Genomic DNA, 144,179 nt, shown 5'->3' on the forward strand with positions numbered 1-144,179 from the left:
TGGGGAAAAGTTGACGCTTATTTATATTCTCAATTTATAAAACGTTGAACATAAGTTCAACAATAACTTCAGCGATACGATAGACTAAAAAAATCATAATCGCTTAACCCGAATATAACAAATAATTTATAATAATAATACGAATGACCTGTTTCATAACCTCGTTGAAGCTACTACATCGGGTATTTCTGGAAAGCGTTCTTGGTTCTCAACACATAGCGGCGATCTTTTGTATTTACGGGTGCTAGCAACGCAATAGTAGAAGCTTAGTAGAAGGGTTAGCTTGTTTATATTCACAGTTCTCAATACATTGACAGTTGGATATGAGTTCATCAATTACTCAGGCATACTATAGGCAACCTCGAAAATGCTTTATAATCGCTAAAACCGAAAACAACTAAATATATTATATTAAATATATTTATAACAATACATGTCTTTTAAAAATGTAGTCGGCGTATACGCCGACTTTGAAATAAAGTTAGCAATTTACTTTTCTAAATAATTGAATACAATTAAACAAAAGTTAAACTATTGTGTTGTGTTTTTCACTTGTAAGCTGCATATTCACCGCATGAAATGTGTGTTAGCATTGTCAAACCACACATTAGTGTGAGTAAATAAAAAATATACTACGGGAGAGCACTTCATATGTGTCCTCATATGCCTTGTTATGAGTATCTTTCTTCATTATCGAAATATATCGTATGTTTATATTTGATTTAAACGCAGTTTTCTTTCGTCACATTTAAATCACACGTCAATAGCGCCGTCATGCGAAAATGGGTCTTATGCGTTTCGGCAAGCGTTTGTTAAACCCAACATGTGCTCTTGCGCAGTCAGGCCATAGGCGACGCTGTTCGCTTTAAAATCACTCAATATGTTATGTTTCTCCTTACCAGAAGGAGGGATAGGTGAGTGGGCTATTTATATGAAGGGCGCATATGGAATAAGACCCATTTTCGCATGACGAGGGTCATTACAAAGCTCATTGCGAATTGAAAATCCCACATTTAAAAACAATGCTTTTTGATACAAAATTGAATTCAAAATAGCAAACTTGTTAATAATGGCAGCCTATCGACGCATTAAGGAATGATTTCCAGACGTGCTGACCAAGTACGGCAAACATTGTGGTATGATAATTAAACGATTTTCTCTTATCGTGACACTATACTATTTCGCTAATGATTGTTTTCTCATCTTGGAGGCGAAATTGAAATTCTGCGAGATGGATTGTAACGCGTAATTGTAACAGGGCCACAATTTGTGTCGTTTGAGCATACAGAGAGTAGTCCGGAATTTCTTACACTGAACAGTGCTACATCCTTTGAATTGAGCACATACGCAGTGATGTAGCAAAAATTCAGAGGTTGTATCTCGAATCAGCTTATTAAATATTCGAAAATATTCATGCGTGTCTGTTGGCGTTATGTTAAAGTCACTAAGATGAAAACTGAAACAGCTTCGCCTAAAAGCGCATTAGTGCTCTATACCTATGTTTATGTTAGCGTTGTTGACACCGTGTGAACTGCTCGGGTAACAAGTAAAGCATAAACAGCAATGTTTATATACTTTTATTCCTCCATATACAAGATACGAAGATTATTGTATATTTTGAATTTGTATATGGTGTCAAAAATCAAAAGTTTTGTACACGGAACTTTCATTATGAATTTATATTCTTGGTGAGATAGTCATTTGATATTAGAAAAAATATTCCTTTAATATGATGGTGACTGCAAATTTTCTTTATATTAAGTTCTCATTACCATTTTCATCATACTTTCTTTGCTTTCAGAACTTCCAAAAAAGCATGCTGTTTTTATTTTGTCTTAGTTATTTCTATGAAATAATAAGGATGATAAAAAGTGCACACAAAACTCGACCCGTGCGCTATGACACACACTTTTTTAAGTTGAATGGCGTGTGTTCATTTCAAACTTGCGATTGATTTTGAAAAATGAATTGCGTGTTAAATTATGCAATAGCGAACATCTTCAGTGCCTTCAGCGCTTTGATTTATACTTGAAATCGTGTTGTTTTTTTTCAAGACAGTTCAGCTTAAATAATGATACTTGTGCAAATAAGCAATAATCGGTTGTTGTTTGTTTAGTGTACAGTATAATGGTATGCGCCAATATGTATGAGATGAGCATATTTTCACATGCACTACAATATTCCATGACAGTTAGTACTTAAAACCCTGTATATTTAGACGAGGAAAAGTAACTACTGACTGGTTACATAAGTAAAGTGAAAAATGATCCCCCGTGCTATGGTATGTCTTTTCGCAATATTTATAGCAATTTTCCTAAAGGAAAAAAATATTTTAATATGTGGAGATACAATAATTGGACCGCGCTTTGTGAAATTGGGTTTAATGCATGTTCGTAAAGTGTCGTCCCCTATTAGCCTGTGCAGTCCGCACAGGCTAATCAGGGACGAAATTTTCCGCTTTAATTGTATTTTTCGTTTAAAGAAAAAAATCCAGTTAAGGCGGAAAGCGTTTTCCCTGATTTACCTGTGCACTTTAATTTACCCATATTAATTCAACCCCCTTTTCACAGAGCACGGCCCATATGTACGATGTGTATGTTGTGTTTACGATTTAATCCACGGTTCTAGTACTTTGTGCTACGGATAAGCAGGAGTTTGCACGATCTTGTACGATGTACTACATTTCAGCACGAAACAGTATGGACATGTACGGTCCACTTCAATATATGCTACTGAAATGCATCATTGAAATTATAAAGCAGCCGTACTTGAAATTTTTGAGTTCACAATCATGAATCGCCAGCAAATTGCGTTTGCGATAAATGTGTTACACTTGGATATTGATATGGCACAAAATGCAGAGGCCGTAGTCAAGCTGCTTGACGATGTGCACAGAGGTAATAATGATTCAATATCGTATAACTAGTATAGCTTTGTGCTAAAGGTTACGTATTATGAACATATTAGAATTTGAATTTACTAGAAGTACTTTTTTTTGCAGGTAAGTGTCTGCCTCATATGCCTTTTGAATCTTGCTCTTACTTTTACTTACTCTTTAAGCCGACATAATAATAAACACAATTAATCATACTTTCCTAAGCATAATCTGTATTTGTACATCAATAATTACATATTTTATCAGGTCAGAGAAGAAAAAGGAGGTGGTGGATAAGAGACTGGCTTTTAAGACGACCTGTCTCTTGGTTTTGAATGGAGAGGTACACTCTTCCTCAGACACGGCTGATTCAATTATATCTGTTACGCGCTGTTGATGCCGCTTGCATGTTCTCTTTTTGGGAGGCATTCTGTGTATGACAATACAAGAGGCTGTGGCGCAATGTTCAATCGAAGTTCGTTCCTACCTGACCGTACCAGTCTGTCGCAATTCCCACTGCTTCGTAAAGGACCGTTCTAGTTCGTACTTACCCGTACTAGACCGTAGCGAGTCCGTAGTTAGATCGTACTGATTAGAATAGCATCGTACTTAATCGTTCCAGACCGTAGCGGATTCGTAGTTTGATCGTACCGATTCGTGGCGCTTCGCACTAAATCGCGTCGATCAGTAGCAATCCGTACCTTTCCTTGTTCGTTTTCCAACATTTTGATGGTAGATTTGTTGTGCTCCGTACTGAAATCGTAGCGGCCTACAAATTTTGACAATTTCGTAGTCATTCGTAGCCGATTGAATCGTAGCTCATTCGTAGCTCTGATTCGTGGCAGTGTGACCGAGGCATTACGCAGAACATGCATATTAAATAGTGGTTGATATCTTTTGCTGTTTTTTAAGACAGGATTGCCAAATCGCGTTTAAAACATGTTCGCAGTTCGAATATTAATGTCAATATTGTATCCATGTTACTATGGAAACGAGTATGCTCAGTCGGCTTCAACTTTGAATAATACAACACTCATCTAATACGCTGATAAATATATTTGAGCCGCGCTCTGTTAAAAGGGGGGGGGGGGGTTAATGCATGTGCGTGAAGTGTCGCCCCAGATTAGCCTGTGGAGTCCGCACGGGCTAATCAGGAACGACATTTTCCGCCTAATAGTCCTTCAGCCAAGTACCCAAAATTGAGGTGGGGTGTACCAGTAAGGAGGGCAAAACTACACCTATATATCTTGGAAGATGCATGCCAGTAGCATATGAAAATGGTTGATAACAGTCTGGTACTGGCAGCTTTTGGTATTTCTTTGAAGGTGGGGCCTCAATCAGCTTAATTTTCATAAATTGTCTGGGAGAAATTGAACCAAAGTAGGGTCAATACACCCTTTGACCCCCCAAAAATTGCTACATAACGTATTATAACTGATCCTGGTAGGGTAGAAGGTCCTTAAAAACATATTAAAAGTTTACCACAATCGGACTTCCGGAAAGTTGTTTTTTTCAAGATGCCTGCCAAGATGGCCGCCAAGACCTATTAATGATCATAACTATGTACCTATCCAATCAAATTTGATGAATTTGATGTATATACGTAGATTTCAAGGGGAAAAGAACACATAATGATCATCAGAAATTGTTTAAGTTTAATTTAGTACACACAAATTTAACATGGCGTCGAAAATGGCCACCAGATGGCCGCCACAAACTATTTATGGTCATAACTTTGTAACTATCAACTTAAATTTGATGAATTTGGTGTCTATACCCAGGTTTCAGGGGGCAAAGAACACATACATATCATCAGACAAGTGTACGTTAATAATGTTACACAGAAATTTAACATGGCGTCCTAAATGGCCGCCAAGATTGTCGCAAAGATGGTCGCCAAAACCTATAAAATCATCATAACTATGTTACTATCCACTCAAATTTGACGATTTTGGTGTCTATACATAGGTACATATTAAGATCACCAGACATTGTTTAAGTTTATTATATTACACACAGCGTCCAAAATGACCGCCAAGATGGCCGCCAAAACATATTTATGATTATAAAATATAACTATGTAACTATCCACTCAAATTTGATGAATTTGGTGAATATACCCAGGTTTCAGAGAGCAAACAACACATTAATATCACATTTATATCATCAGATATAATATAAGCTAATTATGTTACACAGAAATTCCACACGGCGTCCAAAATGGCCATCAACACAATTCGAAGGACCACAAGTCCATAACTTGTTACTCAAACGTTATGGTTGTTATGCAAAATGCCATAGTTTAGGAGACAAGAAACACTTAAATCGAATTGAGGTTATCACTAAGAAGTTGAATAATCATAAAATCCAATTTACGATATTTGGAACAGAGAATGAACCAGCACATGACTTCATGATAGGATCAGGTTTTACTAACTTCTGTAGACTTGATTTTTTACCGTTGCTGAAAATCATTGAAGATTAATTACAGCCTGAATAATCACGAGTTCTTTCAAAAGGTTAATATTAAACACTTTGCGTTCCTTTGACTATTTATTTACATATAAGCGGAAGTAGATGGTCTTATTGTCCCTTTCGGAGTAATGCAGGATCAAGATGAGCAAATCTGTATCCTCGCCCACCAACGTTGTGGTGCTACGACGGGATCGTTATACTGTATTTAACAATTTGAACGTCTGCATCCCCTGAAGACAGAACAACATAGCATCCCATTTTAGTCAGAGTTGTGCTGATCAGAGCAATCATGCCGGCCTTGTTTCTGTCACGAGACAAAAAGTCTTCCTTTTTTACATGAGCATTCTGTTTCTTTGCTGAAACTCACAATATGATTCACGTTTCCGGTGCGTTTTGTCTTTGTTATAATCACCGTCTTCGCAGCAATCGAACCCCACTGTCGCTTGTCCGTAATGCATTTCACTAAATCTACATAAGACTCGGCTATTGCGTTTTATGAGTCGCCCTTCTCCATGGTTAACGATGCAGCAAAGTGCCACCATCATGCATCTGTTTCATGAATACAGTTCATCACAGCCTCACATGGTGTGTCTACAGCAAACTCTTAAATTGCCTGAGCGATCTGAGGCTTATCTGCTGTACAAAGTATGTTCTTGGCTTCAAAGAAGGCAGCAGGATGGGAACTCAGTTCATAAGACAATACGACTGCAAGGGAAGGATCTCCGTATTTTGACACCACCAGAAAACTCTGGAACAGAAGAGCAGATTCAAACGCACTGTCAGAAGCGATCTTAACAGCCAAGCTATTCCAAAGAGATTTGGCTCTGTATTTTCTCGTGAATTTATAAGCAAAGAGCGACTTTCCTATGATATCTCTTATGATCGTTTTCCCAACCGCCTCCATTGCATGAACATTCACATGTGACCCAGCCACTATCCCATTGACCATATTTCTGAGAGTAGGGTCAGCTGTGTATGGTGATCAGGTTGTTATATGTGTCTTCATTTTCTCCAGATCAGAAGAATCCCCTTTGATGCACACTTCAGTTGAGTTTTTATGTTGTGCACTTGTAGTATCGGTCAGGTCTGTAAAATCCTGCATCGCACTGTTGTGCTCGGATGTTGCAGATAGGGTCCAATGGGTTTGCAGTTCCTCAGTCATTCCACTGCCGGGAGTTAGACCACATTTGCTCTATGAATACATTATCAATGTTTGCTCAATAACAAGATCAAGTCATAGCCTAGCCCAGCACTGATGGCTCCTACAAACAACTTGAAAACCAATACCGAATTTTCGATAAACGTCCGGGTGCGTTTCCTCCAGGTTGCTTATTTGCTGCATATATATGTAGTAATACGCAGATTGCAGGTAATGTAGCCAGCAGCAGCAAAGATGGATAGCAAATTGGCGGTGCCTAACGCATCAACCAATACCCAGTACGATATGCTTTAATCAACACCCTTGAATTGTTAATCATAAGCTAATAATTCAGCCAAACTATGTTTGTCTTTGAGGTCTGGGCAATTTCATATTTCAACTTCTCTGTAGCCCTCTCGAGTTTGATCAAAATCGCATAACATATCATCTGCTAGCGTCGTTTTGCCCCTCAAAAGTACAAATCCTTGGCATGATCCAGCAGCATCTGAATGTCTGGATCTTCCTCGGTCATTTCGGCTGAAAGCTGGCTGTGTATACACTTTTCAACATAAAGATGGTCCCGTGAAGCTCTCTGGACAGCTTTTCGTGTCACAATGTGCACAATTGCATTTCTCAATAGCAAGCCTCAAGTATGTTTTTGAGAGCAGTTTCTTCCATGAGGGATCCTAGCCCACCCAACCCCCCCCCCCCCGCCCCCCCCCCCCCCCGCCCCCCCTCCCCCCCGCAAGTTCATACATTTATGAAATATCCCAAATTCTGAACAGCATTGTGGCAAGGTTGCAAACTACGACTTATGTTGACAAAATGCACGCTTTATCCCCATTGTACATATTAATCATAGGCAAGAATTTGACTGGCAACAGCCCAGGGTACTGTCTTTGCTGATGCAAGATACGCATCATTCCCTGCCAATTCAGTGTTGCCTAAAGCTGAAAAATATCGATCCTCCTATCAAAATCCAGAAATTGTGGCAGGTCCAAACTATGGTGTATCACATAACAAGCATCACGTCAAAAGTAATGGACTCGCGGTCCTTCGTATTGTGTCATTGGACGCCATGTGCGATTTCTGTTTAACATAATAAACTTAAACTATGTCTGACAATCGAAATTTTGTTCTTTACCCCTCGAAACCACGGTATAGACAACAAAATCATCTAATCTGAGTGGATAGATACATAGTTATGATCATTAATAGGTTTTGGTTGCCATCTTGGCGGCCATTTTGGACGCCATGTTGGATTTGTGTGTAATGAAGTAAACTTAAACAATGTCAGATAATCTTAATGTGTTCTTTGCCCCTTGAGACCTATGTATATCCACCAAAATTATTAAATAGGTTTGGGCGGCAATCTTGGCGGCCGTTTTAGACGCCATGTTGGATTTGTGTGTACTATTATTAACTTAAACAATGTCTGATGATCTTAATGTTTTCTTTTCCCCTTGAAACGTAGGTATAGACACCAAATCCATTAAAGTTGAGTGGATAAATACATAGTTATGATCATTCATAGGTTTTGGTGGATATCTTCGCGGCCATTTTGGACGCCATTTTGGATTTGGGTGTAATATAATAAACTTATACAATGTATGATGATTGAAATGTTTTCTTTGCCCCTTGAAACCCATATATAGCCATCAAAATAATCAAATTTGAGTGGATATTTACATAGTTATGATCATTTATAAGTTTTGGCGGCCATCTTGGCGGCCATTTTCGACGCCATGTTGGATTTGTGAGTACTATTGTACACTTAAACAATGTCTGATGATCTTTATGTGTTCTTTGCCCCTTGAAACTTAGGAATATACACCAAATTCATCAAATGTGATTGTATAGTTACATAGTTGTAATCATTAATATGTATCGGCGGCCATCTTGGCGGCCATCTTGAAAAAAAAACTTTCCGGAGGTCCGATTGTGGTAAACGTTTGATATGTTTTAAAGAAGCTTCTACCCTACCAGGTTCAGTAAAAATACCTTTTGTAGCAATTGTTTGGTGGTTGAAGTTATTTTTTCATATATTGACCCTACTATTTTGGAGGCTCGCTAGTTTTTAGGAACTTTTCTTGCAATCTCATTAATATTCATAGATATGCAAATGTACTTATTTGTATATTTAACTGTAGATCATACTAGGTTATAATCATAATCTTCATTTTAACACCAAACCTTTGTTTCTAGAACCAATTTTGAAGAAATATTTGAGAATTATACTAGCTAAACTAGCTATTTAGTCAAAGCCTGGCGGTTGCCATAGAAACCGCTCAATAATAACTTATAGCTGCCCAACGGAGATTGTTATCACACATTTTGTTTCTTTATATTGAGTATACAATCAAGTAAGATAGGTGTTGTTTTGCCCCCCTGAGTGGTACAACCCAACCCATCTGGCTGATAGACTATTAGCTTGTTTTTTTGGCTAAAAAGAGACCTTCTTTAAACGAAAAAAATAAAAATAAAAGCGGACAGTGCCGTTCCTGATTAGCCAGTGGGGACTGCACAAGATTATCTGGGACGACACTTTAAGAACATCCATTAAACCCCTTTTTCACACAGCACGGCCCAGTTGTAATTTGTTTCTAAATTGAATTATTATTAGAAACAGCACTGCTGTTAAATTAGTCCTTTAAATTTTATAAATGGAATAATACAAGAATATTTTGAAAAGAGTTTTACACACATATAACAGTTACGTTGATGTCAGTAGAAAAGAATTATTGTCTTTAATATAAAATGTTTTTCAATATGAGACAGAACTGCACAATGGTCTGTCCCTTAGAACTATACATCATACGTATTTCAAAATAGTTATACCTAACAACACAAATAATTATAAGGGTTATTGAGAATACCAGCTTAGTGATAAGTATAGAGTAAGTCTGTGTGGCTAAACTTAGAAAGTCTTGACCATTTCAAGTTTTCGTGCCAAGCGATTATCTGGTATTCTGTTTTTCTCTCAAAAGAAGTGTCTTTTAGTTTCAACATATATCTCTGTGGGGGGTTAAAGACAAATGTACGTTAATTTTCACCCATGACATAGAGATAAAGAATAAAACACAATTAATGGCATTCGGACAAAATTAATATTGTTTATAAATATCATTTTGACATCTTCTTGTCTACCAAGTCACTGCAGAGGTATATGGAATGTAGCCAGTGTACAAGATATTGTTGTTTCGGCTTCTGCCACTCAGTCCTTATCGCCTGTGTAGCATGGATTTTCGATTTTAGTGACCGGATTCAAATAAATTGGGTTTTCCGTCTGAAATAACATGTTTGAAGAACCAGTCATAAACATTGCACGCATTACTAACATTATTCAGTGTTAGTGAAATGTCAACAAAAAAAGACACTCGCACAAATTTAAAATATCCGAAATCCTTCTGCAAGCATTAATAAACAAATGATATATATTTCAAAGTATACATACTGATATTCAGTTATATGATAACTGATGTAAGAACCAAACTTTGAATAAAGGTGATTAATACATGACTTTTAATATTAAGTTCAGTTTGCGTTGTTATTTTATGTAAGATACGCAGTTTTAGAGTGAAAACGAACTTTCCATTGTATTTAACGGACAATTCAAACTACTCATATGCTATACATCGAAAAACGTCCGTCCTTGGAATAACATGTATACGTTTCCACGCTGTGCTTCGAGCTGTCTTTGAAAATATACTATTACGTTTACCTAAGCGTTTGAAACAATATAAAATTCTTAATTAAATACATTCCAGTGCGCGATAGCGTAGTGGATATTTTGTCCGTTAACTACAAGTCATCGATTAATAAGCCGTCGTATTTTGTTTCAATCGAACTTAAATCAGTATCTTTAAACTTATTTAAATTAATATGCTAATGATAAATTTATCTCAGTAAATGCTAAAATGAGCGTAATCGTATCGATAAAATCGAACTTACGTAAACAAGTTTCAAATACATTTGGGCCGTGCTCTGTGAAAAGGGAGTCGTGCATGTGGGAAAAGTGTCGTCCCATAATAGCCTGTGCAGTCTGCACGTGCTAATCAGGCACTACACTGTCCGCTATTATGATATTTTCTGTTTTAAGAAAGTCAGTTCTTAGCAAAAATTCAGTTTAGTCGGAAAATGTCGTCGCTGATAAGCATGTGTGGACTGCACAGGCCAATCTGGGACGACACTTTACACACATGCCTTAAACCCCCTTTTCACGGAGCACGGCTCATTAATTTGAGTACTTTGGACAATGTATTATGTGTATACGTACGTTGCTCCACTTGGCGTTCTGTATCTCGTGCTCTAGGCGAGCATACTCGATGCGATCGTAGAAGAAAGTAAGAATCTTCCAGATGATGAGCAGCAATATACCCACCCCCAGGATGCCCCCGAGAAGTGGCAGTGCGATCAGCAAGGGGTCAGGGGGCAGCGAGCAGACTGAAATAGTTAAAAACTAATTAATACTAAAAAAACTTATTAGAGACTGATGACGTTAAAACACCGTTATCAAATCTTTAGAAGTCTCTTACATTTCGGCAATCCTAAGTTTTCAAACACACTCTTTTAAAGCAAAAAAAAATATTTTTGAAACTCCAATAACAGGAAGTTTTTTTGTAGTAATTACACATTTGTAGAAATTTGCCTTTTTATCTGAAATAACCATACTTGCGTTAATTCTTTGAAACATCAAACATGTCTATTACAACCTGACAACGGTCATAAAACCTTGCAGGCGAATGGAGAAGTCACTGGACCGTTACATTTGCGGGGTGTTTTTTTGGTAAATATATCGGGGAAAAACCATGCTGTTAAACACTGTCTTACTCGAATATTTAATGCATTCAATTGATTATAGAATGTTCTGATTATTGCATTGACGCTGTTTGGTGGGTATCCGTTTGGGAACAATGATTTATATTAGTACAATTACGTTATTGTGAGTGATAATGAAAGTGCATTAGTTATATTGTCGGTGTGCCTATGCATTTTCGGACACTGTACTTTGGTTATAATTGTGAGTCTCTACATTTTTTGCACACAATTTGATTATTTTTAAGTGCCCAAAAACTAAGACTATTTATAAAATTGATATCCAAAATGTACAACATATTGGACACAAACTGATGTAAACTTACATTTCTTCATAAAATACTCACTTTTTCCTTTTGTGATGTTCAGGAACACGTCGTTGTTGACACAGTCAACCACATAGTGCGTCTCGCACTTTTCTGCATCTATGTACCCACATGGCTCGATGTCTGAAAGTAGTGCGTGCGAGCAGTTTCTTTTTTATGCATGTGTCGGTAGTTATTTCTAGAGCTGATTTTAACCAATTTATGCCTAGTGGACTCTCCCATCCTTCTAAATTGGATCAATTTATTTCCAAAATTAGGGATGTTTTGTATATTTATTTCTATATTAAGAATATTTCTTACAGAAATTCCTTTAAGCAAACAGCGCAGACCCTGATGAGACGTCGCATCATGCATCATGCGGCGTCTCATCTGGGTCTTCGCTGTTTGCCAAGGCCTTTTTTTAGACGCTAGGCATATTTGGGTTAAGTGTGTACCTGTTCTTATTTGACAAGACAAATAAGTGTGTACGGTCCACAAAATACAATTAACGGGTTATTATTAAAACTATTTTATGGTCTTCATTTATATAGAGAAAAAAAGCGCCAAACTGAATTGCCTGAGCTGCTATTTGTACTAATACTCATAAATCAAATGGCATTATTGATATGCAAAATAAACGATCATTATAAGTGGAAATTAATGAATTTTACCGGCTGATTATGACAATTCAAATAGGCTGGTGAAATGGAATTGAAATGCAAGGGGAACATAGTAATGGGTCGTGCTCTGTGAAAAAGGGTTTAATGCATGTGCGTAAAGTGTCGCCCCAGATTAGCCTGTGCAGTCCGCACAGGCTTATCAGGGACGACACTTTCCGCTTAAACAAGATTTTTGCTAAGAAGAGACTATATTTAAACGAAAAATGACATAAAAGCGTTAAGTGTCGTCTCTGATTAGCCTGTGTGGACTGCACATGCTAATCCGAGCCGACACTTTACGCACATGCATACAACCAATAAGCACGGTCCATTAATAAATGGTGCAGGCAAAAATGTAGCACTACCAGAGAATCGGTCCACCCGATTAATTTTGAGAGCTTCGCACACCGGACATGCCGTGCTGGAGTTAAGAGCGGAGCTGCCTTTCTGGTCCAGACATTGTACACATTCTCTGTACCCGCACTTCCGGCAGCGGTCACATTTCTGTTAAGTTTGAAAATAATGCATTCATGTTTGATTGATCGATTGATGAATGGATAGATAGATGGATGGATCGAGTGAGTGAGTAAATGAGCCAGCCAGCCAGTCAGTCAATCAGCTGGTCAGTCAGTAAGCTAGTCAGTGATCTAGTTAGTAAGTCAGCTAGTCAGTCAGTCAGCTAGTCAGTCAGCTAGTCAATCAGCTAGTCAGTCAGTTATTCAGTCAGTCAGTCAGGTATTCAGTCAGTCAGTCAGCTATTCAGTCAGTCAGTCGGCTATTCAGTCAGTTATTCAGTCAGCTATTCAGTCAGCTGGTCAGTCAGCTGGTCAGTCTGCAAGTCAGTCAGCTAGTCAGCTGGTCAGTCAGTCAGCTAGTCAGTCGGCTAGTCAGTCAGCTAGTCAGTCAGCTTGTCAATCAGCTAGTCAGTCAGTCAGCTAGCCAGTCAGCTAGTAAGTCAGCTAGTCAGTCAGCTAGTCAGTCAGTCGGCTAGACAGTCACCTAGTGAGTCACATAGTTAGTCAGCTAGTCAGTCAGTCAGTCAGTCCGTCCGTCCGTCTGTCTTTTCGTCTGGCAAGCAGACAGACATGCAGGCATTCAGGCAGGCAGGAAGTCAATCTATATATAGATATGGATATAGACATATTCGAGTTAATTTAAAAAAAAAACAATAAGATTTCTATCTTTTAATCAACCAAACATAAATAATACATTTACAAGACAAATGGGGAAAAATAACAGAACCAACACTTTTTTCACATCAAATCAAATAGGTAACAAGATCCAGTTTAGGCGGAGAGTATCGGCCCTGATTAGCCTATGCAAAGTACACAGGCTAATATGGGACGACACTTTACGCACAAGCATTAAACCCCCTTTTCACAGAGCACGGCTCAATTCTATATACAAGATATGATATGACATGAATGGATGCCTTACCGGACATAAGTTGCACGTGGGACCTTCGTAGTTCCGCTCGCATACGCATGCGCCACATTCGCACTTCCCGTGGCCGCTGCACGTCAGCTGCAAACCATAGAAAAGAGAATAACTGATATACGATATTAACTTCAACTAGAAAATAATGAAATTGGATATCGATGAAAAATTGATATTGTTACTCACATGCGACGAAATAACAAGATATTTTCAAAATTGGTCAATGACAAGTCATTCATTTGCCAGCTCCATTTTCGATCGATGTTTTTAGAATGTTTTAAGTGCATGTATTTGAATCGATTTCTGTATGTAATAGTATAACCAACGTATGTACATGGTGGAATTATTGAAACAAAGTCTACTCCGTCCTTAATCCAAAGCCTATATCTCCTCATGTAGATGCTTGTTGAATAGAAGTTCGCGTACATTGTATCGAAAATAAAATTTGACTTGGAGGTCTAAAACCTGCACAATTAATTAGACCGACCGAAGTTTGATTTACGAGAAAATATATCGATATGCCATCAAAATATTGTCAATGTGATCATTTACAGATTGATTTTATGACTTTAGACACTTAGAAAATAAAACCACTATAGACTTCTTCTTATAAAAGAATGACAAGGTAAGTTTTGTAGTAACCAGTCAGGGTTCTACTACCAATAGAATGACAAGGTTAGTTTTGTAGTAACCAGTCAGGGTTCTACTACCAATAAAATGACAATGTTAGTTTTGTAGTAACCAGTCAGGGTTCTACTACCAATAGAACGACAATGTTTGTTTTGTAGTAACCAGTCCGTGTTTTACTACCAAGATGGTTGTATAAGAGTTATTTATACCATAATTAGTCACAATACACGTGAAACGTAAGTCGACGCTCATAATATTTACAAATGGTCTGATTTAAGTGAAAAAAAATGTGTTAATGTTTGAGTTTTGTCATTGCACTAGTTCAATGACTATGGCTCCCAGTTTGATATTTAAATACTCGCCCCGTTTTCCGCGTTTATGCAGTTTTGTTCCGGCGGGCACTCGCACAGTTTGCCGTAGTAATCGTCCTTGCAGTCTCGACACTGGCCGCACACGCATGTCCCGCGATCTGTCAGAAACACATTCACCAAATAAACTTTCCCAAAAATACCGTTTTTGAAACTCAAATAATCCTTATGATTTAAGTGATTTTGTTCACAAATTTGTTAAGCATTTACTGAAGGACCTAAACGTTCAATGATTCTAGGACTACACGAACAAAAACACGTATAAGTAAAAGAAACGCTCCAATCCAGGATAAAAAAGTTTTATGTTTCCATTTACCCGCCTGACCCTTTTTTTTGTATGGATCAAAAAATAATTTGTAATTTGGCGATGCGTTTATGGGCTGTATTTCTGTTTAACCCATTTATGCCAAGCGTCTAGAAAAAAAATGCCTTGGCAAACAGCGTTGACCCAGATGAGAAGCCGCATGATGCGGCGTCTCATCAGGTCTGTGCTGTTTGCTTAAAGGAATTTCTGTAAAAAATAGTCTAAATATAGACATAAATATACAAGATATCCCTTATTTTGGAAATAAATTGATCCAATTTAGAAGGATGGGTGAGTCCACCAGGCATAAATGGGTTAAATCTTATTGCGGCCTTACTACTGCACTTCTCGCCGCTGGTTCTGTTGATGCAGGGGTTGTTGTTGCATTCGCAGTACGTCCCCTCGTAGTTGGGCTGACATTTGCATACGCCGCACTCGCACGTGCCTAGGTCCTCACAGATCTTCTTTGTCCGGTTGTCTCTACAAGCCAATGAGTCCATTAAGTATAACAATTACTATTGTAAATTAAAATTGTTAGTTTTTCAGTCTTTGTACACTTGTATTGCCGTATTCGTGTTCATGCATTAAAGATGCAAAGGAGCTCTGTAAGTCATGCCTAAGTATTTCTTTTTGTCACGTGATTTGGCGGGAGACGGTTGTGTTTTTGTGCGGTGAGAGAAAAACAGTGGATAAATAATTAAATGTTCGTTAATATTAACTTTTTAATGCAATCTACAAGTGGTTTAAGTGCTTTATAACAGGACCTATGGGCAAAGATAAACGAAAAACAAGAAATAGTAGTGATATAGTGTTGAAACTGCAAGATGTAACTGAAGGGGTCGATATTGCTATAGCGCAAGTTACAAGCAGAGTGGATCATATGGAGAAGGAGCGAACGAACTTCCGGGACGATCTTGCTTACCTTAAGGCCCAGTCCATGAGAAACAATATCATTTTTACTGGCTTGCCCGACAACAATACGACAGAAAACGAGACAACGGAAGTCACGGAGAAGAAGCTGCGAGAACATCTCCACTTAGCATTAAAAATCCACAAGGAGGTTGCTGATACCATGAAGTTTGAAATGGTAAATCGAACGTCGAATGAGCGCACTCCAGGAAAACCCCGTTCGATTGTGGCAAAGTTTGTGTTTTTTAAAGATAGGGAAACGGTAAGACGCCAGTGGAAGCACTTAAGCGGTACTGGATTTAACGTTTTTGAACAATTTCCACCGGAAGTAGTAGCTAAACGCCGCAAGCTTCTGCGGAAGATGAGAGAGGCCAGAGACCAGGGCAAGCGAGCTTGGATCGCGTATGATACACTCTACATAGACGGCCGTCCGGTGCGAGATTAGGGACACGAGGGAGGAGAACTCCAAATTATTTCCTGGAACGTAAATGGACTAACTTACTGTAAGAAAAGTGACCCTTCTTTTGTAAATATACTTTCCAATTTTGACATTTGTTTTATATATGAATCGTGGACTAATTCTGATAGCAATGTAGCGCTTAATGGCTACATCAGTCATAACTTTCATAGAAAATTTCTAAATAGAAATGCTAAGAGATGTAGTGGTGGTATTGTTTTATATTACAAAGAATGTTTAAAAGATGGTATCCAAATTGTACAAAAACAGCATGATTCTATTATATGGTTAAAACTTGATCGTATATTTTTTGGTACTGATGAGGATATATATTTGTAAAGCTGTTACATTTGGTGTGAATATTCACCTGCTTATAACATTGTTAATGTGGATTTCTTTGATATTTTAGAAAATTAAATTGCATCATATAATCATCGAGGTAAAGTGTTAATATTCGGTGATTTTAATAGTAGAACTAGTAATAAATGCGATTATATTATTCATGGCACATTAAATATAGTATTAAACCGATGATATTGATTATAATCCCGATGTGCACTCGGTCAGGGCCTCAGTAGTCCCACAATAATCACGGGATTAAACTTCTTGACTTCGAGTTTTCGTATTGTGAACGGTAGGATTGGTGATAGTTGTAATCACACATATTTTTCACGTAACGGGCTATCTACAATTGATTACTTGCTTTGTCAAGAACGATATTTTTCGTTGATTAAGGATTTTACTGTGAATGATTTTAACGAATTCAGCGATTATGCGTTTTTGTCATTTTCGCTTTATTGTAACAATTTTTCAGGAGATAATCCCTCGTATGAGGAAATCAAATTTAAATGGGACGAATCGTTACGCAATGAATTCCGCTCGGGTATAATAGCCAAATTACCAGATTTTATGAGAATTGTGAACGATATAAATTGCTATTGTAATGAATCGATCAACAATGCGTTGAATATTTTACAGACGTTTTTTGCAGAGTAGCAGACCCGTTATTTTCGAAAACTATTGTTATTTCTAATAAATCAGAATTTAAAGAAAGTGGTAGCTTTAAGCATAAAGATTGGTTTAATACCGACTGTAAAATCGCACATTTAAACTTTAAAAGAATGTTAAACTTATCTAATTCTGACAGAAACGATGTCAATAGAACGCAGTTATTAGAATACAAACGGGCTTATAAAACATTAATCAACAAAAAGAAGAAAGAATACAATCAAAGGAAAGTAACCGAGTTAGAGAGTTTGAGGAATAAAAAAACCCAAAGATTATTGGAAATACTTAAAATCTAAAAGAAAAAACAAAGGTGAAACTATATCATTATATAATTTTCGTTCAATTTTCCCAAGTATTAGCAGTGGTATTTATGAATTCGAGAATGATGATGCTGAATCATTTTGTTCCAATAATAATTTTGATTTGCCGAATACTCGATTTCAGGAACTTGATTAACCATTTACTATTAATGAAATTATTAAAGGTATTAATTACTTGAAACGAAATAAAGCTTGTGCAAGTGATTGCATTTTGAATGAATATCTGTTTGAATGTTAAGATATTATTTCATCTCATATATGTGACCTATTTAATGCAATTTTAAACTCTGGTGTTTATCCAGAAAAGTGGACTGGGGTATAATAATCACTGTACACAAAAAAGGAAATACTTCAGATATTTATAATTATAGGTGAATAACACTTCTTAGTTGCTTATCTAAACTGTTTACCTCTGTTGTAAATGCACGCATTTAAACCTTTTGTAACAACTCTAATATTATTTCGGACGCACAGTTCGGATTTAGAAAAGGGCGGTCCACTGTTGATGCTATTTTTATTTTAATGTCTTTAGTACAAAAATATGTAAATGAAAATAAAAGTTTATATGTTATATACGTTGATATGTTAAAATGTTTTGATACTTTTTTATAAATGGTTTATGGCTAAAATTATACAAATGTGGTATTAAGGCAAACTGCTCAGAATTATTAAAAATATGTATCATAATGTCAAATCTTGTGTAAGGCATTGTTCATCCTATTCAGAATATTTTAGTTATGCTGTCGGACTACGTCAAGAGGAATAAATGTCACCTCTACTATTTTCGTTATTTATTGAAGACCTAGAATTAGTTTTACAAATAGTTCTACTTCCGGTTTGCTTATTGATAATATTATACTTATATTGTTGCTTTTTGCTGACGATAGGGCAATACTAGGTAAATCGCCTGAAGAAGTACAATCTCATTTGGACCGTTAACTTGAATACTGCAATACCTGGGGACTAAAGGTAAATATTACTAAAACAAAAATTATGGTTTTCCGGAAACGTGGTCGTCTTTTACCATCAGAACATTGGACATATAATTGTAGACCAATAGAGGTTGTCAATGATTTTAATTATTTGGTTACAGTTTTTAATTATACAGGTAAATTCTCTATGAACCAAGATATATCTAGCTGGTAAAGCACTAAAAGCACTAAATAATTTATTCATTTAATGCAAAGAATTTGATTTTAAACCTAAAACGGTATGTCAGTTGTTTGATGCTTTTGTTAGTTCAATTCTAAACTATGCATGCGAAGTTTGGGGCAACACAAAGTCAAAAGAAATTGAACGAATACATTTAAAATTTTGCAAAAGGTTGCTGACTGTTAAACAGAACACTTGTAATGCAGCAGTATATGGGGAGTTGGGTCGGCATCCTTTATTTATTAATCGTTTTATTAGAATTGTAAAATACTGGTTTAAAATTTCAAATTCTGATAATATTATTATAAAATGTGTATATTTACAAGCCCTGCAAGATAGCAATAAGGGACATATAAATTGGGTTACTAATGTTATAAGGCTGTTAGACACATATGGACTTTCACATGCTTTTGATGACGTGAATTTGGTCGATGTTAATCTATTTTTATATCAATTTAAATGTAGAGTTATTGATATTTTTATCCAGGACTGCAGAAATGTCAAATTGTATCATTAGGCATAAAAGAAATTACTTTTATATCATGATGTTTTTGTACTTAATACATTTTCCGCTCGCTGCACTTTGCTTTCTATAATTCCTCTGTCAGTGCCTTTAACTTGATACAAATCTTCTCATATCAATTTTCTTAGGGAACTTACTTTCAGCTCGTCTATTACATGATATATTCTCCTCGTGTGGCCTCTTACTTGATACATTTCCCCTCATGTGGCCTCTTACTTGATACATTTCCCCTCCATGACTTCCGTTGTGTCTCCCTCGGCGCGACTGCACTGACAGAACTCCCCGTACCGCCCCGGTTTGCACCGACACATTCCGCACTCGTAGGTACCGTTCTTGTTACTGCACTTATCATCCAGTTCCTAGAAACAATGAGCCTGAATAAATAACGTCACACATTCACGCATTCATGTGTACCCTTAAGATGTCTCAAGACGAAAGAGAAATGCGTTATATTATTAGTACAGCACGCACATACACGTATATCGTCAAGTTCTTGAACGCAGAGACGACATAATATAGTCCAGTGCGTTCATATATCGTCAAGTTCCTGAAATCGGAAGCGAAATATACGCGATAACAGCGTACGCAAAGACCTGAAATCGGAACATAAATATACTTGTGCAGCACATACATAAATCGTCAAGTGAGTAGATAAATCGTCACGTTTCTGAAAAAGAAAAAGGAATACACTAGCCCAGCACGTACATAAATCGTACGTTAAGTACGTTTTAAAAAGGAAACACACAATATCCAGTCTAGTGCGTTCATCTATCCCAAATATTCAGGTTCATGAAACCGAAATAAAAAAAATCATTTCTTAACCGACAATACATCGTCAAATACATGGATAAAGGGAGATATAAGTTCAGAAACAACTGCTCGACTACGTACAGTGCATCAAACTGCCGCATATCTAAATCAGAGTAAATAGGGAAAATTCATGTTTTGTAATGAAAAATTCATATTAATGAAAATGTTTCGAAATCTACTCAGATGGTAAAATATTCATAATTATATTTCATAACATAGCTCTGTTTTAAATTGAAAGTTATGTGTACCTTAGAATCAATGTTATCATCATCGCAAGGTTCATCGCTTGTGTTCATCATTTTGATAAAATGGCGTATCTCCTAATTTGCAATTAGAATACATTTTGCTGCTCCAACTCATTTATCGTTCTCCTCTTACCGCGGACTTCTCGCAATCGCAGTCGCACGAGTAGTCCACCTCGATCTCCAGATGCTCTTGCAGACCGGACGGAACCAGTTTGAACGTTCGATTGACGTCCTCCTTTGGACATTCCGTCAGCGTCACGCTCACGTTGAAAATCACCTGCAAGAGAAATAGTAACGGAATGGATATCGCCGCACGTATCATATGCTCGCTGACACATGGATATTATTAGTGACGCCGTTAGTAACTGACGGTGTATGGGATACACCCTCAGTAATTTAATAGCATACGAGAGCGAGCTCGAGCATGATATTAAATTACTGAGGGTGTATATCCCATACACCGTCAGTTACTAACGGTGTAACGATTATATCTCAACCGACTACTCGATTACTCGGTGGGTATGGACATTACTCGGGGGTATGGAAAAGACTCCACGGGCACGTGACCGCTCTAAGCCAATCGGATTAGGGCATTTTTGTAGGAGGTGAGATATTAAATTATTTCTCAAAAAAGGTAGTACCTGAAAGCATTAAGCTCAGGTAGAAAACCAACGCCGCACGTAATAGTAACACTCAGGTTGTAAAACAAGGTCGCGGGAAAATGTTGAAGCACAACTACAAGAAATCGCCATACTCAAGTAGAAATATACTTGAAATAGTAATCTTAACAGCCACTTTAAAATAATATAACAAAGAAATCGTCGCACGTTTAATTTAATCTTAAAACTTATCATAAGATTCAAACTCATATACACCTGAAAACCGCAATCGTTACCCTTGCGTCTAAAAATATGTGCACACGAAATCGTAAAATCACGTAGAAACACACATGCACATTTTGTAAATTATATTAAACGCATGTGCACTAAACATCAATGCTCATGTTGTACGAGACACATTCTACACATATTACGTATGACATATTGTATTGGAGAGGGCCCTTCGATGATGTTGGTATAACTCTAGGCCCAATCCATTTGTATACATGTACTTCAATAGTGTTTTTCCCAGGCCATTTTAGCGTGGCGAAAAGCCACGCCGCCCTCCCGGATCGCCATGCTGCCCTTTTCAAAGGCAAATTTCGCCACGCGCCCTTTTTTTCAAAGGCAAATTTCGCAACGCGCCCTTATCGATAACATCTTTATTGCCTTACAATCTATCTTTGTCCGCAACATCAGCTTCCTTGATTGTCTGTGACGCTCCGACTGTGCTTGATTTACTCAAGAGACGTCAACGTCTAATCGGCTATATTTAATTGAGCAGATTTAATCTATAACAGTGCTCGATTTATAGGTAGGTCTTACTGACTGCTCCAAAGCTGTGAAATAGTCATGCGTAAATAACCCCGTGTCAGTATCAATAGATAATGCCGGAGGCTATGTTATACCAAGCGCACTTTTCGCTCGGCAATGAATACTCCTCCACGATATAATCATTACTTCGGAGACTTTTGATGAAAAACTCGATGTTATTCTCGTGGCAATTGTGCTTTGCATGTATTATTCCGTTATATCAAAACATATATTTTTACGCATAATTACATTTAAATTCACAAACAAATATATTCTTTATCGTTTTCGTCTTTAAGATAATTAGATCTAATTATTGAAATAATTACTGAGACGTATACCAATTTACCAAAACGCGAATCGCGTATACGATTTAACGTTGCTATGCGCACCTGTCACTTACATCATTTGACATTTTATCAACATGACGGACTATACAGAATTAAATTGTGACTCGGCAAAAATGGCAAATAACGTCGAAAACCATCGAATTAACGATGGAGATTATACATTAAGAAGGAATTAATGAAATGTCTGTGATAATCAACGATGCATAAACATGTTTTAGATAGCAACAACATTATTTTTTTATTTGTAATCTACTCGGCGGATGGATGTCACGGAAGCGAGTGTTTGCATATTGTTAGCGATCAATTTACTCGCAATGTTATTTTAAACATCTGTCGAGATTATTGTTAGAAAATGGGATAAGACAAACAGGGTTTCATTTATATGTTAGTGGATCTGTGTATAGTCAGATTCGTATGCATATATTGCTTTATTATGTTTTTCGTGCTGTACAGTTTATTGAAACAGCATGGAACTTAAATGTACATTGCAAGGTAAATATATTAATATAAATCATAGTAAGTTAAATACATCTATTACCATTAAATGTGCTTGTTTATATGTTATTTTTTCCACAACTGCTTCTGATGCAATTACATGTTTCCCCGTAATTCAGGTACTCAGGGAACGTTTTTGCCCTTTTTGCCTAAACTGCGCGCTAAAATGCCCTTTTTGAAAGTAATGCGCCATGCCCCTTTGCCCTCCTGGGAAAGACACTACTTCAAACTGTCTATTATATGTAATTGTTTGTAAATGAATGTGTATATACAATAAAATATGTTTAAACTATGTTTAAACTAAACATATTGTATTCACATTTATTGCGATGAAAGGTAAGCATCAGGTTTATTTTTTACTTGAACCATATTTGAATTTCTGCATGCCATATTTCTTGCAAATAACAATTTTCCAAATTCTTATTCTAACAATTTTATTTTCTTCACACATATACGAAATATGTTAATTATGAATATGTGTTAACCGACATCATATAAATAGCGGCTTTATACAGGAACAAACGATACTTTATCATCTAATACATGATATACGTACCTCTTTTCCCACAACTAGGTTAGTGCACATATCTTTTGTGTCGGTTGGCAATTTGTATGTGTTGACGATCCTGCAAAAGGTAACAGTTGTCAACCTTAGTCGATATTACTGAGTTTGTATTGTGTACGTTCGATCTGGGATATGATTATTACAGAAATAATATTCAGTTTTCTCCGGATGTCATTATGGCAACATGTCGTATGTTAGAGATATGAGTCTTGTTCTGAGAAAATTGCGCTTAATGTATGTGCGTAAAGTGTCATCCCAGATAAGCCTGTGCAGTCCGCACAGGCTAATCAGGGACGACACTTTCCGCTTACACATGATTTTCGGTAAGGAGGCACTTTCTTTAAACTAAAAATACCATAAAAGCGAAAAGTGTCGTCCCTGATTAGCCTGTGCGGACTGCACAGGCTAATCTGGGATGACACTTTACGAACATGCGTTAAGCCCAGTTGTGCTCTATGGAAAAGGGGTTTACTGCATGTGCGTAAAGTGCCAATATTAGGCTATGCAGTCCGCACAGGCTATTCAGGGACGACTCTTTCCGCTTGTATGTTATTTTTTGTTTACTGAAAGTCTCTTCATAGCAAAAATCAAGTTTATGCGTTAAGTGTCGTCCAAGATTAGCCTGTGCGGACTGCACGGGATTATCTGGGACGACACTTTACGCACATTTATTAAACACCCTTTTCACAGAGCACGGCTATATTTGGCAATGCCTGATAAGCGAAAAACCTATTCAATTGACGTTTCTAGATGTTCTAGAATTTGGAAAAAAAGAATAAATTTTTTAGGGATGATCAAATTTAAAATTCTGATGTCACATGCTAACAATTATCATTATAAAAAACGAATCTTGGTATAAAATATGAGTAAACACTTAGAAATCTATAAATATGTGTACAACATTTGTACAGAAATGAGAATCATATTTGTTTGTTATTTCTGGCTTAAACCAAACAATAAGTTACACGGAAAATTGTGGGACCCATAAACAATGTTCAGTTCTCATTGCTACAGTATTCAAACCGATGACAAAGGAAGGATCAATCTTGTAACGTTTCATCAAAATTAGTCCGGATATGCCTTTTTAGAAAGTGCGGATACATGATGTGCGACGACGGAATAGGTCGGTGGCAGACACTCAGCTGGAGCACTTCGTGCTCATAAGAGTCAAACAAGTAGATTTTAACCCATTTATGCCTAGGGGACTCTCTCATCCTTCTAAATTGGATCAATTTATTTCCAAAATTAGGGATGTTCAGTATATTTATTTCTATATTTAGAATATTTCTTACAGAAATTCCTTTAAGCAAACAGCGCAGACCCAGATGAGACGCCGAATCATGCGGCGTCTCATCTGGTTCTACGCTGTTTGCCAAGACCTTTTTTCTAGACGCTGGGCATAAATGGGTTAATTAATAATAAAACAATAATTATGGACAATCGAAATTGCTATCTTTTGCACCACATTAGGAATGATTGGGTATATGTTCTCATAAAAGTTCATCATAATAACCAAGCAATAGACAAATACAAATAATGATTTAGTATATATATAACAAAACTAAGCTTTATCGTAAGTGATACTGATCATTGAACGTACGTAGAAACTGAGCAGTTTGTCGCAACAGTGATGTGAAGCTCTGGGGGCAGATTCACGCCTGTTATCTTCACCCTCTCCGATAGCTCCTGTAATAAAATGTCAGGTGTACGACTAAAAGTGTGATTCCTTTTACCCATTTATACCTAGCGTTTGGAAAAAAATGGCCTTGGCAAACAGCGTAGACCCAGATGAGACCCCGCATGATGCATGATGCGGCGTCTCATCAGGGTCTACGTTGCTTGCCAATGCCTTTTTTCTAGACGCTAGGCATAAATGGGATAGTGATGTTCATTTTAACCACAATGAGATTAAAGATCATGATGATGAGGAGGAGAGCAGGAGGAGGAAAATGGCGATGATAGCGATTGATAAAAATGACGTACCTTATAGTAATCATTTATTTGCTTGACGACGCCCTGAGAGCCGGTAGCGTCCATGCGCATCGTTTTCGATTGATCGATCATATCCGTCAGACCTTGATACAGATGAACGTGTGACTTGTCCACCAGGAAAAAGGCGTTGATGTTGTTGTCCTTTAAAGCTTTGGCCAGCATACCGTAGGACGGGTAGTCCTGTGGAATTGATGTGTGTTGATGTTTGTTTTATTTATTAATTTTTGCCGTTTAACCCAATTATGCCTAGTGGACTCTCCCATCCTTCTAAACAGGATCAATTTATTTTTATAATTAGGGATGTCAAGTATATTTATTTTTATATAAAGAATATTTCTTACAGAAATTAAGCAAACAGCGCAGAACCAGGTGAGACGCCGCATAATGCGTCGTCTCATCTGGGTCTACGCTGTTTGCCGAGGCTTTTTCTAGACGCTAGGCATTAATGGTTTAAAACCGTTTCAGACATATCAAGGCGGTCTGCATACAATTTCGTGAGAAAGTTATGATACCAGTTCCAATGTCACAATTTACGCAAGTTATTGCCGTTCACCAAAATTGAATAAAAGATAGAATATTGCACATACATGTAGTTCAAAACACCAGCTTTGTGGCAGAACCGGGGATCAAAACCTATGGCAAGCGGTTCGACGTATAATCCTAAGAAACTAGCTTTCTCATGAGAACATAGGTTCTTGTGAAAACCTAGGATACCAAACGAGAACTTAAGTTCTCAGAATGAGAACCTAGGTTCTCATGAGTTATATGTTATATTTCATGAAAATCCTAGTTTCTCATGAGAACCTAGGTTCTCAAGCGTAAACTAAGGTTTTCAAATGAAAACCTAGGTTCTCATGAACACCTTGGTTCTCATGAGAAACCTGGTTTCTTGGGATTTCATAAACCTAGTTTCTTATGAGAACCTAGGTTCTCATGAAACCTAGTTTCTTGGGATTATGCGTCGAACCGCTTGCCATAATTAACCTCCAGTTGTATGACAAGCGGTTCGACGCATAATCCCAAGAAACTAGGTTTCTCATGAGAACCTAGGTTCTCAGAAATAGAACCTAGGTTTCCAAATGAGATCCTAGGTTCTTGTGAAAACCTAGGATACCAAACGAGAAATTAAGTTCGCAGAATGAGAACCTAGGTTTTCATGAGAATCTAGGTACTCATGAGAACCTAAGTTCTATGTGTCTACGAGAACCTAGGTTCTCATGAAAAACCTAGTTTCTCATGAGAACCTAGGTTCTCAAGCGTAAACTAAGGTTTTCAAATAAGGAAACCTGGTTTCTTGGGATCTCATAAACCTAGATTCTCATGAGAACCTAGGTTCTCATGAGAACCTAGGTTCTCATAAGAAACCTAGTTTCTTGGGATTATGCGTCGAACCGCTTGCAATGACTATCCTCCAGTTGTCTCCAATTGCTTGGTACACGCTGGCGGCATATATGTAAAATGATAAGAAATAGGCGTGAAACCGTGAATGTTACTCCCCAAGAATGAAATTAGTAAAGTAATCGGTCGACATTGGTCTGAGCACGTTAATAAAAAATTTAACTGTTTATGAAATACATCTTTAATTGTATAAATAAAAGTTTTATCTCTATTGATAATGTGTAATAATGAATTATTCAATCGTAACACTGCAAGCAAAACTTATGCACTAAAGACTTTGCAAACATATTTTAATAACTTCAGATATCTGCAAAAATATGGTTCTTAACGGCGTGTTTTCATTCTGTCCAGCCCGTGTGTAATCATATGTGAACCCCATTGATCCTTTCAGAGAACCTAGGTTCTCAGAGAACCTATGGTTTCAAAATGAAAACCACGGATATGGCAAGCAGTTCGACACATAATCCCAAGAAACTAGGTTTTTCATGAGAACCTAGGTTCTCATTCTGAGAACCTAGGAGGTTCTCATTAGAACCTAGGTTTTCAAATAAGAACCTTGGTTCTCATGAGAACCTAGGTTTTCAAATGAGATCCTAGGTTCTCATGAAAACCTAGGTTCTCATTTGAAAACTTGGGTTCTTTAAGCCATGTGCATTCTAGGTTCTAATGAGAAACCTAGTTTCTTGGGATTATGCGTCGAACCGCTTGCAATAAAAACCTCCATTTAGTGATCATTAATGGTCGCCAAACTAAAAATTTAAGTTTGGTAGCATTCGTTTTCAGTCAATGCTTTATGATTAATCAAATATGTTTTTAATAGGTTTCCTATAAAAAAAATATTCATAATGGTCTAATTGATAAACGTAAATAAAGTAAACAAAGTCCAATGTTCTTTTATCTAGAGTACGTTTTTAAAGATATATACATTAAACCGATTTGGCTTGCCATATCAAAACTGATGTGTGTACATATTTTGAGGTATTATTAATAATTTCTTACAGCCGGACGCTTCTACTACTTATTATTTTATCAAAACAAGCTTAAGTATGCTTTAAGAGGGATTGCCCTGCTTACAAGCGAAACAGACTTCCTAAAATTTTAAAACGCTTACTATTTATCTACAATGCTGCCTTCTTATTATTGGACATTCACAAAACAGTTATTTTAACCCATTTATGACAAGCGTTTAGAAAAAAAAGGCCATGGCAAACAGCGTAGATCCTGATGAGACGCCGCATGATGCGGCGTCGCATCAGGATATGCGCTGTTGCTTAAAGGAATTTCTGTAAGAAATATTCTAAATATAGAAATAAGTATACTAGACATCCCTAATTTTGGAAATAAATTGATCCAATTTAGAAGGATGGGAGAGTCCACTAGGCATAAATGGGTTAAATTAATTCGAATACCAGTATTTTGGAATGGCTGTAGATATATTCCCCTATGATCGCGCGTTGGGCCCTAACGTTGGGTACCATATGACACGTTGCATCATTGGGAAGGTCGATTCCTCCGAGCTGTAAACAGTAAAATAGGTATGTCTAAAAATAGTAACTTAGAGAAAGCTTTATTACACATACATAGTACAAGTTACATTATAAAATGAGTCGCGTTCTGAGAAAACTGGGCTTAATGCATTTGCGTAAAGTGTCGTCCCAGATTAGCCTGTGCAGTCCGCACAGGCTAATCAGGGACGACACTTTCCGCTTTTATGGTATTTTTAGTTTCAAGGAAGTCCCTCCTTACCGAAAATCAAGTTTAGACGGAGGTGTCGTCCCTGATTAGCATGTGCGGCTTGCACAGGCTAATCTGGGATGACACTTTACGCACATGCATTAAGCCCAGTTTTCTCAGAACAAGGCTCAAATTTAAATCAATATTTAAATCAAATCCTGATGACGGCAGCATCACGACAGCACAATGCGCGCGCGTAAAAGGATATGTGTTGACGAACTTATTCCTTTTTCGTTCGATTAGTTTTTGTAACTACAACGATTTGAAAATAATAAAATCAGACGGTGTCACACTTAATTAAACATCTGAAAATAACGCTTCCGTGTGAAGTATGTGGCGATAAATATACACAAAGATAACACGTACAAAAATAACATGAAACAATAATTTTTTTCTATAAAAACAAACATTACATTCGTTAATTACTTGGTATAGCTAAAAACTTTAAACGGATTCTCCTGAAATCTACAAAGAAGTGAAACTCCAGTTGCTCCAACAGTATTGCATTTCTATTATACACACGTTCGTGGTCCTTTATTTATGGCAAGTGACCAATTGCCAAAACAGTACGGAACAATACGAAACAACATACAGACATAGTAGAATTAAGCTGGGGTCACCGCCTTGGAACGGTCAATGCTAAGCACTGGGGTTTTAAACCGGTTTTACAGCGCTCAACCTCACACTTGGCCCAGCAATATTCTACATACAAGTTTAAATAAATTTTAACCTTTTGACATGATTGTTCGTTTTTAGTTGGTCGCGTTGGTGGCCGACTAAATTTACAGAGCATATTTTGCAAATCAGTATGTGCTTAGAAGCCTTAGCTACGGTAAGAACCGCAACTCACTATGCTAGGAGCGATAACCGCTGCCTGTCTGAACTGCAGACCACAAATGCTTCTGCTCTACTTCTGCAGTGAGTGTATAAACCAGCTTGTAAGACGGCATTGGCAAGTCTAGTGTTTATCATTGAAATCTGTACATATTGGCTGCTTTCAGGGAAAACGGGGCTTAATGAATGTCAATTAAGATTAGCCTGTGCACACTGATTAGCCTGTGCAATGCGCACAAGCTAATCAAGGACGACAACAGCGAACAACTTAAGTGCCTTCAGCGCTTTGAATTTTAAATGTGAACATGTTTGATAAGTTCCATAATAAATTCTGGCTCAATATTCGAAATGGATTTCGTTTGTTTCTCTATCAGTAACTCATTCTACGCACCTTTCCGTCTCCTGCGAAATGGAACCCAGCGTCCGAGATATAGACCAGCACGCGGCGGGACCTGTTACGCCAACCGACGATTTGCTGTAGGCAAAAATATTTTAAATCTCAAAACGAATAATTGGTCAAGAAATTATTAAACCTGCGATGATAAAAACGAGATGGCATAATTGTATAAGTGTTTAACAAAATATAAATGTTCTTAAATGTGTGATTTAAAAACACTTATATCATTGGCTAGCATACTCTACAGTGTTTGAATATATCTCAGTGTAATTATATGAGTAGCGTTCTGAGAAAACTGGGCATAATGCATGTGCGTGAAGTGTCGTCCCAGATAAGCCTGGTCAGGGACGAAACTTTCCGCCTAAATTTGATTTGATCTTTGTTTAAAAGAGACTTCATTTAAACGAAAAATGTCATACAAGCGGAAAGTGTCGTCCCTGATTAGCCTTTGTGGATTGCACAGGCTAATCTGGAACGTCACTTCACGCACATTCATTATGCCCAGTTTTCTCAGAACGCGACTCATATCATTGACTCGCATACTCTACAGTGTTTGAAAATATCTCAATATAATTATAATTATAATTCACGCAATTGCTAGTTTCTACCGGGCAAACTGCAGCCTGCATGACAGCGTCGAGACCTCCCTCCATGGGGTCGAAGTTGGAGGAAGTGCTAGTGTTTCGAATGGTGTCCTGCAAAAGTCACCAAAAGGTCTCTTGTGTGTGTGTGTGGCATACAAAATAAATGATTAAGTGGATCATTACTTCATATTTCCTGCAAAAACTGTTGCAAACAAAGTAATGAAACAGTACTGTGTCTTTCGAGAATAAAGAAAATATTTTTATAATTGAAAACAACAAAACTGTACAGACTAAATTTGAACTACACAATACCTTTTTTCAAAAGTTAATACTAGCACTGTTTTAAAATAAAACAACGACGTGGCTTATTGTTCGGCAAGTTTCTGATTCAATCACAGACCTTATACTCGCGTAAAACAACTCACAATAAACTCGCTCGTGTTGTTGTTCAGACGCTGTCGATGTATGAACCCATATGTGGGTTCGCACACGGTACTTTGTATAAGGCACGGGTTCTCAAGCCTGGAAATAAGTCATCATTTTCGCAATGAATATACGTTCAGAATGGAACATCAATGAATATACGTTCAGAATGAAACATGAAAAAACGTTCAGAATGGAACATCTGTATACGTTCAGAATGGAACATGAATATACGTTCAGAATGGAACATCAATGAATATACGTTCAGAATGGAACATGAAAAAACGTTCAGAATGGAACATCTGTATACGTTCAGAATGGAACATGAATATACGTTCAGAATGGAACATCACTATACGTTCAGAATGGAACATCAATATACGTTCAGAATGGAACATCAATGAATATACGTTCAGAATGGAACATCAATATACGTTCAGAATGGAACATCAATGAATATACGTTCAGAATGGAACATCAATATACGTTCAGAATGGAACATCAATATACGTTCAGAATGGAACATCAGTATACATTCAGAATGGAACATCAATGAATATACGTTCAGAATGGAACATCAATGAATATACCATCAGAATGGAACATCAATATACGTTCAGAATGGAACATCAATATACGTTCAGAATGGAACATCTATATACGTTCAGAATGGAACATCTATATACGTTCAGAATGGAACATCTATATACGTTCAAAATGGAACATCAATATACGTTCAGAATGGAACATCAATATACGTTCAGAATGGAACATCTATATACGTTCAGAATGGAACATCTATATACGTTCAGAATGGAACATCAATATACGTTCAGAATGGAACATATATATACGTTCAGAATGGAACATCTATATACGTTCAGAATGGAACATCAATATACGTTCAGAATGGATTATCAATATACGTTCAGAATGGAACATCAATATACGTTCAGAATGGAACATCAATATACGTTCAGAATGGAACATATATATACGTTCAGAATGGAACAACTATGTACGTTCAGAATGGAACATCAATATATGTTCAGAATGGAACATCTATTACGTTCAGAATGGAACATCTATATACGTTCAGAATGGAACATCAATATACGTTCAGAATGGAACATATATACACGTTCAGAATGGAACATATGTATACGTTCAGAATGGAACATCTATTGTGCAATAACCATGATTATACTTGCTCTCGTCTATAACCATATGTGTCTTGTTCTGATAAAACTGGGCGTAAAGTGTGCGACAATTTGCGCTTTTACTAGATTTTTGGTAAAAATACCATTAAAGCGGAAAATGTCGTCCCTGATTAGCCTATGCGGACTGCACAGGCTAATCTGAGACGACACTATACGCACATGCATTTTGCCCAATTTTCACAGAATAAGACACATATACTCATTACTGATATATAACAAAATAATTTGATGCATGTTAGCACCGGGTAAATTCCCTACAGTAAATGACAGACAATAAATTCCTGCCCAGTAAAGCTGCTTGTGTCAGTTTAGTAAAAAGTATCAAGAAAAAACGTATTCTTTCAAAAATTCAAATCTAAAAAATGTCGCTATTGGCTATTGACATGAGGAACTATGGGTGAATCAAGTCTGCTATGGGCAATTATGGTTTTCAAGAGACGCTTCTGACATACAATGTAATCGTGATGAGTGATTTGCACGTACGTTTTAAACATTAATACAAACACGTGATTTGTAGCGATGCTGCATGGTAATCTTGCAAACATTAGTAGTGGTTTAAGTACCTATATGTATTGTTAGTCAACTGTGGCTATTATCAAATACAACAAGCGCGTGCTGTGATGTATTGATCGATATTACAATTGTTGCAAAGAGGTCATAGATAACCCTTTCAGTGCGGGAACCGAATTTTAAAGGCCTTTGCAAACAGTTTGGATCCAGATGAGACGCCACAGAACGTGGCGTCTCATCTGGATCCAAACTGTTTGCTATTCTGATAGTATTCTTTGAGAAAAAAATGAAGAAAATGCTTATTTTACAAATTCAGCAGACGACATTTTAGCAGACGACAAATTTCCCAGCATGCAAAGGGATAAAGGCTAACTTACACTCTTGGTGTGGTGATGGTGAATGGCTGCACAGGCTTGTCGATAAAAACTCCGAAACCAATCTCAATATTCTCCGTGAAGGACTTCTTCAAGCCGTCGACTGAAATTGTGTCGTTGAAACTATTAGCACATTGATTAAAATTATTTGCATCGCATTATATGATTCGATGCGGTACGGGGCTCATAAATCATAACTATGAACTATAATACAACATTATTTCGAAGCTCTGGCCAATATATTTATCGTTGAGGTTGATCTTTTATTAAGAATCTGAAATGTATAAGAAACTGGAAGAACAATTGTAATCGCTAATCATGAAACACAAAACTATGACCTGCGCTCTGTAAAAAGGGGGTTTAATGCATGTGTGTAAAGTGTCGTCCCAGGTTAGCCTGTGCAGTCAGCACAGGTTTATTAGGGACAACACTTTCCGCTTGTATTTTATTTTTCGTTTCAAGAAAGTCTCTTCTTAGAAAATTCAAGTTTTTGCGGAAAGTGTCGTCCCTGATTAGATTGTGCGGACTACACAGGCTACTTTTGGACGACACTTTACGCACATGCATTAAACCCCTTTTCATAGAGCACGACTCATATGTATTTGCTTTAACCCATTAAGTCCAAATGTTATTGATTTGCTTGCAAGCATTTATCAAAATTGCTTTAATGAATAACGCGTTAGCTGTATGCTTTTAACATTAATACAAAATACCGATCGCTAATGCAAGCAGGATTAAGTATGCAACAAACACAACTTAACGTAACACTTGTACCACAGCATTTTTAGTGTCAACGTGAGCCTAACCGTGTAAACAAACGCGATAGCAGTCTTATTTGTTAGCCCAGTTTTGACTCGGATATGTACACAATCTACATAAACTTCATGGATAAACTCTGCAAAAAAAGCTATTAAACAATATATCTATTTACTCAATAGTTTTCCGTGTATAAGAGTTTACAGAACAGATTATTATCTAGTGAGTTTGTGCTTGCAAACATTAAACCTCCGTAGCATTAATCCATTTATGCATAGCGTCTAGAAAAAAGGCCTTGGCCAACAGTGAAGACACAGATGAGACGCAGACGCAGACCGTGAATTACTTACAGAAGCTTTAAAAATTTCAATATTGATTCATATAATGAAGAATTGTGCAAACTAAATGTTGGAAATTATTCAATCGATCCTGATAACTTAGATCTGGTGTACAACACTTTTGAAAATGATGTTGTTGAAATTATGAACAAGCATGCTCCATTTAAACAAACATACAGATAGCCTGTTCAGTTACCATATATGAATAAGGAACTAAGAAAAGCTATTTACACTTAAAAGATGTCGTATAACAAGTATACTAAAACGAAAAACTCAAAATCCTGGGAACAGTATCGTAAAAATAGAAATTTAGTAAATAAACTTAAACGTAAATCCATGAATAACTTTTTTCAGGAAAGGTGTACTGGTGGCTGTAAATCTAAAGATTTCTGGGAAACAATAAAACCTTATATGTCAAACAAGTCAAAAAATAGTCAGAGTAAAATCATTCTCAATGATAATCAAAAGACAATATCAGATAATAGTGATGTAGCTGACATTTTCAATGACTTCTATGTAAATGTTGCAAAAGACATTGGAAAAGATTTCACCTTTGATGAAAGTAACCATCCAAGTATAAATAAAATACTAGGGCAAAATATTCCCCCAGATTCATTTAATTTTTCACATGTGGAACAATCAACTGTTTCAAATATTTTACGGAAGTTTAATGCGAAAAAAGCTACTGGAATTGACAAAATATCTATAAAACTCCTAAAATTAGGTTCACAGTCACTGGTCCCTTTCTATACATACTTTATAAACAATTCTATTGACTCGGGTATATTCCCTGATCGACTAAAGCAAGCACAGGTAACCCCAGTTTATAAGAAAGATGATCCCTTAGTCAAGTCTAACTATAGACCTGTAAGCATATTACCTGCTCCTTCAAAAATTTTCGAAAAGGTTCTGGCTAATCAACTTACTATACACTTTGATAAGATTTTCAATAACTTTTTATGTGCTTTTCGGAAAGGGCATGGATGCCAAACAACACTCTTGAAACTTGTCGAGGATTGGAAATCTGCATTAGACTCCGACCAATATGTTGCTGCAGTTCTGATGGATTTATCAAAGGCGTTCGACTGCCTGCCCCATGATATTCTCCTATGCAAACTTAAATATTATGGTCTATCTAACAACTCTATTGGTCTTTTAACTTCTTATCTATCCCATAGGAAACAACAAATCAAAATAGGTAGTTCTGTAAGCTCCTGGGCTCATATTATCAAAGGCGTACCTCAGGGCTCCATACTCGGGCCTCTCCTATTTAATGTCTTCATCAATGATATCTTTTATTTTATTCACAAGGGCACACTCTATAATTATGCAGATGATAATACACTTTCCTACTGTTCCACAAATTTTGATGACCTTGTTAAAGTTCTACAAGAAGAAAGCAATATCCTTATAGACTGGTTTACTTTTAATTGTATGCAAGCTAATCCCGACAAGTTTCAAGCTATAGCTATTGGAAAAAGAACCGCTTCCAAAAACCTTTCTCTTGACATAAGTAATGCTAATATAAAATGTGACGATGTTGTTAAACTTTTAGGAGTAAACTTAGGCTCAAACCTAAATTTTGATCACCACATTAGTAGCATTTGCAGTAAGGCAGCACAGCAGCTAAATATCCTGAAAAGAATAGGGAAAAACCTCTGTCGTCTTAGTAGACTAACCATTTTCCATTCATTTATCTTATCAAATTTCAGTTTCTGCCCTCTAACTTGGCATTTCTGTTCTAAAAGTAACACAGACAAAATTGAAAAAATACAAGAGAGAGCTCTTCGCTTTGTATATGATGATTACAACAGCTCATATGACCAATTACTCACAAAAGCAAACTTACCTAGTCTATACATTAGAAGAACCAGAGTAATAGCACTTGAAACCTTCAAAATTATAAATAAAATGTCTCCACCTGTTCTAAATGACCTTGTTATCAAACGTGAATCTCGTTATCACTTCAGGTATACCAATCTTCTTGAGATTCCCCAAGTCAAGTCTACTAAGTATGGTACAAACAGCTTCCGGCATGCAGCTCCAGTTCTGTGGAATGCTTTACCAGAAAGCCACAGGAAAGCAAGTAATTTTAACCAATTTAAAAGCTTTATGATGAGCTGGACTGGCAAAGAATGCAAATGTTCTTCCTGTAAAGTTACATAGGTACATAAAGTTCTGGAGCTGCATGCCACACTGTGTTTAGTTGCTTTTGCTGCCTCTGTTTTGCTTATGTGTTATTTAGTTTTTTATTCTGATTGCTTGTGCTTGCTTCTAACTTGTGTTTAGTGGCTTTTGATGTCTTTGTTTTTGCGTATGTACTATGTATTATTTTATTTTGTCTGCCTGTGCTTGCTTCTAGTTTGCTTCTAATTTGTTTCATGCTTTATTTTTGTGCTAGCTTCTAATTTGTGTTTAGTGGCTTTTGATGTCTATGTTTTGCTTATGTAGTATGTATTATTTTATTCTGATTGCCTGTGCTTGCTTCTAGTTTGCTCCTATTTTGTTTCATGCTTTATTCTGTTTTTATTGTGAGAAAGCTGCTGATCAGTTCATTTCGAATCTGATTCGAGGTGATATTCGTTCTTAGCACTTTTTTATCTGTCGCACTTTTGTGTTTCTTTTTGAATTCAGATTCTTATTCACTCGTCTTATTGCAGTTTTTAGTCCTACTAGCAGGTCTAGATCAGCAGCTTCCTACACAGTTTTTAATTGCCTCAAATTTTATTAATGCTTTAATATTGTCAAACTTATTTCAGTGTTGCATGTAATTTAATATCTTAATTTGTGCTTTCACCCTTAAAAACATGTATTTGATCTTTCTTTTAGCTGTTTTACTCATGTTTTATTGCTTACACTTGTTGTTTAGTCGGTTAAAAAGCTTTGCAGCTTATGTTATTTGTTATATGTCTTGCCGACTCAAAATAAAATGTATTTATTTATTTATTTATTTATTTATTTATGGGTCTGCGCTGTTTGCTTAAAGAATTTATGTAAGAAATATTCAAAATATAGAAATTAATATACTAGACATCCCTAATTTTGGAAATGAATTGGTCCAATTTAGAAGGATGGGAGAGTCCACTAGGCATAAATGGGTTAAAATGAAAAAAAATCAAACTGTATAGAAACCATCAGCCGCAACTAACTTAGGTCCCCTATGCGGTCTGCAACGTCCTTTATTCTGGTTGCCATGGTGTAGCTCGCATCCATGACAAAGTATATGTCGATTGGCAGGTTTTTGGCCACACGGTAAGTCATCAGGAGCGAATGGGTTTTGCCTTAATTGAAAACAATAGGAGTCGCGTTCTGAGAAAACTGGGCATAATGCATGTGCGTAAAGTGTCGTCCCAGATTGGTTCAGGGACGTCACTTTACGCTTTTATGACATTTTTCGTTTAAATGAAGACTCTTCTTAGCAAAAATCCAATGTATGCAGAAAGTGTCGTCCCTGATTAGCCTGTGCGGACTGCACATGTTAATCTGGGACGACACTTTACGCACATACATAATGCCCAGGTTTCTCAGAATACGACTCATTCCAAATTATACTTAGGGGTAATTGTTTACACGGACCGGGATACATAACTGTGGGTCTAAAATTTGTCTGAAGCGAATCGATTGGGTTTTCGTTTTTCTCTAGGTTATAGTCAACGGGTCATACTGAGATTATTTCCAGTGTGTATATGCATCTGCATCATTGCTTTTACATGCAAACAAAACAGACAAATGTAAACACTTCAACACTAAGATACGTATTTTGACGCATGTGAAGTAAATTAGCAAGTTACATTTAATTAAATACCTTTCTTACTAGATTCAAGTTTTAAAGGCTTCATTTCAAACCCTTAGTTACTAATAGGCAGCAAACAGCACAAAACCTGAACAGCCTGCGAGTTACTCGCAGGCTGTTCTGGCTTTATGCTGGTTGCAAAAGTCATTTTCACTTTGCCTCACATGTGGAGAGTGTTAATTAACGGAAGTTAAACTGTTTTACGATTTAAATTTTCAACAATTACCTGCAGACATTTATCGTTGTGTAAATGCACAATCATTTATTACCCAATAAAACTTAATATTTTTACTGTTTATGCCATAAACAATCATAACGATTATTATTCTGTTCGTATGCCAAATAATGCATGCAAAGGACAATATTAACTTGTTTTCAAAAAGATTTTATAATACATGCTCTAAGACACTTAGTATCATCTTTATAATCATTAACCCATTTATGTCTAGTTGACTTTCCCATCCTTCTAAATTGGATCAATTTATTTCCAAAATTAGGGATGTCAAGTATATTTATTTCTATATTTAGAATATTTCATAAAGAAATTCCTTTTAAGCAAACAGCGCAGACCCAGATGAGACGCCGCATTATGCGGCGTCTCATCTGGGTCTACGCTGTTTGCAATGTCCTTTTTTCAGGACGCTAGGCATAAATGGGTTAAACATACGTATACCAATATCGTGAAACTCTCTAAGACATCTATAATGGTACTATCAAGAGACGTTGGCATTTTGTGTAATACATATAACAACTTCAATGAAATAAAGGCTTGCGCATGACATAAATTAATATGAAATAGCTTGTAAAACAGACAGGAAGAACATATACGGTAAGAAAAAAAACTAGTTATCTAGATGCTAAGGCCATTACCATTGATTTCGGAAGTAATTAATAATAGGTTTGCTCAACAACTAGTATATAGATTAGTTCTATAGAGCTAAACGCAACATAAGATAATTTGGAAGCTCGAATGCTTTTTACAAAATACATCGCTAATTGTATGAGCACGGATGGCCGAGTGGTCAAACTATTCTCAGAAAAAGTGTTGAATTGTCAGTACCCAGTTTGCATTGGCCCGATAAACCCCGAGAAATCCCATAGAACGTTTATCCTTGTGATAAAGGTGCATGTTGATTTTCAATTTGTGTTAAGTCATAACCTTCCTTCTAGATGTCGCATACCTTTGCGAAGAGTGAGCTTTATTGCCTGCGGTGTCAGCTGTATCGGGTCGTATTCAAAAGAACCGTCCTTTAAACCATCATTCTGAAACACGCGCATGCACACTTATATGTAAGGACATTCCTAAAATTTCGGGCATTTGTGTAGGCATATTTTATTTCGACTATTGAGGACTTAAGTTGAAAGGAATGGTGCTTTAGACATTGTGATTATCATACATTTTACACACTGCACACTTTTGGGGGGCTTAACCCATTTATGCACAGTGGACTCTCCCATCCTTCAAAATTGGATCAATTTATTTCCAAAATTAGGGATGTCTAGCATATTTATTTCTATATTTAGAATTTGTCTTACAGAAATTCCTTCATGAATTTTGGCAAACAGCGCAGACCCAGATGAGACGCAGCATCATGCGGCGTCTCATCTTGGTCTACGCTGTTTGCCAAGGCTTTTTTTCTAGACACTAGGCATTAATGGGTTAATGAAGCTTTTCGGATATCTACAAACCTTTGTCTTAAATTCAGTATTATTGGGATTTTTGATTTCTCGACATCCATCATCCTTAAGGGTACGATTCACACTGCATCTCGCCTTTGCAAACTCCTATAAAGAATAGGTATGCAAATATCAATTAAGTATATTTCCTGCGTGTCAAAAATTTATATCTTAAAGGGGCCTTTTCACAGATTTTGGCATTTTTTAACTTATTCATTAAATGCTTTATATCGATAAATGTAAACATTGGATCGTAGAAGCTCCAGTAAAAAATCAAGAATAAAATAAAAAAAGGAAAAGAACATTGCCCGGACCAGGTTTCGAACCAGTGACCCCTAGAGTCCTGCCGGAGTCCTGAAGTAAAAACGCTTCAGCCTACTGAGCTATTCCGCCAAGTACACATGCATGACGTATTTTATACCTTATATAAGCAATCTTTGTAGTTTCACAAAATTTAACGACAAAAACAGAACTCTCCAAATTATTCAATCGTTTCGCGTTGCAACGCTTTATAATTTTTAGGTTTTAAAATCGTCAAAAGATGCATATAATGGCTATATTAGACCATGGTAAATGTTCAGTATTACTGTTTCCTCACAAATATCATAACTAAAACGAAAATTTGCGAATCTGAAACAACTTTTTTCAATTTTGTCAATTTACCAAAGCGTGAAAAGATCCCTTTAACAGGTAAAACAAAGGTATTCCATTGATATTGTCCATTACACTATTGCACAATCAGTTCAAATTATAACGTAGCTTTGCAAGTCCGCACAGGCTAATCTGGGACGACACTTTACGCACATGCTTTATGCCCAGTTTTCTCAGAACACGACTCACATTTCTTTCACTACTGCTTATCGCCTTGAGAACGTACTTAAAATTTAACCATGGATGTTTACGTGTTAAATTCTTTATACAAGAACTTCTGTGGCCAGAAGAGCTCGACTGAGTATTGGCGCTTATGAAGATATTGGTGCTGGGACATGTTTTAAAAATATCTTAAGCATTCGTCTGCATATACAGAAGGGTGTTAAGGGCTCATTTGTTTGAAATATTAGTCAGACATATGAGATTTCATTAGTTATTGATTTGGTAATGGTAAGGCTGTCACTGATTTTGAATTATTCAATGACAGTAATGTGACTAAGAAGTAGAGTTTTCAACAGTGCATGTCGACGGATCAATTATACAATTATATGCTTACGATTATGTAAAATGTATACTGGATTGCATAGCTTTACGCTAAGCTATTGATATGTATTCCAATGTATACTGGATTGCATAGCTTTACGCTAAGCTATTGATATGTATTGCAATGCAGATGCTATTGAACATATTAAAACACGATCAAGAGTGGAAATGAATGATAACAATTCAAATGTGGCGTTTTTCCTAGAAAAAAATGTCCATTTTGTATTAAAGTCAGAACGAAATTACTCCAGTGATGTTGGTGAATTGTGATTGCCGAAATAGTGCTTCATTTACACTCGTATGGTTTACTATACATTCGTGTTTTTCCGTAAGGCATGACTATCCCCCCTTTCCCCTTTGAATAAACACAAATATGGACGTGTTTATTCAAAGGGGAAAGAGGGGATAGCCAAATGTAGCACGTGGGATCATAATTTGCAAATCTTCTAAGATCTTTGAGGACTTGGAGTAAATTTGTGTAGTGTTGTCTATTTTAAATCAATATAGTAATTTTTGAAATGATTTTAATGTAATGGATTTAGTTCCAATACACTAATAAATGAATAGAAGCCAAATGTTGAAAGTATTTAACCAAAATCAAGAATCATAATTTATACTCGATCATCACCGCCAGGCTCCATGTACCGGAAGAGTTTGATCTTTATGTGTTTTCTGAATCAGTTATTTTTGGGGGCCAATGTTGCCAAGAAAAATGTGCAGGGCTCGATGATTCTAGAACTTTCACATTGTATTTTATCATTAATTTTGCAGACCTTGTCGTTACACCATGCGCAATCCGGATGAAAGTTGATGCAGTCGTTGCAATAACGTTTCTGGTTGCATCCAGCTTCGTCGCTTTGTGAATCCACGAGACAAAATAAACCTGCTCATAAAATAATTTCAAGTAGAAACTGGAAACGGGTCATGATAGATATTTTTTATGTTATATTTCTGAAATACACATTCAGTAATCGATTTTAATCAATATTAAATAAACATTATTAAATCGGGTCTCTCAATCAAATTTGATTTTAACGAACGATCTTCGTGGTGAAGGTAAATATTACAGTTACTTTAACTGTGTGCTGACTTATGTTAATTATGTTTTTAATTATTAACATTTTATTATTTAATGATTTTTTATTTAATAAACTCAATAATAAATCCAAATTAAATATAAAATAAAGATAAATTTGTTATCTAAAGTTCTTACCGAAAACAGCAATAATCGATCTAACATCCATAATCGTTCAGCATTAATTTCCTAAATGTAATAATCTAATAACTGTTCAACTTTAACAATATTTATCCACACCCATACTACAACAAATATGATTGGCAATATATGTTAGAGCTTAACACTTAATGCGTACATCGCGGTGATAGCGATTAAATGGCCTGCTTCCGTTTCTGTTTACACCATTGCCGGATTTAAATAAAGATTCATGTACCAAAGAGAGAATCGTTACTTAAGTTAGTAAACCAATGAGCCATGTCGCACTTGCTCCTTGACATACCAACATTTTTAAGGAAGTTGTTCATGTATTTATCATTCAGTGGGATTTTTTCATTCGAGTTGGTCAAGTGCAGGAAATCTGTATTCAATGAACAGCTACTATAAGGGTTTATTTTTTGTAAAATCAATAGCAATATTAGAAGATGATTAGTCAATCAGACGCGATACTGGTAGGGATTTATTCTCATGTTGAGATACAAATATACAAATTCTAAGGTGTACAGTTTACTTAAATGCTCCACCAAACTACTTTTGTAATACGCATATGTCAAGAAATACTGTGTATGTGTTTACAATTCACCTTTAGAAAAATTCAATATATTGTTCCTGACATAAATTTCTTATTCTATATGACTGGTTAAGATGCGCAAAATAGAGGCAATAAACAGTTTATGGTCCGGTTATTATTTATATATATACCGCGCGTTCAAAGTATAGACTTATGATGTTAATGCATGGGTTGCACGAAACTAGACTGCACGATGCGGTAATGATGTTAATGCATGGGTTGCACGAAACTAGACTGCACGGTGCGGTAGCTCTTTTATTGACGATTGTTCATAAATGAAACACTATTTGTTATAAATAAGTATTATACATTTCTAAAAATTCTTCATTGTTATAGAGAATGCTCATAAGTTGAATATAATCTCTATTTGAAATACATTATAGAGTTATACTTTCTTTCAAACATGTGACTTTAAAATCATTGATGATACGCTGGTATATCCAAATTATGAGGATCTGCGTTACACAATATGAAATGAACAACCCCGCTTCGGACCCAAAGTGGCCGGACATCCAACCCACAACGGCGTATTCTACACGGCCTTCGGATTCCGTCCATAGACACGACACTTTGGGCTGCATTTGAAGTCACAATTTTGTCTTATGGCCCTACGTAGAATTTTCTTTTCTATGTGAGTAATTTGAAGCGCATAACTTGTCATATTTAGCCAAAATTAGCATCTTCCAAGTCAAGTTTGGATTTCAAATAATATAAAACATAACAGTTGGTTGCAACCCTTTAACAAACGTTGTACTTCACACTACAACCACACAAGTGCGTTATAATAGGGGGATCAAGTTTCATATCGTTTTCTAACAATCAGCCCTCTGTTTTCCCTTCCGCTTTGAGTCAGTAAATGTCGTTGGGAATGACATAGCAATGATGACTAACCGAAACGGATAAACAATGTAAAACTTTGTTAACAGGACGTTTTATTGACATTCAAAATCGCTTAATTTAATGTGTAACTATGGTTGCCAATACAAATCTACATGTGCAGAAAGCGGATTTTATTTCCTCTAGGACGTATTAACGTTAAGATTGAAACCAAATACTAATAGTTGTTTTATGATCCAAAATCATTGAATATGTTAAAAAGCGCTTAAAAAAACTTTGGTTATTTCGTTATGTACCACGTCAAAAATGGTTAGAAAAATTTGAAAGGTCATGCATTCGATAAATTTATTTATTTATGCATTTATTCATGCATTTATTTATGCATTTATTAATGATTTTTTTTATGAATGCAATGTTTATGTATTTGTTTTTTTTATCCATTTATGAATGTATTTATTGATTCATATATTCTTCTCACAAATGGTAATTTCGTCCTAATTTTCGCGGATCGACCACGACCACCTTCTTCATGGGTCATAAGAAGTAAAATTACCATGACGAAGATCCGCTTCATATTTTGAAGCTTTGTTGATATCCGCTTCTTATTTTGTGTAACTATTTGATCCGACTGCTATTTCTCGTATATTTTATTGTTCGCTTACTATTTCATGTATGATTATTAAATCGCTTCGAGTTTCGTATAAATATTATAATCCGCTTCCTTTTTCTTGTATATGTGATCCGCTTGTTATTTCGTGAATCTAGTGTAGTCCGCTTATTATTTTGTATATCTTTCTTGATTCTGCTCCACTTTTCCGCCTTAACGTGACGTTACTACAACAATGAAAATCAAATGACGTCGTCTTCATTCATAAACAGTGCGCGGACAATCAAAGTGACGTCACTTTAAACAACCGTTGGTATATCTGGGTAATAACCCACGGTAAGCTCCCTTCTCATTTGAATGTGCATGCGTGAGCGACTGTGGTAAAACCTTACTTTTACGTTAACATGGTTAAGGAATATAAGATCCTTCTAATAGTGATTCTTCCCTTAACAAACACAGCTTTGAAGGTCAGTTCTGTCATGTGTTTGTACTTGTCGCAAAGAATTAAGCATATGCATTTTTTTTAAATATGATTTATTTTTATATTTATTTCACATAACAGAACAAATACACACACAATGAGATTCATCTTCGAGTTATTACATTAACCCATTTATGCATAGCGTCTAGAAAAAAGGCATTGGCAAACAGAGTAAACCCAGAGGAGACACCGCATGATGCGGCGTCTCATCTCGGTCGTTGTTTGCTTAAAGGATTTTCTGTAAGAAATATTCTAAATATAGAAAAAATATACTAGACATCTCTAATTTTGGAAATAAATTGATCCAATTTAGAAGGATGGGAGAGTCCACTAGGCATAAATGGGTTAACATAGACAATATCACCGACCAACAGTCGTCACCAGAGTGACAATACAACGCAATGTGTTATGTTTTTCTGGCAAGCATAAAGCAAAATTGCACCAAATATATATATACTTGTATATAATTTTACATTTGAGATTATATAATTTTACATTTGAGCTTAATTATTGTGTATATTAAGTCATTTTTTACGTCATTTCACATCATGTTACCTGTAATCCGATAATAAAGCCCCGAAGGACACACCCAACTATAAATCTGGGTTTGTATTCAGCAACCTATTCTGAGTCTAAGGTATACAGACTGGACAGACATCCAAGAAAACAAAATACAAAGCATGCAGGCTACCAATGATGCTCACGTCAAAAACCATTGTTTTTATGAAACGAATAATGTTATTTATTTATTTAATGTTAGAGCTTTACTTTTTTCTGAAATCGTTTACAAAATATGGCACTTAATAAAAAAATAAATAATAAAGGAAGTACACGGATTCAAAAAATACCTGAAATGAATACTATTTAAATCCGTTTTATCGAAATGTTAACGCTACTAAACCAAGTATTAGAGACCGCCATATACATTGCATATGTAATTTTGGAGAACATTGATACCATTACAAATGTGTAGAGGAGTTGAGCTCCTGTAGAACTCATCATGTGAGAAGCACAAGACAAGATATCAAAGACAGCTCTCTTTACATGCCATAGTAACACATAGAACTATGAAACAAAGACCTTAAACAAAGTCATGGCACGAACTACATGGCAAGATAGACTTCACTTTGGGATTCATAACGTATAAAGGTCCGTGGATATGTGTCGCGTTCTGAGAAAACTGTTCATAATGCATGTGCGTAAAGTGTCGTCCCAGATTAGCCTGTGCAGTCCGCACAGGCTAATCAGGGACGACACTTTCCGCTTTTAGGATATTTTTCGTTTAAAGGAAGTCTCTTCTACAAGAAAATCCAGTTAAGGCGGAAAGTGTCGTTCCTGATTAGCCTGTGCAGACTTCACAGGCTAATCTGGGATTACACTTTACGCACATACATTCAGCCCCGTTTTCTCAGAACGCGACTCATATGTTTCCATTTCAAGCGTCCATCGCAAAAAAAACGAAAGCCACGCACGAGTAAAAGCCGTCGTTGAAATAATTTGTTACTTCCCTTGAATGAAACCATGAGTTACATCCCATTGTTGTTAACATCAATATTGTTATGAGTTAAACTCATAAGATGTGAAACTCATAAGATTCACATCTAAAAGAGACGTGTGTTCAATGTTTGCAACAAACAAAGTGATGTGACGTTATTTTGTTATTTTTGAAGCGATATTAGGTCACCGGTCCTCATGACGTCTTCTTCTATCTACTGTTTTGATCTTCGAGCCTTGATGAAGAGTATGATGAAGGCGATCAGGCGGTAACCCACAAGCATGGCGAAAAGCAGCCCCACGTCCCGCCATACCCTGTCCTGCAAATGAGAACAAATAACTAATGTAACTGTAATATTGCGTGGCCTTTAAAATAATTTCGATATGAGGTTTTAATATTGTTACATATCGTCCGGTCGAAAAACAAACGTCTGATATAATGTCGAATCTCGTCAAGGCATTAATTTATTTAACCCATTTATGCCTAGCGTCTAGAAAAAAGGACTTGGCAAACAGCGTAGACCCAGATAAGACGCCGCATGATGTGGCGTCTCATCTGGGTCTACGCTGCTTGCTTTAAGAAATCTCTGTAAGAAATGTTCTAAATATAAAAATAAATATACTTAACATCCCTAATTTTGGAAATAAATTGATCTAATTTAGAAGGATGGGAGAGTCCACAAGGCATAAACACAGGTGGTAAGCGTGTGGCTATGATATTAATTAGTGAAAACATCATTTTGAATGATAAATTATCATATTATAACGAGATATCAACTTTTCTGAAAAAATAATTTCACTATCAAATATATATAACAAGGTATCCAACTCGAAATCACCCGAAAACGGGATGCATCGTTTAAAACAGCCATTACTTCATCAATTTTGCAAGCGATTTTCACGATCTTGGTCTTATTCAACGCAGATTTCCTTTCTGGAAATGTGTATGTCTTGTAATATTTTTACAAATACTAGGTTATCTTTTAAGAAATTAAAGCGATACACAACGCGCGTGACCCAGTTAACATCGATCAGACCGTATTTATGACTGAAATCTTCACGGAGCTAAAATGCATTTTACATGCAAAGTTCATGGACCTCGATACCATAATTAAATAAAACGTATGAATAAACATTCTTACCGTGCTTGCCGTTGCATTATGCATCAAAACTAACTGTCCAGCGCATTTTGAAACCTTTGTTTACGTGCATTTCAAATTACTGACATTTTAAACACACGCGTGATTTCATTGGTCCAATGTGAAGGTGTGTCTTTACAACTGGAGATATCATTCATAAATACGGTTTGATCGATGTTAACTGGGTCAAGCGAATTGTGTATCGCGTTATTTCGAAAAATTTTACCCAGCATGTGTAGAAATATAACAAGATATATACATTTCCATAAAGGAAATTCATTTTTGCGTTGAATAAGACCGTGTTCATGAAAATCGCTGAAAAATTGATGAAGTAATGGCTGTTCAAAACGATGCACCCCGTTTTCGGATGATTTCGTGTTGGATACTTTGTTATAAATATATTTGATAGCGATTTTTTTTTCAGAAAAGTTTATTTTTCGTTATAATATGATAATTTATCATTCAAAATGATGTTTTCACTAATAATATCATAGCCACACGCTAACAACCTGTGGGCATAAACGGGTTAAAATGGTGTGGGGATGAAACGGCAATACGAATGGGTGGACTAAACGTGTCGACACAGGACGTAGTTGCTACTATATGCCGTTGCAGTCATTAAATTTGTTTCATGAATCACCCTATCAATCATACATACGGCATAATTCCATTTAGAATAAGAACGACAACTCGCTTTGAAGCCCGATTTCGTTAAATACCGATACAGTCGTATGTTAATTGGTAGATAAAAAAGCACTTACAAATCAGTGCTTACAAAAAATGTTTCTTTTCAGAACAGTAACCGAAGATTCGCGCAATTACATAAACTTACCTGGTCAAAGTTCAGGTACTTTAACACGCTCTCGCCACTCTTGTACAGGCAGGCCGTGTTACAAGTAGAACTATTTCCTGTCGCGGAGGCACACTCTGAAGATTGATACGTAGCTTAACAAATAAATATGTTAACATCGCGACATATATATAGGATCTGGCACGAGTTGTCATATCATGCCATATTTTATTAAACGAGTTCAAGAATTTTGTTAGTAAGCGGGCCTTTGGCGAGCTTACTAGCGAATTTCCTTGACGAGTTTAATAAAATATGGTATGATATGACAACGAGTGTCAGATCTTTTTTTTTATCACATGCTTTTAAATGAGCAAATTAAATAAATATTTACGCAAACGTAATGATAAATCCCGAATCTTGTTTACATTTCGTGACGTCATTTGACGTTGCAACTCATTTCAGCGAAATAACAAAATGCGATTGGTCAATAAACGAAAACTTAGCCAATGAAAACGCTTAAAAATGTTGTATTACACAAGTGAAATATAAAAAAAATATGTAATGTTTATATTACAGGGTATGGCATGTGAAAAAAAAAACAAATCTAAATTAATAGAACAAACATTGTATATTATAATTTTAATGATAATGATAAAAGGTCGTTTCCTTAACAAAGCATAATTGAATGATCGATTAATTAATCACACACCATATACATTTCTGCAAGTGTTCGAAAGAAATTAAACACAGTATTTACAAAGATCATTCATGGACATGATGTCTACCAGTGCAAGTTGTACTCACCTATGACATCAATGTTCTGCCATTGGTTGACAGCAACGATCTCATTGGCATATTTGAACCAGGATAAATATTCGAGCCAGATGAAATACTTGGGTATTGAACTGAAAATGTGAGGTTAAATATTGATCCCTTAACATGTTTTTTAACTCAGGCGTTACTTAACACATCTATGCCTAGCGTCTAGAAAAAGGGCCTTGGCAAACATGATGCGGCGTCTCATCAGGGTCTGCGCTGTTTGCTCAAAGGAATTTCTGTAAGAAACATTTAAAATATAGAAATAAATTTACTTGACATCCCTAATTTTGGAAATAAATTTATCCAATTTAGAAGGATGGGAGAGTCCACTAGGCATAAATGGGTTAAACTAGACCCAGAGCAGGGTGACAATATAATGAATACTGAATCTCATACATGAACATATTTTCTACATACCCTGGACCAGTTATCAATTACTTACTCAGAGTTGAGGAAAAATCCACCGAACATCAGAAGCGGGAAACCAATTACTTACTCAGCGTTGAGGGAAAATCCACCGACATCAGAAGCGGGAAACCAATTACATACTCAGCGTTGAGGAAAAATCCACCAAACATCAGAAGCGGGAAACCAATTACTTACTCAGCGTGGATGAAAAATCCACCAAACATCAGAAGCGGGAAACCAATTACTTGCTCAGTGTCGAGGAAAAATCCACCGAACATCAGAAGCGGGAAACCAATTACTTACTCAGCGTTGAGGAAAAATCCACCGAACATCAGAAGCGGGAAACCAATTACTTACTCAGCGTTGAGGAAAAATCCACCAAACATCAGAAGCGGGATCAGCATCGGCGGGGCGATAGCCAGGGCTATGTCCACAGAGCTGACTGCAGAAGACACGACGTAGCCTGCAATGGAAATGACGACATATGCGAGCGTTTAACCCATGTATGCCTAGTGGAATCTCCCATCCTTCTAAATTGGATCAATTTATTGCCAAAATTAGGGATGTCTAGTATATTTATTTCTATATTTAGAATATTTCTTACAGAATTTCCTTTAAGCAAACAGCGCAGACCCTGATGAGACGCCGCATCATGCAGCGTCTCATCTGGGTCTATGCTGTTTGCCAAGGCCTTTTTTCTAGACGCTAGGCATACATGGGTTAATATACAAAATGATGCCATTCATTTTGGTGAATAATGCTCGTGACGCGTTTCATTGGTTGTAACAAAAATGTCATATTTAGGTTTATTATAGTATGTATCAACATGTATTTCTTGTTTTTGCATTTGTAAGGAATAAAAAAATCATTTTCACAAGGAAAGAAAGAGAAAATTGTAATAAAATGTTACAAACGTTTCCCTTTATTATGACTACTACCTACCGAATGAGACTGAAATGTTGGCCACCAGGAGGAGCACGCCTGTGAACACGCAGAACGCCTCGAATGACCCGTACAGGCCTGAAAACAGCGAGAAGGAGCAGATAGAAATATGAGCCGCGATCTGAGAAAATTGGACTTAATGCTTGTGCGTAAAGTGTCGTCCCAGATTAGCATGTGCAGTCCGCACAGGCTAATCAGGGACGACACTTTCCGCTTGTATGATATTTGTCGTTTAAATGAAGTCTCTTCTTAGCAAAAATCCAATTTAGGCGGAAAGTGTCGTCCCTGATTAGCCTGTGCGGACTGCGCATGCGAATCTGGGACGACACTTTACGCACAAGCATTAAGCCCTAGTTTTCTCAGAACACGACTCATATGATCCAAGTCATGTAAAACGTAGTAAGAAGACTACAGGCGTACAGTTGGTAAATAGCACACTGTTCGACAAGAATCCTTAATTCCGGTCTATTGTTATACAGGCACATACCGGTCCGGTAGTATACAAGTGGATAAGGGTTGTACCTAACTTTATAGCATGCAGATATATCTTTCAACATGCAATCCAGTTCATTTTAGATTTACAAATAAATTATTATTACTCCGGATTTATATAGCGCCCTTTTCATGCAAGAGTGCACTTTCAAAGGCGCTTAAATAAAAATACAGATGTTGTACTAAATAAATAAACATGCCAGTCAGCTAAATTGGTAAATTTCTGAAAGTCAACCCGAATACAAAGGTAGCGCTGCTTACCAACCATCCAGTAAGTGATGCCAGAGAAGATGATCGGAATTATTATGAACGCCGGCAGCTGAAACATGTTTTATTGGTTTATTCAATATATGAAATAGACAAACAGTCCATGTTTATACATGATAACATCATAGTAACATATCTGAAGGCATGACACGTGATCAGTTTTGTATTGCATAAGTTGTTAAGGTAGCGCACCCCGAATGATTTCCCGCGATTTCTTCGAAGGTTGAAGAGCCTAATATAAGGTGCCGTAGCCTAGTGGTTAAGACGATAGACTAGAAATCAGTTGGGATATTCCTGCGCAGGTTCGAATCCTGCCGACGACGAATACTTTTTTTTGCGACGCGTTTTATTTCTTTTCTAACGTTATTTGATTTAATATGGCATATAAGTTATGTTTATTGTTAAGTATGTTGCAATTTTTATGCACATTCTTCAATTTTAAAAATTAAAACAACGTTATGGCTAAATTGGGTGATTTACTGCTGAAAATACAAACCGTGCATGCTGCATTTTTATTTTTATTTAAAAAAGTAAACGGTAAATCTGTCTATTTCTTTGTGTTTTTGCTGTATATAGTGTATCTATTAAAACTAAGTTAAAAATATTACTTAAATGATACTATTTTGAATTTTATGAGACTTTGTTTTTAACCAACCCAATTTCTACTTGCCTGAAACTACTTACATTTCATGGCGCTCTTCCATAGATAACAAGTTATAAAAAATAAATGTCTGTAAAAGAAAACTTTTTTCATGTTGTTTAAACTGTAAACACCTTTACTGCATCTGTACACACCAACTGCATGCCTATATTTGGAAATCTGCATGAATTATGGAACTTTCATATACCACAGGGGTATACACTGGACAAAAGACGTGTTTGAGGGTGGTTTTGAAAAAATCCGTATATTTTTTTAAAAAGCATGGAAAGACTACCTAAAAATTTTCATGTTGTGCAGTGAAATGATGCTGATTAAGAAAATAATAGATTAGATAATATTTGGATAGGTGCCCATTACGGGTGCGCTACCTTAAATAAGGTATCAATACAGGAAATGGTCTAGTACAATACAATTTGTTTACAACATTTATAATCTATTTAACGAGTAATGCTATAAACATGAACAATACTGAAACTAACTATAAAACACTAAAATTCATGTTATTAATATACACAATATTTTTTGCACAAAAATAGCGAACAAATTTCCATTCTTAAAACCTTACCTCTGCGAGAACCTTGCATATAAAGTATATATCCACTCTGTACAGACCGATTCCGTACTCGCGCATGAAGATCGGAGTCTCCAGAGGAAAGGACTGAAATCACGAACAAATGAGTCGTGTTCTGAGAAAACTGGGTATATACATTTGCGTGACGTGTCTTCCCAGATTAGCCTGTGCAGTCCGCACAGGCTAATCAGAGACGACACTTTCCGCTTTTATGACATTTTTAGTTTCAAGGAAGTACCTCCTTACCGGAAATCAAGTTCAGGCGGAAAGTGTCGTCCCTGATAAGCCTGTGCGGCCTGCACAGGCTAATCTGGGACGACACTTTACGCACATGCATTAAGCCCAGTTTTCTCAGAACAAGGGGCAAATATGTGTTGAACAGCGACATTTTTGCTAAGCGGCATTTGCAGGACACAAACATCAAACATAAAAACACGTGTTTTGCATAAAATACTGTCACTACTATGTGTATAGATTTTCAATAAATAGTTAAATTTATTTTTAAAATTAATACTCTGTTCACATTTTTTTCTTACTGATTCTTATTGGTTGAAAACAATGTGTTCTACATTACATGTACTCTGATATAAATATTTGCCAATATGATTTCTACGTTAAAAGAGAGAGTAAATCAAAACGAGCATATACCCAACATTTTGCATTTTAACAAAATCATTGATCATGTAGGTTAATGCTTCAGAGCTGATGGAGCTTAAGAGCGGCATTTGCGCGATATCCACAAAAGTCGCATGTCATACACAAACACTTAAACAGTTTCTGACGTTGGTAAGTACGTACATTCAGCACGCCCATGACGTTTGTGAACGTCACATTGATAAGCACGATGAACATAACGCCATTGGCGTTCATCACTCCCTGTTGGTCGTTGTCGAGTTGGAGATAGATAAGCCCGAGAACCAGTCCCAAAATCTGCAGGAGTGGAATAAACATTGTCGTATAATCAGGAAAAGGGCAAGACCGTTTAGAAAGATAAGTTATCATTGAACTCGTAGCAAAAAGCAAAAAATAATGTATAATCACCTGGTATTGCGTCTTTCGGAAAGTACGATAAAAAAGACAGAGAGACAATTGCAAAAAACAACATATTTTTCTCCGCCTATTTGGATGTCTAAGGCATGAATATTTGAATGTTTTTTGAACACATTTCCACTTGGGCAATTTATATAATATAAAAGATGTATATGTGAATTTGGTTTTTCATAGTTTGATAAACATCAATTGTATTATACGGAAACAAATAATAATAGTTTTTTAGACTGTTCACGAAAAATACTGCTCTAAAAGAAATGAGAGAGGGGGATTTTTTTATAATTTATAGAGTAAGAAACATTATGTACATGTATACTCACAATGATCTGTAGGAACTTGACTCTGAGGATATTGGGATCTCTGTACGTGGTCTTCCAGGAGCGCGCAAACACAGCCCTGAACTGCTGGAAAAATGAGGCTTCGTAGCGAGACGTTCCGCTGAACGCTTCCTCGATCTGTCAAATACAGACACAATGCCATCATCATCATCAGCAGCAGCATCACCATCTTCATGATCACCATCATCATCATTATCATTATCATCATTATAATCATCATCATTGTCAGAAGCGAAATAACAACAGACGCAAAACTATCCTTGCCATCATCATAATTATCATCATCACAATCATCATCATTACAAAACATCAGCATTATTATCATCGGCGGCGGCGTTTTCATAATCAGCATGGTAGTCGTTAACGATTTGTATTGCTACGTGCCGTTTTGCGACACGCTTTCAAACGTAGGTCAATGTAGCGATCGCACAGAAACAACGATAACATTTGAGCCACGATGAAGACTAGCTGACAGAACGCCAAATGAAACTACGTACTAAACTGATCCACGATGAAGACTAGCTGGCAGAACGTCAAATGAAACTTCGTACTAAACTGAACCACGATAAAGACTAGATGGCAGAACGCAAAATGACCCTTCGTACAAAACTGAACCATAATGAAGACTAGCTGGCAGAACACCAAATGAAACTTCGTACTAAACTGAACCACGATGAAGACTTGCTGGCAGATCGCCAAATTAAACTACGTACTTAACTGAACCACGATGAAGACTAGCTGGCAGAACGCCATATTAAACCACGTACTAAACTGAACCGCGATCAAGACTAGCTGGCAGAACGCCAAATTTAACTACGTACTAAACTGAACCGCGAACAAGACTAGCTGGCAGAACGCCAAATTAAACTTCGTACTAAACTGAGCAACGATGAAGACTAGCTGGCAGAACGCCAAATTAAACCACGTACTAAACTGAACCGCGATCAAGACTAGCTGGCAGAACGCCAAATTTAACTACGTACTAAACTGAACCGCGATCAAGACTAGCTGGCAGAACGCCAAATTAAACTTCGTACTAAACTGAGCAACGATGAAGACTAGCTGGCAGAACACCAAATTAAACTACGTACTAAACTGAACCGCGATCAAGACTAGCTGGCAGAACGCCAAATGAAACTACGCTCTAAACTGAACCGCGATCAAGAGTAGCTGGCAGAACGCCAAATTAAACTACGTACTAAACTGAACCGGGATCAAAAATAGCTTGCAGAACGCCAAATTAAACTACGTACTAAACTGAACCGCGATCAAGACTAGCTGGCAGAAAGCCAAAATAAACTTCGTACTAAACTGAACCGCGATCAAAACTAGCTGGCAGAACGCCAAATATTACTACGTATTAAACTGAACCGCGATCAAGACTAGCTGGCAGAACACCAAATTAAATCACGTACTAAACTGAACCGCGATGAAGACTACCTGGCAGAACGCCAAATTAAACTACGTACTTAACTGAGCCACGATGAAGACTAGCTGGCAGAATGCCAAATAAAACTACGTACTTAACTGAGCCACGATGAAGACTAGCTGGCAGAACGCCAAATTAAACTACGTACTAAACTGAGCCACAATGAAGACTAGCTGGCAGAACGCCAAATATTACTACGTATTAAACTGAGCCGCGATCAAGACTAGCTGGCAGAACACCAAATTAAACAACGTACTTAACTGAACCGCGATGAAGACTACCTGGCAGAACGCCAAATTAAACTACGTACTTAACTGAGCCACGATGAAGACTAGCTGGCAGAATGCCAAATAAAACTACGTACTTAACTGAGCCACGATGAAGACTAGCTGGCAGAACGCCAAATTAAACTACGTACTAAACTGAGCCACGATGAAGACTAGCTGGCAGAACGCCAAATTAAACTACGTACTAAACTGAACCACGATGAAGACTAGATGGCAGAACGCCAAATTTAACAACGTACTTAACTGAACCACGATGAAGACTAGCTAGCAGAACGCCAAATTAAACTATGTACTTAACTGAGCCACGATGAAGACTAGCTGGCAGAATGCTTAATTAAACTACGTACTAAACTGAGCCACGATGAAGACTAGCTGGCAGAACGCAAAATTAAACTACGTACGAAACTGAACCGCGATGGAAACTAATTGGCAGAATGCCAAATTAAACTACGTACTAAACTGAACCGCGATGAAGACTAGCTGGCAGAACGCCAAATTAAACTACGTTCTTAACTGAGTCACGATGAAGACTAGCTGGCAGAATGCCAAATTAAACTACGTACTAAACTGAGCCACGATGAAGACAAGCTGGCAGAACGCCAAATTAAACTACGTACTTAACTGAGCCACGATGAAGACTAGCTGGCAGAACGCCAAATTAAACTACGTACTAAACTGAACCGCGATCAAGACTAGCTGGCAGAACGCCAAAATAAACTACGTACTAAACTGAACCGCGATGAAGACTAGCTGACAGAACGCCAAATTAAACTACATACTTAACTGAGCCACGATAAAGACTAGCTGGCAGAATGCCAAATTAAACTATGTACTAAACTAAGCCACGATGAAGACTAGCTGGCAGAACGCCAAATTAAACTTCGTACTAAACTGAACCGCTATGAAGACTAGCTGGCAGAACGCCAAATTAAACAACGTACTAACTGAACCACGATGAAGACTAGCTGGCAGAACGCCACATTAAACTATGCACTAAACGGAACCACTATGAAGGCTAGCTTGCAGAACACAAAATTAAACTATGTACTAAACTGAGCCGCGATCAAGACTAGCTGGCAGAACGCCAAATTAAACTACGTACTATACTGAAACGCGATGAAGACTAGCTGGCAGAACGCCAAATTAAACTACGTACTTAACTGAGCCACGATGAAGACTAGCTGGCAGAATGCCAAATTAAACTACGCACTAAACTGAGCCACGATGAAGACTAGCTGGCAGAATGCCAAATTAAACTACGTACTAAACTGAACCGCGATGAAGACTAGCTGGCAGAGAGCCAAATCAAAATACGTACTAAACTTAACCACGATGAAGACTAGCTGGCAGAACGCCAAATTAAACTATGAACTAAACTGAGCCACGATGAAGACTAGCTGGCAGAATGCCAAATTAAACTATGTACTAAACTGAACCACGATGAAGACTAGCTGGCAGGACGCTAAATTAAATTACGTACTCAACTGAACACCGATGAAGGCTAGCTGGCAGAACGCCAATTTAAACTATGTACTTAAATGAACTGCGATGAAGGCTAGCTGGCAGAAACCAAATTAAACTATGTACTAAACTTAAAAACGATGAAGGCTAGCTGGCAGAACGCAAAATTAAACAATTCACTAAATAAGGAATTGTAACGTGGCGCTACGACGGGGCTATAAGCATGAATACTTACAATGATTCCTTCTTCTTTCGGATTTTCTGCCAGAGACTTGATGCTTTGAAGGATCTCCTTGCAAATCTGAGACTCGTCGAATTTATCGCAGATTTGCTTTCAATAAAGAAGGATCAAGTGATTAATGTGTCCAGGTACGAACTTCTAATAGATGTTATGAAAAATATATCCATAACAAAATAATGTTCATAAACCATTAAATAAGTTATTTCAGAATACTAGTTTTTTAATTGTGAAGATGGTGCGTTTAAGCTCATTTAAAACCAGTTGTAATTCTTAACGTGTTTTCATAAGGACATTTCGATAAATGAAAATGCGGTGACTTGAAAACTTTGGACAATATCACCACTACTAATATTCCTTGGCGATTAATTGCGTATTCCGGTTTTGCTCTATTCAATTAATTTATTGTTTTCCTGCTTACAATTTAATTTCCCTCTTATATGGTTATGTTCATTTATTAAAATGTCCTGCGTGATCCATTATTTGACCGATATTGTAACAAACTCACCGTCTTTGACGATTGTGTTAATTAGATCTTGAATCAAAGTAGACAATTAGCTGATATTTCAACAAATACGTTACCTCGATTTGCGCTTTACACTCGGTCTCCTTGCCGGGCCGCACAGCCATGGTGTGGATGTAGAAGTCGGCGGGGTTAAAGTTCATGGGGCACGGGAACCCGATCCTGAATGGCGATATGCAATGGCTTTTTAACTAATGGTCTTAGCCTTTTATCAGATTAACAAATACACTATATACAATCACTGTCGATTTTCAAAAAGCACATTCAATATTTGCTTTACCTGCTTTACCTGCTTAACCTGCATGAAAGCTTGATTAAACGGTTGCTCAAAGACGATTATCTCAAGGTCAATGCCATTATATGTAAAGGCCAACCTAAGGTCCCCACCAATATTCATTTCTTCAACTTTCCTGTATATAATTTCAGTACAATTATATTCATACATGTAAGTGGTATATATGTATTCCATGCCATGTAATGTTTAAGCAAATGCTATTTTCAATTCAAACAGCTGTATGAATAATACACAAAGGTTTGATAACGAGCGTGATACTGCAAGAATTTTGTAATGTGACGATGTGTGTATTTTTTAATAGGAGTATTAAATGTGTAAATAAAACCAGTTACTTATAAGAAAGGGGTAACATAAAGACTTTATGCGCAAGCACAAAACTTATATTAAATGCGAAACTTTGCGAAAATATAACGAAAGAAATCAAGGAACTTTTGGATTTTTGTTAAAATAAAAAATATCATTAAAGATAAAAATACATTTAAAATGAAGATATTTTTCGAAAACTTTAACAGTAAAATGTCGCACAATTGTGGAAAAGAACCTTATGATTTTTATTCTAAAAAATTCTAGAAAATTCTGAATTACCCGAATGCTGCAAACTTATAAATGTCGATGGAGTAAGTTATGCAAAACTAAACAACATTTAAACGAAATACAAAATCGCAAAACGATTGCATTTTGAACGAATATTTTCTTGAATGAAGAGAGATCTAAACAAGTTTTCGATATGTTTCATTGTAGGGTCAATTTGCTCGACAAATGAACAGCAGTGATTTTAATCATTTTTTTTATTCAATATACAACAAACAATGTACACATGTTTATCGCACGCCATACCCTGTTTCTCATGTAATATAACCATTACATATTTTTTTATTACACATGTGTAATACAACATTTTTAAGCGTTTTCATCGGCATAGTTTTCGTTTATTGACCAATCGCATTTTGTTATTGTGCTGCAATGACGTTGCAACGTCAAATGACGTCACGAAATGTTAACAACATTCGGGATTTATCATAATGTTTGCGTAAGTATTTATTTAAATAGCTCACTTAAAAGTATGTGATACAAAAGATCTGACACTCGTCGTCATATCATACCATATTTTATTAAACTCGTCCAGGAAATTCGTTAGTAAGCTCGCCAAAGACTCGCTCACTAACAAAATTCCTGAACTGATATGACAACTCGTGCATGATCCTATGTATATGATCATAAAACAAAGTGATACTATATAGCAGCAATAATGTGCAGACATGTTATACAAGATATGCTAATATATATACTTTTTTGACCTTGTGGTTTCCTTTAGATTAAAAAAGGGTTAATAATAATTTTTTTCTTTGATTGTTTGTGATAGGTGTTTTTGAAAAAAAGAACAAGAGATGTGTTTTTCAGAAGCACAATGCCCCCTACTGCGCAGCGTTGATACATGTTTTTTTACCTTTGACCTTGAAGGATGACCTTGACCTATTACCACTCAAAATGTGCAGCTCCATCAGATACACATGCATGCAAAATATCAAGTTGCTATGTGAAGGGACATAGAAATTATGAGCATTTTTCGAAACCTAAATGCGAAACCTAAATGCAAAGTAGACGGAAAGACAGACAGACGGACAGACGAACGGACGGACGTTGCATAAAGTGGGTAGAAAGCTGGACTTGTTTATGAAAGTGTTATGTGTTTCCATTTTTGTTCAAATATATGAAGTGTATAATTGTAAAGGGCTATTTCTTTTTCAATTTGAATCTTCAGTTTTAAATAATCAATAATACAGTTCATTGCAGGTATCTGTTTTCTATATTTCATGCTGAATATAACATATCTCATTAATATAATTATGTAATTCACAGCGTTATTAACCTCTTGTATGTTGAAGGTATTTACCCCTAAACTGATATCTAAGAGAGATAGTTTAACATTTGATTGTTGTTTCTCTAGAGATTGAATCTGTTTACACTCCCAGAAAAGGTGTTCTATTGTTTCAATATGTTCACTACACATATCACATAGATTTGTATTGGATAGGTTGCACTTAAAAAGATATTTATTTTTAGCTATGGTCCTGGGAATGTATTTATATTGACAATTTCTCAGTGTGCTATCAGTAGTTGATTTATGTGGCATGACGAATATTTGTTTCCAATTAAATTCGTTTTCTCCTAGAAGGTTTTGCCATTTAGTTTGAGCTTTAGAGATTTCGGTATTTTGTTCGTTTTGTTTTGTTTTGCAATAATCTTCTCTACGAATGTTTTTTTGAGTACATGATGTGTAATTTGTATTGGTAACAACTTTAATATGTATGGGTATACTTTTGATCAATGTGTAGTACATCAGGAAATTACTTGTTGGCATTCCGAGTATGTAGCATAAGTTATCAAAAGAATAGAAGTCGTTCATTCGGTAGTCGTACAGTTCATCTACATATTTTATGTTTCGTTCGAACCAATGTTTATAGACAAACGTTTTTTTGATAGTTATGTCTTTATTGTTCCATAAAATGATTGTACTGTTTATTTTGGTTTCTAAATTATGAGTAATTTTACACCATGCCGATAGAACATTCGATAGAATGGTGTTTTTGGTTGAAATTGTATCTAAGATATTATTGTCGATATTACATTCAAAAAGTAAGGAGTCACCATATGTTTTTTTTTCTGGTAGAATAGTGTCCATTTACTCGTATTGGCATTATCTAAATATCTCTTTAAAACAGGGTGCCGACTGTCCGGGTATGCAAAAACACTGGGTGCCGTTTGTCCGGATACCATCTTGTAACCCAACTGCATTTGATTGCATTGAGGAATGCAACTATATCCGTTAGTCTGATACCTCCATATTCTACTGATTGTATTACAGTTATTGAGTTCGCTTAATTTTATCAGGTTTACCGTCCCAAATATGTCTGATTTTAGATCTTCAATAATATCATTTGGTGGTTTACGATGCTGCCATGATTTTAAACAATTTTTAAATTTTTGTAATTTAGGCAATATTTTTTATTAAATTGTTATATTTTCGTTGTTTGTAAAGGTTATTCCTTATGTTGTTGCTTCATCTAGTGTCCAGTTGAATTTCATTTTTTTTTTAAGATGAATATTACTTTGTTTAAATTAAACTACTCGTAACACAGTGCATTTACTTTGTTTAGTTCAAGGCCCGATGCCATTCCAAAAAGGGTTAGCGATTCTATAAGAATATTGAATGAGTCATTACTGTCATTTAAGAAATAAGTTGCATTGTCAGCAAATATGGACTGTTTTATTTCTTTATCAGGTTCTAGCGATATTCCCTTTATTTATCCCTTTGTTTATAATTATACTGTTAATATCGGTATAAAATTGTTTGACCCATTTAATAAGACTGCCACCAAAGTTCGTATTTTCTAAGCAAGAGAACATAAACGAATGGTCTAGTGAATCGAAAGCCTTTTCGAAGTCTGCAAAAAAAGATTTTTTTTAATTTAATAATTGCATAATTCTATGCTTTAAATGTTTCATTAACTACAGAATGCTTTCGTTAGCTACTTTTCACAAGCATTTACCACTGTTTAAAATAATCGCATCGAAAACTTTGGCCGTCAAAGTTACTTGTCAATAGAATAATCTCGACTTAGCTACTTTTCACGAGATTTTACCTCTGTTTAAAAAATCTCAACTACTCACCCCTTGTAGAAGTTCAGAGCCTGTTCCGCTTCTCCCATGAACGCCACTCGTCCCTCCGCCATGACAATCACACTAAAAGAGATCAATCCAGAATTAATTGTAAGTTTAATTTTTCTTATTGTTTAATTAAACAAAAGGAATCATCATTGACTCGTACAAATAAGCCATATGGCATTAATCCCAGTATATGTAAAGTTTCGACACAATTTGTAATTGATCGATACACAAAGATAATGCGATAATTCTTTCGATTCTTACCCGATTCTCACTGACAGTATCACCAATAACATCAATGAAGTAATGCTGCCTTCGGCTGAAGAAATGCTAGGAATAAAGAGTAGCAAGAACAAGTCATGGATGACGGCCGATCTCGTTTACTTATGCGATAGAAAACAAGAGAGCTGATTTGTGATAAGCACACACACCAGCCTGGGCTCTATGCCATAAAACCAGAAAGCGAACAGTAAGGTGAGGAAGAAGATGAAAGAGGCCAAGGTGGAGTATATTGACAATGTATAAACAAAGAGATGACCACAGGTAGCAGTAAGAAGGCCTGCAGCACCCTCAAAACCCTCAGGAAGCTGAAAGGAGTCCTGAACAGTTTTACCGAATACAGCAGCGACCTCTGTAACTACCCGCTTCAACCAGACCCCAGTCTCCTTCAGAAAGATCCCACACTGGAAGACTAAAGTTAGATAATGCAAGGCAACGGATGAGAGGCAACGGATGAAGCAATAAAGGCAATATACCAAAAAAGTGCAACCTCAAGCTTTGCGAGAATTACCGCACCATCAGCTTTATCAGCCATCCCAGGAAATTCAAGCTACTCATCATCAGACTGAAAAGTAAGACTGCTAGCGGAAGAGCAGGCTGGAATCAGAGCTGGATAGAGCACAGTAAAAAAAAATTCTACTGCAGAGAAATCATTAAGAAACACCTGCAACACCAACGAGAGCTCTGCCACAACTTCATCCCCTTAAGAAAACTTTCGACCGAGTCTGACATGATGGCCTGAGAGGATTCAGTATTGACGAAGGGCTGGTACATGTCATCAAAGAACGCTATGGAAACTCCAGCAGAACAGTGCTTCTCAACAAACAGATGGGTTACATCATTGGGCTAACATCAGGGATGCCTTCTCTCTCCTGTCCTGTTAAACATTTTCCTTGAGGAGATAATGCAGGAGACCATCCAATTCAACCGAACTTTCTTCTCCATCGGCAGCAGACTGATCTCCAACTTGAGATTTGCAGATGACATTGACCCCATGGGATGAATCTGCAGTGAGAGAACTACATATAAGGTGCGTATTTGCGTAAATACCCAATGTTAAATTGCCGATAACGCATAGAAAAAATGAACTCTGCGTACCGAAACCCAATTGAAATTGCTGATTACACATATCGTATTTTTCCCTGCGTAACTAGTAAATCTGTCACGGAAATACCGGGTACGAAATACCCGGATTCTTTCCGCTTCGTCCAACCTTCAGTATAACCTTCAGCACAATAATATGTACGGAAGAAACGTCTATGTTACAACGTATTATTGTTGTGAAAATGTCAAAACCGCGAGGACGTAAACTGGGAAATATCGTATCCCAGGCACACAAAAATATTAATTTTAAGTTATTTCACCGCGAGCAACACAAAATCAGAAGCGGAAAATATAGTGAAACTAATTTTTGACGATATTGTGTAGGAGGCAAGCGCTGACAGTGCTTAAATTGTAAGAAAACTAGCGGAAAGAATCGTCGAACTTTTTTTTCTAATCAAGACTGTATATTATGGATACATCCACATAATTACACAACATCTCTGAAACTTATTAATTAAGAGTTGAACTTTAACTAGCTCATTCAGGTAAGCATTTAAGAATTTAAAACAATGAAAATACCCAATTTTAATACAAAAATACCCAATTGTCAAGTAAAGTAGTGGGTACCGACTTTTTTGTACCCAGTTGAAAATGAAAATACCCAATTGAACTCAAAAGTAGTGGGTATTACTCAGAAAAGTTATCTGGAGCTCTGCAGTGAACTCTAAGACCTGACCAGTAGACTATGAAAGAGAGCTTACGGGTTGGGCGTCAACTTGGAGAGGTCGAAGATTGTGCAGACATCAAATGGACGGCAAGAAGTTTTGAAGAAGTGACCAGCTTTAAGTATTTGGTAGAAACCCTGTCCAATGAGATCCCCTGTAGTGACCCAGAACGCAGGATACATGCATTTGAACACGCCTGTCTCTGGAGACTGCGCCGCGTCTCCAGTATACACAGTACAATACCAATGATTCCATCCGAAACATGCCAGAAGCACTTGATGACTCACAAGAAACCCGTATGGCGACCGTCAGACAACGAAAGCTGGCTTGTTCGGACACATCACCAGGCACGCCTCTCTGTGCAAGACTGTGCTCCGGGGCACGCTAGAGAGAGGTCGCCATCGATGCCGTCAGAAGAAATGCTGGATGGACAATGCGAAAGAGTAGATGTCCCTTCTCGTGAATGAGCTACTCCCAGCAGCCCACAACAAACATGACTGGCGGAGGATCTCTGTGTTTTCGTCCCTCTTCCCACCCCCCACCCCCAGAAAAAAACGGATAGACAGGGATGATGATGATAAAAAACAGACATTAACATGAAAACTTCATTTTATTACGAGAGATACGTTTACGGACTTCAACTTATTTGTATGCAATTATTTGGTACTTAAGCAATCAGAATTGTATGCATACATAAGCATTTTTTAAATAAAAGAGTACATGTAGTTTGCGGAATCACATTTTCCGTCATAATACATTTTCAAATCGAAGAGTACAAACGGCCGGATTAATTTATGTCTCAAATACGACTTGCCCTGTGCCTTATGTATGTAAAATGTAAAAAAACACGTACTGATCGAAGAGTGCGAACACATCGGAGCTGGGTTGGTGGATGGTGCATATGACAGTCTTGCCGCGCTTTGCCATCTGCTGAAGCATCTGCACTATGTTCTCTGCCATGAACGAGTCCAGACCGGAAGTGGGCTCGTCACAGAACAACAATGGCGGATTTGTCAGAAACTGAATAATCGTGAACATTGAAGTCTGCATACCGTTTTGATAGATTCTTGAGTCATTGCAATCAGACTTTTATCTAATTTATGCTTAACATTAAAACAGTTTTATTTACACTTTTCGGGTCGTAAAGCTAAAAGAGCGCATATACATTTTCACTGCCACCAATTGTTAGTGTTTACTAACCCCAAATTAAAAAGTAGTTTACACGATTCAAGTTTTTCGGGAATGCCATTTCGTATGACAGTTGGATTCGTCATTAGTTCAAAAAGCGTTAAAAGGTGAACACTGTAGCTAATAAAAGCCGAGACATAGCAAAGCGTAGGTCGCTTTATATTTTCGAGATACACATTTGTATACCAAATACCTCTGAAGCGAAGGAAAGACGCCGCATCTCTCCACCGGAAATTCCCTTGATGCGGCCCGGATTTCCGATGATGTTGTCCTGACACTTGGTGAGCCCCAGCTCCTTGATCACCTCGTTAACGCGCTCGGCACCTCCGCCTCCATACGCAATAGGGCCTGGAGTGAAAAACAAAGTTAGTTTCGGGAAATACTTTAAGTGAACTAACAGGGTGCAACGCCCTTCTTGGTTCCCCCTTCCATCCCTCGGTGAACACAGAACATATGTCAAACTGTTTTGACCTAAAACCAATTTTAGCGTTTGCTTTAGGTGGCAAAAACAGATAATGTGATGCTAGTAAACCAACTATATTTTAGTAAATTTTAAGATAATGTCATTCGCATGGTTCCGTATTCCAAAATTCTAATTCTGATTAATCTTGACAATTCGTGTCGTTAATGGGTCCCTTTATGCATTGATATACGAACATATATGAATGCACATTCAACAAAAACATATGTAAAGCAGAGTATGTAGGTATTGTCAATACTGGCTCATCGAATGCATGTAATATTCGGATATTTCTATTTGATATATTGCATGTAAAGCGATGCGCATTAGCAATATATAAAACTTTACTATAAACATGTAAATACCCGGAACGTCAGGTGTTCTTTGACCGTCATTGTCGCTATAAATAGATCATCCTGCGTGACGTAAGCCGAGATGTTCCGAATTCCTTGACCCACAGCGACGCCATTGACCCGGATGTCGCCTGCTGTCTTCAGAAGCTCGCTGTTTGCTCGTGACGTCAACGTATTTAGCAGTGTCGTTTTACCGGAACCACTGCAAAAGAAACCATAGTTTAGTTACATTTAGACAGTATGATTTGCTACCAATGTCATCTTATAACGGGTTTTCAAATATTGACGCTTAATGTCTAACCAAATTCTTTCAAATTGTGCTAATCGGAAGTCAAAGGCATATTCAATATTTTAGCATAATGTGTCTTAATATGTTGATATCAGTTATTTGTTATTTCGTGGAAAAATATATTAAATGTGTCAAATTAAAAAAAAATCACACAAAAACCAATACAAAAATTCACATCTATATCGTGCAGTAGACATAAAGAATCCAAAAACTTCCTTGGTGGAAATTTGTAAAGTGCGAAAGTCCCGATATAAGTTAAAATTAAGGTAAGATATTAGTAGTCTTCACTGACTTCTATATCTACCAATCGCAAGTAAACGAATCTAGAATATTTTGTTTTAAATGTGTGTTAAGTCCTCATCTATTTATTACAGAAAAAATATTTAGAATGTGTCACAGGCACATATAAAATATTAACACACACAAATTTTATCACATCTTTTCTATGCAGTAAACAAATAACGACCCAAAAAGACACATGGTGGCAAACAAATACATGGTTGAAGATTGTATAAAGTGAAACAGTCCATATATAAGTATATCATTTAGGTGAAATATTGCTTGACCTAAGTGACGTCTATATCTGCCTACCTTGCTCCGATGATAGCAACAAGTGTCCCTGGTCTCACTAGGCCGTACACTGCAATACATGGATACTTTATATAGAATCGCAGGGTGACAAAACATGGATACTTTATGTAGAATCACAGGGTGACAATTCATTGATACTTTATATAAAACAACAAGATGACAATAAATGAATACGTTATATAGAACCGCAGGGGGGGACAATACATTGATATTTGATATAGAATCACAGGGTGACAATACATGGATACTTTATGTAGAATCACAGGGTGACAATACATGGATACTTTATATAGAACAACAGGGTGACAATAAATGAATACGTTATATTGAACCACATGATGACAATACATGAATACTGTATATAGAACCACAGGATGACAATACATGGATACATTATATAGAACCACAGGATGACAATACATGGATACATTTATATAGAACCACAGGATGACAATACATAGATACATTATATAGAACCACAGGATGACAATACATGGATACATTATATAAAACCACAGGATGACAATACATGAATACTGTATATAGAACCACAGGATGACAATACATGGATACATTATATAGAACCACAGGATGACAATACATGGATACTTTATACAGAACCACAGGATGACAATACATGGATACTTTATATAGAATAACAGGGTGACAATACATGGACACTTTATAAATAACAACAGGGTGACAATAAATGAATACGTTATATAGAACCACAGGGTGACAATACATGGATACTTTATATAGAACCACAGGGCGACAAAACATGGATACTTTATATAGAACCACAAGATGACGATACATCGATACTTTATATAGAACAACAGGGTGACAATAAATGAATTCGTTATATAGAACCACAGGGTGGCAATACATGGATACTTTATATAGAACCACAGGGCGACAATACGTGGATACTTTATATAGAACCACATGGTGACAATACATGGATACTTTATATAGAACCACAAGGCGACGATACATGGCTACTTTATATAGAACCAAAGGGCGACAATACATGGATACTTTATATAAAACCACAGGATGACAATACATGGACACTTTATATAGAACCACAGGGCGACAATACATGGATACTTTATATAGAACCACAGGGTTACACAAAATATGTGTATTATTTAGTAATATCGCATTTAGCTGTCGTTAGACCTTAAGGGTAATGACAAAACACCACACTCGGTACTGAGTTTAATTTGATCTACATGCACGTGAAGTCATACACAAACATATTCAATATAAGATGTTGACGACCGTTGCTGATATTGTTATCAGTTCTATACGTCTAAAACACATGTAAGTATGCAGCTATTTTTGTATAGTTAAAAAAAAATCAGTGTTACAGTTTCATAGAAAGTCGTGTTATGCATCTAGGGAAAATAAGTAACACATCAAAGCCAAACGTATGAAACTTGGGAACTGTTCTCATTTCTGAGAAGGCCAGGTCGAATTATTTATTGAAAACGTGGAAGATTTACCATTTCTGAGCACATGCTTGCGTTCTAATGCGGGGTCCGGTCCCCGGCAGCATGCTCGACTTGGCGGGTTGACGTATACGTTGACGTTCTGCCATGATAACGTCACCGTCTCCGAGGAGTCAACCATGCTATGATGGGCCTCATTCCTGCAACATGAGGGCATACAGGTTGAGGCAGAACGTTGATTAGAGACCGCTGTTATCTATTTATATTATCGTACCAATAGCGGATCTTATGGGGTTATTGTTACCTGACACGTGGCTTTCAGACAATATTTAGAATCGTTTATAGAAGAAATATTCTACAATTGCGATTATGCACATAAAAAGCATCCTTGAATTCTTTTCAAACGTCTCATTTCGTAGACTAACCTGATACCCGAACAGCGTTCGTTGAATCTCTTAAATACGTGTCACTCGAGGACTGAGTGAACCAAATATGGGTTTTTGTTTGACTTTTATTTTTTATTTTTTTATTATGAACTATTAGGAAATATCAGTGTTTTTAAAACGGTAATTTACTGTCTCGGGCAGTAAAATATAAAGGTGAACATAATTGATAACTGCGAAATGATGTCAAATGAGGATTGTCGATTTATATTCACTCTTAATGATATTAAATGAATATTTTCACTCGTGGCTGCGAAGTTGTATGATCACTGTGTTGGTGTTGTTTTTTTAATGACGTTGTTCTTTGTAACTTTTTTCATAACTTTAAGGCCATTAACACACTTTTTTTTTAAATCAACAATACCACCTTATTAAGAGCAGAGAGCAAGAATATACTTGCCTCTTGGTAACGCTCACTTGGTCATTGTCGGCTCGGGTACTAATTAAATGTACCCCATATACTCTCAAGTAGACTTAAAGGTACACCGGGAACGGACAATATACTGAAACGTGGACTGCACATGCTAATCTGAGACGACACTTCACGCACATGCATTATGCCCAGTTTTCTCAGAACACGACTCATATTTTAACTTAAACTTTGTTTAAAGTTGGGATTGTGCTGATCAACCGACCATGCATGCCCGGGTGAAAAAAGTCGTGTTTGAGAACATATCATGTAACTATATGTATTACACTTTGCTTTGTTGATCCGTTGACGATAAATGAATTAGAACCGCGTATAAAACGCTTACCTTTCCATGAACTGATGCGGCGATTTAAGGTTAATCTGGGTTACGTGCCGGCTGCCAGAGTTGGTGAGTACAGGTGTCATGTGGTCGTCCCTCTTGCCATCCTCCAACACGAACAAAGTATTCATGTGCGCCTGCCCGTTCTGTTTCGCCATTTCCGCCTCCAACGGACGCACCTGGTTAGCGTGATGAGCCGTGTTTGCTAACAGTTTTCGATGTTACTCGTTCATTTAGCGCAATTTCACCGCGTGTCCCTGTTGTCCTTAGAGAAGATTCGTGTCAGTTGTGTTTATAAAATATACCGTATACTATTACTGAAGTACACCCGCTTCCCGTCTATAAAATTAAGTAGTTTAAATTATACTATGAACATTAAGCTTGTTATTTTCCGATGAAATTACTATGATCCATATGATCTTATGTATGTCCACACTACAAAATACAAAACGCAGCTCTTTTAAAAGTTAAAAAAAAACAGTGTCCGCTAATTACGATTTCAAGTCAACTAAAACAAGTATACATTCAATGTACTGCTATTGGTTTTAAAGACATTCACCAAACGGGTATTCGTTCGTAAATTATATATCCAGAATATGAGTGTACTACGTTCACAAACGGGTGGATTTTATACCAATATAATAGTAGTTCCACGTTATAACCACCTAGATTTATGGGGCATTCTACTCCGATTTCTCGATGATCACCTGAAATAAAACATGCCGCTTGTGTAACTGGAAGTCGATACCCATTTTGTCAAAAATCGGTGCGAACGTGTGGAAAACAAGTCCGCTGTAATCTTTTGGTGCTATTGTACTACTATGCGTGAATATTTTACAGGGCAATGCAGATGTTAAACCGTCCTTAATTGATTTACTCTTTCTATTCTTTAGGTAATCAATCGAGAAAGAATCGAGTGTACAGTGTAATAACTAATAAGGCCGAGGCGTGACACATATATTTGAGCTGTGTTGTGTGAAAATGGTGTTTAACGCATGTGCGTAAAGCATCGTCCCATATTAGCCTCTGCAGTGCGCACAGGCAAACAAGGGACGACACTTTCTGCCTTAACTAGATTTTTTGCTTAGAAGAGACTTTCTTTAAACAAAAAATATAATAAAAGCGGAAAGTGTCGTCCCTGATTAGCCTGTGGGGACTGCACAAGCTAATCTCGGACGACACTTAACGCACATACATTAAACCCCATCATACAGCGCACGGCTGATGTTGAATAGTTAATCAAGTTTTACCGGCTTTTGAGCCAAGTTGGAAACAATCTTTAACCCATTTATGCCTAGTGGACTCTCCCATCCTTCTAAAATTCATCAATTTATTTCCAAAATTATGGATGTCAAGTATATTTATTTCTGTATTTAGAATATTTCTTACAGAAATTTCCTTAAGGAAACAGCGCGGACCCTGATGAGACGCCGCATCGTGCGGCGTCTCATCTGTGTCTACGCTGTTTGCCAAGACCTTTTTTTCTAGACGCTGGGCATGAATGAGTTAAGAAAATATCAGGGTGCTGCATCCTGCTCCTTTTCGCTTAACCCTTGCGACCCTTCTGGAATGGTCAAGCAACAGTTTTAAATATATTAAATAACATATATACAGACTTAGAATTACATCAAAATTAGAATCAGAGTCCTTAAATACAATTTTAGGGTTAAGGAATTTGTTTGATTTTGCAGATATTATGAAACGTCAAAAGACTGGTAAAGTTTGCAACCCTCTCCTATTGTAATTAACACCCTGAACCTTTGTATAATCCTATGTTCCTAGTCGCGTCCATCAGGTGTCACAAAAGGCTAATAATCACAAGAAATTTACCATCTTCGAGTCGTTTTCTGTTAATAAAATTAGCAGTTTAATTGCAAAAGATTAACAATTGTGCTAAATTCACAGGCACTTGGCATAAGTTGCCCCCCCCCCCAAGCTGCTACCCCCTCACAAAACCCTCAAAATTGTCAATTTCTTATACAACATATCAACACTAAAAAATTAGTAATTTTGTTTTACTTATGTACATAAAGGTAAAAAATACTAACTTTTTTGTTTTTATATTTTGTATATCAAATTGACAATTTAGAGGGTTTTAGGAAGGGGTAGCAGCTGGGGGGATAAGCAGGAGGGAGGGGGTAGTAACTAATGCCGAATGCCTGTGGCTTAATTCAAAACATCGGGCGAAATAGTCTATGTGATCCCCAGCATAGGAATAGGAACGCGATGTAACAACTTCCCGTTTTACATAATACGATGGATTTGAACTTTTTCGTACGGAATACCGTAAGTGCAATCGTGGTTACACATTAAAATCCAGAGGGCGACAATGCGATAGTACGATGGCGACAATGCGATAGTACGAGAGAATTTTGTTATCTTAATAAGTAGACGAACTAGCTCGCCATGCTCGTTAAATATATACGGCGCTTGAGATGCCAATGTTATTATTTAAGTACTGAACATTAATACTCATATGATATGGACTTAAGCAATTATGTATCTTTGAAAAATGTATCGTATCGTAAATATGTACTACGATGTTTATTGAAACGGTCCCCAGTATCGCATTGTCGGTATCGTACTATCGCGTTGTCATGCTGTCGTCATCGTATTATCGCATTGTTGCCGTCATACTATCGCCCTTTCGTCATCGTATTGTCGCACTGTCGCATTGTCGCCATCGCACAGTCGCATTGTCGCCATCGTACTGTCGCATTGTCGTCATCGTACTATCGCAAGCGTACTATCGCATTGTCGCGTACTATCGCATTGTCGCCATCGTACTATCGCATTGTCGCCCTATGGATTTTATGTGTACCCACGATGGCAATAACGGTATTCCGTAGTTTTGAATGAATGTGTACATCTTGGAGTAACCGATATACAGCTAGTAACACGAGCTTCTGTTCTAATGCAATTACTTTTCACGGTGTGGTTATACTTTCAGGGTTTAAAATCTGGAACTTTAATGATCGTGTGCGTTGGACCATTTCATTGACACCTCGATTTAACTGATACCTAAAAAAAGCTAAATGTTATCAACTGGTACTGTTTTTCACTGGTTTATAAGCTAGAACGCTCTATATCGCGATTATCGAAACGTTACTTGAAAATGTTCAGTTAAGTGCATATTTTACATATAAATGCGTTTTATCGTTTGACATAATACGCTGGACAGAGTACCTTTGAATATGTTTGACAGAGTTCCTCACATCATGTTTGACTGTACATAATATCATGTTTGCTAGTGTATGAAAGTATGTAGCAAAAAGATAACTTGACTTGCATGTTTTACGACCAAAATGCATGCTTTAAATTGCTTCTGTGAACCCAAAAACCAGTAAACACATAAACTTTTGTGTGACGAAACTTCATATTGCATATGCAAATCTGGGACGGCACTTTGCGCACATGCATTAAACCCAATTTTCACATAGCACGGCCCATATACATGTTTTGCCTCTCATACGTCCGCCTGAGAATATTACATTTTCAGCCACGACATTTACAACATGGAGTAATTGAAATATATGTCTACGTAAACTCGCGCAATTCATTAATTACTTCAATTAATTTTGAATTTCAATGTACCGTTTATCGAACTACAAGTATCATGCTAAAGATAGGTGTAAATTACGCTAGCCTAAGTTTTCAAGTAAGTTGTGGTGACCTCCAGTAGAGCGTTACAGCGTTCTATTTGTTGTTCTATTTACATTTTTATCCAAATTATAAATAAATATCTAGTACATCCAGCAGTTCACATTTCACAATAAACATCCGTCAAGCAAGGAGTACCGGTAAGTACAAAATATTTGCTTCATGGTGGACTGAATATTTCCTTCTATGCTAATTGAAATCAGTTAGTTATGTTATGTACACGACGTAAAATATTCAATATGCATTTACAGTAACCTCCAGAATGGTACATGCATACATTTTTAGATGCATATATTTTCATATGATCTTGGACGAATAAAGTCTGCAAAATCCCTCAAAGTTGGTTTATGTTATTGAAACAGCTAAACAACTAATATAAATAATACATTTTATATTATTCAAAATATCTTTTGCATTATATTATTAAAATCCGTGTTTGAATTGTAAACGGTGGTGAAACACCATATGGAAAACTAAAATAAATAAATAAGTAATGTTATCATTGACAAAGTACGGCTCAGGTGTTTTTGTTTGATGAAATGCATTAAAAAATCTACACAATCGAAAACAGATTTTTTTACGCCACGGTCTTTCTAAGCAGTTTTAAACTCTCAGTGTTTTATTTGCGTAGCATGTTGGTTACTTTTGAAGAGCTCGACTATTTTCCCTTCAAAATCCTTTTTGACGGCGCTAGGCTGCATCAGGCGAAAATATGCCAGCAACTCTAAAATAATTAACGGTCAACTCTATCCAGAATAATTTCGCTTTACATGGAATGTCAATCTGTTGTTGCGGTCTACATAAATTCACAGTTACATGCCGATTGTATCATGTTTGAATTGTCCAAGCCAATGGGCTTTGTCAGAGCTATAAGGAGCAACCACACTATTTAGATACTGTAACGGTTTCGTGCCGTCGGTTATCACCCCCTGTACGTCGATAATCCAAACTGAGTAGGATAATTCAAACTGAAGAAAAAATGGAGACAGAAATAAAGACTCCAGTCATTAATTTCTAAGAACACGTTTACTTAAGGTAACTTGTGACATAATAAACGTTTCTTTTTTATTAAATATTATTTGCGGGATACAATGCGCTAATAAACCCATAACAACTAAAACCAACTACGTTGAAATAGAATGAATATGTTTGAAATTCTGGAAAAAGTAAATGCAATTGTCGAAAGTTTTAGGCTAAAAACAATTATAATCGAATGTTTGTAATGTTTTAATGCTTGGACTTATGTATTAACCTTTCATATATGCATGTTAGAAATTTGATTGGCGTAAATGCTCGAAAACGCAATATATTCGTATTTGTTTGGGACAAGAATATACAAATGGGATAATGACCTAACTAGTGTATGGATATTTCCAAACTTATATTTAAAAGTCGATGGATAATGGCCCAACTGCAATATTTCTTTATGTAAAGATCTATGTAAAATAACATTCTTGTAAAATATTTCGAGATTTATTTAATTGCTGACAACAGAAGCATTTTAGCACAGTGTTAAACAATCATCATAAAAAGATTTTGTTTTCTTTTCAGGTTAAACAGAAGATGGAAAACTACAGGTGTTATTATTGTACAGAGTCCTTTAATTGCATGAAAGAAATACTAATCCATAGCACAACTAACCATTATGTAGAAAAATTTATCAAAGTGCCTGCCATCGCCAGAGAATGGCCCGTGTGAATAATTGGAATCGCATTAGAACAGGCCAAACTACCTTTGCTTGTATTGTAGTAACGATAAACAAAATATATTTCATAAAACTGTATTTAAATGTTGAAAATAAATAAGCATTTTAATGCGAATGCCTCTATCAGTCTGGTACTAACACAAAGCGATATATTTAACACGATATATCGCCCTTGTGTAGGTAGCCCAAAAGGCGATGTATCGTGTTAAATATATCGTGCGTCGCCGCGACTGTAAAAAAACTATCGTGCGTCGCCGCGACTGTAAAAGAAACTATCGTGCGTCGCCGCCATTGTCAATAAAACTATCGTGCGTCGCCGACACTGTCAAGAAAACTATCGTGCATCGCCGCCACTGTCAAAAAAACTATCGTGCGTCGCCGCTTCTGTCAAGAAAACAAAATCTTGATATAAGATTTGTGTGTTTAGTGTCGCCCTTGATGAAAGAAGTGCGAAATTATAGATGGCATAATCCGGATTCCGTAGGGTACCGTACAATTCACTCGTAAATATTTTACTACTACTTCAATTTTCCCGCGCCTGCGAAAAGGGTCACGGGGAAAACTTTTTATTATTATTAAAAACATAGTTTTTTACAGACATTTTTTAATATCTATTTCTGTGTATTGAGAAATCATTTAATATGGGTTTTTTTCAATGTGTAAATATATATTTCGGAAATTAAAATGCCATACCAAGCCGTCGATATGCTCCTTAAATATTTGTGTACCATTCGATGCAATCGTTCTGATATAATGTATAATGAATCAGATCAGTAATGCCTCAAAAAATATTCGAAACCTCTAATATGGTGACAAATACATGAATCAGCGCGGCAAGTGCCACTTTAACCTGAAGCTCCGACTCGAATCCCTTTAAATCAAGTGATTATTAATAATAAGTAGCGCCATTTTTAAATTTCTATGCTTTTAGTTATATCCAAAATGACATGGAACCCGTGTTATGGCATGTCTGTGTACGCAGAGTGCAAACTTTGCATGCTTTTTTACTTCTAGTCTCAATTGTATATATATGCAAGTTCCGTTGAAATTGATATCACTTATAACAAATAAATGAATGTTGATGTTCGTTGAAAGTTTTTTTTTATTCCATTATACAAATCGTGTGTGTTTTGGTTATAAATGGTTGTTTTCAAAGAATAATATCTAACCTGTCTTTGGAAAACATGTTCAATACATCGCAGTTTGTGTATTATCCATTTTGAGCTGGTTATTATCCACAGAAATTTCATGATATACGTTGGCATATCTCTGTTACAGTTTCGTTCACTCTTTTGTCAATTAACGTGTCAATAATTCAACACATAGGTCGCATTTCATGAAAATTAGTATTTTACGAAAACAAATTTATCGTTTTTTATTAGAAAACTATTTAATCATTGAAAAACTCAAAACGCATGTGTGAGTCAGACATTTATTATCACATGTGTAGAACAATTACGTCTTTATAGTTACTAAATTAGCAGAAATGATAAAATAATCACCTTCCTTTCAGTTTCACTTTCAGTTTCGGTCGACATTTTTTTCTTCAGTTTAAATTATCCAACTCAGTTTGGATTATCGACGTACAGGGGTGGTTATACTGATCAGAATGCTCGATGATAGAACTATGAAACAAAGACATTAAACAAAGTCATGGCCCGAACTACATGGCAAGATAGACTTCACTTTGGGATTCATAACGTATAAAGGTCCGTGAATATGTGTCGCGTTCTGAGAAAACTGTGCATAATGCATGTGCGCAAAGTGTCATCCAGATTAGCCTGTGCAGTCCGTACAGGCTAATCAGGGACGACACTTTCCGCTTTTAGGGTATTTTTCGTTGAAAGGAAGTCTCTTCTACAAGAAAATCCAGTTAAGGCGGAAAGTGCCGTTCCTGATTAGCCTATGAGTCAGAACGCGACTCATATGTTTCCATTTCAAGCGTCCATCGCAAAAAAAGCGAAAGCCACGAACGAGTAAAAGCCGTCGCTGAAATAATTTGTTACTTCCCTTGAATGAAACCATGAGTTACACCCCATGGTTGTTAACATAAATATTGTTATGAGTGAAACTCATAAGATGTGAAACTCATAAGATTCACATCTAAAAGAGACGTGTGTTCAATGTTTGCAACAAACAAAGTGATGTGACGTTATTTTGTTATTTTTGAAGCGATATTAGGTCACCGGTCCTAATGACGTCTTCCACTATCTACTGTTTTGATCTTCGAGCCTTGATGAAGAGTATGATGAAGGCAATCAGGCGGTAACCCACAAGCATGGCGAAAAGCAGCCCCACGTCCCGCCATACCCTGTCCTGCAAATGAGAACAAATAACTTATATAACTGTAATACTGCGTGGCCTTTAAAATAATTTCGATATGAGGTTTTAATATTGTTACATATCGTCCGGTCGAAAAACAAACGTCTGATATAATGTTGAATCTCGCCAAGGCATTAATTAATTTAACCCATTTATGCCTAGCGTCTAGAAAAAAGGACTTGGCAAACAGCGTAGACCCAGATAAGACGCCGCATGATGTGGCGTCTCATCTGGGTCTACGCTGTTTGCTTTAAGAAATCTCTGTAAGAAATTTTCTAATTATAAAAATAAATATACTAAACATCCCTAATTTTGGAAATAAATTGATCTCATTTAGAAGGATGGGAGAGGCCGGGCATAAACACAGATGGCTATCGCTGAAAAATTGATGAAGTAATGGCTGTTCAAAACGATGCACCCCGTTTTCGGATGATTTCGAGTTGGATACATTGTTATAAATATATTTTATAGTGATTTTTTTTTCAGAAAAGTTTATTTTTCGTTATTATATGATAATTTATCATTCAAAATGATGTTTTCACTAATAATATCATAGCCACACGCTAACAACCTGTGGGCATAAACGGGTTAAAATGGTGTGGGGATGAAACGGCAATACGAATGGGTGGACTAAACGTGTCGACACAGGACGTAGTTGCTACTATATGCCGTTGCAGTCATTAAATTTGTTTCATGAATTAACCTATCAATCATACATACGGCATAATTCCATTTAGAATAAGAACGACAACTCGCTTTGAAGCCCGATTTCGTTAAATACCGTTAAATGGTAGTCTTAGATAAAAAACACTTACAAATCAGTGCTTACAAAAAATGTTTCTTTTCAGAACAGTAACCGAAGATTCGCGCCATTACATAAACTTACCTGGTCAAAGTTCAGGTACTTTAACACGCTCTCGCCACTCTTGTACAGGCAGTCCGTGTTACAAGTAGAACTATTTCCTGTCGCGGAGGCACACTCTGAAGATTGATACAAATGCAAACGTAGCTTAACAAATAAATATGTTAACATCGCGACATATATATAGGATCTGGCACGAGTTGTCATATCATGCCATATTTTATTAAACGAGTTCAGAAATTTTGTTAGTAAGCGGGCCTTAGGCGAGCTTACTAACGAATTTCCTTGACGAGTTTAATAAAATATGGTATGATATGACAACGAGTGTCAGATCTTTTATTATCACATGCTTTTAAATGAGCAAATTAAATAAATATTTACGCAAACGTAATGATACATCCCGAATCTTGTTTACATTTCGTGACGTCATTTGACGTTGCAACGTCATTTCAGCGAAATAACAAAATGCGATTGGTCAATAAACGAAAACATAGCCAATGAAAACGCTTAAAAATGTTGTATTACACAAGTGTAATATAAAAAAAATGTAATGTTTTTATTACAGGGTATGGCATGTGATAAAAAAAATACAAATCTAAATTAACAGAACAAACATTGTATATTATAATTTAATGATAATGATAAAAAGGTCGTTTTCTTAACAAAGCATTATTGAATGATCGATTAATTAATCACACACCATATACATTTCTGCAAGTGTTCGAAAGAAATTAAACACAGTATTTACAAAGATCATTCATGGACATGAACATGGACATGATGTCTACCAGTGCAAGTTGTACTCACCTATGACATCAATGTTCTGCCATTGGTTGACAGCAACGATCTCATTGGCATATTTGAACCAGGATAAATATTCGAGCCAGATGAAATACTTGGGTATTGAACTGAAAATGCAAGGTTAAATATTGATCCCTTAACATGTTTTTTTAACACAGGCGTTACTTAACCCATTTATGCCTAGCGTCTAGAAAAAGGGCCTTAGCAATCATGATGCGGCGTCTCATCAGGGTCTGCGCTGTTTGTTCAAAGGAATTTCTGTAAGAAACATTCAAAATATAGAAATAAATTTACTAGACATCCCTAATTTTGGAAATAAATTGATCCAATTTAGAAGGATGGGAGAGTCCACTAGGCATAAATGGGTTAAACCAGACCCAGAGCAGGGTGACAAAATAATAAATACTGAATCTCATAAATGAAATTTTTTTCTACATACCCTGGACCAGTTATCAATTACTTACTCAGAGTTGAGGAAAAATCCACCGAACATCAGAAGCGGGAAACCAATTACTTACTCAGCGTTGAGGGAAAATCCACCGAACATCAATGCGGGAAACCAATAACTTACTAAGCGTTGAGGAAAAATCCACCGAACATCAGAAGCGGGAAACCAATAACTTGCTCAGCGTCGAGGGAAAATCCACCGAACATCAGAAGCGGGAAACCAATTACTTACTCAGCGTTGAGGAAAAATCCACCGAACATCAGAAGCGGGAAACTAATTACCTACTCAGCGTTGAGGAAAAATCCACCGAACATCAGAAGCGGGATCACCATCGGCGGGGAAATAGCCAGGGCAATGTCCACAGAGCTGACTGCAGAAGACACGACGTAGCCTGCAATGGAAATGACGACATATGCGAGTCTTTAACCCATTTATGCCTAGTGGACTCTCCCATCCTTCTGAATTGGATCAATTTATTGCCAAAAATTAGGGATGTCTAGTATATTTATTTCTATATTTAGAATATGCTTTCAGAATTTCCTTTAAGCAAACAGCGCAGACCCTGATGAGACGCCGCATCATGCGGCGTCTCATCTGGGTCTATGCTGTTTGCCAAGGCCTTTTTTCTAGACGCTAGGCATACATGGGTTTATATACAAAATGATGCCATTCATTTTGGTGAATAATGCTCGTGACGCGTTTCATTGGTTGTAACAAAAATGTCATATTTAGGTTTATTATAGTATGTATCAACATGTCTTTCTTGTTTTTGCATTTGTAAGAAATAAAAAAAATCATTTTCACAAGGAAAGAAAGTGAGAGAAAATTGTAATAAAATGTTACAAACGTTTCCCTTTATTGCTACCTACCGAATGAGACTGAAATGTTGGCCACAAGGAGGAGAACGCCTGTGAACACGCAGAACGCCTCGAATGACCCGTACAGGCCTGAAAACAGCGGGAAGGGACAGATAGAGATATGAGCCGCGATTTGAGAAAACTGGGCTTAATGCTTGTGCGTAAAGTGTCATCCCAGATTAGCATGTGCAGTCCGCACAGGCTAATCAGGGACGATACCTTCCGCTTGTATGATATTTGTCGTTTAAATGAAGTCTCTTCTTAGCAAAAATCCATTTTAGGCGGAAAGTGTCGTCCCTGATTAGCCTGTGCGGACTGAACATGCGAATCTGGGACGACACTTTACGCACAAGCATTAAGCCCTAGTTTTCTCAGAACACGACTCATATGATCCAAGTCATGTAAAACGTAATAAGAAGACTACAGGCGTACAGTTGGTAAATAGCACACTGTTCGACAAGAATCCTTAATTCCGGTTTATTGTTATACAGGGCACATACTGGTCCGGTAGCATACAAGTGGATAAGGGTTGTACCTAACTTTAAAGCATGCAGATATATCTTTCAACAAGCAATCCAGTTCATTTAAGATTTACAAATAAATTATTATTACATCGGATTTATATAGCGCCCTATTCATGCAAGAGTGCACGTTCAAAGGATCTTCAATAAAAAATACAGATGCTGTACTAAGTAAAATAAACATGCCAGTCAGCTAAATTGGTATATTTCTGAAAGTCAACCCGAATACAAAGGTAGCGCTGCTTACCAACCATCCAGTAAGTGATGCAAGAGAAGATGATCGGAATTATTATGAACGCCGGCAGCTGAAACATGTTTTATTGGTTTATTCAATTTTTAAATAGACAAACAGTCCATGTTTATACATGATAACATCATAGTAACATATCTGAAGGCATGACGCGTGATCAGTATTGTATTGCATAAGTTGTTAAGGTAGCGCACCCCGAATGATTTCCAGCGATTTCTTCGAAGGTTGAAGAGCCTAATATTAGGTGCCGTAGCCTAGTGGTTAAGGCGATAGACTAGAAATATGTTGGGATATTCCTGCGCTGGTTCGAATCCTGCCGACGACGTATACTTTTTTGCGACGCTTTTTATTTCTTTTCTTAACGTTATTTGATTTAATATGGCATATAGTTATGTTTATTGTAAGGAATGTTGCAATTTTTATGCACATTCTTTAATTTTTAAAATTTAAACAACGTTATGGCTAAATTGGGTGATTTACTGCTGAAAATACGAACCGTGCATGCTGCATTTTTATTTTATTTTTTTGAAAGTAAACGGTAAATCTGTCTATTTCTTTGTATTTTTGCTGTATATAATGTATCTATAAAAACTAAGTTCAAAATATTACCCAAATGATACTATTTTGATTTTAATGACACTTTGTTTTTAACCAACCCAATTTCTACTTGCCTGAAACCACTTACATTTCATGGCGCTCTTCCATAGATAACAAGTTATACAAAATAAATTCTGTAAAAGAAAACTTTTTTCATCTTGTTTAAACTGTAAACACCTTTACTGCATCTGTATACACCAACTGCATGCCTATATTTGGAAATATGGATGAATTATGGAACTTTCATATACCACAGGGGGTATACACTGGACAAAAGACGTGTTTGAGGGTGGTTTTGAAAAAATCAGTATATTTTGTTAAAAAGCATGGAAAGACTACCTAAAAATTTGCATGTTGTGCAGTGAAATGATGCTGATTTAGAAAATAATAGATTAGATTATTTTTGGATAGGTGCCCATTACGGGTGCGCTACCTTAAATAAGGTATCAATACAGGAAATGGTCTAGTACAATACAATTTGTTTACAACATTTATAATCTATTTAACGAGTAATGCTATAAACATGAACAATACTGAAACTAACTATAAAACACTAATATTCATGTTATTAATATACACAATATTTTTTCACAAATATAGCGAACAAATTTCCATTCTTAAAACCTTACCTCTGCGAGAACCTTGCATATAAAGTATATATCCACTCTGTACAGACCGATTCCGTACTCGCGCATGAAGATCGGAGTCTCCAGAGGAAAGGACTGAAATCACGAACAAATGAGTCGTGTTCTGAGAAAACTGGGCATATACATTTGCGTAACGTGTCTTCCCAGATTAGCCTGTGCAGGCCGCACAGGCTAATCAGAGACGACACTGTCCGCTTTTATTGTATTTTAAGTTTCAAGGAAGTACCTCCTTACCGGAAATCGACTTTAGGCGGAAAGTGTCGTCCTTGATTAGCCTGTGCAGCCTGCACAGGCTAATATGGGACGACATTTTACGCATATGCATTAAGCCCAGTTTTCTCAGAACAAGGGGCAAATATGCGTGGAACAGCGACATTTTTGCTAAGCGGCATTTGCAGGACACAAACATCAAACATGAAAACACGTGTTTTGCATAAAATACTGTCACAACTACAGTCCACTCTCGTTATCTCGACATCGGATATCTCGATATTCTCGATATGTCGAAGTAAGCTCAATGTCCCAACGTTTTTCCTTCTTTATCTATGTAAATAAACATCGCATATCTCGATTTTCGTTATGTCGAATAATTCGATATGTCGATATAAAATTTTGTCCCGAGTCCCGATTTTACATGTATTTACTGTGGTTTATCTCGAAGTGCGAATAACTGTTCCAGTGTCGGCAAAAGGTGAGAAATTTTGTCTTTGATACTTCACCGTCCCGCTTCGCCCGGCTGCTCCCGATACTGTGCGGTAGGAAATTGATCCGTTAATTGCATCAATGATCACACGTGTGTTATTTCGTTAGCCATTAACACTTGAGTAAGGCCTGTCACTTTAACTGTCACTCTGGGGATATTGAGTAATAAAGATAATAAAGACAAGACTCAAAATGGCTTTTAATTTTTATTTGATCATGGACTAATAATCGATTTAACTTTGCATTTCAAACTACAAACTGTACATGTACAGTTCAGTATTCTGTAACGTGATTTACGCATGTTCAGATGGAAAACCCTCGTCTTGATTGGACGTCAATTGCATCATAACTTTAAATAGCAACATTACCGGATGTTTATTCGACAGTTTAGAAAAATTATAACCGCGTGTGTTCATGCAATTATGTTATACTTAAAACGTCATTTTAAGCATTTAAATAGCAAAACTAATCGAGCCTCGAAAAAACGCGTATATATCAGGTAGAGAGTATTATGCCACACGGTGACGGCTTTAGTTAGACCACTTAGCAGGTATTTAGATGTTAAAAACAAGGTAAATGTTCGTCTCATTTTTTCTTTGAAAACGCCTTATCGGATATCTCGAACTCTCGTTATCTCGATATTTTTTCTTGTTCCCGCCGACTTCGAGATAACGAGAGTGGACTGTATGTGTATAGATTTTCAATAAATAGTTAAATTTATTTTTAAAATTAATACTCTGTTCACATTTTTTTTCTTACTGATTCTTATTGGTTGAAAACAATGTGTTCTACATTACATGTACTCTGATATAAATATGTTCCAATATGATTTCTACGTTAAAAGAGAGAGTAAATCAAAACAAGCATATACCCAACATTTTGCATTTTAACAAAATCATTGAGCATGTAGGTTAATGCTTCAGAGCTGAAGGAGCTTAAAAGCGGCATTTGCGCGATATCCACAAAAGTCGCATGTCATACGCAAACACTTAAACAGTTTCTGGCGTTGGTAAGTACGTACATTCAGCACGCCGATGGCGTTTGTGAACGTCAAATTGATAAGCACGAGGAACATAACGCCATTGGCGTTCATCACTCCCTGTTGGTCGATGTCGAGTTGGAGATAGATAAGCCCGAGAACCAGTCCCAAAATCTGCAGAAGGAATGGAATCGTAAAATCAGGAAAAGGGCAAGACCGTTTAGAAAGATATGTTATCATTGAACTCGTTGCTAAAAGCAAAAAAAAATGTATAACGACCTGATATTGCGTCTTTCGGAAGGTACGATAAAAAAGACAGAGAGACAATTGCAAAAAACAACATATTTTTCTCCGCTTATTTGTATGTCTAAGGCATCAATATTTGAATGTTTTTAAACACATTTCCACTTGGGCTTTTTATAAAATATAAAAGATGTATATGTGAATTTGGTTTTTCATAGTTTGATAAGCATCAATTATATTATACGTAAACAAATAATACTAGTTTTTTAGACTGTTCACGAAAAATACTGCTCTAAAAGAAAAGAGAGAGTTTTTTCTTATAATTTATAAAGTAAGAAACACAATGTACATGTATACTCACAATGGTCTGTAGGACATTGACTCTGAGGATATTGGGATCTCTGTACGTGGTCTTCCAGGAGCGCGCAAACACAGCCCGGAACTGCTGGAAAAACGAGGCTTCGTAGCGAGACGTGCCGCTGATCGCTTCCTCGATCTGTCAAATACAGACACAATGCCATCATCATCATCATCATCAGCAGCAGCAGCATCACCATCTTCATGATCACCATCATCATCATCATCATTATCATCATCATCATAATTATCACCATTGTAAGAAGCGAAATAACAACAGACGCAAAACTATCCGTTTTCATTATCAGCATGGTAGTCGTTTACGATTTGTATTGCTACGTGCCGTGTTGCGACACGCTTTCAAACGTAGGTCATTGTAGCGATCGCACAGAAACAACGCTAACATTTGAGCCACGATGAAGACTAGCTGGCAGAACGCCAAATGAAACTACGTACTAAACTGAGCCACGATGAAGACAAGCTTGCAGAACGCCAAATGAAACTTCGTACTAAACTGAACCACGATGAAGACTAGCTGGCAGAACGCCAAATGAAACTTCGTACTAAACTTAACCACGATATAGACTAGCTGGCAGAACGCCAAATTAAACTACGTACTTAACTGAACCACGATCAAGACTAGCTGGCAGAACGCCAAATTAAACCACGTACTAAACTGAACCGCGATCAAGACTAGCTGGCAGAACGCCAAATTAAACTGCGTACTAAACTGAACCGCGATCAAAACTAGCTGGCAGAACGCCAAATTAAACTTCGTACTAAACTGAGCAATGATGAAGACTAGCTGGTAGAACGCGAAATTAAACTACGTACTAAACTGAACCGCGATCAAGACTAGCTGGAAGAACGCCAAATTAAACTACGTACTAAACTGAACCGCGATCAAGACAAGCTGGCAAAACGCCAAATTAAACTTCGTACTAAACTGAACCGCGATCAAGACTAGCTGGCAGAACGCCAAATTAAACTACGTACTAAACTGAACCGCGATCAAAACTAGCTGGCAGAACGCCAAATTAAACTACGTACTAAACTGAACCGCGATCATGACTAGCTGGCAGAAAGCTAAATATAACTACGTACTAAACTGCACCGCGATCAAGACTAGCTGGCAGAACGCCAAATTAAACAACGTACTAAATTTAACCGCGATGAAGACTAGCTGGCAGAACATCAAATTAAACTACGTACTTAACTGAGCCACGAAGAAGACTAGCTGGCAGAATGCCAAATTAAACTACGTACTAAACTGAGCCACAATGAAGACTTGCTGGCAGAACGCCAAATTAAACTACGTACTAAACTGAGCCACGATGAAGACTAGCTGGCAGAACGTCAAATTAAACTACGTACTAAACTGAACCACGATGAAGAGTAGATGGCAGAACGCCAAATTAAACTATGTACTTAACTGAACCACGATGAAGACTAGCTGGCAGAACGCCAAATGAAACTTCGTACTAAACTGAACCACGATATGGACTAGCTGGCAGAACGCCAAATTAAACTACGTACTTAACTGAACCACGATCAAGACTAGCTGGCAGAACGCCAAATTAAACCACGTACTAAACTGAACCGCGATCAAGACTAGCTGGCAGAACGCCAAATTAAACTGCGTACTAAACTGAACCGCGATCAAAACTAGCTGGCAGAACGCCAAATTAAACTTCGTACTAAACTGAGCAATGATGAAGACTAGCTGGTAGAACGCGAAATTAAACTACGTACTTAACTGAACCGCGATCAAGACTAGCTGGCAGAACGCCAAATTAAACTACGTACTAAACTGAACCGCGATCAAGACAAGCTGGCAAAACGCCAAATTAAACTTCGTCCTAAACTGAACCGCGATCAAGACTAGCTGGCAGAACGCCAAATTAAACTACGTACTAAACTGAACCGCGATCAAAACTAGCTGGCAGAACGCCAAATAAAACTACGTACTAAACTGAACCGCGATCAAGACTAGCTGGCAGAAAGCTAAATATAACTACGTACTAAACTGCACCGCGATCAAGACTAGCTGGCAGAACGCCAAATTAAACAACGTACTAAACTTAACCGCGATGAAGACTAGCTGGCAGAACGCCAAATGAAAATACGTATTAAACTGAACCGCGATCAAGACTAGCTGGCAGAACGCCAAATTAAACTACTTACTAAACTGAACCGCGATCAAGACTAGCTGGCAGAACGCCAAATTAAACTACGTACTAAACTGAACCGCGATGAAGACTAGCTGGCAGAATGCCAAATTAAACTGCATACTTAACTGAGCCACGATGAAGACTAGCTGGCAGAATGCCAAATTAAACTATGTACTAAACTGAGCCACGATGAAGAATAGCTGGCTGAACACCAAATTAAACTACGTACTAAACTGAACCGCGATGAAGACTAGCTGGCAGAACGCCAAATAAAACTACGTACTAAACTGAACCACGATGAAGACTAGCTGGCAGAACGCCAAATTAAACTACGCACTAAACGGAACCACTATGAAGGCTAGCTGGCAGAACGCAAAATTAAACTATGTACTAAACTGAACCGCGATCAAGACTAGCTGGCAGAACGCCAAATTAAACTACGTACTAAACTGAACCGCGATGAACACTAGCTGGCAGAACGCCAAATTAAACTACGTACTTAACTGAGCCATGATAAAGACTAGCTGGCAGAATGCCAAATTAAACTACGTACTAAACTGAGCCACGATGAAGACTAGCTGGCAGAACGCCAAATTAAACTACGTACTAAACTGAACCGCGATGAAGACTAGCACGCAGAACGCCAAATTAAACTACGTACTAAACTTAACCACGATGAAGACAAGCTGGCAGAACGCCAAATTAAACTATGTACTAAACTGAGCCGCGATGAAGACTAGCTGGCAGAACGCCAAATTAAACTATGTACTTAACTGATCCACGATGAAGACTAGCTGGCAGAACGCTAAATTAAATTATGTAATAAACTGAACCACAATGAAGGCTAGCTGGCAGAACGCCAATTTAAACTATGTACTCAACTGAACAGCGATGAAGGCTAGCTGGCAGAACGCCAAATTAAACTATGTACTAAAATGAACCCTGATGAAGGCTAGTTGGCAGAACACCAAATTAAACTATGTACTAAACTGAAACATGATGAAGGCTAGGTGGCAGAACGCCAAATTAAACAATTTACTAAATAAGGGCTTGTAACGTGGCGCTACGACGGGGTATAAGCATTAATACTTACAATGATTCCTTCTTCTTTCGGATTTTCTGCCAGAGACTTGATGCTTTGAAGGATCTCCTTGCAAATCTGAGACTCGTCGAATTTATCGCAGATTTGCTTTCAATAAAGAAGGATCAAGTGATTAATGTGTCCAAGTACGAACTTCTAATAGATGTTATGAAAAATATATCCATGACAAAATAATGTTCATAAACAATTAAATAAGTTATTTCAGAATACTAGTTATTTAATTGTGAATAAGGTGCGTTTAAGCTCATTTAAAACCAGTTCTAATTCTTAACGTGTTTTCATAAGGACATTTCGATAAATGTAAATGCGGTGACTTGAAAACTTTGGACAATATCCACACTACTAATATTCCTTGACGATTAATTGCGTATTCTGGTTTTGCTCTATTCAATTAATTTATTGTTTTCCTGCTTACAATTTAATTTCCCTCTTATATGGTTATGTTCATTTATTAAAATGTCCTGCTGTGATCCATTATTTGATATTGTAACAAACTCACCGTCTTTGACGATGTTGTTAATTAGATCTTGAATCAAAGTAGACAATTAGCTGATATTTCAACAAATACGTTACCTCGATTTGCGCTTTACACTCGGTCTCCTTGCCGGGCCGCACAGCCATGGTGTGGATGTAGAAGTCGGCGGGGTTAAAGTTCATGGGACACGGGAACCCGATCCTGAATGGCGATATGCAATGGCTTTTTAACTAATGTTCTTAGCCTTTTATCAGATTAACAAATACACTATATACAATCACTGTCGATTTTCAAAAAGCACATTCAATATTTGCTTTACCTGCTTTACCTGCATCAAAGCTTGATTAAACGGTCGCTCAAAGACGATTATCTCAAGGTCAATGCCATTATATGTTAAGGCCAACCTCAGGTCCACACCAATATTCATTTCTTCAACTTTCCTGTTTATAATTTCAGTACAAGTATATTCATACATGTAAGTGGTATATATGTATTCCATGCCATGTAATGTTTAAGCAAATGCTATTTTCAATTCAAACAGCTATATGAATAATACACAAAGGTTTGATAACGAGCGTGATATTGCAAGAATTTTGTAATGTGACGATGTGTGTATTTTTAATAGGAGTATTAAATGTGTAAATAAAACCAGTTACTTATAAGAAAGGGGTAACATAAAGACTTTTATTCGCAAGCACAAAACTTATGTTAAATGCGAAACTTCGCGAAAATATAACGAAAGAAATCAAGGAACTTTTGGATTTTTGTTAAAATAAAAAAAATATTAAAGATAAAATACTTTTAAAATGAAGATATTTTTCGAAAACTTTAACAGTAAAATGTCGCACAATTGTGGAAAAGAACCTTATGATTTTTATTCTAGAAAATTCTGAATTACCCGAATGCTGCAAACTTATAAATGTCAATGGAGTAAGTTATGCAAAAAAAAACAACAACATTTAAACGAAATACAAAACGATTGCATTTTGAACGAATATTTTCTTGAATGAAGAGAGATTGTATCTAAACAATTGTTCGATGTGTTTCATTGTATGTTTGTATCGGTCAATTTGCTCGACAAATGAAAGGCAGTGATTTTAATCATTTTTTTAATACAAGATACAAGATACAAGAATCTTTATTTAACGTCGGATGTGAATAACAATAAACATTAGCTCATCAGCTATTTCCCGACAAAACAATTGTATATATATATATATATATAACAAGTGTATATTGAGCTGAAAGAAAGAAAGATTAAGCATATTATATAAGCATTTATAGTACAAGGACATATTTAAAGCACATTAAACACAAATTAAGTAAACATGTTCAACAAAAGCATAATATTTTGTAAGTTACACACAAATACAACAAAGGGAAATATACCTAAAAACTATATTGGAGCTGTTTTTGCATAGTTCATAATTAAAACATATGTAATACACTTGTTGTACAAACAAAGCATTGCAGACCTATGTCAAAATTTAAGATATTAAAAACAAAAATAGCACACAATTCATGTTTACAAGCATGTGTGAACAACCAGATACACAGACATACATATTCCCATTTGAGACTTCGGCGTGTGCGCCTAGCTACGGTGCAGAACGAGGCATATATATATATATATATATATATATATATATATATATATATATATATATATATATATATATATATATATATATATATATATATATATATATATATATATATATACACACATAAATACATATATACATATATATTTAAGCACATGAAAAAACAACTGCATAGCACATATATACACATATATACATGTTTATTTTTATTTTTTTTATTTTTTTTAAACACAGAAGAAACTCATATACACTTTATACAAGGAGAATAAACAAGGGGTTAACTGACAGATAAATAAATAATATAAGCAGAACAGCAAAAAACAAGCAAGCAAGCAAAAGATGTGAGAAGCAGGTTACTCACACATGGCGCATTTACATTTTGAACCTGTCCAGGTGCGGATCAGCCGTACAAAGTCTTTATATTTGTCGACTGTGCGAATGTCCTCTGGGAGGCTGTTCCACACCTGTACAGCCTCAAAACGAAAGGAATTTTTGCCATACCTTGTTGTTCTTACTTGTGGTGTCTCTAGGATTCAATATACAACAAACAATGTACACATGTTAATCGCACGCCATACCCTGTTTCTCATGTAATATAACCATTACAATTATTTTTTTTTATTACACATGTGTAATACAACATTTTTAAGCGTTTTCATCGGCTTAGTTTTCGTATTTTGACCAATCGCATTTTGTTATTGTGCTGCAATGACGTTGCAACGTCAAATGACGTCACGAAATGTTAACAACATTCGGGATTTATCATAATGTTTGCGTAAGTATTTGTTTAATTTGCTCATTTAAAAGTATGTGATAAAAAAGATCTGACACCCGTTGTCATATCATACCATATTTTATAAAACTCGTCCAGGAAATTCGTTAGTAAGCTCGCCAAAGGCTCGCTCACTAACAAAATTCCTGAACTGATATGACAACTAGTGCAGGATCCTATGTATATGATCATAAAACAAAGTGATACTATGTAGCAGCAATAATGTTCAGACATGTTATACAAGATATGCTTTTATATATACTTTTTTGACCTTGTGGTTTCCTTTAGATTTATATAGGATTAATAATAAAAAAATTCTTTGATTGTTTGTGATAGGTGTTTTTGAAAAAAAAAGAACAAGAGATGTGTTTTTCAGAAGCACAAGGCCCCCTACTGAGCAGCTTTGATACATGTTTTTTTACCTTTGACCTTGAAGGATGACCTTGACCTTTTACCACTCAAAATGTGCAACTCCATCAGATACACATGCATGCAAAATATCAAGTTGCTATAAGAAGGAACATAGAAATTATGAGCATTTTTCGAAACCTAAATGCAAATTGTGACGGAAAGACAGACAGACGGACAGACGAACGGACGGACTGACGTTGCATAAAGTGGGTAGAAAGCATACTGGACTTGTTTATGAAAGTTTAATGAGTTTCCATTTTTGTTCAAATATATTAAGTGTATCACTGTAAAGGGCTACTTCTTTTTCAATTCAAATCTTCAGTTTTAAATAATTAATAATACAGTTCATTGCAGGTATTTGTTTTCTATATTACATGCTGAATATAACATATTTCATTAATATAATTATGTAATTCACAGCGTTATTAAACTTATGTATGTTGAAGGTATTTACCCCTAAACTAATGTCTAAGAGAGATAGTTTAACATTTGATTGTTGTTTCTCTAGAAAGGTTGTCAATTGATTCCATAGAGATTGAATCTGTTTACACTCCCAGAAAAGGTGTTCTATTGTTTCAATATGTTCACTACACATATCACATAGATTTGTGTTGGATAGGTTGCACTTAAAAAGATATTTTATTTTTAGCTATGGTCCTCTGAATATATTTATATTGACAATTTCTCAGTGTGCTATCAGTAGTTGATTTATGTGGCATGACGAATATTTGTTTCCAATTAAATTCTTTTTCTCCAAGAAAGTTTTGCCATTTAGTTTGAGCTTTAGAGATTTCGGTAATTCGTTCGTTTTGTTTTGTTTAGCAATTATGTTCTCTACGAATGTTTTTTGAGTACATGATGTGTAATTTGTATTGGTAACAACTTTAATATGTATGGGTATACTTTTGATCAATGTGTAGTACATCAGGAAATTACTTGTTGGCATTCCGAGTATGTAGCATAAGTTATCAAAAGAATAGAAGTCGTTCATTCGGTAGTCGTACAGTTGATCTACATATTTTATGTTTCGTTCGAACCAATTGTTTATAGACAAACGTTTTATTGTTAGTTATGTCTTTATTGTTCAATAAAATGATTTTACTGTTTATTTTGGTTTCTAAATGATGAGTAACTTTACACCATGCCGATAGAACATTCGATAGTAATGTGATTTTGGTTGAAATTGTATCTAAGATATTATTGTCAACATTACATTCAAAAAGTAAGGTGTCACCATATGTTTTAAAAATGTCTGGTAGAATAGTTTCCATTTACTTGTATTGGCATTATCTAAATATCTCTTTTAAACAGGGTGCCGACTGTCCGGGTATGCAAAAACACTGGGTGCCGTTTGTCCGGATACCATCTTGTTACCCAACTGCATTTGATTGCATTGAGGAATGCATCTATATCCGTTAGTCTGATACCTCCATATTCTACTGATTGAATTACAGTAATTGAGTTCGCTTAATTTTATCAGGTTTACCGTCCCAAATATGTCTGATTTTATATCTTCAATAATATCATTTGGTGGTTAACGATGCTGCCATGATTTTTTTTTTTTTTTGTAATTTAGGCAATATGTTTTTTTTTAAATTGTTTCATTTTCGTTGTTTGTAAAGGTTATTCCTAATGTTGTGCTTCATCTGATGTCCAGTTGAATTTCATTTCTTTTTTAAGATGAATATTACTTTGTTTAAATGTAACTATTCGTAGCACAGTGCATTTACTTTTGTTTAGTTTAAGGCCCGATGCCATTCCAAATAGGGTTAGCGATTCTATAAGAATATTGAATGAGTCATTACTGTCATTTAAGAAATAAGTTGCATTGTCAGCAAATAGGGAATTTTTAATTTCTTCATCAGGTTCTAGCGATATTCCCTTTATATGTTTATTTGATTGGATATAATGTGATAGATACTCGATGCATATAATAAATAGCGAGGATGAAAATGGACATCATTGTCTTACCCCTCGTTCGATGTTAAAACTGTTTGAGAAAAAGCCTTTGTTTATAATTATACTGTTAATATCGGTATAAAATAGTTTGACCCATTTAATTAGACTTTCACAAAAGTTCATATTTTCTAAGCAAGAGAACAAAAACGAATGGTCTAGTGAATCGAAAGCCTTTTCGAAGTCTGCAAAGAAAGATTTTTTGTAAATTTTATCATTGCATAATTCTATGCTTTAAATGTTTCATTAACTACAGAATGCTTTCGTAAGCTACTTTTCACAAGCATTTACCACTTTTTAAAATAAGCGCATCGAAAACTTTGGCCGTCAGTGTTACTTGTCAATAGAATAATCTCGACTTAGCTACTTTTCACGAGCATTTACCTCTGTTTAAAAAATCTCAACTACTAACCCCTTGTAGAAGTTCAGAGCCTGTTCTGCTTCTCCCATGAACGCCACTCGTCCCTCTGCCATGACAATCACACTAAAAGAGATCAATCCAGAATTAATTGTAAGTTTAATTTTTCTTATTGTTTAATTAAACAAAAGGAATCATCATTTACTCGTACAAATATGCCATATGGCATTAATCCCAGTATATGTAAAGTATCGGCACAATTTGTAATTGATCGATACACAAAGATAATGCGATAATTTTTTCGATTCTTACCCGATTCTCACTGACAGTATCACCAATAACATCAATGAAGTAATGCTGCCATCGGCTGAAGAAATGCTAGGGAGATATAGTAGGAAGAACAAGTCATGGATGAAGGCCGATCTTGTTTACTTATGCGATAGAAAACAAGAGAGCTGATTTGTGATAAGCACACCAGCCTGGGCTCAATGCCATAAAACCAGAAAGCGAACAGTTAGGTGAGGAAGAAGATGAAAGAGGCCAAGGTGGAGTTTATTGACGAACAATGTATAAACAAAGAGATGACCACAGGTAGCAGTAAGAAGGCCTGCAGCACCCTCAAAACCCTCAGGAAGCTGAAAGGAGTCCTGAACAGTTTTACCATATACAGCAGCGACCTCTGTAACTACCCGCTTCAACCAGACCCCAGTCTCCTTCAGAACGATCACACTCTGGAAGACTTAAGTTAGATAATGCAAGGCAACGCATGAGAGGCAACGGATGAAGCAATAAAGGCAATATACCGAAAAAGTGCAACCTCCAGCTTTGCGAGAACTACCGCACCATCAGCTTTATCAGCCATCCCAGCAAAATCAAGCTACTCATCATCAGACTGAAAAGTAAGACTGCTAGCGGAAGAGCAGGCTGGAATCAGAGCTGGATAGAGCACAGTTAAAAAATTTCTACTGCAGAGAAATCATTAAGAAACACCTGCCACACCAACGAGAACTCTGCCACAACTTCATCCCCTTAAGAAAACTTTCGACCGAGCCTGACATGATGGCCTATGGCAGAATCTGAGAGGATTCAATATTGACGAAGGGCTGGTACATGTCATCCAAGAACGCTACGGAAACTCCAGCAGAACAGTACTTCTCAACAAACAGATGGGTTACATCATTGGGCTAACGTCAGGGATGCCTTCTCTCTCCTGTCCTGTTAAACCTTTTCCTTGAGGAGATAATGCAGGAGACCATCCAAATCAACGAAACTTTCTTCTCCATCGGAAATAGACTGATCTCCAACTTGAGATTTGCAGATGCCATTGACCCCATGGGATGAATCAGCAGTGACAGAGCTACAGATAAGGTGCGTATTTGCGTAAATACCCAATGTAAAATTGCCGATTACGCATAGAAAAATTGAACTCTGCGTACCGAAACCCAATTGAAATTGCTGATTACACATATCGTATTTTTCCCTGCGTAACTAGTAAATCTGTTCCGGAAATACCGGGTACGAAATACCCGGATTCTTTCCGCTTCGTCCAACCTTCAGTATAACCTTCAGCACAATAATATGTACGAAAGAAAGCGTCTATGTAACTACGTATTATTGTTGTGAAAATGTCAAAACAGCGAGGCCGTAAACAGGGAAATATCGTATCCCAGGCACAAAAAAAAATAAGTTATTTCACCGCGAGCAACACAAAATCAGAAGCGGAAAATATAGTGAAACTTATTGTTGACGATATTGTGTAGGAGGCAAGCGCTGACAGTGCTTAAATTGTAAGAAAATCGTCGAACTTTTTTTTTAATCAAGACTGTATATTATGGATACATCCACATAATTACACAACATCTCTGAAACTTATCAAGTAAGAGTGGAACTTCAACTAGCTCATTCAGGTAAGCATTTGAGAATTTAAAACAATGAAAATACCCAATTTTAATACAAAAAAACCCAATAGCAAGTAAAGTAGTGGGTACCGACTTTTTTGTAGCTAATTGAAAATTAAAATACCCAATTGGGCTCAAAAGTAGTGGGTATTTACCCAATTACTCAGAAAAATTATCTGGAGCTCTGCAGTGAACTCTAAAACCTGACCAGTAGACTATGAAAGAGACCTTACGGGTTGGGCGTCAACTTGGAGAGGTCGAAGATTGTGGTGAACAGGACGAGGAACGCCAGTGCAGACATCAAATGAACGGCAAGAAGTTTGGAAGAAGTGATCAGCTTTAAGTACTTGGTAGAAGCCCTGTCCAAGGAGATCCCCTGTAGTGACCCAGAACGCAGGAGACATGCATTTGAACACACCTGTCTCTGGAGACTGCGCCGCGTCTCCAGTATACACAGTACGATACCAATGATTTCATCCGAAACATGCCAGAAGCACTTGATGGCTCACAAGAAACCCGTATGGCGACCGTCAAACAACGAGAGCTGGCTTGTCCGGACACATCACCAGGCACGCCTCTCTGTCAAAGACTGTGCTCCAGGACACGCTAGAGAGAGGTCGCCGTCGATGCCGTCAGAGAAAAACAGATAGACAGGGGTAACGTGAATGATGATGATGATAAAAAAACAGACATTAACATGAAAACTTCATTTTATAACGAGCGATACGTTTACGGACTTAGACTTATTTGTATGCAATTATTTGGTACTTAAGCAATCAGAATTGTATACATTCAAAAGCATTTTTTAAATAAAAGAGTACATGTAGTTTGCGGAATCACATTTTCTGTCATAATAAATTTACAAATCGAAGAGTACAAACGGCCGGATTAATTTATGTCTCAAATACGACTTGCCCTGTGCCTTATGTATGTAAAATGTCAAAGAACACGTACTGATCGAAGAGTGCGAACACCTCGGAGCTGGGTTGGTGGATGGTGCATATGACAGTCTTGCCGCGCTTTGCCATCTGCTGAAGCATCTGCACTATGTTCTCTGCCATGAACGAGTCCAGACCGGAAGTGGGCTCGTAACAGAACAACAATGGCGGATTTGTCAGAAACTGAATAATCGTGAACATTGAAGGCTGCATACCTTTTTGATAGATTCTTGATTCATTGCAATCAGACTTTTATCTTATTTATGCTTAACATTTTAACAGTTTTATTTACACTTTGCGGGTCGTAAAGCTAAAAGAGCGCATATACATTTTCACTGCCACCAATTGTGAGTGTTTACTAACCCCAAATTAAAAAGTAGTTTACACGATTCAAGTTTTTCGGGAATGCCATTTCGTATGACAGTTGGATTCGTCAATAGTTCAAAAAGCGTTCAAAGGTGAACCCTGTAGCTAATGAAAGCCGAGACATCGTAAAACGTAGGTCGCTTTATGTTTTCGAGATACACATTTGTATACCAATTACCTCTGAAGCGAAGGAAAGACGCCGCATCTCTCCACCGGAAATTCCCTTGATGCGGCCCGGATTTCCGATGATGTTGTCCTGACACTTGTTGAGCCCCAGCTCCTTGATCACCTCGTTAACGCGCTCGATACGGCGCTCCCGCGGCACCTCCGCCTCCATACGCAATAGGGCCTAGAGTGAAAAGCAAAGTCATATTTTCGGGAAATACTTTAAGTGAACTAACAGGGTGCAACGCCCTTCTTGGTTCCCCCTTCCATCCCTTGGTGAACACAGAACATATGTCAAACTGTTTTGACCAACAAACCAATTTTAGCGTGTGTTTTAGGTGGCAAAAGCAGATAATGTGATGCTAGGAAACCAACTATATTTTAGTAAATTTTAAGATAATGTCATTCGCATGGTTCCGTATTCCAAAATTCTAATTCTGATTAATCTTTACAATTCGTGTCGTTAATGGGTCCCTTTATGCATTGATATATGAACATATATGAACGCACATTCAACAAAAACATATGTAAAGCAGAGTATGTAGGTATGGTCAAAACTGGCTCGTCGAATGCATGTAATATTCGGATATTTCTATTTGATATATTACATGTAAAGCGATGCGCATTAGCAATATATAAAACTTTACTATAAACATGTAAATACCCGGAACGTCAGGTGTTCTTTGACCGTCATTGTCGCTATAAATAAATCATCCTGCGTGACGTAAGCCGAGATGTTCCGAATACCTTGACCCACAGCGACGCCATTGACCCGGATGTCGCCTGCTGTCTTCAGAGCCGCGCTGTTTGTTCGTGACGTCAACGTATTTAGCAGTGTCGTTTTACCGGAACCACTGCAAAAGAAACCATAGTTTAGTTCCATTTAGACAGTATGATTTGCTATCAATGTCATCTTACAACGGGTTTTCAAATATTGAACGCTGTATGTCAAACCAAATTGTTTCAAATTGTGCTAATCGGAAGTCAAAGGAATATTCAATATTTTAGCATAATGTGTCTTAATATGCTGATATCCGTTATTTGTTATTTTGTGGAAAAATACATTAAATATGTCAAAAAATAAAAAAATATTCACACAAAAACCAATACAAAAATTCACATCTATATCGTGCAGTAGACATAAAAAAGCAAACAAAGACCGACTTTGCCAAAAACTTCCTTGGTGGAAATTTGTAAAGTGCGAAAGTCCCGATATAAGTATAAATAAAGGTAATATATTGGTAGACTTCACTGACTTCTATATCTACCTACCTTGCTCCGATGATAGCAACAAGTGTCCCTGGTCTCACTAGGCCGTACACTGCAATACATGGATACTTTATATAGAATCGCAAGGTGACAATACATGGATACTTTATGTAGAACAACAGGGTGACAACACATGGATATTTTATATAGAACAACAGGATGACAATAAATGAATACGTTATATAGAACCACAGGGTGACAATACATGGATACTTGATATAGAATCACAGGGTGACAATACATGGATACTTTATGTAGAATCACAGGGTTACAATACATGGATACTTTATATAGAACAACAGGGAGACAATAAATGAATACGTTATATTGAAACACATGATGACAATACATGAATACTGTATATAGAACCAAAGGATGACAATACATGGATACATTATATAGAACCACAGGATGACAATACATGGATACTTTATATAGAACCACAGGATGACAATACATGGATACTTTAAATAGAATCACAGGGTGACAATACATGGATACTTTATATAGAACAACAGGGTGACAATAAATAAATACGTTATATTGAACCACAGGGTGACAATACATGGAGACTTTATTTAGAACCACAGGGCGACAAAACATGTATACTTTATATAGAACCACAGGGCGACAATACATGGATACTTTATATAGAACCACAGGGTGACGATACATCGATACTTTATATAGAACAACAGGGTGACAATAAATGAATACGATATATATAACCAGAGGGTGGCAATACATGGATACTTTATATAGAACCACGGGGCGACAATACGTGGATACTTTATATAGAACCACATGGTGACAATACATGGATACTTTATATAGAACCACAATGCGACGATACATGGCTACATTATATAGAACCACAGGGCAACAATACATGGATACTTTATATAGAACCACAGGATGACAATACATGGACACTTTATATAGAACCACAAGGCGACAATACATGGATACTTTATATAGAACCACAGGGTTACACAAAATATGTGTATTATTTAGTAGTATCGCATTTAGCTTGTCGTTAGACCTTAAGGGAAATGACAAAAACACCACACTCGGTACTGAGTTCAATTTGATCTACATGCACGTGAGTCTTACACAAACATATTCACTATAAGATGCTGGCGACCGTTGCTGATATTGTTATCAGTTCTATAAGTCTAAAACATATGTAAGTATGCAGCTATTTTTTTTGATAGTTAGAAATAAATCAGTGTTACAGTTTCATAGAAAGTCGTGTTATGCATCTTGGGAAAATAAGTAACACATTTAAGCCGAACGTATGAAACTTGGGAACTGTTCTCATTTCTGAGAAGGCCAGGTCGAATTATTTATTAAAAACGAGGAAAATTTGCCATTTCTGAGCACATGCTTGCGTTCTAATGCGGGGTCTGGTCCCCGGCAGCATGCTCGACTTGGCGGGTTGACGTATACGTTAACGTTCTGCCATGATAACGTCACCGTCTCCGAGGAGTCAACCATGCTATGATGGGCCTCATTCCTGTAACATGAGGGCATACAGGTGAGGTTGAAGCAGAACGTTGATTAGAGACCGCTGTTACCTATTTATATTATCGTACCAATAGCGGATCTTATGGGGTTATTGTTACCTGACACGTGGCTTTCAGACAATACTGAGAATCGTTTATAGAAGAAATACTGTACAATTGCGATTATGCAAAAAAAAGCATCCTTGAATTCTTTTCAAACGTCTCATTTCCTAGACTAACCTGATACCCGAACAGCGTTCGTTGAATCTCTTAAATACGTGTCACTCGAGGACTGAGTGAACCAAATATGGGTTTTTATTTGACTTTTATTTTTATTTTTTTATTATGAACAATTAGGAAAAATCAGAGTTTTTAAAACGGTAATTTACTGTCTCGGGCAGTAAAATATAAAGGTGAACATAATTGATAACTGCGAAATGATGTCAAATGAGGATTGTCGATTTATAATCACTCTTAATGATATTAAATGAATATTTTCACTCGTGGCTGCGAAGTTATATAATCACTGTGTTGGTGTGTTTTTTTTAATGACGTTGTTCTTTTAACTTTTTTTCATAACTTAAAGGCCATTAACACACTTTCTTTTAAATCAACAATACCACATTATTAAGAGCAGAGAGCAAGCATATACTTGCCTCTTGGTAACGCTCGCTTGGTCATTGTCGGCTCGGGTACTAATTAAATGTACCCCGGATACTCTTTAGTAGACTTAAAGGTACACCGGGAACGGACAATATACTGAAACGTGGACTGCACATGCTAATCTGAGACGACACTTCACACACATGCATTATGCCCAGTTTTCTCAGAACACGACTCATATTTTAACTTAAACTTTGTTTAAAGTTGGGATTGTGCTGATCAACCGACCATGCATGCCCGGGTGAAAAAAGTCGTGTTTGAGAACATATCATGTAACTATATGTATTACATTTTGCTTTGTTGATCCGTTGCCGATAAATGAATTAAAACCGCGTAATAAACGCTTACCTTTCCATGAGCTGATGCGGCGACTTAATGTTAATCTGGGTCACGTGCCGGCTGCCAGAGTTGGTGAGTGCAGGTGTCATGTGGTCGTCCCTCTTGCCATCCTCACACACGAACAAAGTATTCATGTGCGCCTGCCCGTTCTGTTTCGCCATTTCCGCCTCCAACGGACGCACCTGGTTAGCGTGATGAGCCGTGTTTGCTAACAGTTTTCGATGTTACTCGTTCATTTAGCGCAATTTCACCGCGTTTCCCTGTTGTCCTTTGAGAAGATTCGTGTCAGTTGTGTTTATAAAATATACCGTATACTATTACTGAAGTACATCCGATTTCCGACTATAAAATTAAGTAGTTTAAATTATACTATGAACATTAAGCTTGTTATTTTCCGATGAAATTACTATGATCCATATGATCTTATGTATGTCCACACTACAAAATGTAACACTTTGTCCTCCCCGCGAGCTCACTGAACTCATAATTGAACTATAGTACATGTATGGTCAAAACCTGTAGTGACTGTTACTTTGTTACTGTGTTTCACTTTGACATGTTAAGTGTACATCTGTATATTTTCATAACCTGCGGAACACGGGAGACACGTGCGAGGCGAAAACGGTTAATCACAAAGTCGCCAGGGGCTATGACATTCCTGACCAGGCAACGAAGGCGATCAGTGAACCTAATGACATTTATGGCACGTGTAGACTCTTATCTTAATAGTGAACTTGTGTGACTTACTAAAGTTTTCCCGTGTATATTTGGACATTGTTTTATTATATTTGGACTTTGTTTTGTTTTATTTGGACTTTGTTTTATTATATTGGGACTTTGTTTTATTATAGGATTTTGTGTTGGTTATATGACTTCACGTTTTGTTGTACTTTATACTTAATCATATTCTAATTATTTACTTATTCAATGTTTATTTGTATAAGACTTATTACTTAAAGCGACACTAAGTTGTGTTGTTTTGATTTTAAAATATCTATTATGTGTTGATGATATGTTGTTGTATGATTATGAATATTGATGTATTGTTGTTTGATGATACCTTGACGACGACACTATACATGCCTTTCCTGACAATGACTTTAAGGACGGTTTAAAAAAATAAATTAAATCTTTAGTTATTTTTTCTAGAAAAGGGCGTATGTAACTGGGGTTAAGATACAATCTTGACAGGTTGATGGAGTGTTTTGTTTACTGGACAATCTCGTTTTTCTAGAACATGACCGTTTATATAAGCATTTATATGAGAACTAGTATAAAAGCGGGGTATTTTTTAACGAACTTCGAGCCATGTTGATAGCAACTCGCACAGTGAACATCCCAATTTAACGGCTTCGCGGGATAGTGCAGGAGAGACGGACATTAACGTTTTGAGACGAACTATATTTGTGATTGGAGTATCTTTATTATTTCACGATTTTTTATATTGTTGCAATTATTTAATACATTAAATGAAAATAATCAACGTTTATTTAACCAGGAATACAAACTGATATCTTTATAAAGGTCTCGTGTCAATTATCTTGCAAACTAATGAGAAGTTTACGAACCTGGGACATTTAAGTCAAAACAAAAAATTACACAACGCGACTTAAACGAACTTCGAGAACCAATAGATTTACATTTAGGGCAGAAGTGCCACATATAATAGTAGTTCCACACTATTACCAGCTAGATTTATGGGGACATTCTACTCCGATTTCTCGATGATCAGCTGAAATAAAACATGCCGCTTGTGTAACTGGAAGTCGATACCCATTTTGTCAAAAATCGGTGCGAACGAGTGAAAAACAAGTCCGCTGTAATCTTTTGGTGCTATTGTACTACTATGCGTGAATATTTTTACAGGGCAATGCAGATGTTAAACCGTCCTTAATTGATTTACTCTTTCTATTATTTAGGTAATCAATCGAGAAAGAATCGAGTGTACAGTGTAATAACTAATAAGGCAGGGGCGTGACACATATATTTGAGCTGTGTTGTGTGAAAAGGGTGTTTAACGCATGTGCGTAAAGCATCGTCCCATATAAGCCTGTGCAGTGCGCACAGGCAAACAAGGGACGACACTTTCTGCATTAACTTGATTTTTTGCTTAGAAGAGACTTTCTAGAAACAAAAAATATAATAAAAGCGGAAAGTGTCGTCCCTGATTAGCCTGTGGGGACTGCACAAGCTAATCTCGGACGACACTTAACGCACATGCATTAAACCCCATCATACAGCGCACGGCTGATGTTGACTAGTTAATCAAGTTTTACCGGCTTTTGAGCCAAGTTGGAAACAATCTTAAACCCATTTATGCATAGTGGACTCTCCCATCCTTCTAAATTGGATCAATTTATTTCCAAAATTATGGATGCCAAGTATATTTATTTCTGTATTTAGAACATTTCTTACAGAAATTTCTTTAAGCAAACAGCGCGGACCCTGATGAGACGCCGCATCATGCGGCTTCTCATCTGTGTCTACGCTGTTTGCCAAGACCTTTTTTTCTTGACGCTGTGCATAAATGAGTTAAGAAAATATCAGGGTGCTGCATCCTGCTCCTTTTCGCTTAACCCTTGCGACCCTGCTAGAATGGTCAAGCAACATTTTAAAATATATTAAATAACATATATACAGACTTAGAATTACATCAAAATTAGAATCAAAGTCCTTAAATACAATTTTAGGGTTTAGGAATTCGTTTGATTTTGCAGATATTATGAAACGTCAAAAGACTGGTAAAGTTTGCCACCCTCTCTTATTGTAATTAACACCCTGAACCTTTTTATGATCCTCTGTTCCTAGTCACGTCCATCAGGTGTCACAAAAGGCTAATAATCACAAGAAATTCACCATCTTCGAGTCGTTTTCTGTTAATGAAATTAGCAGTTTAATTGCAAAAGATATAACAATGGTGCTTAATTCACAGGAACTTGGCATAAGTTGCCCCCCCCCTAAGCTGCTACCCCCTCACAAAACCCTCAAAATCGTCAATTTCTTATACAACATATCAACACTAAAAATTAGTAATTTTGTTTTACTTATGTACATAAAGGTAAAAAATATTAACTTTTTTGTTTTTATATTTTGTATATCAAATTGACAATTTAGAGGGTTTTAGGAAGGGGTAGCAGCTGGGGGATAAGCAGGAGGGAGGGGGGTAGTAACTAATGCCGAATGCATGTGGCTTAATTCAAAACATCGGGCGAAATAGTCTATGTGATCCCCAGCATAGGAATAGGAACGCGATGTAACAACTTCCCGTTTTACATAATACGATGGATTTGAACTTTTTCGTACGGAATACCGTAAGTGCCATCGTGGTTACACATTAAAATCCAGAGGGCGACAATGCGAAAGTGCGATAGTACGATGGCGACAATGCGATAGTACGATGGCGACAATGCGATAGTACGATGGCGACAATGCGATAGTACGATGGCGACAATGCGATAGTACGATGGCGACAATGCGATAGTACGATGGCGACAATGCGATAGTACGATGGCGACAATGCGATAGTACGATGGCGACAATGCGATAGTGCGATGGCGACAATGCGATAGTACGATGGCGACAATGCGATAGTTCGATGGCGACAATGCGATAGTACGATGGCGACAATGCGATAGTACGATGGCGACAATGCGATAGTACGATGGCGACAATGCGATAGTACGATGGCGACAATGCGATAGTTCGATGGCGACAATGCGATAGTACGATGGCGACAATGCGATAGTACGATGGCGACAATGCGATAGTACGATGGCGACAATGCGATAGTACGATGGCGACAATGCGATAGTTCGATGGCGACAATGCGATAGTACGATGGCGACAATGCGATAGTACGATGGCGACAATGCGATAGTACGATGGCGACAATGCGATAGTGCGATGGCGACAATGCGATAGTACGATGGCGACAATGCGATAGTTCGATGGCGACAATGCGATAGTTCGATGGCGACAATGCGATAGTACGATGGCGACAATGCGATAGTACGATGGCGACAATGCGATAGTACGATGGCGACAATGCGATAGTACGATGGCGACAATGCGATAGTACGATGGCGACAATGCGATAGTACGATGGCGACAATGCGATAGTACGATGGCGACAATGCGATAGTACGATGGCGACAATGCGATAGTACCATGGCGACAATGCGATAGTTCGATGGCGACAATCCGACAACGTGATAGTACCATGGCGACAGTGCGATAGTCATCGTTCTGTCGTCATCGTATTATCGCATTTGTAACATAACACACTCGAATAAGAGACATGTGTACCAAATTTCACACAACTTTATATAGGCAGCCACCCGGTTCAATATTTCAGTAGTCTCGAGTTATCAAACGTCAATACGTACCGGGCACGAATATTTGCTTATCATATGTGTCAATCTTCGGTCGATTACGTATGTATTCGTTATGTTTCCGTTGCATACGTCATATTTATGTTGCAGACACTTGACTTTACACCAATCATAATTGTGCACGTAACAATTACCAAAGCTTTCGTTGTTTATATCTATATAAATAAGGCATTCTTACTTGAGCAGCGGAACCTAGAAGGCGCAGAATTTATTGCTGTCGCGGGGCGGCCTGCGGCCGTGCGCCGTATGTTACTGGTATTTCAGAATAGTGTTCGGACTTTGGAAAACGTTGTGTTGTGTTAATAAGCAGAAATAAAACGTAAACGAGAGCGCCGATGGCGCTGAAAGCATAGTTGCAAGATACAGGGAAGATGCTGCTGAAGTAAATGTTTAGGTCAAAATATACTAAATAGTTTCCTTATATGTTTCGATGTAAAAGCGACAACTTTGAGCGAAAATAAATACAACATTTTGCACAAAGAGACCCCCATAACCATACCTTTTCTTGACGGGCATTCTTAGCTGAATCGATTTAAGCAATAAAAAAGATTTGTCATGTTCAAACCAAAAACAAATTCGACTCAAATCAAAATCGACTGTTTTTGCGCCTTTTTCGGCCGTTTTCTAGTGGATTGTAACCTTTTGCAGTGCCATTTTTTACTTTAATCTCCAACTTTATCCTATTTCAGGGATTAAGTAGTGAACACCTATGCTTCCCCTATCAATATCTCCAAACGATAAAACCAGAACAAAGTGTACAACATGCCTTCGAGGAAAATATGATGATTTGTTTAGAAAGTACAGCCCTTCATGACTCGATTATTTAGTATATTGTAGCCTTAACGATTGCTGACATCACGAGTCGCCCCCCTTGTTAACAAAATGCTCTATTTTTAGAAACGGGAATTCCAAATAGTGACGAATGTGAATGGTTACAAAATGACATAACTATGAAAATAAATACGTAGAATTACATTATTTCACGCATACCATTATGCAACCATCCGTTTTCTTTTCCGACTTGATACATTTACAGCTTTCCATTTAATATTTTACAGACACAGCACTCGTCCAGAATTCACGCGAATCCATTAAATCCGATGCCACATTTAAACCGTTAACTCTACTCGTAACGTAAATTTCTGGCTCAAAGTAAAACATTTTAACTTCAATTAACACATCTCTTACTTTTAAACTCTACTTCATCAAATCCATAGAAAGGCACGTCAGAATCCATGTCATAAATCAGAAAACATTCATCGTACTCCGCCATTTTTTACACATTTTCAAAGAATAAAAGTGCTTTATGCCCCACTTCCTGCTGAGAATATGTTTTAATTTCTATTTATAATTAACCGATGAAATGTTCCATATACTTTAACCAGGGCCTTATTAATTCAGTTATGTAAACATTTGACCTCTCACATAACAGTAAACGAAGGAAATAGAAATTGGGATCCCATATAGATCTAAATTAGGTGTGAGGTCACTATCAACAAGAACAGAATTGTTTTACGAACGAAATTTGTTCTAGGTTATAAGAAGATTTTTTGACATAAAACGGTCTTAGAAAAATTCACTAAAAACGGTGTCAGTAATATTCTTGGAAGAAAACGTTAGAAAAACGTTTCCCCCCAAAAAATTGTAAGAATTACCATATGCTAAATTAAATAGATATTTCGTCTGATTTTTGATCAGGTAAGGCTTCAGAAAGGTTAACCGACCGATGTGGATTTTCAAAATGTGGTATATACCTTAAGCATAGGTGCAAGCACCTATGCTAAAAAATCAGAAATGGACTGTCTACGTTTATTGTGTCTCGACGAACTATGTGACACATTGTCGCCATTGTACTATCGCACTGTCGCCATCGTATTGTCGCACTGTCGCATTGTCGTCATCGTACTGTCGCATTGTCGCCATCGTACTATCGCACTGTCGCCATCGTATTTTCGCACTGTCGTCATCGTATTATCGCATTGTCGACTATCGCCTTTCGGTATACAAGCACTTCTAATTGCAAAAACATAATAGATGACTTTATAAAGATGTACTTGCAGTTATAATGAAATCAAATCCTTATTAAGTTTTAGAATGGGTATTGATGTAAGGTATGACTATGCCGAACTGTGAAGTATTTTTAAAAGTGGCTCCATCTAGAAAAAAATACGATGCGCGCATGTGTACCGGAAGACAATAGACGGCAATGCGACAGTACCATGACGACAATGCGACAGTGCGACAATACGATGGCGACAGTGCGATAGTACGATGGCGACAATGCGATAATTTAACATGACGACAGTACGATAACGCCATAGTACGATGGCGACAATGCGATGATACGATGGCGACAGTACGATATGACTATCCCGGGCCGTTTTATAAACGATCGTACGACAATTTTAACTTACGAGAGAATTTTGTAATCTTAATAAGTAGACGAACTAGCTCGCCATGCTCGTTAAATATATACGGCGCTTGAGATGCCAATGTTATTAATTAAGTACTGAACATTAATACACATATGATATGGACTTAAGCAATTATGTATCTTTGAAAAATGTATCGTATCGTAAATATGTACTACGATGTTTATTGAAACGGTCCCCAGTATCGCATTGTCGGTATCGTACTATCGCGTTGTCATGCTGTCGTCATCGTATTATCGCATTGTTGCCGTCGTACTATCGCCCTTTCGTCATCGTGTTGTCGCACTGTCGCATTGTCGCCATCGCACAGTCGCATTGTCGCCATCGTTCTGTCGCATTGTCGTTATCGTACTATCGCATTATCGCCAGCGAACTATCGCATTGTCGCCATCGTACTATCGCATTGTCGCCATCGTACTATCGCATTGTCGCCCTCTGGATTTTATGTATACCCACGATGGCAATAACGGTATTCCGTAGTTTCGAATGAATGTGTACATCTTGGAGTAACCGATATACAGCTAGTAACACGAGCTTCTGTTCTCATGCAATTACTTTTCACGGTGTGGTTATACTTTCAGGGTTTAAAATCTGGAACTTTAATGATCGTGTGCATTGGACCATTTCATTGACACCTCGATTTAACTGATACATAAAAAAAGCTAAATGTTATAAACTGGTACTGTTTTTCACTGGTTTATAAGCTAGAACGCTCTATATCGCGTTTATCGAAACGTTACTTGAAAATTGTATTCCGCAAGTTATTATTAAACAGAAATCATTCTAAGTTCTAATAACCGTTCGATCCTTAGAATGAGTTCATATTGAAACACAAATAAAACATTTAAATGATAATCAAATTTTATTTGTCCTTGTTACACAGCGAATCGATGAATCAACATTTAATTACAATACAAATGTAACAGTTCAAATGTAATAATTCAAAGAATATTCATATAAAGCCACAAACAAAAGTACAGCAACATATCGAATATTCATACAAACTCGAAACATTTCATTACAAATTCAATAAATACAAATATACATCATTAAATTTACATTTAACACAAGTTTACCTTTATATATTTACAAAAGCACACAAAAACCTTAATCTCTCATCTGCAATGACTGAACTAAACACCTCTTAATTAATTACCATTCGCAATGATAAACCAATGTGCCTATAACTGAATAATCAATTACCATTAAACATGACTTAAACATATAATCTATACATATACATTCTGTACAACTGGCTTATTTTTTAAATGATTTAAAGATCAAACGATGATAACTTGTCAATCATAAGGGTGGGAGGGATAAGGGCAATAAAAATTATTTTCTAGTAAATTTTTAAACGCTGTGATTTCATCTAAAACAAAAACAAGTATGAAAGCTTCTTCACGGATACCGTGCGCACGAGATATTAAATCGACCAATCAGAAATAAGATGAGTGCATATCACCTGTCTAAAAATAGATAATCTTAGATAAAAATAGAATCTTTGACAACATGAACTTTTGTCAAGACAATTAAACATTTTAGTCGTATTAAAATTAGCCAATTGTATTCCGCAAGTTATTATTAAACAGAAATCATTCTAAGTTCTAATAACCGTTCGATCCTTAGAATGAGTTCATATTGAAACACAAATAAAACATTTAAATGATAATCAAATTTTATTTGTCCTTGTTACACAGCGAATCGATGAATCAACATTTAATTACAATACAAATGTAACAGTTCAAATGTAATAATTCAAAGAATATTCATATAAAGCCCAACCATAGGCCAATAAGAAATAAACCCACATATAAAGACAACACATCAACTAAACAAAAATTGCATGCAAAAAAAAAATAATAAAAAACATAGATAACAAAAACCAAATTATCTAATTAAGCGAAGCAAGAAACGAAACCATGCTCTGCAAAAGCACAATGCGTAACAAACACTAAAACAGTGCTTACCAGTTATTCTTGTAAACAGTGTATTAATAAACCACTACGCCTACATTCTGGAAATAGAAATATGAATACATTTGTACATATGATGTTAAAACATAATTCACAATTTTTCAGAAATAAGGCTAGCAATGTCAATCTTGTCTTCTAAAGACATATGCAAATATCTTTTATACGCGTCAGATGACCAGTCACCTAAAAGCTGAATTTTATCAGCTGATATATTTAATTTGAAAGCAAAAGAGGCAAAGCCTCTCCTAAAAGAATGAGTCGAGTATGCTCTAGGATCGACATCACATTTAGCAAGTACTTCTCGAAGCTTTTTGAGATGAAGACTATATGTGACTGGTCTTCCTGACTTCAATATAAATAGAGGCGATCCAGGTCCAGCGGGAATCTTACTAACCATATTCTTAAAAGCTGCCACAGGACATAGCGGAGAGTTCATGACAACAACCAATGGTGTAACCAATACACGTTGTCCAAACTGAATAGTTTTTGTCCATTTCATAGAAACCAACAATTTATTCTTATCAATAGAAACATCCTCTCTTAATAAGAACCTTTTATGAAGTAAATCTTCAGTCGTTGTAGGTACCAAATTTGATTTTCTAGCTAACAGAAAAAATGCAAAAACAAACAAGCACCAATAAACAATGTAATTTATATCAGACTTATCTAAAGCTAAATAAATTTTTAGCAATAATTCTGGAGTGATAGGGAATGCTTGTTTAATTTTATGACATTTTATTCTCGAAATGCCTTTCAACGTAAGATTCAATATAAATTGATTAACTTTTTCTAAAGGGAAACCAAGAAGTTGATGCATGGTACGTACTCCACTGACGTAATTTCTAATTGATTCGACAGCTTTAAAAGATCTACTTAAAAATTGTACATATAACTGCAATGTAATTGTAGAAGCCGGAAGGAAAACTAACCCGAAATGGCAGCAAAACAAAAGAAAAGATTCCCACTGGATCCTCAAATTTTTCCTGGATCCCTCAGCATAAGCCCTTCTATTGGATGCCTTGAGGTCATCCCTCAGAACACGTAATTCTCTGTCTGAAACAAACATACATACATGTAATTAAGATAACTACCAATTATTTACAAATTCAAAGTCTTCTTTTCGAACAAAATGTTCATTCAATGCAATATCTTTTGTACAGTCTTTAAATAGATTGGCATGTCCCTCGTTTAAATGCCATCTAGACAGATAATCTGCTAATCTGTTATCAATGCCTGGAATATGTACAGCTTTAATTTCAAATTCATACAACGCTGCAAAAAAGGTTAATTCTCTTAAACACTTTTGCATAAACTGACATTTCGATTTTCCAGAATTTAAAACTAAACAAACAGCCATATTGTCACACTGTACCACAATTCTTCTGTTTTTAAATTTCATGTACCACAAGTGCACACACACCACAATTGATAACATTTCTAAAGCGCTTATGTGCAAGTTTTGATTGTGTATGGCTGTGGGGAAAATTGCATGAAAGTAATGTCCCTGTAGATATCCACCACAGCCACTTAAGCAAGCGTCACTAGAAAATATATCGTCAGGAGTAGACCATGTCTCTGTTGAAATGACTGAAATACCATTATATAATGGTAAAAATGTTTTCCACCAATTCAAATCCTGTTTCACATGAGATGGAATTATATGAGAATTAATCTCAGAGTTCACCACATATATCTCTCGAAGCCAATTCAGTAATCTGTTTATGTATACACGACTGGCTTTGACACAAGCTCCTACAAAATTAAGCTTGCCCAACAACTGTTGTACTTCTTTCAAAGAAGCAACTTCCTTAACTAACCACTCATCTACTAATAACAATATTTCCTGCAACCTATCAGCAGTTATTTCCATAGTCATTTTAACTGTATCAAACAAAACGCCTAAGAACACCATTTTAGTACAAGGTTCTACTGACTTATCTTTGGCTTCTTCTAACCCACACTTTTGTAATACTGTCTCTAAACACAAATAAGCAAATTTTGCATATTCTTTCCTCTCAGCCCCTGCAAAGTCATCAAGATAATTTAAAATTATCACACCAAGCTTTAACAAAATGTAAGCTACAGCGTTTGTTACTCTCTGACAAATATAAGCTGCAGATCTAAGACCCATTGATAACACAGTATCACAAAAAATATGTTTTTTATAAATAAATGATACTAAATTGTAATCTCCTGGACATATATTAATTTGACGATAAGCCCGTTTTAAATCTTTTTTAAACAGCAAACAACCTTTGCCTTTTGATTTAATTAAGCTACACATATCATCTATCTTAGGAAACATTAAATTTATATTGTCCCCTAAATATTCTGATTTTGCTATACAATCATTCAATGCCTCACCTTTTGGGAAACTCAAATCTAAAATTATTCTTCTATTGTTAACATCTTTCTTGGGGACTGAATTTAAAGGTGATATCTTTAATTTGCTACTAAAAGGATTAGATCTAAACGGACCTAATATAGCATTATATTGCTTTTCTGTAGTCAAAAAATTTAACATTTGTTCTGGAAATTCATTGCAACCTTTATGATTAAAATATTTCCAAACAGGAAGTGTGTTTTCTAGTATGCTATCACATCCTACTGCACCAGTTGGAAAACCATATTTCAACAATTCACACACAGTTATGTCCGTATAATCTTGTAACATTGTCTGCATATAAGCTGTGTTAATTTTGAAATTTACTGGGATTTTGCATCCGATAAAATTATGTTTACCAGAAAGTTTTACTTTCTCATGAATCTCCACTTTTTCTAATGTTTCATTTACTGTGCCTTTTGTCCTGGTACAGATTTTACATGATTTAGAATGTGAACATAAATGCTTATTTATTGTTTTTGTACATGATTTTGATTTAAAACAGAATTTTGGCAAGAAAGCGTCCAATATCTCATTTTCATCTTCGAACTTCTGCGATATTTTTGTGAGTCACATCACTCGACTGGGGCATTCTGAGGAGCATTCTGGATGGGGTAATTTGGATTGATCATTTTGCCAGCAGGTCGCACAGATGTGTAAAGCATATCTCATTTTGCCTTTAACTACGGCGGTATGGTCCGTTTTATGCTGGCATTTGTTTCTTTGATATGAAGCACAAAACCAAACTGTGGACTCTTCTTTGAGTGGATTTTCAGCTTTTCTTGTCTTGAAATTAACATTACAGTTCCGTTTTATGCTGCCATGACTTTTAATTAAGAATCTATTTAAAATAGCTATTGCTAGATATTGAAATTCGTCACTCCATTTCTTTTTTCCCAACTCAATTTCTCTCAATACTGCCGCGTAATAACATTTGAGACCTTCAAATTCATACGATAAACTTAGATAAAGAATTCGTTTGAGAAGTTCTAATCTCCCTTTTCTTTCAGTTCTATTTGTTTGTGAATCAGATATGATTTCCAACTCTCCAGCAATAAATAAATTGAGCTCTAGATCTTCGAACGATATATTTTTGCTGACAAATTCATATCGTAGATATGTATGAGGGTACCTTTGTGCGTATTTAACTTTATCCTGTGATTTTATTGCTATTCCTGATTTTTTGCGTTTATCTTTTTTAATTCTGTGCACACTTTCCCTGTCAGATTCAGATTGGGATTCTTCATAAGAACTAGTTGAATACTGTGCAGAAGAGGAAGATGAGCTATTAACTTCTTCACTAGAATCACTACTATCGGAATCTGATAACAACCCTAATGTAGAGATTTGTTTTTTAACAGTCTTTTTCAAATTGTTATTCTTTCTTAAGTCTTTGATGGTGAGTTTTTCTGCCTTATCTTTCTTAGTTTTAACATTAACAAAGTCATTCTGTAAAGAGTTTACTTTACCCTTCAGTGATTCCACTTTTGCCCTTTGTCTGTCTAGTTCCTTTTTCGTCTCCTGGAAGGCCCTTCTCCTGGTCAACTTTTCTTCCTCCTGCTTCAGCATTTCTAATTCTTCCTTCATCACCAGAAGTTGCTGTTCGTCTACTTCTTCGTCATCTGGCAACTGGAGGACGCCATATTGGTTGACTTCCGATCCCGCCATTATCTCTGAACTCTTTGTTTGGTTCGTCTCAATCCCTTCGAAGGCCCCTTCTTCTGTCTTTCCAGACGTGTGTAAAGATTTATAATCTTTTCTTCTTGTGTCCCTTTTTGATCGATTACTCATTATATACATTTAAAATAACATTTACATAGAGACTATGTTTGCTAGGGGAAGCAACTTTCCCCTTTAAATTATGTGGTTACACTACACTCAATTGTACTTTCATCGTTCTTTCCAATGTTTATAGAATTAATACGACAGAAATCTCTACTTGACAAAAGAATCCTGTTTACAACATTTCATCCAAATAAACCGAAGTCACAAACGATAACAATGACTTAGAACCACAATAAAAATTATTTTCTAGTAAATTTTTAAACGCCGTGATTTCATCTAAAACAAAAACAAGTATGAAAGCTTCTTCACGGATACCGTGCGCACGAGATATTAAATCGACCAATCAGAAATAAGATGAGTGCATATCACCTGTCTAAAAATAGATAATCTTAGATAAAAATAGAATCTTTGACAACATGAACTTTTGTCAAGACAATTAAACATTTTAATCGTATTAAAATTAGCCAATGTTCAGTTAAGTGCATATTTTACATATAAATGCGTTTTATCGTTTGACATAATACGCTGGACAGAGTACCTTTGAATATGTTTGACAGAGTTCCTCACATCATGTTTGACTGTACATAATATCATGTTTGCTAGTGTATGAAAGTATATAGCAAATATTCAACTTGACTTGCATGTTTTACGACCAAAATCCCCATTTTAACAAGACAATAGCACATTGCATGCTTTAAATTACTTCTGTGAACCCAACAACCAGTAAACACATAAACTTTTGTTTGACGAAACTTCAGTTTAACAAAACCTTGATAATTCTTAAAATAAATATTTGGAAGCCAATATGCAAGTCCATCGGAACGTTCGAAAAGAATAATGCCCGAAAATTAATCGCAGCCGAATTATCAGTTCTATAGCAGTTGGTTTTGGCCCAATCTTGATAATACTAGTATAGGCCCCATTCGTTATCCTCATATTAGTATTTTTTCCCCAATTAATTATCTATATCAATATAAAAAAAATAAGACTTGCACTTTTACGGCTTGCATTTGTACGGAATATAGCGTAAAATTCACAAGGCCAGAACCGGAACTTCAGGGTTTTACGGGTCTTGCAGACTTTACGCTACACCCTGTCTTTATTTTGCGGCTTATTAGGAATGAGTTCTTTGGTGAAAACAGATCTTAAAAGGTGTGTGAACGAGAAGTAAAAATAAGGCTCTTTTAATGCATATATTACATATGGGCCGTGCTCTGTGAAAAGGGAGTTTAATGCATGTTCGTTAAATGTCGTCCAAGATTAGCCTGTGCAGTCCGCACAGGCTATTCAAGGACGACACTTTCCGCCTAAACTTGATGTTTGCTTAGGAAAGACTTTCTTTAAACGAAGTATATCACAAAAGCGGAAAGAGTCGTCCCTGATTAGCCTGTGCGGACTGCATATGCAAATCTGGGACGGCACTTTGCGCACATGCATAAAACCCAATTTTCACATAGCACGGCCCATATACATGTTTTGCCTCTGATACGTCCGCCTGAGAATATAACATTTTCAGCCACGACATTTACAACATGGAGTAATTGAAATATATGTCTACGTAAACTCACGCAATTTATTAATTACTTCAATTAATTTTGAATTTCATTGTACGTTTATCGAACTACAAGTATCATGCTGAAAAAAGGTTAAAATGTGCTAGGGCAAGTTTTCAAGTAAGTTGTGGTGACCTCCAGTAGAGCGTTACAGCGTTCTATTTGTTGTTCTATTTACATTTTTATCCAAATTTTAAATAAATATCTAGTACATCCAGCAGTTCACATTTCACAATAAACATCTGTCAGCAAGGAGTACCGGTAAGTACAATATTTGCTTCATGGTGGACTGAATATTTCCTTTTATCCTGTCACAAGCCTTTAAATCAGCCCGATAACCAGTAGTGCGTTCAGTTACAGCGAACGTTCGCTATAGTTCGCGAACGGTCGCGAACGTTCGCTACTGAACGCTCGGTTCGCCGCGAACGTTCTCGAACCGAAGCGAACCCTCTTGGGAGGTAGTTCGCTATAGTTCGCTAGCGAAACCAAGATGGCGGACAAATAAATATGTTGTATTTGTTCAGTGTAACTTCGATATTGTTTCCTTTTTTTTGTAGTACAAAAATGAATTGAACAATAAACAAAGTGTATATGAGGTTTTGGGGATTCCGATAATGACGTCGCGTTTGCGCATCCTCAAATTTTGGCCGTCAACACTGCGGCCATTCTGCTTTTGTTTGCGTTTGATGATCCGCATCGTGATAAGATTTCAATCATATTCGCGACCCTTTTTAAGAACAACAAAATACTCAGAAATTGAAATTCTTTCAGATTAAATAGAATCCAATGAATGAACACAAATAAGGACGAAAACAAACAACAAATTGATTGATTTTATGTAATCAACATAAAGAAACTATTTGAACCTATATGTCCGTAAAAACTTACCTTGTTGCAGATTAACTAAATCCTCTTGATGCATGTAAATGTTTGTATTTAATTGTTCACACCAATTTGGACACTCCTTATTTCATCATGTTTAACCACCCATTGTTTAATTGCCCCTTCATCACAAACCGATTATCTCGATATGATCGGATACTGTCCAGACAATTACTAAGAAAACAGGGTGTCATAAACCCAGGGACCTATATTTGTATGACTCAGTATGGGGTCATTAACCACATGTGTCTGGTCATTAAACACAATTTATGATACCTCCGTGTCATCTCTTGGCATATTAAGCCAAACACTTAACAGTTGCTTTAATAAAACATTTGAACATATTTAAAAAAATAGGCGTACATTTGTCCGAAATGGATTAACAGGAACTATTAAGTATGTATATTAACCAGTTTAAACATAACACTTAAGTGTTTTATAATTAAATACATTTAAAATATTGTAGAAATTTACTGCTACACAATTATCGTATTTAACGGGCACCTGCAAATGTAAACTCCGATGTAATAACGTGTAAAGATCGTGCGTTTTTGCAGTGTTCGAAACATCATCGTGAAAACAAGCAATCGCGTTTGATCATAATACGGATATAAAATACTTGGGTAAAATAAATGTATAGATTATGGTATAATAAAATGCCAGATTTGTATCCCTCATTATCACTACAAAAGAGTTTTCAATATAGATGTGCATTCAAAGACAGTTCAATTCGCAAAATATGCAGGTGTTTTTTTCCATTTGAATGCTAAAATTTATTAATATTTTCATTAAATGTAAACGAAACGAAAATTCATTCAATGTAAAAGAAAATTACAACTACATTTGAAGATTGTAATGTATTGCGCTATTTTAGGGCTTTGTTTTATAACTGATTCAATGCACCTCTTACACTAAATTTCGATCGCTAATGAAAAATAACACTATCGCATCCACACCACTTATAATTATAATCAAATTATTATAGGTTTTATTATTTTTTAAATATCTGTTAAGTACTTTCTGTGTTATTAGCGATTTCCGCCATCAACATCGCAATCAATTTTCTGGGAGCCGCCATCTTGAAACGTTCGCGCCGAACTTATCGTTCAATAAGACCGAATCGCAAACAAACCATCATTGGCGAACGTTCGCTGTAACTGAACGCACTACTGGTAACCTAATATCCCAAAAGATATTAGGCTAGATGACCACGTGACCTCGAATATCCGTCAGTTGCTATCCGCGCATGCGCATGCATGTTCTATTTCCTATTAATAAAATATCCTTTTTTTCTATTCATAAAATACTAAATCCATGTAAAGAACTGTTTGTTTAAACATTATAATTTAAACAGCATAATTTCATTGTATTGAATTAATAACGAGTAACTCGATTTCTGTGTGTCTTAACAAGATGGAAGCTAGCCTAAGCGCTTTGCCTGACGTGACGTCACCATGGTTTTTTCGCGCGTGATGTTTACCATATTTAATATTTAAACACAAAATACTCGAAAACTAGATATTTTAGAAACATTTCAACGAATGTTGTAAATGTGACAGAATAAATAGAATAATAGGTTGGTGACGTGGATGGAGAATAGTTATCTGGCTCGTCGGAGGATCTTATCGGGTTCGCCGAAATTCCTCCGACTTGCCTGATAACCAATCTCCATCCACGTCACCAACCTTTTATTCTCTATCTATGCTAATTGAAATCAGTTAGTTATGTTATGTACAATATTCAATATGCATTTACAGTAATCTCCAGAATGGTACATGCATACATCTTTAGATGCATATATTTTCATATGATCTTGGACGAATGAAGTCTGCAAAATCCCTCAAAGTTGGTTTATGTTATTGAAACAGCTAAACAACTAATATAAATAATACGTTTTATATTATTCAAAGTATATTTTGCATTATATTATTAAAATCCGTGTTTGAATTGTAAACGGTGGTGAAACACCATATGAAAAACTAACATAAATAAATAAGTAATGTTATCATTGGCAAAGTACGGCTCAGGTGTTTTTGTCTGATGAAATGCATTTAAAAAATCTACACAATCGAAAACAGATTTTTTTTTAGGCCACGGTCTTTCTAAGCAGTGTTTAACTCTCGGTGTTTTATTTGCGTAGCATGTTGGTTACTTTTGAAGAGCTCGACTATTTTCCCTTCAAACTCCTTTTTTGACGGCGCTAGGCTGCATCAGGCGAAAATATGACAGCAACTCTTAATTAATTAACGGTCAACTCTATCCAGACCCTTTGAATAATTTCGCTTTACATGTAATGTCAATCTGTGGTTGCGGTCTACATATTTTTTTTCACAGTTACATGCCGATTGTATCATGTTTGAATTGTCCAAGCCAATGGGCTATGTCAGAGCTATAAGGAGCAACACTATTTAGATACTGTAACGGTTTCGTGCCGTCGGTTATCACCCCCTGTACGCCGATAATCCCAACTGAGTAGGATAATTCAAACTGAAGAAAAAATCGAGACAGAAATAAAGACTCCAGTCATTAATTTCTAAGAACACTTTTACTTAAGGTAAGTTGTGACATAATAAACGTTTCTTTTTGATAAAATATTAATTGCGGTATACAATGCGCTAATAAACCCATAACAATTAAAACCAACTACGTCGAAATAGAATGAATATGTTTGAAATTCTGGAAAAAGTAAATGAAATTGTCGAAAGTTTTAGGCTTAAAACAATTATAATCGAATGATTGTAATGTTTAAATGCTTGGACTTATGTATTAACCTTTCATATATGCATGTTAGAAATTTGATTGGCGTAAATGCTCGAAAACGCAATATATTCGTATTTGTTTGGGACAAGAATATACAAATGGGATAATGACCTAACTAGTGTATGGATATTTCCAAACTTATATTTGGAAGTCGATGGATAATGACCAAACCGCAATATTTCTTTATGTAAAGATCTATGTAAAATGAACATTCTTGTAAAATATTTCGAGACTTATTTAATTGCTGACAACAGAAGCATTTTAGCACAGCGTTAAACAATCATCATAAAAAGATTTTGTTTTCTTTTCAGGTTAAACAGAAGATGGAAAACTACAGGTGTTATAATTGTACAGAGTCCTTTAATTGCATGAAAGAAATACTAATCCATAACACAACTAACCATTACGTAGAAAAAATAATCAAAGTGCCTGCCCATCGCCAGAGAATGGCCCGTGTGAATAATTGGAATCGCATAAGAACAGGCCAAAAAACCTTTGCGTGTATTGTAGTAACGATAAACAAAATATATTTCATAAAACTGTATTTAAATGTTGAAAATAAATAAGCATTTTAATACGAATGCCTCTATCAGTCTGGTACTAACACATAGCGATATATTTAACACGATATATCGCCCTTGTGTAGGTAGCCCAAAAGGCGATATATCGTTTAAATATAACCTGCGTCGCCGCGACTGTAAAAAAAACTATCGTGTGTCGCCGCGACTGTCAAAAAACTATCGTGCGTCGCCGCCATTGTCAATAAAACTATCGTGCGTTGCCGCCACTGTTAAGAAAACTATCGTGCATCGCCGCCACTGTCAAGAAAACTATCGTGCGTCGCCGCTACTGTCAAGAAAACAAAATCTTGATATAAGATTTGTGTGTTTAGTGTCGCCCTTGATGAAAGAAGTGCGAAATTATAGATGGCATAATCCGGATTCCGTAGGGTACCGTACAATTCACTCGTAAATATTTTACTACTTCTTCAATTTTTCCCGCGCCGGCGAAAAGGGTCACGGGGAAAACTTTTTATTATTATTAAAAACAGAATTTACAGACATTTTTTAATATCTATGTCTGTGTATTGAAAAATCATTTAATATGGGTTTTTTTCAATGTGTAAATATATATTTCGGAAATTAAAATGCCATACCAAGCCGTCGATATGCTCCTCAAATATTTGTGTACCATTCGATGCAATCTTTCTGATATAATGTATAATGAATCAGATCAGTAATGCCTCAAATAATATTCGAAACCTGTAATATGGTGACAAATACATGAATCAGCGCGGCAAATGCCACTTTAACCTGAAGCTCCGACTCGAATCCCTTTAAATCAAGTGATTATAAATAACAAATAGCGCCATTTTTAAATTTCTATGCTTTTAATTATATCCAAAATGACATGGAACCCGTGTTATGGCACCTCTGTGTACGTAGAATGCAAATTTCGCATGCTTTTTTTACTTCTAATCTCAATTGTATATATATGCAAGTTCCTTTGAAATTGATTTCACTTATAACAAATAAATTAATGTTGATGTTCATTGAAAGTTTTTTTTTATTCCATTATACAAATCGTGTGTGTTTTGGTTATAAATGGTTGTTTTCAAAGAATAATATCCAACCTGTCTTTAGAAAACATGTTCAATACATCGCAGTTTGTGCATTATCCATTTTGAGCTGTTTATTATCCACAGAAATTTTCATATCAGTTTGTATTTATCCATAAACTTTTACACCCGTCCTGCAAACACATGATTTTAACACAGAAACACACTAGATGTTAAAAGTAAAATTTTAAAAGACATTCATAATATACTTTGGCATATCTCTGTTACAGTTTCGTTCGCTTTTTTGTCAATTAACGTGTCAACAATTCAACTTTATTATTTAGTATTTTATCGTTTTTTACTAGAAAACTATTTAATCATTGCAAAACTCAAAACGCATGTGTGTGTCAGACATTTATTATCACATGTGTAGAACAATTACGTCTTTATAGTTACTAAATTAGCAGAAATGATAAAATAATCACCTTCCTTTCAGTTTCACTTTCAGTTTCGGCCGACATTTTTTTCTTCAGTTTAAATTATCTAACTCAGTTTGGATTATCGACGTACAGGGGCAGGTTATACTGATTGCTTTCTATCAACCAGGAAGTTATTAGTTTATTAAATTGTTATTAGTCTATGAATATATGTCCCCTCACACCAAGCGCACATCACAGAAAGTCGTCGATGGGCCGATGAGATCAGATGGACATTTTATGACTTCCTGTCGAGGAAGTAGGCTTCAAACAACCAGCTTTTTCCCCTGAAATACCACTTTGAACAATAGAGACATGGCAATCAGCAATCCAATGTAACAAAATTTAAATTTTAAATTTGTCTTTGACAATCCATGCACATACTTTTGTTACAATATATTAATTTGTTAATTGTTTGATAGACAGGTACATATCGAAACCAGATGCACAGTGTCTCAACCAGAGTTAAACGTTTAACGCTTTTTTTTAAGTTTATTCATACATTTACAGTATAAACAGTCAGGTCAGTTGTGATAACAATGTTGATTATTTTCCAGTAAATTTTGCAGCTGGACCTTCTTTATCCAACTTGGAATGCAAGTTCATGTATAAGGATATAATCTGTCAACATGATATGCTTTTTGAGCCTTTCTTGACGACTGCTTTACTTTGCAAACGAGATCGTCTATCATCCTTGTGACAAGAAATGGTCCTTTCCATTCCACGGCTAGTTTGGTACTTACACCCACTTTTCTTGATGGATCATGCAACCATAAACCTGTCCTGGGAAAAACTTTTTCTTCTTTCATTGTTGTCATTGTGCTTCTTTTAATATAGAGCTGCAATCTTCAGGTGACTTCTTTCAATTTGTGCAACCTTTAATTTTCTTTATCAGCAGAATAACATAGCCAACAGCACTTGTTTCCAGTGTGTACAACTACTACTGCTTGCAACGGAAGACGAATATCCTTATCAAATACCATCTTGTTAGGGGTGACGGATGTGCTACTTTGAGATGAAGAGCGATACGCCATACATACTTGTTGCAGATAGACGTCCCAACAGGCTGGTTCGTCTTTACAGTATTACCACAGCTTAGCAAGAAGTGTTCTGTTAAATCTTTCTACCAGTCCATTTGCCTGAGGTCGTCTAGACGTGGAGTGCGTCTTTGAATACCAAGGAAATCACAAAGATCTTCAAGAAGTATCGATTCAAAACTTCGGCCTTGATCCGTATACACATGTAGGGGATTCCAAATCGACATACAGAATTATCCAAAAACGTTTTGCAACAGTTTTGGACTCTAAATCAGGTATAGCGAAACATTCTGTCTATTTGTTGAAACAGTCGATGATAACATGTATGTAGTGATTGCCATTATCTTCAACTGGAAGTGGTCCGAGTATGTCCATTTGCACAAGCTCCATTGGTTCGCCAACTAAATAACGGCCAAGTGGTGCTTTGCTTGACTTTCATGAAAGCTTGTTAACTGCACACACATCACATGTTTAACAACAATCTTTCACATTATCTGCCAAACCAGGCCAATATAATGCTTTTCTGATTTTGTACATGGTCTTTTCCACTCCAAGATGACCGCCACTGATAACATCATGATGTAATTTCAAAACAACATCACGTCGTTCAGCCGGCGTTACCAGCTGGTGTAAAATGTCCCCATTGTTTTCATCAAAATCGTTCACAACACACACGGACACATCTTCTCCCTGAGTTTCAACAATGCCTGCCACAACTCGACAACTTATGTCCTGCAAGCCTTGAATCCCATCAACAAACACTACCTCTGGCACATTGCATTTTACTTCTACAGGTGACATCTGAAAGCTCCTATGTGGTATTTTAACCCTCTCTTTCACGAGCACCCTGCATACACTCAGCCCTGTCTCTGTAACACAATCAATTGTATTACCATCCAGTGTGTGAAGTTTATGATTTTGAATGTCCTGGGATTTAATGTGGTTTCCCATAAAATCTTGTCTGTGTCACTATAGACACCGTTGTCTTTCGTTTTCATCAGATCACTGCAGTGACCAACCCGCAATGCCTTTTCATCTGGTCTGCATGGCACCTCTATTTGCTTAAGTCGATTTTTTTACTTGAACCGTCGCATCACGACCTATTGATGTGACGGTCTGAAGTTTTCCTGCTGCAGTCCTCGCCTGTTGTCTTTGATCGGACATACTCTGATGAAATGGTTTGTAGAACCACATCTGTAGCACGATCTTCCAGAGATTCTGCCTCTAATGGTAGATTTAAGTTTGTCCAATCGTTGCTCAATACGCTTAATGGAACGGGTAAACTGATCATAAGTTCCCTAATGTACCGGATGGGTTTCAAAAGATCTTTCTCTGCTGTTAATATATGTAACAACCCTAATCTGCAATCCTACACCTTGCCATGAACGTCCCAACACCTCTTCATAACGCACAACCAACTCCACAGCTTCACTAATTGTCTGGCACTTTTTATTCATTAAACGGCATCTCATCTCGGTAAAAACATTCTTATAAAAATGTTGTAATGCAAGCATTTCTTGTGTCTCTTGATCTAGTGTTGAATAGGCTTTCTGAGACAGTAGTCGTATTTCATCCCCAAAAGCAGCAATTGTTTCTGTATTTCCCCTCATTCTGTTTTGCATTTTTGAAAGCCATCTGTTCTGTTGTCTTTTGCTTTCAAACCTCTGTTCTAATCTGTTTGTCAGGAGTTTGTATGACCGTTTCTCTGCAAAAGGTAACGAACTGTAATGCATGCGCGCCTGCTGCTTAAGAGATGTAGCAAGGTATAGAAACTTCTCCTTTTCGTTCGATTGTGCAAGCTCTGTACAATCTTCGAAGTATGCGATGTACTGGTCCCAATCTTCATCTCCGGAATAAGGGTCTGGTTTAAAGTTTGGACGCGGTCCACGCCTGTAAAAGCCACCATATGCTTCGTCCAATGTGCCCGTTTGGTACGCTTGACCTTCCCCTCTTCCGTTCACGTTCACATTGACGTCAACTTCGGAGTCATACTGATAATTGTTGTCCGCCATTGTACGACTAATGTGGAAGTAATGGAACAAAGAAAAAGAACTTGAAAATTTGCGCTTTATTGTTCACAATAAAACATAGATCATATAAATTTACACAATAAGCAGTTAGGAAACGATCATCTACTTCTGTTTCCGTCTTTTACCGCCCCGGTCGTTCCGTTCTGGTGAAGCCGTTCTCGTTCTGGTGCAGCCTTTCCCGTTCTGTGCTCCGTTCTGGTGCAGCTGTTCCGTTCTGGTGCAACCGTTTCCGTTCTATAGCATCCGTTCCCGCTCTAATGTTGCCGTTCCCGTTCTGGTGCAGCCGTACCTGTTCTATTGCAGCCGTTCCCGTTATTGTGCAGCCGTTCCGTTTTGGTCAGGCCGTTCCCGTTTTGGTCAGGCCGTTCCCGTTTTGGTCAGGCAGTTCCCGTTTTCGTCGGGCCGTTCCCGTTTTGGTCAAGCCGTTCCCGTTTTCGTCAGTCCGTTCCCGTTTTCGTGAGGCCGTTCCCGTTCTGCGCCGTTTTCGTCCCTTGCTGTCCCCCGTGGTGACGACAAACAAAAGTTCTGAGATGCTAAAAGTATATTAGCATCCCACTTCTAACACCAATGAAACGGTTTCGTGCCGTCGATTATACTGTTTCCTTTCTATCAACCAGGTATTTATTAGTTTATTAAATTGTTATTAGTCTATGAATAAAGAATAAAGAAATGAAAACAGTGAGACCTAATTTTTTTATACTTCTCAAAATATTCTAACAGAAAACAACAAATGTATAAGAATATAATATACATGTAGTTACATTCTATCCGACATCCCAGTTCTTTCTTGATTGTATTATTAAAGTTGTTAAAAGTTTTAATAATTATAGATGTTGTGTGGCCGAAAAGTTGAATGTGTCGCAAGTCGTCTGCGACGCGTCTTTTATATGGATGCCCCATGATACAATTCCTCAGACTCCGTAAATGGTAATGCAACAGCTCCAACCAATAAGAATGCTCGAATCGCCGATTTGAACCTGTCATCCAATCAAATATGCGCGCAAAAGTGAACTCTTCAAAACGCTTCCGCATACCAAGAAATAGTTCCAAATGTTATATCTATGCTTTTCAATCAAATGACAATAACTTGAAATATACAGTAGCATATCATTAGCATTCATACAATAAGACATAGTTTACTGTAACCTTTAACTATATGGCGCAGTCTTTTGCTTAAATCATAAAGATAAAGTTATGACGTCTTTAAGCATGGTCGACACTGTTTATGAGTGACAAGGAAGTGATATTCTATGTGGAATTACAATCATGGGAACGAGGTTTAATAACTAAAGTTGTAAGCAACATTTAAGGATTATAAGGATTAAGCTGTAGATATAATGATATATGCATGAAATCTCATTTAACTGTTCAGCATTCATATGCCATATAATTCAGTGAACTGTCAGAATCTGTCAACATTCGGTGAGTAGGTCTTTGCCCATATCTTCATCATATTTTTATGCTCCCCAAAAATAAATAGTCGCCGCTTCGTCTGTCCGTGTGTGCGTCTGTCTGTCTGTCTGTCTGTCCGTCTGTGCACAATTTTTGTCTGGGCTATTTCTCAGCAACTAATGACCGGAATTCAAGAAACTTTATGGGAAGCTTCACTACCAAGAGGAGATGTGCATATTTCCAGCGGGTTCTGGTCGGATGATTTTTCACAGAGTTATGGCCTTTTGAAATTTTTTATAATTTTTTTTTGTCCCCCCAACTACTGTGCCCACAAGACGTTTCCTTTTATCTGAATATATAGTGCAATATTGTGACAAAAATACCTTTGAGGAGCATCATCCGTCTCCGACGGTTTCTTGTTGCTAATGTTATATGTTATGAAACAAACCTACATTTATTAGTTTTGCTTAGGATTACTTGTAGACCATTATATCACAATACTAATTCTCAAGCGTGACTATGCTATTTGTAACCGATACCAAGATTTGACATCCCTAGCCCTGTGCAACACAGGCTATTCTTAAGTTATTCCGTATGCTTTATTGTTTGGTGTTATTTGCAGTCTCTTAAATGGCTTATTTACTCGTCCGCCTTATACATTATAAATCTGCATTTTGTGTTTTATCTCCTCGATTTATTTGTGTTTTTGTTGCACTTTTCGTTTTCAGCAATTCAATTTCACATTTGTGTTAAAAACGAATATTCGGATTTTTAGCTGTTAAAAGTTTCTTGCATACATATTCAATCGTCTTTGGTAAGAAAGCGGGATAATTTTTTACTTATTTCATTGAGGCATGTTCAATGTATAATCTACTTGTGTCGTGATTTTCGTTTAGCGCATTTGGTGACACATGTTGTCATTGCTTTCTGGTTGTGGGTGTCTAGTTTTGATTTAATCATTGTGGTTTTGGTTTGATTCATAACTAATTTACAGGCTTCTTTTTCCCAAATATTTACGTATCTAAGAAGATTGTTTCTGTGGGTGTGTCGCTTGCTGTAGACAAAAGCGTCAGTTTACTTGTATTCATTTTTGCTGAAGTGAGCGTCTTGAAAGGTGTTAAATGTGGGATTATAATGTTGAAGCTTATACCAAAATGGTTGCCCTGTTGAATACCCAATTACTTCTTCTTCAAGCGTGACTATGGATCTGTTATGTAGGACACAGCAGGTGGACGGTATTTGCTCACGAGCTCAAAATATCATCATTTGAGAAAAAAACATCGGTGTATTTAGTATTCAAAAATTTATAGTTATCCAAAATTATTATTATATTTCATATGATTTAATACGCACATGATCAATGAAGTTCCTTCTTTTATATACCCACATTTCACATTTTTAAAACTTCAAATCGCACTGATTGCATGCGTTATTTTAAAATAAGTTACACATTTTGTTTTGTACGATACATTTGTTACGACAAATTTGAGCACACTTTGCCAAATTCTAAATAACATTTTAGTTGGTCGCGTTAGCGGCCGACTAAATTTGCAGAGCATGTTTTGCAAATCAGTATGTGCTTAGCTAGCTTAGATACGCTAAGGACTATAACTCACTATGCTAAGAACGATTACCGCTGCCTGTCTGCACTGTAGACGACGAATTCTTAGGAGCGTCTGCTATACTACTGCAGTGGGTGTGTTTACCAGCTTGTAAGTCGACATTGGCCAGTCTAGTGTTTATCATTGAAATCTGTAAAGATCGGCTGCTTTCAGGGAAAACGGGGCTTAATGCATGTCAAATAAAATTAGTCTGTGAACACTGATTAGCATGTGCAATGCGCAAAAGCTAATCAAGGACGACAACAGCGAACAACTTCGGTGCCTTCAGCGCTTTGATTTGTTATTTTTTCTTGAGGTATGTAGATTGATGTGATAAAGCATGTCGAGGTGTCTCTGTTACTACAAATTCAATGATATATCATCGCGAAAATAAATGACGAGTGGTAAAAAAATCGAGTAGCAAAGGTATCTCTATAGTTATGTCAGAAAGGGATTCATGTAAACGGCCAACGCACGCCGCTGAACGGTGGGCTTTTGCCCTAATACAAACATGTAACAAGCAAATAATTGCGTAATGAAACGATATAAACGCAAAACTACAATAAAGACATACAGAGATATGTTCGTCGTTTTATGATAATGATAACACATTCGTTGATATTTTTCAGTTCTTTCTCGACGCAAGAGCTTTATTTCTGAATCAGTAGTAAAAAGGACACTTACTCAGCTAGCAAGCTTTTAAGAGGAGCAAATTGAACTTCACGAGATAGACAAAAATCACGTTACATACCACTTTCTATGATAAAAATGAATAACTGATCAGTTGATGTTTTGCACTAAATAAATTTACATGTAAATTACACTGGGAGTGTAACAACTCAATGATGTATTGTTAAACAAAGATTTATAAACGGTTTAACATCACAACTTACTTTCCCTCTTGATGGTGCTATTTCTATCGAACATGTAGTTACTTATATAGTAAATGATTTTAAAAGTTAACATGTAACTGCAATGTATACAATTATAATGAGATTTTGGTATCGAAACGTTAATGGTAATGCACACAATATCCAAGATCGCCGATGGGAAAGTAAACCATGTACAATTTACGTGTCATTTTGGATATCATTGATATAATAACACATGGTTTAGACGAATTGAGCTCCAGTAGTTCACACCATGACAAAAAACAACAATACAAGGAACTCTCAAAGAGCGATCTCTTTACATTCCATAGGCAAACATATAACTTAAAAACAATGAACTTAAACATAGCGATTGCACACGATACATGACGGGAAATACTTCAAAGCAAAGTGATTGCACACGATGAACGGTGAGATAGACTAACCGAATAAAGGGGAATTGTTATACAATGTATCTCCAGTTCAAGCGTTCGTCGCAGAAGAAAACCAAAAACCACACGGTAAAACCATTTCTTTGAAGTTATGTGTCACGCCCCTTGAATGTAATTATGTAACAATGAATTACCTCACATGGTTTAAAAAAAACTCCCTGGATAAAAACATAGGCGTCACATCTACTACGTGACTTTTGTACAATTGTTCGGTCAAGGAAAGTGATGCATCGTCATTTCCTTAATATGGGAGCGATATTATGACACTGGTCATCGGGAATTTACAAAGTTGACCTCACACATTATGACGTCATCCACTGTCTACTGCTTGGACTTTCGAGCCTTGCCAAAGAGTATGATGAAGGCTATCAGGCGGTACCCAACCATCATGGCAAACAGCAGTCCCACATTCAGCCATACCTTCTCCTTCAAACAAGAACACATACATTTTGTAAAAGAATTTCAATTTCGCACGATCTTAAAACTAAAAGTTCTGTATGCGGTCTAAACTTAATCATATATCGTCTGGTCGAGAAAAATAATCAACTGAAGTAATCTGGTCCAGGCTTAGATGGTGTGTGGTTATGATTGTTTGGGAATGAAAAGAAAATACGAATGGGCGGACTTCGAATGTCTACACGCAATCTCCACGCAGAGTTGTCGTTCCTTGCTCTCACATAAATCTCTACGCGGAGGTTGATCTTGACGGGACATAGTTCAACTTAATGCCGTCATTCATGTGGTTCATAATTCGCTTCATTAATATTTTGCACCAGGCTCCTTTTCATTTACTAGTGAGAACAAGAACGACATCACTGTTTGCAGACTGGTGTTCTTTAAATACGATACAGTCTTAAATTAGTTTGGACACAAACAGAACTCCAAATCAGTGCTTTTAAACCATGTTTCATTAACGTACAAGACGATTCGCGCTACGACCCAAACGTACCTTGTCAAAGTTAAGGTAATTTAACACGCCCTCACCGCTCCTGAACAAGCAGTTTGGGTTACAAGTAGTACTATTGCCTGTCGCAGCTGGACACTCTGAAGATTGATTCAAATGTAACCTTTAATCTGTTAATATTTAGAAACACTAATACATCTTTACATAATTAGAAGAAGCATTTTATGTATGATTTAATGTTACTGATTTAAGTGCTCAAAATGGATTAAAATTATTAACTAAACATATTATTCATGGACCTGGTGTCTACCAGTGCAAGGTTTACTTACCTATGGAGTCGATGTTCTCCCACTGGTTGATAGCAATTAGCTCCATGGCATATTTGAACCAGGACAAATACTCGAGCCAGATGAAATACACGGGTATGGAACTGAAATACACAAGGTTAAATAGTGATCTCTAGAACCTTTTTTCTGAACTAAGGCGTAACTTAAACCTGGCCCAGAGCACGGTGACACAAGATAGACACTGATCACACTGATCAAGATCCATGAACATAATTGGGTCGTACTCTGTGAAAAAGGGGTTTAATGCATGTGTGTAAAGTGTCGTCCCAGATTAGCCTGTGCAGTCCGCATAGGCTAATCAGGGACGACACTTTCCACATTATCTTTATTTTTGCTAAGAAGAGACTTTCTTGAAACAACAATATTATAAAAGCGGAAAGTGTCGTCCCTGATAAGCCTGTGCGGACTGCACAGGCTAATCTGGTACGACACTTTACGCACATGCAGTAAACCCCTTTTTCAATGAGAACGGACCTTTATATTTTGTAAACTTCAGATAGCAATCGTAATTTGAACGTGCCTTTCATACCTTAGCTTCCAGATCCTGTCTGGTCCAGGAAACTGTGACTTACTCTGAGTTGAGGAACAATCCACCGAACATCAGAAGCGGGAAACCAATTACTTACAAAGAGTTTAGGAAATATCCACCGAACATCAGAAGCGGGAAACCAATTACTTACTCAGAGTTGAGGAAAAATCCACCGAACATCAGCAGCGGGATCATCAGCGGCGGAGCGATAGCCAGGGCTGTTCCAACATGGTTTACCGCAGCTGACACGATGTAGCCTGCAACGGAAATTACGTCATTAAAACACCTGAGCTTTTTATATACAAATAGATGCTATACAAGTTTATAAACATTGCTGTGATCCGTTGTATTGGTTGTTAAGGAAAATGTAAACCGTTGGTTTATTTTGGCAAAAAAAGGAATATAACTTTCTTGTTTTGTCATATTTCATGTATAAAATATTTATGTTTACAAAGAAAGAAGGAAACATAGTTTTAAATGTACAGTACCTTATGAGCTCGGATATTACCTGCCAAGGATCTGTAAAACAAGTACCTGAATACCTTACGAAAAACGACATTTTCCATTAATTGTTAATTCGGGTTAAAAATGTGTCCCATGGGGATGTGTGTATAAGACCCTAAATACCGATGAACTAATAGTCATACCTACCGAATGAGACCGCGATGTTTGCCACCAGGAGGATCACGCCTGTGAACACGCAGAACGCCTCGAATGACGCGTACAGGCCTGATAACGTAAGACAAATCAGGGATGTGATACAAGTCCTGTAGTAGACCAATATGCGTACAGTTGGTGAATAGCAAACTGTTCGACAAGAACACTTTCTTCGGGTCTTTTGTTGTACAAGTTAAATCTTGGAGCACACAATGGGATCATACATTAAGAGCGAGCTAATAGGTTTTTTAGCATGTAGTCTAATTAAATATATATTTCCAAAAATAAAAACAGATACTTTATTGATTATATCAACGTGTCAGTGACTAAAAGTGAAAAATTCTGAAAGTCAAATAAAATACAAAGGTAGCTATTCTTACCAATCATCCAGTAGGTGATGCTAGAGAAGAGGATAGGAATGAAGATGAACGATGGAAACTGAAACATGAACACACACTGTATTATTACAGGTATATAAAAGTTAAGTTTTACTCCATGAATGAACAATACACAAACTTACCATAAAGCATAAACGTATTGACAATAATAGGCCATGTCCTAATAGGGGTCTCCATGCACCCCCCCCCCCCCCCCCTGGGATTAATTTTCACCTATACCAAGTTGTTCAGTAACTCAAGTCAGTAAATTTTTTCACTTGTCCTAAAAGATAAATTCAATTGAAAGGGTTCATATCAACCAGTTTCCATGGCAACCGCCACTCAAAATTGGAAGACGGACCAGGGCGACTAATCTCTTCCTATTAGTTATTCAGTTGCTCATTGCTACTTTTACTTGTTCTTTTAATTTAAATACATTTTGTGTATACTGTTTAACTGTCTTTATCGACGATTCTGTTTCAGTATCACTTTCAACAGCGCCATTATCTTCTTCAAGGTCATTTGCCATGTCCTCCAATACATCAACAATTTGTGGCGGGATTATATCTCCATCAATCCAAAGAGGTTCAATAAGGCCTGTATCAGTGTTTTGGTCCATCCATGTCCCTCCGTTGCAAGTGGTATATCTGGATTGAGTATGTGTGACCTTATCCATATGCAAACTTGATAATTCACTCTACGGATGTGTTGCAGATGACATTGCTTACAGGGAGGCAACACTGACAAGTCTACATTTTTTTACGCATTTGGGCTATCATCACAGACCTCCTTTATTATAAGAAAACGCAATTTATCTACCAAGTCGGTTCTAGCATGTCCATACATGACACACGTGAATTTATCCAATTCACCCACTACTTCGTCTGCAACTGTCCAGATATTTCCTAAAGCAGCCATTGGAGAACCGGTTCATGGCCTTTTTTCCAACAACTTAATAGGTTTGATATGCCCCTTTCCTTTGAAAGCGCTTGTTTTGTCACAACCGCAGTATGCATGTATACCTAAAAATGCTGATCTGAACTCTTCAGTTAATCCCGTAGCTACTTCATTCATGTCAAATAGTTTTCTATGATTCCAGCACCAGTGTCAAAAAGTATCTTGCAACCGTCAATTAATTGAATGTAGTACAAAATTATGAAGAATATGTCATTGTCAGGGGTTCAAATTAAACAGCATATGGTAAAGGTCACACAAACCCGATATAGATATACCAGTTGCAACGGAAGGACATTTTTGGACCAAAACAGGCCTGATTGAACCTCTTTGGATTGATGGAGATATACTCCCGCCTCAAATTGTTGAAGTATTGAAGGAAATGGCAAATGAACTTGTAAAGGATAATGACACTGATGAAAGTGATACTGAAATGGAAAGAGTCGGCAATGAAGACAGTTAAACAGTATACACAAAATGTAAAAGAACAAGTAAAAACAGCAATGAGCAACTAAATAACTAATAGGAAGAGATTTTCCTTGTTTTTTATGTTTACCGCACCCACTTTTCGGGGTGTGTTAAATCTATTAAGCTTCAAGTAATGTCCTTTATATCTCTCTTTTTAAATATCTGCAAGTAGTGGCTTATGCTGACATTCACATATTTACTGAAAACAATCTGTACCTAAAATATTTCAGTCTATATTGTGATATTTGTCTATTTTTCCCCGATTTTGTTAGTTTCTCATTAATATTCATGAATATGCAAATGAGATAAATATATAATTTGGTCTTTACAATAAAGCACAATGTGTAGCCTTTGTTTAAGCACTAATTTGTTTGTATTACGACAAGATATAAAATAATAATGATGTGCCCTGGTCCGTTGTCCAATTTTGAATGGAGGTTGCCATGGAAACTGGTTGATATGAACACTTTCAATTGAGTTTATCTTGGAGGACAAGTGAAAAAAATTACTTACTTGAGTTACTGAACAACTTGGTATAGGTGAAAATTAATCCCATGGGAGGTGCATGGAGACCCCTATTAGGACATTGCCTATAAGTGCAACCATTTAATCTTAAGAAGCCATTGCAGCCTCATGACACAGTTACGTTATTTGTCTTGTTAAAGAAATGCACACTATATTACATACAACAAATTTAAACCTCGATATCAAGCGAAAAAGATGTGTTCTTTTTTATTTCTGTTCTTCATATATCAAACTGTAGTATATACTTAAAATTTTTAAATTAGATTCCTTAGTTTCTTTCTAAACACTTCATATCAGCGATGAGGAAAAGCAAATAAACGGCACCATTGAAACCATCCCTGAATTCAACAAATACTATTTTTGCAAACAAAAGTGCAGTGGAAATTCCATTCACAAAACCTTACCTCTGCGAGAACCTTGCATATAAAGTAGATATCCACTCTGTACAGACCGATTCCGTACTCGCGCATGAATATCGGAGTCTCCAGCGGGAAGGACTGAAATCATCAACATATATTTGTGACACAGCTACATTTTCGCTAAGCGCCATTTGCTGCAAACAAAAAAAAAACCACTGAGATGATAACGCTTGGTCTGGATTAAATACTCAGACTATAACGCACGGAAGAGTTGGGCCGGACGTCTATAATCGCTCCACTGCCGGCATAACGGTCCGAAGGCCTTTGACCTAATTGCCATTATGCGGCAAGGGCCGATTATAGACGTCAGACCCAGCTCTGCCGTATGTTTTCGTTTATAATACATATCATCATATCTCGTGTGACGTAATTTCAATGACGAAACACACCAGTTGACTCTCTTGATTTAAGGAGAAACAGTTCGAACGTGGTGGTTTCTTTAACAGTAAAATGTATTTAAAGAAAAGCATCGATCGGATATGTGTCAGGCATAATTGGGAACTTCGAAAAGAATAAAATAAATTGCTCCGACCAGTTATTTGATTTCGTAAATCGTTTTGGGTCAAAATGGTTAGCATTCGATAAAATGTTTCCAATAAAGAGTGTGGTTTAAACAAAAATTAAGATAAAGGGATGGAAGAACAGAAAATGAAAGCACATATCGTTGTATTTTTTATATGCCGTGGATTAATGTTAGAATTGGGGTAAGCGTGTCGTTTACTTAATCTTGTATTTGATGACTCCTGTTCCAGATCAAAAAAAGTCATAAAGCTAACCTTCAGTTTATCTTCAGTTGCAATCGTTATTTGTATTGTCTTAATGCCATACTACTTGTATGTTTGATTTTTTTGCGATTATTTCGTTCATTTGCGGCCTAATTGTATTTTATCACTGTTGGCTAGGACTGAATGTGGACGCCATTTCGTTCAGTTGCAGCCGCGCGATCCGATTATTTTCAGATATGAAAAATCGACCCTTCTCGTTTCCCCGCAAGATACGAATAACAACCCGCTCACGACGTGAATTGGTTACCATTTATTTAACATGTCATCCTTTTTTGTTTCTTCTCTAAAATTTATGACCGAAAATGCTTTCCGTACTTTATTTTTCAAATGATTACACAATATATGACGTATTTGCGTTACATAATATCTGTGATGAAACACATCAGTTGAAGCATGACTTTGACTTTAAGGGACAACCATTCGGACGTAATAGTTTATTAACCAATAATATATTTTAGACATGCATCGAACGAATCCAAAATGTATTTTGAAATGAGTTTTTATTTGTTACTATTTGTAATAACGATATGATATATTGATCTAAAAAACTATTAGATTCAATTAATGATCAAATCAATATTCGTCCACTGTATTTTGTCATATTTGTTTAAAATAATGGTTTCTTCATAAAATAAACTTCAACAGAAATATTTTTCAATATGATTTCTACTCGAAATGAGCGTTCATCAAAACAAGTGTGGACTGAACATTTCGCACTAGAACAAAGTGTTTGAGCCTGTAGTTTAATGATTCACAGCTGAGATGAGACTTCGGGCGGCATAAGCGTCATATCCACAAAAATCGCCTACCGTACACAAAAACTTAACCTTTCCCACGCAGAAGCCAAGTGAAAATGGCTATGTGCAAACAGCATAAAACCAGAACAGCATGCGAGTAACTCGCAGTCTGTTCTGGTTTTATGCTGTTTGCTGCTCATCAGTATCTATGGGTTGGAAATGAAGCCTTTACAACTCGAATCTGGTAAGAAAGGTCTTTACTTAAATTTAACTTTCTAAGGGACTACACATGCGTCAAAATCCATACATTTCTTTTATACCTAATGTTAAAATATGACCTTTCTGCAGTGTTAAAATAACAGCAGTGAAAATAAACAAATTGTTTTTTCATCGGTGAAAATTCTATTTTTAGATGATCATATCAAGATTTTTATGATCACGAGTGAATTAAACTCGGAATTCTAACGGATCCAACAAATTTTCTTTGTATTTTAAGCTTTTTTTCACCGTTTATTTACATTGTAAAAGAGTTTAACTGGAGAATATCGCTGGAATAGTGACTTCATTGCGTCGAAAAATAACTTCATTTTGTGTATTAAAATGTACTGAGGCACGCCACTGGAAAAGGGTAATTTTTCAGGGAAAGGGAAACAGCTGTTAATGATTTTCTTGATAAAGGGACATAACAGAAACTGAAAATTTGTTCATGTCAGTGTAAGATCGTTTGTTATTTCACTCGTGATCATAGAAAAATAATATTTTCACTCGTGACTGCGCCACTCGTGAAATAACAAACGATGTTACACTGACATGAACAAATATCCTGTATGTAATGTATCTAAGTGGTAAAGCGTTAAATAATAACTGATGTTGATAAGAACGTACGTTAAGAACACCGAAGACATTCGAGAACGTCATGTTGGTGAGCATGAGGAAAAGAACACCATTGATGTTCATTACTCCCTGTTGGTCGATGTCGAGTTGTAGATAGATTAGCCCGAGCATCAACCCCAGAAACTGAAAAGAGTAGGGATAAACAATATTCATTACGGTCGCATATTAATACAAGTGTCCGGCAAACCGCCTTGAAAGATTAGTAATAACTGAACTCGTATTCAAATGCAATAATTATGCGAACCAAAATTGTCTTGGGACATTTAATTGGTACAATCCAAACAGAAGAAAAAATAACCATACTAGTTGCAAAAATACACATATTTTCTCCACCTTTTTGATTGTCTAAATAATAAATTGAATGTTTTCGAAACTATCCATTTAGGCTTCCACTTACAGTTAACGGTCATATATGAATGTGGTTGTTAAGTGTACTTTGCAAACCATAAAATTTAAAATAAAATACGTATATAAATTATTCACGAATAATACACCTGGCAGAGATGAGCGAGAGAAAGGGGGGGAGGGGTAGTATTATGTGTATGTGTGTGTGTTGGGGGTGGGGGGTTAGTAATTATGTTGTATGTGTGTGGTGTTGGGGGTGGGGGGTAGTAATTTTGGGTATGTGTGTGTGTTGGGGGTGGGGGGGGGGGTAGTACTTATGTGTCTGTGTGTGTGTTTGGGGTGGGGGGGGGGGTTAGTACTTATGTGTAGTGTGTGTGTTGGGGGGTGGGGGGGGGGGGTATCAGGGTATACTATGTGTATGTGTTGTGTTGGGGGTGGGGGGTTAGTACTTATGTGTATGTGTGTGTGTGTGGGGGTGGGGGTTAGTAATTCTGTGTATGTGTGTGGTGTTGGGGGTGGGGGTTCGTAATTTATGTGTCTGTGTCGTGTGTGTTGGGGGTGTGGGGGGTTAGTCGATCCTTCTGTGTCTGGTGTGTGGTGGGGTGGGGGGGTCGTCCTTCTGTGTCTGGTGATGTGATGTTGGGGGTGGGTGGGGGGGGGGGTCGTAGTATGTGTCTGTGTGTGTGTGGTTGGGGGTGGTAGTCCTTATGTGTATGTGTGTGTGTTGGGGGTGGGGAGGGGTAGTAATTCTGTGTATGTGTGTGTGTTGGGGTGGGGGGGGTAGTCCTAGTGTATGTGTGTGTGTGTGTTGGGGGTGGGGGGTTCGTAATTCTGTGTATGTGTGTGTGTTGGGGGTAGTAATTATGTGTCTGTGTGTGTGTTGGGGGTGGGGGGGGGGGGGTAGTAATTGTGTATGTGTGTGTGTTGGGGGTGGGGGGGGTTTAGTAATTATGTGTATGTGTGTGTGTTGGGGGGGGGGGGTTAGTAATTATGTGTATGTGTGTGTGTTGGGGGTGGGGGGATAGTAATTATGTGTATGTGTGTGTGTTGGGGGTGGGGGGGTTAGTAATTATGTGTATGTGTGTGTGTTTGGGGTGGGGGGGTAGTAATTATATGTATGTGTGTGTTGGGGTGGGGGGGGGTTAGTAATTATTTCAAGTCAGACACTAACATAAAATACTCACAATTGTCTGGATGACCCTAACTCGGAGGAGCATGGGTTCTCTGTATGTGGTCTTCCAGGAGCGCGCAAACACCGCCCTGAACTGCTGGAAAAATGAGGCCTCGTAGCGTGACGTGCCGCTGAACGCTTCCTCGATCTGTCGAATAAAGACATAATGCAATTATTATCATTATCATCATCATCATCATCATCATCATCATCATCATCATCATCATCATCAATCAATCATACTCAGTAGCGAAATCACAACAAAAGCAAAATCACATCTTTCATGACACAATAATTTTAATCAGCAACTTCATCATAAGCAAAAGAAACACATTATCTTATTTATTTTCGCCTTACTCTCCATCATCATCATCATCATCATCATCATTTTCATAAACATAATCACGCTCATAATCATCAAAATACCATCTTCGTTGTCATCATTATTGGAATAGTCGTCGACATGATTTGCTATGTACTGCGAACTTATACGCATTGTGACACGCTTTAAAGCGTAGCACATTTTAGCGACGTGACACAAACAACGTTTACATTTAAGCAAGGTTAGATTCTAGTTGGGAGAACGCCCGTGTCAACTAAGTGCTAACGGCACGTTACTTGACGCTACAACATGGCTTAAAGCATGACTACTTACAATGATTCCTTCTTCTTTAGGATTTTCTGACACACTTTTTATATCTTGAACAATCTCCTTGCAAATCTGAGACTCGTCGAATTTATCGCAGATTTGCTGAAAAAAAATAACGATTTTTTTTCATAAACAAGTATTTATATTTATTTTAAGACGCGTTTCTTTGTGACGTAAAATAAGCCGTTTTCAAGATTACTTTAAGCTACTTTAAATTGTTTTTCATTTGCACATACAGACATATCGATAAATGTGAATGATTTAAAAAATCTTCAAAATATGACACAAATATTAACCCTACTTATATTTCTTCTTGATTAATTGCGTATTTATTTGTTTTTCTCTGTTTGCTTAAAATATGAAAAAGTGTATATCAAGAAGGCTTCAAATATGTACACGTGTATATCAAGAAGGCGTCAAATATGATAATGTGTATATCAAGAAGGCTTCAATATGAAAATGTGTTTATAAAGAAGGCTTCAAATTTGATACTGTGTATATCAAGAAGGCTTCAAATATGATAATGTGTATATAAAGAAGGCTTCAAATTTGATAATGTTTATATCAAAAAGGCTTCAAATATGATAATGTGTATATCAAGAAGGCTTCAAATATGATAGTGTGTATATCAAGAAGGCTTCAAATATGACAAGAGCACCGCATAACGGGTGCCAACGCTCGACTGCGGATGCAGTCTTGAATAAATGAAAGCTTTTCAGATTTTTATTAGATTTTTTTTAGAGGTCACAGTGACCTTGACCTTCGACCTTGTGACCCAAAAATGGGTGTGGCGTGTAGAACTCATCAAAGTGCATCTTCATATGAAGTTTCAAAGTTGTAGGTGGAAGCACTTTGATTTTAGAGCCAATGTTAAGGTTTTATCACGGCGGACGGCAGACGCCGGACGGCGGACGACAAGCTGGCTATGACAATACCTTCGGGTTTTCTCCGAGCTAATAAAATGTATATCAAGAAGGCTTCAAATATGATAACGTGCATATCAAGAAGGCTTCAAATATGATAAGTATATCAAGAAGGCTTCACATATAATAACGTGTATATCAAGAAGGCTTCAAATATGATAATGTGTATATCAATAAGGCGTCAAATATCATAATGTGTATATCAAGAAGGCTTCAAATATGATAATGTGTATATCAATAAGGCGTCAAATATGATAATGTGTATATCAAGAAGGCTTAAAATATGATAATGTGTATATCAAGAAGGCTTCACATATGATAAATATAAAGAAGTCCTACTGTGAATAACTGAATGGCAACGACCGATATTGGAGCAAACTGCACGTCCTATAAAAAGTATTTTAAAAATCGGAATGGACCTTGCATCTACATAGATAAACAAAGCGTATGTGAGAACATATAGGTTACCTCGATTCGCGCTTTACACTCGGTCTCCTTGCCGGGCCTGACAGCCATGGTGTGGATGTAGAAGTCGGCGGGGTTAAAGTTCATGGGGCATGGGAACCCGATCCTGTAACACAAGCATGTTCGGAATGATCGTATGGAGATAATTGCCTGCAAGTGTTATAAGTCTGCATCATATTTGAAATAAGTTGGGGTCGTGCTCTCTGAAAATGAGGTTTAATGAATGTACGTAAAAGGTCGTCCCACAATAGCCTGTGCAGTCCGCACAAGCCAATCACGGATGACACTTTCCGCCTAAACTTGATTTTTGCTAAATGGAGACTTTCTTGAATCGAACAATGTCATATAAACTGGAAGTGACGTCCCTAATAAGCCTGTGCGGATTGCACAGGCATCTGGGGCGACACTTTACGCACATGTATTAAACACCCTTTTCACAGAGAACGGCTCCTTGCTAGTTACAGTCACTGGCGATGTTCAAATAGCACAGTCTACATCTGCTTTATATGCGTAGTAGGTTTTTAGAACAAACGCTCAAAGAGGAGGGCCACAAATCAAAATTAAATCCACGACATGCTATGATAACGAGTGCGATACTTCACGCATTTTAATAAAACATATGTAAATGAAGAACGTTATGTAAAAGAAACGTTCAAATACGGACTTTATTCACAAGAAAAAAACTGTAGCTTAATGCGGAAACACAAATCTATGGACTTTTTGATTTTTTAAAATAACAAATAGCATTATTAAAAATACCGTTTACATTTGCTTTTTTTTTCGAAACTTAGTACTTGTATGTCCGATTTTGTAATGAACCTAAGCTGTATGTTTACATAATCATTTAAACTAACACAATTCGACCACAAATTGGTAACCCTATATATGTCGATTAAGTCAATTATGCAAAAATTAGAATACATCAACGTGCACATAGGATTGGAACGGTGTTGGGATAGTATAATACAGTGTTTTTTTGACCGAAAAAGTCCATAATATAAGCCAAATGCAATAATAGTAACAAAGGTGTCAACTAAAAAAATCTATTTTCTGACAGCCATCATTCTGAGTCCTATTGCATTGACATAAAATAATACAAATCAACAACTTTGGAATGTAGACGTAGCTAAGACATTGATCTATTAATAACAATAACCACTTTTAGCAAAAGGCATTGAAAATATTCATTTGAAGATCTTCAATAACTTGTCCTTTTTTGTAATGTGTGTCGATTGAACAATCTCCACCACTCACCCCTTGTAGAAGTCAAGAGCCTGTTCCGCTTCTCCCATGAACGCCACTCGTCCCTCCGCCATGACAATCACGCTTAAAATAAAACATACCACCACAAAATGTAAGTTAAATTGACCTTATTGTAAATTTAAAAATAGTGTTTGTTTATTGTTTATAATATGCCGCTAAACAACTATTCGAAGTTCTGATGCGAACGAATTAAACAACAAAATAAATCTCCGTAGTTTTAATGTAACCCATTGGAGTGACAAGATGTGTTCATTAACCGATCAACAATTAATAATCTATTATTCTATTTATCCCACCTTTTATATAGTAAACCTTTTTATTTAAACAAAATTAGTTTAACTGGATAATTGCGCTGGATTTCTGACGTCATTTTGTCGAAAAAATGACGTCATTTCGTGTAGTGGTTTATAGCAGAAATTTAATCAACGGGGCTTTAATAAACCGAATACGCTGTAAAAGTGGGATAAAATAAGATTCCGGACTGAAACACTATTTGTATTCAATTATTGGGTAGTTAAACAATAAAAAATATATTCTTTGTAAAATTTGTTTCTCGCAATAGAATAGAGTCGTTTGTGTGTTCACATTTGCGACATAATACCCTTGCTAATCAAAGATTGAAAACAGGTTGACGATGGTGCAAATTCGGTATTTACTTGTGTCCAATTTCTATAATATGTAAAAGTACACGTACTGATCGAAGAGAGCGAACACCTCGGAGCTGGGTTGGTGGATGGTGCAGATGACAGTCTTGCCGCGTTTTGCCGTCTGCTGCAATGTCTGCACGATGTTCTCTGCCATGTACGAGTCCAGACCGGAAGTGGGCTCGTCACAGAACAACAGCGGTGGATTGGTAAGAAACTGCATTTATGTAAACATTAATAAGTCCATCTCTATTTGATATAATTTGAAATTCAATAACATCCGCAATGTATTACAAAATGATTCAAACAGTGATACTAATCCATAACAGGTCGTAATGATAAAAGAGGGCATATAAATTTTAGTGCACATACATTTTAATACAACGTGTTTGCTAAGAAGAGGTAAACGATAGTTTACACGGTTCGGGTTTTTCTCGAATGCCGTTTCTTAAGACCGTAGGGTTTCGTCCAGGATTTAAAATTCGCGTTATTTTTTTCGAGACACAAATACCACATACTTCTGAAGCGAATGAGAGCCGCCGCATCTCTCCGCCGGAAATTCCCTTGATGCGACCCGGATTTCCGATGATGTTGTCCTGACACTTGGTGAGCCCCAGCTCTTTGATCACCTCGTCAACGCGCTCGATACGGCGCTCCCGCGTCACTTCCGCCTCCATACGCAATAGGGCCTGATATGAAATGTAGGTTATATGTAGGGAAAAACGTAATATGTAATATAACGGAGCAGCGCCTTTCTTCATTTTGGTTCCATCTGCCTTCCACTTGGTCAACATAAAAATGGCAAAATTTCTAGAAATGTAATACATGTTTGCTTTTTTCAATGCCAAGACGTTATTAAAGACGTTATAAAGCCATATCGCTACTGCTAAAATATGAAATGCCATAGTTTTTGTTATTTCCGTCTAGATAATGCACGTGCATGATTCCGTATTCCACCATGCTCAATGGAGCAATCTGTACAATATGTGTTCTTATATCTTTCACGTATGTGTTGATAATACGTGCACATGTACGAGCATTCAACAAAACTATATAACAAGAGCTGTCAGAGGACAGCGCGCTCGACTATACGAGTGCTTGACAGTATAACGTAAGCCATCATGGGGAAATTGTTAATATTCAATAATTTATTAGACGATCTTTCAAAAATAAAAAAGGAAAAAAAAATGTTGTTTTTTTTGGTGGGGGGGGTAGGGGGTGAGAGGGCGGTATAATGTGTGGTGGGGTAATTTAATGTTTAAAAAAAATAGGGGGGGGGGGGGGGTAGGGGGGTGGGGTGAGAGGGGGGTATAATGTGGGGTGTGGTAATTTATTAGATGATGTTTATAAAAAAAATTGGGGGGGGGGGTGGGGGGAAGGGGGTGGGGGATGAGAGGGGGGTATAATGTGGGGTGTGGTAATTTATTAGATGATGTTTAAAAAAATTGGGGGGGGAGGGTGGGAGGGTAGGGGGGTGAGAGGGGGGTATAATTGGGGTGTGGTAATTGATTAGATGATGTTTACAAAAAATATAAAAATTTAAGGGGGGGGGGGTTGGGGGGAGGAATTCTGGTAGGGGCGTGGGGTATTGTTTGGGTGGAATCCATTGTGGTATTCAGGTAAGTGTTGTTTTGTCAAAGTAATAATAAAATGTGATCATAAATAAAGAAGTTATGGCAATTTAAGCAAAATGTTCAATTATCTAAGTGTAAAAGGGGCCATAATTATGTCAAAATAATTGATACAGTGAGTGGTCTGCTCTTTTTTATAGGTTGGGGTCATGTTGGTAAACAAGCATGCAACATGCAAAAGCAATCTGTCAAAGGATATAGGAAATATTTGGGGTAGTACGCAAACTTTAACATAGATTTATCAATAATATGCATATTCTAAGTATAAAAGGGGCAATAATTATGACAAAATGCTTGATAGAGTTGTCTGCTCTTGTTTATAGGTTGGGGTCATGTTGGTAAACAAGTATGCAAAATATGAAAGCAATATGTCAAGGGACAAAGAAAATATTTGGGGTAGTACGAAAACTTTAACATTTGGATGCTTACGCTAACGCTGACGCTGACGCAGACGCCGACGCCAGGGTGAGTAGGATAGCTCCACTATATATATTTCATATATAATAGTCGAGCTAAAAATGTGATCATAAATAAAGAAGTTATGGCAATTTAAGCAAAATGTTCAATTATCTAAGTGTAAAAGGGGCCATAATTATGTCATAATGCTTGATACAGTGGTCTGCTCTTGTTTATAGGTTGGGGTCATGTTGGTAAACAAGTTTGCAACATATAAAAGCAATATGTCAAATGATATAGGAAATATTTGGGGTAGTACGCAAACTTTAACATAGATTTATCAATAATATGCATATTCTAAGTATAAAAGGGGCAATAATTATGACAAAATGCTTGATAGAGTTGTCTGCTCTTGTTTATAGGTTGAGTGATGTTACTAAACAAGTACTGGTATGCAACATATAAAAGCAATATGTCAAGGGACAATGAAAAAAAAGGGGTAGTACGAAAACGTTAACATTTGCTGCATATTCAAAGTGGAAAAGGGACCATAATTATGACAAAATGCTTGATAGAGTTGTCTGCTCTTGTTTATAGGTTGGGGTCATGTTGGTAAACAAGTATGCAAAATATGAAAGCAATATGTCAAGGGACAATGAAAATAATTGGGGTAATACGAAAACTTTAACATTTGCACGCTAACGCTAACGCAGACGGTCACGCCGACGCCGGGATGAGTAGGATAGCTTCACTATACATATTTTATATATAATAGTCGAGCTAAAAAGCAGATTATATGGGTACGGTCAAAGACCTATAGAAAACATGTATTTTATAGGTCTTTGGTACGGTCTATACTGGTTCATCGAATATTCGTAAATTACATTGTTTATGTAATCTGATTTTCGTACGTCTTTTAACACACGCGGATGCTTTACAATCTGCGAATTTAAAAACAAAACTTTGATCGAAATGTATTAATACCCGGAACGTAAGGTGTTCTTTGACCGTCATTGTCGCTATAAATAGATCATCTTGCGTGACGTAAGCCGAGATGTTCCGAATTCCTTGACCCACATCGACGCCATTGACCCGAATTTCGCCTGCTGACTTCATAACCTCGCTGTTTGTTCGTGACGTCAGCGTATTTAGTAGTGTCGTTTTACCGGAACCACTTAAAAACCGAGTTTATTTTAATTTAGACAAAATGATTCAGAATAAAATTAATGTCATCATATACCGGCATTTGAAATATCGAAATAATATACCTGTTGTTGTATCTTTTCACGTTCTGCTAATCGCAAGTAAACAGATCTATAATATTTTGTCTTAAATGTGTGTTAAGTCCTCATCTATTTATTACAGAAAAAATATTTAGAATGTGTCACAGGCACATATCAAATATTAACACACAACATTTGTATCACATCTTTTCTATGCAGTAAACAAATAACGACCCAAAAAGACAAATGGTGGCAAACAAATACATGGTTGAAGATTGTATAAAGTGAAACAGTCCATATATAAGTATATCATTTAGGTGAAAATTGCTTGACCTTAGTGACGTCTATATCTGCCTACCTTGCTCCGATGATAGCAACAAGTGTCCCTGGTCTCACTAGGCCGCACACTGCAATATGGATACTTTATACTAATTATCTGTGAAAAGGTGGTGTAATACCTGTGCGTGAAGTGTCGTCCCAGATTAGCCTGCGCAGTCCACACAGGCTAATCAGGGACGACACTTTCCGCCTATACTTGATTTTTGCTAAGAAGAGACTTTCTTTAAACGAAAAATATTGTAGAAGCGGAAAGTGTCGTCCCTGATTTGCCTGTGCCTCTGGGACGCCACTTTGCGCACAATTATTAAACCCCTTTTTCTATATTATAGAACCACAGGGTGACACAAATACATGTATGTGTCC

At 36.7% G+C, this 144,179-nt stretch overlaps 7 protein-coding genes, 1 long non-coding RNA gene and 1 pseudogene across 10 annotated transcripts in view; 1 reads left to right on the forward strand and 8 right to left on the reverse strand.

Annotated features, from left to right (window-relative positions):
* Positions 1 to 9,168: 9,168 nt before the first annotated feature.
* Positions 9,169 to 41,976, reverse strand: LOC127855190 (integrin beta-1-like). The gene is made up of 22 exons (XM_052390605.1): positions 41,687 to 41,976; positions 41,247 to 41,356; positions 39,292 to 39,387; positions 38,784 to 38,865; positions 36,959 to 37,090; positions 32,719 to 32,818; positions 30,614 to 30,710; positions 30,213 to 30,299; positions 29,599 to 29,682; positions 28,049 to 28,156; positions 25,233 to 25,421; positions 24,850 to 24,935; positions 23,241 to 23,310; positions 20,564 to 20,707; positions 19,592 to 19,734; positions 15,344 to 15,486; positions 14,697 to 14,803; positions 13,705 to 13,791; positions 12,633 to 12,771; positions 11,651 to 11,752; positions 10,765 to 10,931; positions 9,169 to 9,774 (listed from the first exon to the last, which is right to left on the reverse strand). Exons 1-22 carry the CDS (start codon positions 41,715 to 41,717, stop codon positions 9,703 to 9,705), a joined length of 2,376 nt encoding a protein of 791 aa, XP_052246565.1. The 5' UTR covers positions 41,718 to 41,976; the 3' UTR covers positions 9,169 to 9,702.
* Positions 41,977 to 44,260: 2,284 nt separating this feature from the next.
* Positions 44,261 to 69,353, reverse strand: LOC127854894 (protein white-like; annotated as a pseudogene).
* A 5,290-nt stretch (positions 69,354 to 74,643) lies between these two features.
* LOC127854897 (protein white-like) lies at positions 74,644 to 78,713 on the reverse strand. The gene is made up of 4 exons (XM_052390001.1): positions 78,681 to 78,713; positions 78,008 to 78,108; positions 77,225 to 77,319; positions 74,644 to 76,332 (listed from the first exon to the last, which is right to left on the reverse strand). The coding sequence occupies exons 1-4, from the start codon at positions 78,707 to 78,709 to the stop codon at positions 76,228 to 76,230; spliced, it is 330 nt and encodes a 109-aa protein (XP_052245961.1). The 5' UTR covers positions 78,710 to 78,713; the 3' UTR covers positions 74,644 to 76,227.
* Positions 78,714 to 78,730: 17 nt separating this feature from the next.
* Positions 78,731 to 87,496, reverse strand: LOC127855940 (protein white-like). The gene is made up of 7 exons (XM_052391857.1): positions 87,449 to 87,496; positions 86,867 to 86,962; positions 83,607 to 83,741; positions 83,045 to 83,176; positions 81,351 to 81,396; positions 79,319 to 79,396; positions 78,731 to 78,840 (listed from the first exon to the last, which is right to left on the reverse strand). Exons 1-7 carry the CDS (start codon positions 87,494 to 87,496, stop codon positions 78,731 to 78,733), a joined length of 645 nt encoding a protein of 214 aa, XP_052247817.1.
* LOC127854898 (protein white-like) lies at positions 86,944 to 95,813 on the reverse strand. 2 transcript variants are annotated; one of them, XR_008037188.1, is made up of 6 exons: positions 95,304 to 95,813; positions 92,506 to 92,577; positions 89,456 to 89,480; positions 87,670 to 87,790; positions 87,449 to 87,551; positions 86,944 to 86,962 (listed from the first exon to the last, which is right to left on the reverse strand). XR_008037188.1 is itself a non-coding variant. In XM_052390002.1 (4 exons), the coding sequence occupies exons 1-4, from the start codon at positions 95,498 to 95,500 to the stop codon at positions 87,522 to 87,524; spliced, it is 324 nt and encodes a 107-aa protein (XP_052245962.1). In that variant the 5' UTR covers positions 95,501 to 95,813; the 3' UTR covers positions 87,457 to 87,521. The 2 variants fall into 2 exon arrangements, 1 of the variants encoding a protein (XP_052245962.1); XM_052390002.1 differs by lacking the exons at positions 86,944 to 86,962; positions 87,670 to 87,790 and having other exon boundaries at positions 87,457 to 87,551.
* Positions 95,814 to 98,389: 2,576 nt separating this feature from the next.
* Positions 98,390 to 144,179, reverse strand: part of LOC127854896 (uncharacterized) — a 68,779-nt gene continuing 22,989 nt past the window's right edge. The window contains exon 2 of the mRNA XM_052390000.1: positions 98,390 to 98,603. Coding sequence (XP_052245960.1) covers positions 98,405 to 98,603 — 199 coding nt within the window. The 3' untranslated portion in view covers positions 98,390 to 98,404. The remainder of the gene's footprint in view (positions 98,604 to 144,179) is intronic.
* LOC127854895 (uncharacterized) lies at positions 107,261 to 113,024 on the reverse strand. Of its 2 annotated transcripts, XM_052389999.1 has the most exons (3): positions 112,246 to 113,024; positions 109,323 to 109,446; positions 107,261 to 108,434 (listed from the first exon to the last, which is right to left on the reverse strand). In XM_052389999.1, the coding sequence occupies exons 1-3, from the start codon at positions 112,574 to 112,576 to the stop codon at positions 108,428 to 108,430; spliced, it is 462 nt and encodes a 153-aa protein (XP_052245959.1). In that variant the 5' UTR covers positions 112,577 to 113,024; the 3' UTR covers positions 107,261 to 108,427. The 2 variants fall into 2 exon arrangements, with proteins under 2 accessions (XP_052245959.1, XP_052245958.1); XM_052389998.1 differs by lacking the exon at positions 107,261 to 108,434 and having other exon boundaries at positions 108,441 to 109,446.
* Positions 124,056 to 129,332, forward strand: LOC127854899 (uncharacterized). The gene is made up of 2 exons (XR_008037189.1): positions 124,056 to 124,151; positions 128,957 to 129,332. It is a non-coding gene; the product is annotated as an uncharacterized LOC127854899 (long non-coding RNA).
* The window catches only part of LOC127854893 (protein white-like), a 31,913-nt gene continuing 14,432 nt past the window's right edge, over positions 126,699 to 144,179 (reverse strand). Inside the window, exons 3-18 of the mRNA XM_052389997.1 lie at positions 143,836 to 143,884; positions 143,239 to 143,428; positions 140,746 to 140,916; positions 140,278 to 140,444; positions 139,575 to 139,646; positions 138,324 to 138,426; positions 136,939 to 137,034; positions 136,297 to 136,431; positions 134,759 to 134,890; positions 132,337 to 132,429; positions 129,989 to 130,046; positions 129,603 to 129,680; positions 129,103 to 129,208; positions 128,405 to 128,505; positions 128,121 to 128,215; positions 126,699 to 127,597 (exon numbers count right to left, since the gene is read on the reverse strand). Of these exons, the coding sequence (XP_052245957.1) occupies positions 127,493 to 127,597; positions 128,121 to 128,215; positions 128,405 to 128,505; positions 129,103 to 129,208; positions 129,603 to 129,680; positions 129,989 to 130,046; positions 132,337 to 132,429; positions 134,759 to 134,890; positions 136,297 to 136,431; positions 136,939 to 137,034; positions 138,324 to 138,426; positions 139,575 to 139,646; positions 140,278 to 140,444; positions 140,746 to 140,916; positions 143,239 to 143,428; positions 143,836 to 143,884 (1,751 nt within the window). The 3' untranslated portion in view covers positions 126,699 to 127,492. The remainder of the gene's footprint in view (positions 127,598 to 128,120; positions 128,216 to 128,404; positions 128,506 to 129,102; positions 129,209 to 129,602; positions 129,681 to 129,988; positions 130,047 to 132,336; positions 132,430 to 134,758; positions 134,891 to 136,296; positions 136,432 to 136,938; positions 137,035 to 138,323; positions 138,427 to 139,574; positions 139,647 to 140,277; positions 140,445 to 140,745; positions 140,917 to 143,238; positions 143,429 to 143,835; positions 143,885 to 144,179) is intronic.

The sequence above is a fragment of the Dreissena polymorpha genome, chromosome 13 (assembly GCF_020536995.1).
Source record: "Dreissena polymorpha isolate Duluth1 chromosome 13, UMN_Dpol_1.0, whole genome shotgun sequence".
NCBI classification, from domain to species: Eukaryota; Metazoa; Mollusca; class Bivalvia; order Myida; family Dreissenidae; genus Dreissena; species Dreissena polymorpha.

Coding starts and splice junctions, on each gene's coding strand:
- LOC127854898 (XM_052390002.1), bottom strand. CDS start 95,500: ATGCAGCCTTCAATGTTCACGATTATTCAGTTTCTGACAAATCCGCCA. Junction 92,578..95,303: donor GTGTTCGCACTCTTCGATCA/GTACGTGTTCTT, acceptor GATCTCTTTTAG/TGTGATTGTCATGGCAGAGG. Junction 87,552..89,455: donor CCACAAGTAAGAACAACAAG/GTATGGCAAAAA, acceptor ATCGCCATTCAG/GATCGGGTTCCCGTGTCCCA.
- LOC127855190 (XM_052390605.1), bottom strand. CDS start 41,717: ATGGATGTTAGATCGATTATTGCTGTTTTCG. Junction 30,300..30,613: donor ACAACACGAGCGAGTTTATT/GTGAGTTGTTTT, acceptor TGACTTTTGCAG/GACACCATTCGAAACACTAG. Junction 11,753..12,632: donor TCGGGTGGACCGATTCTCTG/GTAGTGCTACAT, acceptor CACTACTTTCAG/ACATCGAGCCATGTGGGTAC.
- LOC127854897 (XM_052390001.1), bottom strand. CDS start 78,709: ATGTTCGGTGGATTTTTCCTCAACGCTGA. Junction 77,320..78,007: donor GCAGAACATTGATGTCATAG/GTGAGTACAACT, acceptor ATCAATCTTCAG/AGTGTGCCTCCGCGACAGGA. Junction 76,333..77,224: donor AGTACCTGAACTTTGACCAG/GTAAGTTTATGT, acceptor TCTCATTTGCAG/GACAGGGTATGGCGGGACGT.
- LOC127855940 (XM_052391857.1), bottom strand. CDS start 87,496: ATGGCTGTGCGGCCCGGCAAGGAGACCGAGTGTAAAGCGCAAATCGAG. Junction 86,963..87,448: donor AGTGTAAAGCGCAAATCGAG/GTAACGTATTTG, acceptor CTTTATTGAAAG/CAAATCTGCGATAAATTCGA. Junction 83,177..83,606: donor TCAATGTCCTACAGACCATT/GTGAGTATACAT, acceptor TTCCTTCTGCAG/ATTTTGGGACTGGTTCTCGG.
- LOC127854895 (XM_052389998.1), bottom strand. CDS start 112,576: ATGTATATAATGAGTAATCGATCAAAAAGGGACACAAGAAGAAAAGAT. Junction 109,447..112,245: donor AAAAGTGGAATCACTGAAGG/GTAAAGTAAACT, acceptor TGTTTGTTTCAG/ACAGAGAATTACGTGTTCTG.